This window comes from Magnolia sinica, chromosome 14 (genome assembly GCF_029962835.1).
Source record: "Magnolia sinica isolate HGM2019 chromosome 14, MsV1, whole genome shotgun sequence".
Lineage (NCBI taxonomy): Eukaryota > Viridiplantae > Streptophyta > Magnoliopsida > Magnoliales > Magnoliaceae > Magnolia > Magnolia sinica.
In genome coordinates this window covers 33,889,085-34,033,263 of record NC_080586.1, presented here as the reverse complement: position 1 = coordinate 34,033,263, position 144,179 = coordinate 33,889,085, and the positions used below count along the sequence as shown (strand labels likewise).

General features: G+C 42.2%; 1 protein-coding gene across 3 annotated transcripts; it reads left to right on the top strand.

Annotated features, from left to right (window-relative positions):
* The first annotated feature begins 72,112 nt into the window (after nt 1-72,112).
* LOC131225715 (autophagy-related protein 18g-like) lies at nt 72,113-126,462 on the top strand. Of its 3 annotated transcripts, XM_058221294.1 has the most exons (10): nt 72,759-72,885; nt 75,167-75,272; nt 118,788-119,249; nt 119,738-120,184; nt 120,703-120,948; nt 121,480-122,301; nt 122,592-122,767; nt 123,456-123,589; nt 124,426-125,067; nt 125,665-126,462. In XM_058221294.1, exons 3-10 carry the CDS (start codon nt 118,950-118,952, stop codon nt 125,670-125,672), a joined length of 2,775 nt encoding a protein of 924 aa, XP_058077277.1. In that variant the 5' UTR covers nt 72,759-72,885; nt 75,167-75,272; nt 118,788-118,949; the 3' UTR covers nt 125,673-126,462. The 3 variants fall into 3 exon arrangements, with proteins under 3 accessions (XP_058077274.1, XP_058077276.1, XP_058077277.1); XM_058221291.1 differs by lacking the exon at nt 75,167-75,272 and having other exon boundaries at nt 72,113-72,885; XM_058221293.1 differs by lacking the exon at nt 75,167-75,272 and having other exon boundaries at nt 72,115-72,885; nt 125,668-126,462.
* Nucleotides 126,463-144,179: the final 17,717 nt, after the last annotated feature.

Here is a 144,179-nt window from a genome sequence, read left to right as displayed (position 1 = left end):
TTCAAAAGGTGGAGCTACAGTGGATGTAGCGGATTCCACCTCTGCACGTATGTAGCATGTTGGGCATGGCCACATGAGCGGGTAGGGCATGAAGGCTGTGATGCGCAGATAAAGATGCAGAGCAGATGGAGCAGCCACCTGTGAGAAGAATCATACAGCATAATCGCAAGATATCGGCGAGGTACATGGACGACTCCAATATCGTAGGGGATCCATCTTCTATTCAAGTGGCTCTGGGTGAGCCTGGTGCTAAGAAGTGGAAGGTGACTATGTGCGATGTGATGGACTCGTTGTACCAGTCGACACATGGGAGCCGGTGGAGCTTCCAGTGGGTCGGAAAGCGGTCAGATGCAAGTGGATCTTCAGGAGGATATAGCATAGATACAGAGCGAGGTTGGTATGAAAGGTTATGCTCAAAAAGAAAGGATCGACTTCTCAGAGATATTCGCACCGGCGGTATAGCAGGTGTCTATTAGATCTGTGATTGGCGTTGGTTAGCCAATACGATCTTGAGCTGGAAGGATGGATGTGGAGTCTGCACTTCTATATGGGAAATTAGAAGAGCGGATCTACATGAAGCAACCAGAGCGGTTCGAAGTTGAAGGGGCTGATAAAAGAGTTTGCAGGAGGTCGTGGTACGACCTGTCGCCTAGGTAGTGGTTTGATTCCTTCATGGTGAGTCAGGTATTGTATGTTGATGACATGTAGATCGCCAATTATGACATGTCTGAAATCAATGTACTGAAGACTCGGTTAAGTGGGACATTCAGGATGAAGGATCAGGGGGCTGCAAAGATGATTCTCAGCATTGAGACTGGAAGAGGAGTAGGTTTTGGTAATTACAGGTAGAATACCTTGGGTAGGTATTGTTCAAGTATGTGATTGACCAAGAAAAGCCGGAGAGCATTCCCTACGCGTCTCTCCTCAAAATTTCCTCAAGACTTGTCCCAAAACATGTGAAGAAAAGCAGGATATATCTCATGAGCCTTTTTCGAATGCAGTTGATAGTGCATGTCATGGTCTGTATTAGACCGGTTATTTCACAGGCAATCGGTATTGTGAGCAAATACTCCGGCAAGCAACATTGGATGGCGGTGAGATGGTAAGAAGACTACGTCTTTACTTTTGGGGAGAGAGGAATAAAGTTGGAAGGGTATGTGGATTTAAATTACGCAGGCAGCGTAGATTCCAGGAAGTTGAGTTCGGATTACTCATTTGTATTAGCAAGTGGAGAAATTAGTTGGATGTCCATGTTATCCAACAGGTGCTTGAGGAATGAGGCGTAACTCTGGAGAAGATTCACATCAACGAAAATCCAGAAGACATGATCACCAAGGTCGTTCCTGCAGAGAAGTTCAAGTTCTGTGTAACTTCTTTGGGCTTGGCGATGGCGTAAAAGAAGGACGGAGTGTGCATGAGAAGTTATGGTGTGATGCAGAGAGAAGAGAAGAGGTCAAGAAGCTACTCATTTGAAGATTGAAAACATGGTAGAAATTGTTATTTCAACAGATGTCTTAAATCTGTTAGAGGCACTCGACCGGTCGAGGGGGTTGCTCGACCAGTCGAGGGGGCTGCTGGACCAGTCGAGGCCCGCTCAACTCGAAGTCCAGCGACCTATGTTTTTTGGTATCTGGGACGCTCGACCAGTAGAGGGTCAAGCTCGACCAGTCGAAGGGGTCCTTCAATTGGTCAAAGACCTCCTTCGACTAGTCGAGGGTTACGCAGATAAAGTGCAAATTTTGTGCAAATTGCGTAAATTTGAGTCGGTTTTAGAAAGGTTTCCTACACTATAAATAAAGGTTCCTAGGGTCTTTTCAAGTAATGCTAAGGCTTTCTAAAGGAGTTCCAAGGGTTCTTAAAAGAGTTTTAGGGTTTATAAAGGGTGTAGTAAGGTTGAGATTCGAGGTTGTTCGAATCGAGTAAGTCCTCTCTCTTTATAATTTATGCTTTCATAGTGGAATTTTGTCGCTTTGTGTCATGGTTTTTTTCCATAAGGGTTTTCCTCGTTAAATCTTTGTGTTCTCTTGTGATTACTTGGTGCCATAGGATTGTTATCCTAGATCTAGATCTGTGTGATTCTGCAGCACAACTCCCCAACAAAGAGGAACTATGATCGTAATGAAGATTTAACCGATTGTTTTAATTCACTAATACATGGGCATTCTAAGTGCATCATGGTGAGTTTGGTGGTTGATCATATTTCTTTGGAGACTAAAATTCTAAAAAAAAAAAAATAATAATGTATAACACTTATCATTTAATCTCATATTAGGAATTGCAACGATTGATTAGTATGGCCAGCCAAACTAGTCTTGTAAACTCTTTTTTATCAAATAATTGATTTCCTTTTTATTAAGTAATTGATTTTGAAATCATGGCATGGCTTGTTTTATAAAACTGATGGTTGTCCATGGACTCTTTAGAAGGAAAGAGAAGAGATTCGTACTTGTATTGACTTCCCAAGCAAGTTGCTACTTGAAGGAAGCATTCTTATTCTTCAAGTAATTGTGCTTCCCAACACTCGTTTCCCTTGCCATTGCCATTTCCTTTGCATTTATTACCAGCAGGGAAGCTTGCCTCTTTAAGGTGATTATTCTTACCACTATGGGCGTTGTCCCTCTTCCATTTTTAATTATTGAGTTTGTTTCAAGAGGAACCCTCAGTTAACTCTACCACACGCCTCTTTTGACGTCTCATATCATTGGCCTTATATATAATCAACTACTTTGTAGCTTATTAAGGTATTTGAGTTCACTGATGTTGTAATTGTCAATGAACATATGTTACATAGGTGTTAACTCTACCACACGCCTCTTTTGACGTCTCATATCATTGGCCTTATATATAATCAACTACTTTGTAGCTTATTAAGGTATTTGAGTTCACTGATGTTGTAATTGTCAATGAACATATGTTACATAGGTGTTAATGACATGAGGATAATATTAACAATGGTACTCTCTCTTTTGTCATGCCCAATGATCTCTAGCTAATTAGCCACTTCTAGCATTTCATTACACACTCGTTGACTGATGCCCTCTTTAAATTTCATGTTATACAATTTCCTTTCAAGGGCTTAGACTTGAGCATCAATCTAGGCATTAAATATGCCCTTTAGGTGAAGGTATATGTCTAAGGGAATAATTATTGTTTTGTAGTTGGCTGCAGAGTATATCGGCCATGCAGGTGAAGATCTACACTTCAGCCACCTCATATCTCATTTTCGTTTAATGTATTTAGTAGAGACAGTCAAGATTTCGTCATCATTTCTATGGTTAGGTTCAAGAGGAGGCAACTCATGAATAATAAGATCAATTTATGAAGTTCTTCCCAGTTAACTTCTCAAAATTTAACCTCATAACAGGAATTGCAATGATTGACCATTCAATGCTTAAACTGTACTGATGACTCGAACCTAAAAAGTAGTCTTAGATAGCATAACCATGCCTCATTATTTCAATTATCCGTCTAGATGTCAGATCCTTTATGATGAGCATGTACCAAACCCAGGTGCAGATACAATCACCATGAGATATGGCGCAATTACATCATAGAATAAACTGACATGTAGCGTAATCATATGTATGATCTACAATGCACCTTTGTGTAGAGGTGTACACCAGTTGAACCACAGTCGAGCTTGGCACAACTCGACTCGGCTCGGCCACTAGCTAACCCCAGCTTGAACTTGACTCGGCCCGGTCCTCAAGCCTGACTGGCCAGCTCGGCTTGGTTCGGTCAGCAACTCGGGCCAGTTCGAGCCGAGTTCGCCTGTGCAGCATTTTCGTAAACACATGGACTACACTTTCAAATTCACACTTTATGTAAAATAGCAACAATGGTTTTACAGGTATTTCATCAAATACCTTGTATGCAACATTTAAAAAAAAAAAGGTATTTGTTTCATATACATACCTTCCTTACCACCAGCCGACACTTCGTTGAGGCATTTCAGCAAACACTTGGTGAGCAACATTAATATCAAAGTAACCGAGTCACCAAACTGGTTCGATCCGAGTCAAGTCGAGCTCGGCCAAGCTCGAACTCAATTCAAAAATTTTTTGAGCTCAAAAAATCAGCTCGACTAGGCTTGAACTCAGTTTCGAACCGAATTGAATCGAGCTTTTTCGAGTCGAGTCAAGTGAGCTAACCGAGCTAACTTGGTTCGTGTATAGCCCTACCTGTGTTGGTGGGGCCACACATGCCATGTTGTAATAAATGCCTTAAATCGAGTCTGTTACTGGGTCTGTTGATGTCATCGATAGTTCACCTTCGATGGCATCAAACAGTTCTTGATCCCATCAATTTTTTTCGGATTTTCTTCAATTGGTCACTAGATTAATTGGGCACCTTTTTCATGTCATCAATGAATGTTCGTTGCCATCGAGAATTTTCAAAAAATCATGTTTTGTCTCTGGACAGCTGAGGTGTTAGTTCGATACCATGGACATGGTTTCAATGCCATCGAAGGATTAGTTTCGATGCAATCGACAGATTTTGCGCAGATTTTCACAGAACTGTGAATTTGCGAGATTTGTTTCCTATTTTGATTGTGCTTCCTTCAAAGGCTATATATTGGAGTGCAATCGAAATTGAGCGGGTATCAAGGAGTTTTTAAATCGTCCAAGGGTTTCAAATGGTGTAGCATGGGTGAGATTTGAGGTTGTTCAAATCGGGTAAGCCTTTCTCTTTATAATTTCTACTTTCATAGTGATCATTTGTCGCTTTATGTTCTGGTTTTTTTCCCAAAAGGGTTTTTCCACATTAAATCGTTGTGTTTTTTTTGTGTTTGTTTGGTGTGCTTCCACGATCCCCCAATAAGTGGTATCAGAGTTATTGTTGGGGCACAGGCTTAAATCTGAAGGATTAGTATCAATGAGAAATACTAAGTATGATATTGAGAAGTACTCAGGTGAAAATAATTTTGAGTTATAGAATGTTATGATGATTAGCCTATTAACTAAGCAAGGCGAAGATGGGGCTCTTGAGGACTGACGACCGTCTATGACTGACGAAGACTTGAATACTCTTGATAAGAAGGCCTTATCTTTTATCCGACTGTGTCTCAGGGATGATGTTCTCTACAATGTTTTGAGGGAGAAAACCACAACTAGTTTGTGGGTGAAGTTAGAGAACGTTTATGCGAAAATGTCTATTGAAAATCACCTACACTTGAAGTTACGATTATTCAACTTCATGATGGTAGAGGATGGAGATGTGGAGGCTCACATTAGTAATTTTAATAAGTTAATTTGCAAGTTATTAGACATAGAGGAAGTGGTCAAAGATGAAGATCAAGCATATATTTTGCTAAATTCTCTTCGAGCATTATATGAGTCTTTTAGGGACTCATTATGCACCAATAATACATCCCTGAGTATAGGCATTATTATCTCATCCTTTCAGGGAACGGCCATGAGAAAGAAAAATGGTAACGTGAGTGCCTCTTCTGATACATTGTTAACGAGGGATCGGAATACTAAGCGAAATACAGGATCTTCTCGGTCAAGATTCAAATCCAAGGGCAAGAGCAAAGGTAAGTTAAAGTGTTGGAATTGTGGGATAAGTTGACACATGAAAAAGGATTGCACAAATCCTAAATCGAAGAAAGAAGACTCTGAGGCTTCTTCTTAGGAGGCCAACACTGCCACGTTTAATGAATGTACGAGTGGATGTGAATGTGATGTTTTGTCTGTGTCTATGATCGGACACTTATACGATGATCATAGAGATGAGTGGATCCTTGACACAGGAGCGTCATATCACATGACACCTCATCAAAGTTGGTTCGCCAGCTACAGAGAGTGTGATGGACTGGCCTCGACGGAGGTCAGAATTTGGGTACAGTAGGCTTGGCAAATATCGCCGATCTGACCTCACAATTCCTTGAGTTTTACCTTCCAAAGGCCCTCATTCTTGGTTACCACCTGAGGAGCCGTTCCACGCTTCTTCTTCTTCAATGTGTGACGCAAGTCGAAGTCGTCGGGTGTGGCAGTTCCCAAGGTGTGGGAGGGTGCATAACTCGACTGCCCAGGATGTTGCTTAGTTTTCTACGAGTTGACCGGTGCTTGAGGTAGTGCAGAGACCTTGGTGGCTGCTCGTGCATCTATCCCTTGGCTGGGAGGTGGGTTTTGTCTTTCCAAGATCTGCATTATCCGATTAATGTTACCAGTCAATGCTTCAACTTGATGTTCCAGAGAGACAAGCTGACCTCATCAGTTTTAGGACCACTGTGCAGAGCCTACCTGTGTGGAATCAGCCTAAAGTTGTGAGGGCTGGTCTTTGTGGTCAGTAAACTACTCCACTAGTGGGAGAGCAACCGCTGCGATCACAGCCTAGGTCCTCTTCCTGTTTTTCACCATTGTAGAATCATTGTAAAAGATGGGAATGGCTTTGATGTCGTTCCCATAGACGACATCAACTGTTGATACATAAATCTGGTCGATCCTGCCTCACCTCATGTTAGCTAAAGTATCTGCAATTTATTATAAAACAACAGAAGATATTGGGGCACTGGTTATGGCCGGGGACCCTCCGATGCCTAAGTCAGGTATCGAGCTAGCATTTGATGACATTGAAGATCACCTTCGATGGCATCGAAGGCCACTCGATGACATCGAGCAGAACTATGTGACACTCATATGAAAATTTTAGTGTAGGGACTTGATATCATCGAATGAGATTTGATGACATCGAATCCTGACAAAATCCTGCCCGTTTTTTTACCATTGGGATTTTTTTCTTATAAATTTGGGAGCTTGTTTTCTAGGTTCTTTAGTGAGAAAAAGAGAGAGATTTGAAAGAGTTATTATTAGGAGAAAACCACCTACCCTCTTAAATCCCTTTTCCTCATGGGAGTTCATCTTTCAATCCTATCTTAAATTTTATCATTGGAAAATCAATAGATTGGATTGAAAAATGAACTCCAGCATTCAAGGATCTTTTAACAACTCATTTATTGGTAAATCATTGAGGTGGAATCTCTTGAATGCCTAACCTTGGAGAATCTTACCTAGACTTAAAGATTTACATTTAATAGATAAGATTCACCAAATACCTTGACCCAACACTCGATGACTTCCATTGGAGCATCTACTGCTGTTGCAGATCAAGGGAGTCGAAGTCTCTTCATCACAAGGAAGATCATCTTCAATATGTGTTAAAATGAGGTGCCCTCACTTACAAGTATTTAAAGTCCTTTGAGTTTGAAGCCCTTTCCTTGTGTAAGATTGAGATTCGGAGTTTCGGTCGACAAACTCGCTAAGTCCTTTTGTAGGCCTCTGATAGGAGAATACGTGTAGTGTCCTTGTGTAGGACCTACTGCCTTGTGTAGGCATATAGGTTGTCTTGCATAGGCTCCTAAAAGTGTCCTTGTGTAGGAATAGCTTGCCTTGTGTAGGCTCCTAGAAGTGTCTTTGTGTAGGACCCATTGCCTTGTGTAGGCAGCTAAGGCTTCCTTATGTAGGCTCCTTAGTTTAACCTTGTGTATGTTGTAAAGGTTCATGGTTAACCTGATTTAAAACATTGGATAGTCAAAACCGATATACACATGAGTTGAGTGCGGCCGCCGGGAGTGGCGTAGGCACGTAGCCGAACCACTATATATCATTGTGTTTGGGATTGTCTTTGTGCATCATTGTTTAATTATGCTTATATGGTTTAAATGCTTAATTATAATGCATGATTGGATAAATGTTTAGGATTTATAAGAATCACATCCCCCACACTCATATACATTATCTCTCTAGGCTAGTTTCTTAACTTACAAATCATATGTAGCCTATGTGATTGGACCCTCTATTGGCTTGGAAGCCTTAGAGTTACTTTGCCTTATTTAATTTGTTTAGTAAATTAGTTTAAGTTAGGCATTGTTTGTTTTTATAATTAAATATTTTTGAAAAGTCCTATTCACCCCCTTCTAGGACACTTGGACATAATTATATACTTCAAATAGTAGTTCAACTGCGATTTCACAAGATGTTTGTACCTGTTTCAACTGTAGTCCTGTTTCAGCCAATCAAAGTTAATTATGTGTGATCTGTATGGATCGCATGGAGCATTCAGAGGATTTCCTCCAGATCTGTACGGTTATGCCTAGGGAAGTGGAACCAAAATGGATCTATTGTTACCATGCATCATTAAAGTGGTTGAGAGGAGAGGCGATCGAGTTTAAACGATCATATGATGGATGGTAAGTGGTTGAGTTCACACGGTCCTTGACAGATGGCCTAAGGATAATTCAAAGGAAGTAGAACATGAGAAGTATTTAGAAGCAATGTAATGGAGAACAATTACCATAACCGTCGGAACGTGGGAAAGATCCAGAATGGATGGATTAGTGCTATAAATAAAAGAAGATTGTAGCAAAATAATTTCATCTCATACCAAACCAAGCATTATCTTTCAATTATCCTTTCAATTATCTTGTCAATTAACATTCCATAGTGTAACCCTTTACTTTCTCTATTAAGTACATTACATTCCTTAGTGTAATCATTTACTTCTCGAGCTTGCTGTTTACATTTCGTAGTGTAACCTATAACTGGTAATTTTAGCTATAATTGGAGTTTATGCTCATACGCTAGATTCAGTTCTACATTACAGAGGCGTCCTTCAGCAATTTGTAGCGTCCAACTGTAAGGATTTCTTTCCCTTTTCATTTAATCTGTATCGAAAAGTCCTTTCGTATGGAAGGCAAAGGAGCAACCCATCTTTAGAGGACGAACCTCACCTTCTGACTATCGCCTGATTCAATTTACATATTGAGCCAATGGCTGAATAAGAAACCGCTCTCTTCAAATCTTGGTCATACACTGTGTCTGCCTATCTTGGCACTTGGGGTCATTGTTGTTCGGTTCGAATTGGAACCACAAATCCAATTCTGGCACACCCGCATACACTATGTGAGAAAATAATGTCCAATTTTCTTGCACACTAGGTGGGAGACTGTCTATTAAGTACCGGTCTGATTGTTGCCAAAAATGTAAAGAAGTGCCCGAATTGTTGGGGCCAAACCCTCAACACCAACTACACCACCTCCAAGTGATGATATGTAGGTCCAACACCCTTATTGGCGTCTATTTTGAATGCTAACCCGACTGGAAATCAGGTTGGACCATCCACGTCTCAAGCCATACTCACGGACGAGGTATCTGTTGTTCTTCAGGATGTTCAAATAGGCATCCAAATGGTGCAGGAATATGGAAGGGCCCAAGCGGAGCAATTTTGTTACATGGTCATCCAGAATGAAGCTATGCAATGATTGTTGGCCATGATAATAGAATGGACGCCACTGGCGTCACAACATAATGAAAGCTCGGTCTGTAATGCAATCCCATTACCACCTATGCCACCATTACAACGTAACCCACCACCGATTCCTCCTCCGGAGGTCAGGAATGCGGCACCTCCTATGAAAGTTAGGCGACCTGAACGGAAATTTAGGGATTTCATTCCTGAAAACAGAAATCATGGGTCTCCAGTTGGATTCAATCCACCACAGGGCCCTAGATTTCAAGATAATCTTAATCGATTTGGGCCAAACCAACCATCGGTCATAGAACCTTAGGGAGTCGATCGGGAGTAGATAATATAACTTGTTCTAGAGGTTTCTGACCAATTGTTGTGCCACAACATTATCCCCATGTATCACAAACCATTCCCCAAGTGGATAGATCGGCAGCATCCATTGTCGAGGAATTATGGACCGGATTTTGATTTGTTTTTTAGTGAAATGGGTCAATCGACTATCGAACACATCGGCCGATTCACCATGCAATGTGGTGAGTTATCTAACAATGATTATCATAAGTTATAGTTATTCAGTCACTCGTTAACTGTCGTGACCTTCAAATAATATTCAAACTTACTGCCAGATTCAATACATAATTAGCAAGAATTGGAAGAGAAGTTCCATGCTCAATTTTTCTCCAGAAACAGGGAGATAACCATGGCCGATCTAGCACGATTTCGACAGTTGCCTAGGGAACCATGCGAGAGCTATATTATGTGATTCAAGCGGGCAAAAAGCCATTGTAAAGTAGTCGTGACTAAGGTCGAATTCATGCAACTCGCATAAGACGATCTGGAATACAAGCTCCATAAAAATTTCATAAGCACAGAGTTTACTGATTTATACGACGTAAGTAAAAAAGTTTCTCACTATAAGAAACTACTTTAGGAAGGGGCTAGACGAACAAATTCATCATTACGGATTTACTACAATGACCCTAACTATGAAATTGCAATTACTAAAGTAGTGATTAAGAAGCTATTGGTATGCTCGGCATTGGTCAAAGCGAAATCGACCGCCCCGACCACACAAAAGGCTCAGAAGATGTATACCTTTAATATCACTCGAGTTGAAGAAATATTTGATATCGTGTTGGTTGGGAAGTTCATGAAGGCTCCTATTAATCATAAAGTATATTCGGTTAATGAATTACAAAAGATCAAATATTATAAATGATATGGATCCCGATCCCACTCCACTAACAAGTGTGCTGTTTTCAGGAACGTCATTCAGGACCACATCAACCGTGGGCTACTGAAGTTCCTGAAGTTCCTAGAAAATGACAAAGAGGCAATGTTGATCGATACCGATCCATTCCCAACTAATATGAAGGTGAACATGGTCACGGCCAATCTGAGGGATCACCCGAGCGATCCACGAGGAATGATCGGCTAACCTATGCGAGGGCATCGCTGGACTCCTCGTCCCGAAAATGATTAGTCAACCGCTATCAGGAGGCACCAAGGTTCTCGAATTTGTGATCAATGAATGCATAAAATTGTGTCTCAGTCGGAAAACCCTCTCAAAAAGGGAAAAGAATAACTTAAAAACGATCGAGGTTGCTATTAGCCGATACACTCGACCTCCAATCGTCGTTCGTGATGGGGACCACCCCTGACAAGGATGATCAAGCCTCCTACCACACAAGAGGGGGTATAGAAATGAGTTATTCACCCAAAGTTTCTAGCAATTCCAGAAGCTTTGACAAAGACTCAGAAGCGTCAACAGCAGAGGCAGAGGGCTGCTACAAGAAGGGAAATGGAAGGGGAAGGAATGCTCCCTCGATTGAAAGCGAGTCTTCCTCACCCATTTTAGAATGTTCCCATGCTTGATGAGTAAGTGGCAGTGAATGTAGTCGAAGCTGTGATACTAGTTGCGATGCAACAAATCCAAGATACACTCAATAACATGGCTCGGCTGGGAGATTCCAAAGAGGAGGATAGTTGCAGTAACTTGTTAGACTATCTCAGCAAAGATTGCTTTCCGACAGAGGAGTGGCTAGCTAACGAACTCTCGTCGACTGCGGATGCTCGGAAGAGTTTCACAACTGTCAACGTCTCGATCGAACCTGCAGCTGAGAAACACCCTAATCAGATTAAAGAAATTGAATCTGAAACACTAAGGGGTAAGGTTTGAGTGGTGAAATTGTTTTTGGTTCATTGTCACAAGTGACATTCCATGGTAACATGGTTTGTGTGTTGTCGTCCAGCTTTCAAGCACGACCCACTCAACTAAACACAATGCTAGGGGATGTAGAAGAATATGCACCCCCAGTTATCATACAACATGCTTCCTTCCAGTTTGAAGAAAGTAAGGAAAATGAAGTCAAGATTGACAAAACATCACATGTCAACACAGTCACCGTTGCGACCAACGATGCGTCTGAGAGAGTAATTATCGACAAACCCACCAATGATATGACGCAACACCTTAAGCCATTATATATATCGGCCCATTTAGATGTGTGTCCGGTTACCAGAATTTTAGTAGATAATGGGGCCGCAATGAATTTGTTACCAAAGAGGATGATGGCTAGGTTAGGAAAGACTAATGTAGATCTGATCCCATCAGAAGTGACCGTTAGCAATTTTGCTAGCCATGTCATGAATGCACACGGTGTCTTACCGGTCAACTTGACCGTAGGCACTAAGACAATTCTAGCACCATTTTTCACAATAGACACCTCGTCAAGCTATAATGCATTACTGGGAAGGGATTGGATCCATTCATTTGCGTGCATCCCAACCTTTCTCCATCAGTTTGTGATTTTCTAGAACTAAGACAAGGTGAAGCTGGTTTTGGCTGATAATAAACCTTTCTTTGCCACATCGAATGCCAATGAAGCTTATTATTACGGTGAAAAAGTGGGATTTACTAGGAGGAACAAGCTCGATCGTCTTACTAGGATCACAGTGAAAAAGAATCTAGATAGTATTGTGCGGGCTATTCTGGAAGTGATCCGGACCAATGATGCTCAGCCGAAGGACATCGTCCCTTATCGGTCGGCCACTTACTGTATCATCGAGAAGATCCCATGATTAAGACATCAAGGATTCAAGTACATGCGGCCAACTTCACGGCCAAAATAAAGAGACTAGAAGAAAGCCTAAAGGAAACTAATGAAGGCAATTTTGTGAACTTGGCCGAGATAGATGAATCGGTCGAAGAAGATAGTTTTAAGCTTGAAGACCTCTTAGAAGAAAAGGGAGATAGTTGATGGCAGGTCCAAGACCCACTAGTCGAAATCAAATTAGAGACAGATTAGGATCCGAAACTAACGTTCATAAGTGGCTTGTTACGACCGCCCGAGAAGGAAATGTTAACAAATCTACTTTTGGAGTTCACTGACTATTTTGCGTGGGATTACCATGACATGATAGGGCTTGATAGATCCCTAGTCAAACATAAATTTCCCACTAAAGAGGGTTATTGGCCGTGTAAGCAGCCACCGAGGCAGATGACGGCCGAAGTCACCCTCAAAATTAAGGAAGAGATCGAGCAACTCCTAAAGGCTGTTTCATCCAACCAATCAAATATGCGGAATGGATGTCAAATGTAGTCCTAGTGATGAAGAAGAGTGGTATCCACTTCAGAAATTTGAATCTGGCTACGCTGAAGGATGAATACCCCATGCCAATGGCCAATCAGCTTATTGATCGGGCCACCAGACCGGGATTGTGTCCTTCTTAGATGGGCACTCTGGATATAATTGAATCTATATGGCACTGGATGATGTCTTAAAAATGCATTTAGACGTCCGAGGCCTTTAGGGACATATTGCTTGGTAGTGATGCCCTTTGGGTTAAAAAATGTAGGGGACACACCAAAGGGAAATGAATACTACCTTTATTAACATGAACGATCACTTTATGGAAGTCTACATGGATGATGTGGTAGTTAAGTCGACTGATGCAAATGAGCATCTGGCCCACTTACTCAAATCCTTTGAGCGGATGAGGCTCACAAATTAAAGATGAACCCACTGAAATGTGCATTTAGGGTCTCAGCAGGTAATTTCTTGAGATTCTTGGTGCATCAAAGAGGGATTGAAGTTTACCAAAATAAGGCCCAGGCCGTGATTAATGCATGGCCACCAAGAAACAAGGTTAAACTGCAAAAGTTCTTGGGCTTGTCAATTTTTTGAGGCAGTTTATATACAACTGTGCAGGTAAAACTAACATTTTCTCTCCATTATTGAAATTGAAACAAGGGACCGAATTCATGTGGGAAGTAGAACACATGCTGGCTTTTGATAGAATCAAGGAATATCTAATAAAGTCGACTGTGTTGATGCCCCTATTAAAGATCGACCACTCAAGCTATATGTCACAACCACAACAGAGTCGATCGGAGCTCTTCTAGCACAAGATGACGATACGCAGAAAGAAATGGCAATCTATAATTTGAGTCAAATGTTGCTTGATGCAAAGAGACGATATTCGACCATAGAGAAATTGTGCTTGTCATTGTATTTCACGAACACTAGATGAGGTATTATTTATTGATTGAAAGAGTAAATGTAATAGTTATTACCGATTTAGTGAAATATATGCTAAACCAACCAATTTTAAGCAACCGAATTGGTAAATAGGTGTTGGCTTTATCCAAGTTTGATTTACATTATGTACCACAAAGAGCAATAAAAGGTCAGGCCATAGCAAACTTTTTGGCCGATCACCCTTCAAATCTCGAGGAGAAAATTCCTTCAAGTATCCTAGATCTATATTATGTGCAACCCACACACTCTGGAAATTAATTATTGACGGGTCAAGGACACATGAGATGTTTGGAGCAGGAATCATATTGATCGCCTCTAATGGGAATCGGAGGGAATTCGCATTCCAATTGGAATTCGAATGTACTAACAATTAGGCTGAATATGAAGCTATGATAATCGGCCTAGAGTTATTACTGGAATTATAAGTAAAAAATGTGATGGTAATTGGAGATTCACAGTTGGTGATAAATCAGATGGTAGGATTGTTTAAGTGCACAAGCCCGTCTTTATTATCATATTATGACATAATGATCCAGTTGCTTAACCAGTTTTAGGAGGTCGAATTGATGCACATCACTCAAGAATATAATGTGGATGCCAATGAAATGACACATTTAGCTGTAGGTCTGGAAGTCTAGAAAGGATCGGCCAGTCGATCGATTACAATCCAGAGAAGATCTCTCTACCTTAGGGAGGATGTAATGGAAATATGCTAAATAGAAATGGAAGAGGATGATTGAAGGGCTCCTCTCATGGGATATCTACAAATTCCACATACCAAGATTGACAGGAGCATATGAAGTCAGCCACAAATTATGTTATGATTGATAATAAAATTTATTGAAAAGAGATCAATGGATTTTTACTTCGGTGCTTATCTAAGAAAGAAATCATGTCAGTCATGAAAGGAGTTCACGAAGGAATTTGTAGGGTCCATCAGGCAGGAAGAAAGATGAAGCTTACGCTCAGGTGTTATGGGTACTTCTGGCCATAAATGATGGTCGACTGCATCCAGTATGCGAAAGGCTGTGAAGCTTGTCAAAAAAAAGGGCCAATCCAACATGTACCCGCAGCCGAATTACACTCCATAATAAAGTCATGGCCATTTTGAGGGTGGACGATTGATATAATCGGACAGATTCACTGGCCTTCAACTCAAATGGACACATTCATCATAGTAGTGACTGATTACTTCACTAAATGGGTCAAGGCAAAACCTATGAGGAAAGTCGGTCATGAAGAAATTATTCATTTCATTGAAACTAATATTATCCATCGTTTTGGAGTACCAACGTCCATTACTATGGACCAAGGTGTAGCCTTCTCGGCTAAGGAAGTGCAAGCAATGGCCGATCGATATGGCATAAAGATCTTACATTCGACCCCATATTATGCCCAGGCCAATGGTCAGGCTAAGGCTAGTAATAAGGTGATCAAGAATATTTTGAGGAAGATGATACAAGGCAATCCAAGAGAATGGCATATCAAACTATTTGAGACTTCGTGGGCTTACAGAGTGTCGCCCTGCACTAGCACTGGGGTCAATCCATTTGCATTAACCTATGGACACGATGCAGTCCTACCCTTGGAAATAGCAGTCCCATCACCGTGAACTGCATATCAAGCCCAGTTAACTCCTTCAAAGTTCATAGAGGCAATGTTGACCAAGCTCAAGGAGTTAGACGAGGTTCATGTTAGAGCTCTGGATTCGATCATGGCCAACAAAGTGGTCGTGGCACATGCATATAACAAAAGGGTGAGAGGAAAGTCCTTTGGAGAAGGGGACAAAGTCTGAAAGATGGTTTTGCCCATCGGCCAGAAAGATCGAGCACTAAGCAAGTGGTCGCCTACTTGGGAAGGACCATATGTCATCGAGCAAGTCCTTAAGGGAGGAGCATATGCACTTAAAGATATAAATGACAACATTGCAGGAGCACCTATAAATGATCGTTTCTTGAAATATCGCTCTCCTTCGTTATAGGAATCATCAGGAACCGGGTCGAGCCAAGTCAGTAAAATAAATAGTTTATCCAAATAAAGCCTGAGATAAGGGTTAATTAGTTACAAATAGGATCCATTAGTTACAAGGTGATTCCAAAGAGAAAGAAAGATGATGAAGAAGAAGAGGGGCATGATAAGAGCTATAGGTGGGCCGACTTGAGGTTTTCAAATCTTTTAGCCACCTTAGCTTCCGCCTCCTTCGCCGCATTATGCCTCTCGGTGCACAAAGCCTACTGGCTACTGAATGCTGCAGATCTATGCTCGATGTAGGCCAGACATTGGTCAATAGTTGTGTGTTCCAAATCGGGCGCTTTCTTTCGGCCTCACTAGATTCAGCACAAGTCTAATAAAGAGTTATCTGGGACTCGATCAACTCGACCAACTCAATGTTTTTAGGCTGATCATGACTAGGTAGAGCCAATGGATCTCAGCCAAATCGGTAGTCAGATGTTCACGTGCATGTGTTAACGACCACAACATCTTTTCATTAAAATTATGCTTGCGGGTCCAGTGCAGCTTATTTTTCCATACTACTTCAGAGTTGGATGGCAGGGTCCTACACTCAGTGCTAAGGGCCGACAGGTGAGACAAGGCGGCAATGCAGCGTAAAAGCTCTCGGTCAACTTGGGAGTACTCTTCCCTAAGCTACTGGAGTTCCGAAATAATCTTCAGAATCTCTTACGGAGGCCAGCAATCTGCAGGGAGCTCAGTAGCATTCTTGAGAAAGGGAAAGGGATCATGTAGGAGGGAAAAGCACGAGGAGTTTATCCCTTCAGCAAAAATTTCCTCCATGATTTGAATTGACAGGGCAAAGAAGTCCATGAAAGATGAAGTCTTCGCGACAGAGGCTCTAGTTCGAGTTGGTTCCTGGTGCAACTTAAAGCCTAAAGGTTGCTTTTTATAGATTGGAGATGTGGCAGTTAATGTGCATGGGCTGCGGAGTGACGGTTGGTTACCCATAGCTAAACGAACCGTTCCCAGGATTGTGAGAATGCAGCGGAATAAATGGGATTTTCCCAAGGGATGAGACCTTGCCAGCATGGCCATGATATGGCATAAAAAATGGATAAGTACCGAACATGTGCATTGGAATGCAAGGGCTAATCCAACTACTAAAACGCTATCTAAGCCAGATAACATGGCTTAAACAAAAGTGCATCTGAACCTTTAAATCTTATTTAAAATTGGAATTTATTTATCGCCTTGTTGGTCATCGACCGCGTTACAACGAAGAAAAAACATAAACGAAAAGCATAAAAGAGGTCAGGCGACCTAGATTTTCATCCCTTTGAACTCTTCAAGGAGGGCTTGCATCTCTACTGCATCTTTCTTCTTAAGTTTGCCTAGGTCATCCCTTCTTCAATAACAAGTGGTAGGCGATGGAGTAGCTGGTCGACACGAAGAGTGGCCGAAGAGACTTCACCCTCGGCTGCTCTCCTAGCATTATAACTTGCCTTCAACCGTGTTTGATATAGGAAGATCTGTTCATCCATGAACGATAAATCCGCCCAAATGATCATCTCTTTCATGTAGAAAGTGTTATCGCGCTCCTCCAATTTTTCTATCAGTCCAACTTTGTAGGACTATAATATTCGCAACATGGTTCGGTTGAATTGGTGTGCTTAGGCACATTGCAACTATTCATACCATGCCAATTCCTGTTTTCCACTCATTTTGGCAGAATCTTCCTTGGCTGCATCTTGTTGTCGTAGGTAAGCCGAGTTTACTTGGTCAAAGTAATTCAAATTGCAGTAGCAGGTTCCCATGGCATGTATATGTTTCAGCTTTTGGATAAGTTCTCCAAGCTGAATGTCTAATTCGGCTACAAGAGAAGCATCTATTGCGAGTTTATTAGCGTCAGACAACAAGTTGGAGAAAGAATAATCTTTCAAGCCAAACTCGAGAATTCCTTTCAAGTAGGATTCAGCACCTGCAATGAGAGAGGGTGAACTAGAAGTCATCAGGATGGATTGAGGTTGTGAGGAATGGTGAAGAGATGAGAGATCAGATGCCGCTTAAATAACAGACATCCGACACCCACGACATAAAAGAGTCATGATGATAATACCACCACACATTCTTGTTTATTAGGGACATGGGGCAGTTAGAGCACCAAATTTAGGAACAACCCACAGTCCACTGAATTCTTGCAATTGGTTGCATGCACAACAAATTCTTGAAAAGAAGGAAGAAGTTGTAAAAAGTTGCTTGATGGTCGTTTATACTAAGATTTTTCTTTATAATTAGAAGCCTTTAGACAACAATTGTTGTAAGGAATCTCTGGCCATCCTCACTTGGTCTTGCAACCTACAGTGAAGCCTCTTTTTTTACCATGGACTGGGAGATTCGGCTGATATCCACTATTTGAGATTGAATGATAGCAACTAGTTGTTTAACCTCCTTCTTCTGTTGGAGATGATCCACGTGTTTTCCTGCATATTCTCATTTCAGCACAATCAGTTCCACCTCTAAAGTCATGATTCCAACTTCTAGATTCTTTAACTTTTCATGGTGGTATGTTTGGCTTCGAGTTCCTGAGCGGTAGTGTATGCAAAAGTCCTCTTGGACTCGGCCGCAGTTCGATCTACTTTAAGTCGGCCAATGATGACACCAACATGAAAGAAAGTCTTGAGTAGCACCTAGAGTTCCTAAACAATATGAACACTATCGATAAGGGTCGAGTCAGAGAAGGAGAAGGCACGATAAGCCTCTACCAATCGGTCAAAATTTTCAACCGACTCAAAATCTAAGGATCCTTCTAGACCCTTCTGCAACAGGATTTAGAGCTCAAACCTCATGCCCTATAGGTTGACGGAAGGTGAAGGGGATTCGACTATCGTAGTCTCCCCAGCGAAAGCCTTCTGGAAGGATGAGAGGATATCATCCACTGGAGGTAAGTCCTCGTTCACAAAAATGAAACCAATCTCGGTTAGAACCACGTCGGCCGAGGCCTACTCGATAACCTCGACCACAACAAATTCTATAACATCAGCTGAATCAGTTTTAACGGTCTCAACCGAAGTGGCAGTGGGTTCTGCGATTTTGACCACTTTTGGCTAGCAAACCGCAGCTAGAGTTGGTTCAGCAACCTTTGCTGAAATGCCTTCAATCATATCTTCCTTAGTTGTAGCCCTTTTAGTCTCAACTGTTTCCTTAACCACCTCTCTAGCAACCACTACCTTGGGATCAGTCAAAGTTAGAATCTTCTCAACCACTACAAGCGGTGGGGGAAGTAGTAATGGAGGAGCGAACTTCACAGTGAAGGGCTAAGAGGAAAGCTCCACAACCATACTCTGAACAACTGGTGCAAGGCTGGAGGGAGTTTGTGTCGTACACTCCGAGTCGTCAGGAAGATTACTTACTTCGGGTGGACTATTAGAACGAATACCCTCTGCACTGATAGCCGTTTCCAAATCGAGGGTTATGATCTTAGTGATTATGGGGTTGGGAACCCTTAGAACTATTGTTGCGGCCGTTGTGGCTATTGATATTATTGTTAATGAAGGAATTACAAATAATGGGATTGCTGCTATGGGTGGTCTATGTTGATAATTTGTCTCACAACCGGTGGCAGCTCTCGAGTCACTACAAGGAGAACAGAAGGGAGTTAATGAGTGCATAGGCAGGCAAATCAATGCAAGTAGATATATGAGTAAGTGATCTCTACCTAAGTCAGACCAAATGATGTAGACGATCAAGCGATCTCTCACAGCTTGAGGATTTTTTATTACGGTCGCCAACGGTCAAGTGGAAGTGGGAAATGGTGGTGGATTAGGCGATGAGGCGGATGATACTACTCATCGAAAGGAAGATCATGATCATTTAATTTCTCTCTATCCCCTCACCATTTATTTCAACATTTATTAAAATGGGCTTCCTTGTGCCATTTTAGACCCTCTTCGATCTCTTGAAAATAGTTAACAATGATAAGACTAGGCCAATATTTTGTTTTGAAATATGTTTCAAAGTCAAAGATGGCCTCGACCAGAGTACCTAATGATCGACGTTGTTATGTTGGTATTGGTAGTGGTCGATCATCTATTGTTGAATACAGCTTAAGGGGTTTAATGCATTGTAGAGTAAGAGGTGGTACTGTTGGTGGTAGAGCGGGCAAATCTCTCAAATCGAAGATTTTCTCTGGTGTTGTTGATGGTTGTTGAGTGGAAACTGGAGCATCAATGTCAAGCATAGTGACCTCCTAACTAACTAGGTTAGTAGCCTCGGTCGATGGAACTGAAGGCAGAGAAGCGGCTGATCTGGTTCTTAGTTTCTTGGTCATCTTCTTCCCAGAAGAGGAAACTGAGGGAGCTATTGTTCTTTTCTTGCTTAACTGAGAAGAAAAGTGGTCAATCAGCTCGACATGATCCCTACAGTTCAACAACTGAGTATAATGATGCTCTTACCATTCAAAGAAACTACCTGTGACCTACGGTGGATCAGGATAGCTTGGAAGCTCTAGAACGTTTGCCTCTAGATGATAAGAGGCATTGTAAGTGCATATATGTTTAACACACATTAATTGTCAAATTTCATAAGACAAAAGTGTTACAAGTCAGATCACAAGTTTGGAATCACAACGGAATTGCAACTACTCTACATGTCTAAAGAACAACTCAAGATCAGCACATTGTCTCAAGTAGTCATTACCCGATTTCAAGACAATGTCGAGTCAAATTTCAAGACAAGTTGTCTCATGTATTAGCTAAAACACAGGTGGTATAACCCTATAAAGACCTTAGCTTAGGCTCTTTCAAAAATTCATTTATTTTGGGTTTTAATAGTGTTTTCACTCTGGAGTTCTGCCAACTTAACTTCTGGTTCGTCCATCCTGATTTCCTTGGCTAACCGAACTTCAAGTTCAAGTATAAAAATAAATTCCATTGAAAATTCGACCAGCCTAAGTTTTGGTTCGGCTAGCCTAAGCTTGAAATTCGGCCAGCTCGAATGAAGTTCGGGTCAAATTTCAACAATGCGTTTCTGTGAAATTCACAGGAATTCGGCCAGCTGATTGGAAAATTCAGTCAGCCGAATTTGAACTCGGGCCAGCCGAATTTTAGATAAATCTTATCCCGCGCAATCCAATAGTCGTTGGAACGAATCCGATTAAATTCGGCCAGCCGAAGCTATTCTTAAGCTAGCCAAAATTTTCAATATCTTTAGCTATAAATAAAGGCTTTCTCTCATTCTAAATTACAACAAAAAAATCACTCTAAACCTTCTGCAAGTGAGAGAGAAGCTCAAGTACTTAGAAAGCTACTGGTGTGGTATTTATAATTTATTTTTAACTTATTCAATTCCCTTTCTTAAAGATCATTTCAATCTTATTCGAAAGAGTAATCTATACTCCCTTTTGAGATCTAAGAGAATTGAATCAAGTAGCATTTGGGCTTTTCATTTCTAAAATCTTTAGAACCCTATACACTTTCTGTTTGAGCGAATACTGCTTCCTCTACATTCAATAAAGAAGTTCTCTTGCTACAAGCTTCTACTGCCTCTTAGAATCTACGTTTGAAGATATGTACGATATTTACTTTATTTCATTTTGGTTTTTCTAAAATAGCCTGTGAAAATCTTAGTGGGTTAATTTGTGATAGCCCATGAAAATCACAAAGTGAGTTTTTGTTTGTGATAGCTCGTGAAAATCACAAGGAACTATATTAGGTTGTTAATGTGAACCAGTGAAAAACTTGTTTTAGTAAAAGCTAAAATTATGAGGGTAGTAATCATGGGAGTGGAGTAGGTGTGGTTGTTTTAAGCACTGAACCACTATAACTCCTTGTGCCTTGTGGTGAATGTTTATTTCCTTTTGGTGGTGGATGTTATTTATTTTATTCTTGTGGTGAATGGTGTAATTATTTTATATTCTCTTACTAGTTTAAAAGATTAATTTTAAAGACATTCATGAAATAAGGTTGTCTTACCTAATATTTTAGGTGAAGGTTGTCCTACGAATTATTTGGAATAAAGGTTTCAATACTCAAGTGATTGAGATTTTTGTAATATTTACATATTTCGCATTTATTTCAATTATTTGGCATTGTTTTATTCACCCCCCCTCTAGGACATCACTAGCTCTCTATTTCAAGTGGTATCAGAGCGGTTTGCTCTTTTTAGTTTTTTTTTTTTTTTTTTTTTTGGATTTACCTCCTTGAGTTAGATCCATAGCTACAAGATGTCAAATTTCGAAAGCTTATCCATTACCAGGCCACCCAGGCCACCCCCTTTGATGGCTCTAACTATTCTTATTAGAAAGCCAGGATGAGGATTTTTCTCAAATCCATTAATGAAAGTGTGTGGCAAGCTAACATAACTAAATGGATCCCTCCTATGATGGAAGTAGTAGTCGATGATTGAACCATATCAATGAAAGAAACAACATATAATTTTTTTACTACTGCTTAGAAAAGTTAAAGTAATGCAAATGCAAAAGCCTTAAATGTTATAACTTGTGCTCTATCGCCAGATGAATTCAAAAGAATCATTTCATGCGATACAGCTAAACAAGCATGAGATATTCTTGAAATAACACATGAAATAACAAACATTATGAAAAAAATCTTAGATCCAAATCCTTGCAACCAAATTTGAGAAAATTTGTATGGAAGAAAATGAGTCTTTTATGGACTACTATATAAAACTAAATGACATAGTAAATTCCATGTGGGGTCTTAGAGGTAGAATCTCTGAAAGCAAGGTTTGCACAAAAATATTACGATCATTTCCTGATAGGTTTAATTTAAAAGTTATTGCTATATAGAAATTGAGGGATACTGATACTTTGAAGGTTGAGGAGTTAGTTGGTTCTTTTCAAACTTACGAGCTGAGTTTCAAAGCTCCTAAGATGAAGTCAGTTGCTCTTAAATCTTCTAAATCTAATTCAAAGGATTCTAATGTAAATTCTGATATTGAAAAAAATGATAATTATATAGCAATGTTGGTAAAGAAATTTTATAAAATTTTCAAAAATAAGAAAAGAACATATTTTCAAAAACTATTTGATATAAGAAAAGGAAATTCAAAATTTTTAAAATCAAAAACAAAAGACACTCAATGTTTCTACTGTTCTAAATATAGGCATCTAGCTTTTAAATGTCCTAAAAAAGATAAACCAATAGAAAATGCATGATAGCTACTTGGGATGAATCATCAGAGTCTGAAATTGATTCAAAAACTGACGAATCAGACCAGGAAAATGCAATTAAATTAAAAGCCCTTATGACTATAGCCAAAATCACTTCTTCAGATGATTGTGATATGTTTGATTATGAAACTCCAAGAAGTGACTCTAAAAATGAAGATGATCTTCAAGATGCATATGTTGCCCTATATAGATAAGTTGTAAGATTGTGGCTAAATTGAAAATTCAAAAAGAGAATTATGTTAAATTATAATTAAAATTTGAAAAAGTTACTTTAGAAAAATCTCATTTTTCTAACTGTTTTGAAAAAACTAAGTTAGATTTGAGTTTTAAATTTTCTGAATTGCAAAAATTTAAATATGAAAATGAAAAATTAAAACTTGAAGTTTTCTCCCTTCAAAGTTCAAAGGACACTTGAAAATATACCCATGGTGACCAGAAACTTAAAAAACTGTTAACCTCATCTCGAAGATGTGGAGACAAATCTGGACTGGGTTATATTAAAAATAACTCTTTGAAATCTAAGGATTCTGCTCCTATCTTTGGAAAAGGAGAATTCTCAAACTGTAAAGCAGAGACTCTAAAAGAATCAAACTATAAAAGGAATGACTTCAAAAATTCTAAACCCTTTTAAGTCTCTAATATAAAAAATAGTGTCAACTACCACAAATATCAAAGAAATAATAATAAAAATCCTCCTTTAGCTGAGAAAATTATGGACTTGCTTAAAGATATATTGAAATCCAACTCTGGTAAGAATGGAGTATATAGAAACAGGAGAAATCCAAACTCCCAAACATAGCAAAAAGCAAGAGACCCTCCTAAACCTAGAACCATAATGAAATGGGTTCCAAAGGTTAAGTGTCTTATAATTCACACAGTTTTCAAAGCAAGTAGCCATTCAAGATGGTACCTAGATAGTGGATGTTCGAGACACATGATAGGTGATAAGGCTATACTCTCAAACATCAACCAAATAAATGGCAGCTCGGTTACATTTGGAGATGGAAGCAACTTCAAGATTGTTGGCCAAGGTAAATGTAAGTGCTTATACTTTAGCACAATTAAGACTGTCAAATTTTGTAGTCCTGAAAGGAGCACAAGCACTTATGAAGATACGCTTCGACAACTCATGAAGACTTATAAAGACTCGATCAACATCTCAAGGAAGACTCAACATCTCAAGCTTTTAAAGCGCCTTACTTAGTTCAAAGATCGGAACACTTTGTATGTGTCAACCATTAAGTGGTATTACCTTAGATTGACCCTAGGTTAGGTGTCTTTCACATAATATCATGATAACATATTATTCCAAGTAAAATACACTAGAGTTAAGCCTACCCGACTTTAAGTTCAGCCAACCTAACTACCTTCGGCCAACCCAACATTATTCGAGCAAGTATACAACAAGATATATTTTTTATAGAGCAATTTCGGCCAGCCCAACCTTGGGTTCGGCCAACCCAACCTGTCCGCTCGGCCGGCCCTAAGGATGTTTGGTTAAGTTTCCAGAGAGTAAAGATTTCGGATCTCATTGAGATTCAGCCAGCAGAACCATGTATTCGGCCAGCCGAACTAGAGGTTTGGCCACCTGAATTTTACCTTGGGCTAGCTGAAGTTTTAAAAGATTTCATCCTGTGAAATTCGAAGATCCGTTGGAACGCAATCGTTAGAATTTGGCCAGTCGAACCTAAAATCAGGCCAGCTGAATTTTCGATTCCTTTGGCTATAAATAGAGGCTTTCTCTCACTCTTTTAAAGAACAAAAAATACAAATCCATCTTCTCAAGAAAAGAGTAAAAGTCCAAGCCTCCTTAAGCTATTTGAGTGGTAATTCTTATATTTGATTTAGCTAATTCTATTCTTTTTTTCAAGTTTGTTCAAACTGTTTTAAATAGAGTAATCCATACTCTACTTAAGATTTAGATAATCAAATTTGCAGCATTAGAATATTATTCATTTCATTGAAAATATATTAGATCCCTACATTCTTTTTGGGTTAAACACATACACGGCTTTATATATATCCCAAGAAAGAATATCCCTGCATTCAAGCAACAGTTACGTCTTCGACTCGCCAATTAAAGATAAGTACTGTTTTACTTTCATTTCTATTTGAGTTTTTCTGAGATAGCCCGAAATCTCATAAGGGTTGTTTTGTAGTGAGCCCGTGAAAATCACAAAATGAGCTTTATTGTGGTGAGCCTATGAAAATCACACAGTGGGTTTTGTTGTAGTAAGCCTGTGAAAATCACACAGACTATATAAGGTTGTTAAAGCGAACCTGTGAATACCTTGAATAGTGAAAGCCAAAATTATGACTGTAACATCCCAAATTTTTAGGGCCAAAGTTTATACTCATGCCTGAGAAAATCGGGTGTTAATAATGTATAATTTGGATGCTTTAAAAATCACACCCTTTTTTTTCATTTAGATCACGTCCAGATACATTCAGGAAGGTAACATTCATGAGAATAAAATCGACTGTATTGACTATTTCATTAGAGTAAAAGAATTCAGTAAATAATCAAATGCCCTCTCAATGGGAGCTTATTACGTTTATCGTGTTTGCAGCAGAAGTATAAAACTAAATTATAAAATGAGAGCTTATTACGTTTATCAAGTTTGTAGCAGAAGTATAAAACTAAATCATAAAAATATTTTCTTATTCTTTCAATATAATCTTCCATAGGGAGATAGTCATCTAGGTCTTTAATCTGTACGTCACCTGCATCACCTATATGGTTGAAGATGGTCATCACCCTACTCATAGTGATGGTTATCCTTTAAGATTAACAATAATTCAAGAGATTCATAAAAGTAATATAAGGGTTATGATACGTCACGTACTCCACTACTACGAGGGGTATCAGTATGCGCAAACAACATATATGAGATGCATGCCTAGTAAAGTGTATGTGACTCATCATACATAGTGATCATTACAATGTGGAATACGATTCATATAAAACCTGGATCGCCTCGCATTCTCACACTACGGAGATTCACCGGCATGTCCGACGCTACCGTTGATTTACATGAACACCTCAAGGCGACACAACACATGAGTCGAATAAATTACATGACACGATTTATTCATGGAGTGACTATTTGCAACATCCAATCCCGAAAGTGATGTAACACACATTGCGAATTACTTACATCAATTTGTGCACCACTATCCAAAACCCATGGAATTACGCGTCGACCAAGAGGGTCTCTACCCAGAGCGCATTACGTCTATGATAAAATATTTGAATCACTAGTTGTGATACCTCTTAACACATCACTTGCACTTATAGAGAACATAAGCCGAATCATAGGGGTTCTGGAATATCAAGACACATGCTCAAGCCTTAAAGGTAAATAGCACAAGGCTAGTAAAGTAAGGAAGAGAGTAGCAATGGCTAACTCACAAGGAGGAGGGTAACAATGGTCAACTTGATAAAAGGATAGCAGCAATGGCTAACTCAACAAATAGAAGAGTGGCAATGGCCAACTTAATAACAAGGAGAGTGGCAATGGCCAACTCAAATAAAGAGAAGAGTAGCAAGGGCTAACTCAACAAATTGATAAAGGTAAGGGCAAGGCTTGTATCCATCGCTCCACATAAATTCATAAAGATCACTTGTAATTGACATCATATCATAATCCCCAAAAGCGTAAATAAGTATTAATGGTAAATTGAATAATTGTAGAGAGAGAATCATAGAACATAGTATGTAAAAGGCAAGATAAAGCATATCAATTTAAAGTACCGTAAGGTTAAAGGATAAAAACCTCACCTCTGATGTCTTTTCCCCCTAAATTGTGAGCATACGCCGTAGGATGAATTTTAATCTAGTTTTTAAACAATTTAGGTGGTTAGATCACTTCATTAATTGTCACATGGTTAGGATTGAAGACTAGGATTCGGCTTAAGATCTATGGTTAGGATCCACCTTACCAAGGTAACCTATTAGATGTGAATAGATGAGGAGATTACCATGCTTAGTAATCCAACTTAGCCGACCCACCTGAACCTTTAGCAGGATTTTCTAACCGAGTTGACTCAGTTCGACTCAATCTTAAACAATCCATATATAGTTGTTGGAAGCCTAAAGATTTATTAGGAAACTGATCTTGAGGCTTACCTATGATTATCAAGGGGATCCACTCTGGATTTGGATTCAACTTGGCAGCTTAGTGAGTTGCCGCTCAAGCACTCTCTCTCTCTCTCTCTCTCTCTCTCTCTCTCTCTCTCTCTCTCTCTCTCTTTTCTTTTCTTTTCTTTTCTTTCTCTTTCTTTTTCTTTTCTTTTTCTTTTCTTCCTCTTTTCTTTCTTCTTTCTTTCTTTCTTTCTCTTTTTTACTTCCTCTTTCTTTCTCGCCCTTTGCTATGCGTGTCTACTGCTAGTCGACTGGACCTCTTTCTCTCCCATGTTTCTCTTCCTCTCTTCTCTTTCCTTCTTGTTTCTTTCTTTACGTGAAATCTCATGGTTCTACTCCTCTTTCATTGCCAAGCTTTTTATAGTCTTTAGTGCCTACGGATAGAGAGTTCTTTGATCGGACAAAGCCTCTTACGCACTCTGGTTACACATAACGCTTGTTGTTTCTTGTGTGCAGTCTGAGATCACGCTCCTGATGTTGCTCTTAATCTCATCCATTCGTCGTGGGAAAACTCGATGGGCCATCAAACGGCCGATTCCAATAATCTTTTGAACATCCTTTCTTAACCACTTCTTTCGGTGTGCAATCTTTTAACCAGATCTCTGTTTTTCAATGGCAGATTAGCTTCCAGTCATTTCTGGTTTGGAACTGCTTCTTTGGACATCTGATATTGCTACCAGATGACCCCTGGCCCATAGGATTTCTGTCTGATTATGTTGCTTTCTTGCAATGTAATTTTTTGAAATCTTGTAAACGGGATTTCTGGAAGCTTTGCAAACGAAATTCTCAGGAGTGTAGCTGGCGTAGGGAGAAATGGTGGGATTCTGTGTTCATTTCTTCCTCGTGCTTCTTTCAGATGACTTAGGTTGGATCGGACAAGTTTCTTCTCCATTTTGGACGATTCAGATCATCCTGAATGATCGTTATCACGCCCCCAAACTCGGAAACCGGGCTTAAAAAATTCTCGATCGACGAATCCAGTGCCGATAGCCTTCATAGTACCCCATTCTCGGCTCCCGGCACCCATACACCAGGTTCCAATCTTGGGATTCTATAAGGAGGATTTATAACATAATTTGGATTCATAATAAGCATAATCATAAGCATAACTCATGAACAATAACCATAAGAGCACCATCATAAAGTCCACTATGATAAAAAAAAACTTTAAGGTACAATGCATATGAAGGGAAATACAAGATAATAATAACGAAAACTCCTGAAGCTCGACTGCACTCTCCTACTGCGGTGAAGTTACGGCTGCGTCCTGGCATCACCTGCACGCATCAATCGTGCATAAGCTTATAGAAAGCTTAGAGGGTGGTGTAAGTGTGTGCGTAATATGAACGTGCTCAGAATACAATATCAGATTAATGCGGAATCATGTTGATGAGTGCATGAATGTAATCAGCCATACCAAGGCTATGTGGTGGAAAACATCAATGCTATGGGTCATATCAAGACCATGCGATGCGAGATGCAACTCAAGCTTGTCAATCCTCATCCAAATCCACATATCAATGCAGCTCATCACTAGAGCATCAAATATCAGTACAGTTCTCATTCTAAATAATCACTGGGGTTTAGTACACTCCAAATGGCACTACCCCTTTCCCAAGTACACAGCCCAAGTGAGCATAAGAAACTTCACTATCCGCCTAGCCAATAGTCTGCCAATACCTATCTGGCACATCGATAGCGGACCCATTTACGAGCTAGTCATACTCAGCCTAGCAATGCCCCCTACCCTCAGGCGGGTAAGGCCACACCCCTTTCCAACTGACGACGACATAGTGGGAGACGTGGCCTCCTGGTATTCGGCACTCGGGTGCTCATGGATCAACTTGGTCATGACGTTGAAGGCATCCTCTAATACCATCGGGTTTAGAGATTTTCACCCATGGACATCTATGGCGCCCCGATGCTAGAAACAGTATTTTCGGTATCCAATCCGGCCATCGACGAGTGCATGTGGAGGTTGTGGCCCTGATGTCGCTAGAGCTTACAGTAATCACAATTACACAAATGCAAAGTGCATGAGTCATGCAGTCCAATCATGCATCAATCATGCACATACCGTGCGCTCATGTGGGATGATTCAGCCTATCAGGGAGTCCCATAAACCACTTGCACTATGGCATATGCAATGGCCAATCACATCTCATAACAAACATGCAGATGATGCATATGGGCATGTATCATGATGCTATGCTGTCACAAACTCGTAATCAGCATCAATAGCCGGTATCAATAATCGGCATCGATAATCGGCCTCGACGCAAGGCAGGGTCCAAGATGGAAGGCCGATGATAGATCAAGCAATATCAATGAGGCCCAATTGTTTGGGTTAACCCACAAGAGAATGACGAGAATGGGCCTAACAAAGTCTAAGGGAAGGTCACAATGTGGACGTTCAACCATCATTGCCCATCTATGTGGACCTTTAACCAACATTTCTCTCAAGGAGTGGCCCACATAGGGTCGAACGTATAGTAGGTCCATGGCCTCACACTAGGGCCTAATATACATCACCATGGGCCTCACTCAAGGGCCTAATATATATCACGATGGACCTCGCTCATGGGCCATATATTCATCGCATTGGGCCTCACTTAAATGGGTCGCAATACATCACATTGGGCCTCCAAAAATACAACAAATTAGGCCTCTTACAAGGGCCTCATTTATCACATTGAGGTTAAATCAAATGGACCCTAAGTACATCACATCAGGTCTCACCAAATGGGCCCCAAATACATCAAATGGGCCAAATCAAATGGGTCGAATTAAGTGGGTTGTACCACTACACCATTCATCTATTTTTATTTTTAGAGATCATTTTAGAGCATTATAAAAACTGAATCATATTAAAAGGATCATCTGGACCATACCACAAATAACAGTGGAGATAATGATTTTCCACTGGTAAAACCTCAATGGACCCATTATAGCATTTATTTTCCATCCAGCCAGTTCGTAAGGTCACAAGGACCTGAACTAAGAGGAAAAGTAAATATCATATTGGTCCAAAACTTCTGGAACCCAAAGGGTTTTAATGGTAGATGTTCAATCCCAATGTTTTATTTTGGCAGTGTGGTCCACTTACTAGCCAGATTTGTCTTATTTTTAGTCACACGCATTGAGATGTGCTTGCCAAAAGGATGAACGGTTTAGATGCAACACATACAACAGTGGGACCCATAGAATTTGCTGGCGTGATGTAGTAGCTGGCTGCTGGATTTGGGCCACCTATTGAACGGTGTGGATACAACAAATACCTCACTGTGTGGCCCACGCTACTGCTACTGCATGTACAGCAGCTATCGTGTGGGATCCCACCGCCGTGTGGTGTGGACAGTTTGGATAAAACACATACATCAGGCCTCATGGCACCGTCCAGATCCATCTGGACGGTGCTGATGTTTATACCTTAAAGGTGGGTCCCACGTGGGAATGGCCCACCCAGATATACTTTATATATTATATTATATAATATTATATATTATATACTCAATGCAATGTAATATATATATATATATATATATATTATACATTATATATATAAGGGAAAGGAGGTGGCTATCCAGATCCACCGTCCAAGCCTGGACGGTCTGGATGCAGGTCACACGCACCACCTTATTCACATTCACACTATCCAGGCTGGATGGTGTGGATAGACTCATGCAACATGGTGGCCCCACGTCCAGTGGGCCACTCGTAGGGATCAAGCTTGTAAGACCTGTATCCTAGCTCGTACCGTTCCGTAGGCTTCCGCGGTCCTCTCGGTCGAATTTCGGCCACCGGCGATTCGTTATAGGCATTTGTGCGCATCCCTAAGTCATATCCCATATCCAAAGTCGGGTTAACCCGAGACTTGCACCATAGCTACCGCGCCGTCGCTGCGGTTCCGATACCGCGTTTCACGTGCCGAGGCGATACCCAAGCTAAGAGTTGTGGGCCTGAGAATAAATCAAGGAAACACCGTGGGCAACGTGTGCGCCGTTTTCAAGAAGATTCCTGGTTGAGAGAATGGAATCTCTACCCATATCTCCCTCTTTCCACCAAGTTAACCAAAACCTTACCTCTCCCATACCTTTCATGCCAACAAGGTAATGCTACCCATACCCCATCTCATCTCATGTCCAAAAAGCCAATTAGCCCCATCCCTCACCCATACACTCCATGTCATCCATCCTTTTTCATTTCTCTCTTCACCCCATTCAAGCAATTCCCAAAGGAGGATACGTCCATGGCTTCCAAGGAGAAAAAAAGAGAGGAGCTAGTGTAGCCCACCTTCCTACCTCCCATCTCCACCATCCAAAGTCCATCTCGACCGTTGAATCGCACCTCTTAGAGCTCTAGATTGCATTGGCAGAAGAATGAAGTAGAGATTTAACGATGCATGATTTTTATTTTGATTTGACGATTTGAGGGCCCACATATGGTGGGACCCATCTTGATGTATGCATTATATAGGGAGGGCCCATAGTGGCGGGGTTTCTCCCCTTCACACGTTTCTCCCTCTCTCCTTCTCTCTCTTTTCTTTCATTTTTTATGATGAGGTGTGTGACCCACCTAGTGTGTGTGTGTGTGTATGGCCCACCTTGATGTTGATCCACACCGTCCACCTGTGTGGACCGCCATGAGGTATACGTTAATCCACACCGTCCAGATCCCTAGACGATGGTACCCACCTAAGTGTTGTCCAGCATGTGGGCCACCTTAATTTATGTATTTTATCTCAGCCGACCACTGACTAGACGGTGGGCCCCACCATGAGGGATGTGTTACATCCAAAACGTCCATTCATTTGGTGAGCTTGTCCTACGACTTAAGACTGCAACGCAGCAGATGCAAATCTTTAGTGGCCACGTGTGTGGCAACCACCTTGATATATGTGTTCTCCTCACCATCCATCTGGACGTGAGGCAGATCCAAGTTCTATGTGGGCCACGTGTGTGGGACCCACCGTGATGTATGTAAATTAACACCGTCCAAGGTCCAGGGTCTAGACGCTGGATCCCTGGACGCTAGAGCCTCCTTTTTAAATGATATTTATATATACCATGATATAATATATAATAATATTATATTATGGTGGCCCCACGGGGGAACCACCTGAGTTATGTATTATTTATAATATATATAATATATCTATATGTATATCTGGTGGGCCCCACATGGGACCCACCTGAGATATGTATTATTTATAATATAATATATATATATGTGTATGTATGTATATCTGGTGGGCCCCACGTGAGACCCACCTAGGATATGTATTATATCCACACCGTCCCTGCAAGTGGGACGGTGTGACCCACTGTGATATATGTACTTCATTCCTACCATCTATCTGGTTGGTGTGGACCACGTGACGTATGAGTTTTTATCAACACCGTCCATCTGTTTGGCTGACGGACGTCAACAAGTTCCATGGGGCCCACTTAATTTATGTGGTATATTCCACGCCGTCCACCTATTTTACATCCACGTTGGTCATCTGTTCTACATCCACGCCATCTATTTATGTGGCCTGCATTTGAGGCCCAATGTGATGTATTGTGGCCCATTTTCTATGTATGTGGGGCCCACCTGCTATGTATTTAAGGCCTATGTGATAGGGCCCGCCTGCCTTGTATTTAAGGCCCACATGATGCACCCACCTGCTTGAATCTAAGGCCTATGGGCAAGGCCCATTATGATGTGTTCGTGGCCTATGGGCAAGGCCCATTGTGATATGCATTAGGCTCATGACGAGTGGCCCATTTGATGTATTCGAGGCCCAGATACGTGGCTCATTTGATGCATATGAGACCCATGTGTAGGGCCCACATGTTATGTATTTTAGGCCCAGGTGCAGGGCCCACCTGTTGTATATATGAGGCCCATGAGTGAGTCTCGATGTGATGTATTTAAGACCCATGTGCCATAGCCCATTATGATGTATATGCGACCCATGAATGAGGCCCGATGTGATATACTTATGGCCCAAGTGTCGAAGCCCATTGTGATGTATATGTGGCCCTTGAGTAAGGCCCATTATGTTGTATATTAGGCCTTTGTGTGAGGCCGTGGGCCCACTATATGTTTGGATCTATGTGGGCCACTCCTTGGGAGCAATGATGGTTAAATGTCCACATTGATGGGCAATGATGGTTAGATGTCCACATTGTGACCTTAACTTAGCCCTTGTTCGACATATTCCGATTGTCGAGGCCGATTCCAATAGCAGAGGCCAATTTCGATTGTTAAGGCCGATTGTATAGGCCGATTTCAATTATTGAGGCCGAGTATCGAGCCCGATTCCGATTGTCGAGGTTGATTCCGATTGTCGAGGCCGATTGTAATGTCTCGAAAAATTTCATACAAAGACCCGAGTACCACCTCAGGCAAAAATCGCTAAGGATCAAATTATGTAGAAATTAGACAAAAATTAGTTAAGTACTAAACTGAATTAACTATTAAATTAGCTGAACCGCTTTCTATACAAACTGCAAGACCCAAAACTAGTAGAATCGCTAACTCTACATTACCTAAAAACCTAGGATCAATCTCAAAATCCAGTTGCTGTCGGGAGCACATTGAAACTTTGTATTAGACCTGCACCGCACGTTGAAAGTCTGACTACCGTGAAACTATACGGTTATGACCGCCTTACTGAGCTTGATAACCATCTTGGAGATCAAGTCCAAATAGTATCTAGAAATGCACAACTTGAGCCCGGAGCAAAGTGTGTGAGAAACGCGAATATCCTTAGAAAATGAACTCAAATTTAAGTGAAATGGGTCGTTCGCTTGCAGGCCAAATTTAAGGTTTCAAACTGTCAGATTCTGACCCAACTACACCCTTGGATTAGGAAAATTTTTCTACACATGTCAGTGTACTTGTGGCCCTGATCGAGTGACGATGACCGTTGAACTGAAGCTGGTCCTCCACGGTCGATCCACTAATCCGATTGGACCGAAATCTTAACCTGACATAGATCCATTGTCATGGAACTTTCTCTTGACCATATGCAGAAAATGGACCTCCAGATGAACTCCGTTGATCCGAAACAGCCACCCTTTGTTTATACCCTAAGTATACCATGGCCTTGGGGCCATTTACACCACTTCTGGGCCTATATAAGGGCCTTAACCCACCCCTCTCTCATTCCATACGAATTTCCTCCAAACACTAGGAGAGAGAAGAGAGAAAAGAAGAGAAAAGTGTTAGGAGAAGAGTGAAGGTTAGGGAGATCGAGGCGGTGATTCTCTCGTACAACTACATGCCCTAAATCGCCTCTTTGCTGCACTACTCAACTCATTCCGACTGTGATTTGGGTAAAGAATCCTAACCCTAATCTCGTTTTAGGAATCTAAATAGAAGAATCTATGAAATAGCTAACCTATCTCAATGTATAGGTACCCGTTATTCCGAATTCAGGAACGGAGGATTCAAACTGAGTTCGATACGAGTATACCAACAAAAGGTGCGAACTATAAATGTTTAGGTTATAGTTTTCAAGGCTTTCAGTATCAGTTAATGATTTATGACTGACTTGATTGCTATCAAATGTACTTAGATGCAATAGTTTCCGTGTATTACACATATATATGAACTATGTTGAATATAATGCATTCCATGTATTTGTTGAAATGTTTGTATGAATATGGAATTATGATTTGTGCTTGCCATGATTATTGCTTGAGAATACATGATTGTGGTAGGTATGACAACTCCTTTGTGAAAGGATTTACTATAATATATGTTATAATTAATTTATTATAGTTATGTTAATATGTGTAGTCTAAGTGTTCGATAAAATGTCTAAATGAGATGTTGTTTGTTGAAATGTATTTAATAAGGGCATTGAGATAGGATTCTCAATTACCGTATCTATAGTTACAGTTTCCTTCATGTATCCTATCTCGCTACTACGTGATTTATGAATGAAATGCTTATGTATGATAACATGTGCACTATGTGTTTGTTAAAATGCTCAGATGAGATTTATATTTGAATTAGTTGTCACATGCTGTTTTGACTATCACATATGAATGCTTATTGTGTTTGAGTATGATTGGGACTATTACGTAATCCAGGCAATCGGTAATAATTCCCGAATTAGTGGCTAAGGTCATTTCGCCACACAAGACATGTTCGATGAATCTGACTCGTACATTATTTATCGACAGTGCTTAGGCCACGCAGAGTGCGTACACACTCCATGCCGATCAATTCAACATGCGCTCGTACCAATCGAGCTTGTCAAGTAACCCGATTGGCCTAATATATGTTTACCATGTATGGACGCTACTGTTTGAATCTAAGGTACCACTTACCATTGAAAAGCCCGCTTAACCTTGGTACCACGATCTGCTAAGACTCATGAGCTGGGCATGGTGGTATGAGACACCGTGGTCGAGCTGTCGGCCTACACTGGGGTGACGAGCCTCCCCGTAGTGTCCAGTGAGCAAACTAAACTCGTGAGCCAAATACAGTGGTATGGGACACTATATTCGAGCTATCGGCCTATGTTAAGGTGACGAGCCTTTCCCGTAGTGACCTCGAGTATAAATTAGGCCTACGCTGAGGTGACGAGCCTCCCATAGCGACCTGAACTTACCTATCCACTGTTATTAAATCAGGGGTGACGTTGCCCTATAACTTGTCTATTGTATGTGATTAATTAGGATTGACGACCCTATATGGATCATTCTTTAGGTAAATGATATAAAGGAAGGTACCTTAGCTTCCCGAACCTACTGTATGAAAAAACCTAATTAAGTATTGGCTAACACGATCATACATCGCATTGCATGTGCTTTGGCGAGGAAGTGCACATGTCCGAAGTGGTGCATGCCACAATCGTGAGATGATGTTGCTGAGGGAGTGTAGGTGAGGGCATGCATCATTACAACATATCATTCCTGTATTAACAAGAGTACTTAGGATATGAGTGTTGTACTGCTTTATCATTGCTACTTGATTGAATTGATAACATATTAACCTTTACCTTATAGTACCACCGAGTTGATCACTCACTCCCACTCTGGGACGGTGTTTTAAAACTCCAACTAGACTCTATTGTAGCTACAGGTGATGGTGAGGCTTACGAGATGGAGCCTGATTTTATAATGAGGAGGAGTTCTCTTACATGTAACTCTCTGGCAGGTCTATGTAGACCTGGAGTTGCGCCGACGGGGTTAGAGGGATATGGATTAGATGCCATTACATTATATCATTTTGTGAATTTTGGAACTATACATGTAATTATTTAACCTGGCGACATGTTCATACTCTGGGGACTTATAACCACTTATATGTTTTATATTTCTATCACAATCTTCCACTTGCTTAATGTAATCATCTCTGGAGTATGATATGCTGATTTAGTGTAATCTCATTCATGTTTAATGTACTAATATGGACAACATTTAATTATTATTATGTATGTTGCATAAGTGATGCATTGAAACTCGGGAGTTAGGCTTCTGCTCGACCCCCGATTTTCAAGGCATTACATACATGCCCATACCATCATTTGCATGTTTGTTATGAGATGTGGTTGACCATTGCATATGTCATTGGGCATGTTGTTATGAGACTCCTTGATAGGTGGAGATTGTCTCACATGAGCACACAGTATGTACAGGATTGATGCATGACTGGATTGTATGACTCATGCATTGTATTGTGATTACTGTACGCTCTAGCGATATAAGGGTCGTAGCCTCCACAGTCATATCGTGGATGGTCAGATGGGACACCAAAAATTTATTACTAGCATCGGGCTGCCATAGATGGCCCTAGGCGAAAATCCATAAACCCTCTTGGTATCAGATGACGCCCAACGTCGAGACCAAGTGGATATATATGAGCGCATGAGGGCTGTATACCAGTAGGCCACGTCTCTCACTGTGTCGTGGTCAGTTGGGAGGGGGTGTGCCTTACCAGCCTGAGGGAGTAAGCATAGCTAGGCTGAGTCTGACCAGCTCATGAATGGTCTGCTATCGACGAGCCGGGATAGTATTGGTGGACGGATAGTGAGGTCTCTTCCACTTACCCAATTATGCGCTTGATGGGGTGACAAGTTAGTGTAGAGTGTACTAGACCTTGGTGATAATCCTAGAGATGTACAGTACTGATATGTGGACTTATTGAGTGGGCGTTGCATACTCATTTATTCATTTATTCACTATCCACTCGGGCTGGTGGTGTGCAACTACTTATTACATGTACCTTCGCAATGGCCAGGATTTCGGTTGGGGCGCGCGACTAACCTGAGATCGGGAGTTTACCACATTGAGTCTGACTATCCAAATTTAGGTATGGGACTGGTTTGGATAAAAGTCCCTTGTGGTGGACCCCGTAGCCTGCGATACTACGTACTACCATCCCGACTGCACACTCCAGCTTGGTCATTTCATTCGCATCACATATTACTTTACATCCGCAGGCATATGGCATTTTGGGTTGCTATGTTTCTATACTTATATGGCCTAGACGGACTTAGTAGGATTTACATATTACATCGTACCCTCGGCATCTGATATTTGGCTCTCTTTGACTCCTTATTTGCATAACTGATTTGTATTGCATACTCCGATATCATATGACTCATGGACTTGTCGGTATTTCTACTTACTCTGATATTATATGGCTTGTGGATTTATCAATATCTCCGTTTACTCTGATATTACATTCTAAGCATGCATATACTGCTCATACACTTTCACCAGCCACTAAGCTTTATATAAGCTTATGTATAATAGATGCGTGCAGGAGATGATAGGTTGCAGCAACTTGAAGCTTGGAGCATGTAGCTGACTTTTGGAGCTTTGATTTTGACATATATATTTTTCTTTCAGCATTGTATTCAAATATTTCTATTAGTGGATATGTGATGATGATGTTATTTTTCTTGTGATTTAGGTAAACTTGCGGTTATACTTCTTACAAGATAAATGTATGTTGGAAAATCCTCCTTATAGGATCCCAGGATCAGAACCTGGCATATGGACACTGGGAGCCGAGAATGAGTTACTACGGAGGCTGTCGGCACTGAATTCGGTGATCGGGATTCCTATGAATCTGATTTCTGGGTTTGGGGTGTGACAAAGCTGATATTTGTGTTTTTCCTTCCTTCAGCCCAATGCTTCCATCAAGTGGGTTTCATGAAAGTGGACGGCATGGATAAGATACATGCTTCATAATGGGCCACACACACACACACACATCCCATCATCCATACGAGAGAGAGAATCCATGCGAGAGAGAGAGAGAGAGAGAGAAACAGTGAGATGGAGGGACCCTACCACTATGGGCCCCTCTCTTATACAATCCATACATCAAGTGGGCCCTTAAAAATCGAAATCAACGATGGATCACCCACCTATCGACCTTCTTCTTTAACTCCTTGAACTCCTATGCTCCTTGTCTTTGATCTTGATGGAGGTTGACGAAGAATGGAGGGTTAAGATGGGAGATGACAGGGTAGGAAAGTGGGCCACACTTGGCTTTGGGAAAGCTTGGATGTTGGAAGCTCTCTTGGGAGTTGGGAGATTGCTTAGAGAATGAGAGGAGATGGGATGATAAGGGATGGGTGGAATGGGTGTTGTAAGGAAGGAGATGGAGAGGTATGGGTTTGTTTGAAATTTGGGTAAAAGAGGGATGGGTGGGGAGAGAGAGAGTTGACTTGTGAGGGGGTGAGGTGGCATGGGGTAAGGGTGTTGTACTTGAGATAGGGTGTGTACTTAATTAATTGATTGATTGATGGGATAGGTTATAGAGATTCCCTCGAAATTCACAATGCGCGGCGTTTCTTTAGAATGAACGCGGGCCCACATCTCCTGGCCTGGGTATCGCATCGGCGCGTGAGACATGGCGTTGGAACCGCGACAATGGCACGGTCGCTAAGGTACAAGTTTCGAGTCGAGTCATATAAATCTTCGGGATGCGGCGTAGGTTCACCCGCAAATACCGATTATAGTCGAGGGTTGCCGGAATTCGACCGAAAGGACCACGGAAGCCTACGGAATAGTACGAACTATGATACGGGCCTTACAACTCTCCCTTTCTAATAAAAATTTCATCCTCAAATTTACATAATCATCACAACTAGACATAACTCATAAAGGAAGAGGAAACATAGCATCGTCATATAAAATCGGAGACAGCATACAAGATACAATATATAATCAATCATCAAAGAGATAGGGATAGTGATCTCAAATCTCGACGTCACGCTCCCAAGACGTATCATTAACAGAATGGTGACCCCACTGCACCTCACCAAGGAAATGACCTTGGTCCAGAGGACCTGCTCCTTCCGATCAAGGATACAAACTGGCTACTCAATGTAAGAAGCGTCCTCACGAACCTCCAGCAGCTGCCAATCAATAATAGGAACTATGTCTGACCTACACTTCATTAGCATAGAGACATGGAACACGATGTGGACGCTAGACAACTGAGATAGCAAGGCAAGTCAATAAGTCACTGTGCCAACACGCCCAGTGATCTCAAAAGGTCCAATGAATCTCGGGGCAAGCTTGCCCTTCTCTCCAAATCAAACTAAGCCCTTTATAGGCAAGACCTTGAGATACACTGTCTCCAACAGCGAACTCCAAGTGATGACGCCGGTGATCAGCAAAACTCTTCTGCCAGCTCTGAGCTATGTGCATCCTGTATGATGATATCGATAGCATCTAACATCTGCTACACAAGCTCAGGACCTAGGAAATGCCACTCTCCGACCTCGGTCCAACAACTCAAAGCTCTACACGGTCTGCCATATAATGCCTCAAAAGGAGCCAAACCAATGGTCGCTTGATAGCTGTTGTTATATGCGAACTCAGCCAATCGCAGATGTTTATCCCAGCTACCCCCGAAGTCAATCATGCAGGCCCGAAGTATATCCTCAAGGATCTGGTTGACCCTCTCGGTCTGGCCATCAGTCTGCCGATGGTACGCGGTGCTGAGCTACAAAATAGTCCCCATCGCTCTCTAAAAGCTCCTCCAAAACTGAGACATGAACCTCGAGTCTCGGTCAGAAACGATCGAGACTGGAATGTCATGCAGTCTCACAATCTCCTCGATTAATAACTTCGCAAGCTGGTCCATAGACCAAATCGCACAAATCGCAAGAAAATATGCCGACTTTGTCAGACGATCCACAACAACCCAGATGTGTTATGACCACGCTGAGTCCTCAGCAAGCCCATAATAAAATCTGTCAACACGTGCTCCTATTTTCATGTCGGGATGCTCAACGGCTGCAATGGACCAGGGGGTCTCTGATGATCTGCCTTAACACACTGCATGTGTCAACTCGGCCATAAAACTGGTGATCTGGCACTTCATCCCCGCCCAAAAATACTACCTCCTCATATCACGATACATCTTCGTCGAGCCAGGTTGGATAGAAAATCACAATTGATATGCCTCGATCATAAGATCTCTACGCAACTCAGGGATATCCGAGACACACAATCGGCCTCTGAAGCGAAGTTCACCATCAGAACCAATTTGCCAATCTTTTTGACTTTCAGATGCTACCTCTACTCGGTAATCCTGTAATGACTCGTCTGTCTGCTAAGCTTCGATCACCTTCGCGATAAGAGAGGGTTAAATCAACAGGCTCGCTAGCTGAATGATAAAAGACTGCAAACCAAACTCGAATTCATACTCTGTTATATCCTCGAGTATCCTCCACTCCTGAATCATCATATGTGCCACCAGGCCCCGTGGCTGATAGTTGAGGGCATCCGCCACCACATTTGCCTTGCCTGGGTGGTACTAGAGATCAAAATCATAGTCCTTCAGGAGTTCCATCTAGAGTCTCTGCCTCATATTCAGTTCGGACTGAGAGAATAGATACTTTAAGCTCTTGTGGTTAGAGAAGAGCTCGAATCTAACCCCATAGAGATAGTGCCTCTACACCTTCAGTATGAAGATGACTGCTGCCAGCTCCAAATCATGCGTGGGGTAGTTCAGCTCATGAACCTTAAGCTGACGAGACGCATAAGCCACTGGTCTCCCGTGCTGCATCAGGACAACACCCAAGCTAATACACGAAGCATTGGTAAATAGAACAAATCCATCACTCCTAGAGGGAAGAGTGAGGACAGGAGCGGACGTGAGGCAGTCCTTCAGCTTTATAAATGCTTGCTTACAGGTGTCACTCTAAACAAACTGTGCACCCTTCCGAGTCAACCTGGTCAACGGAGCTACGATACGGGAGAAGCACTCAATGAAACGCCGATAGTAGCCCTCCAAGCTAAGAAAACTACGGATCTCGGACGCCCTCATGGGATGGTCCCACAGCGCACTGTCTTAACCTTTCAGGGGTTCACTACGACACCCTCCTTCATCACCACATGACCGAGGAACTTCACCTCCTCCTGCCAAAACTCACACTTCTCTAGCTTCGCATACAGCTAGTGGGCACGGAGGGTCTGCAATGCAATCTTCAAATGCTGCTCATGCTCCTCATGGGTCCTCGAATAGATCAAAATGTCGTCGATGAATATCACAACAAACTAATTGAGATACAAATGAAAGACCTCGTTCATCAATTGCATGAATATTGCGAGCGCATTGGTCAGTCCGAAGGACAACCTGAAACTCAAAATGATCATAATGCATCCTGAAAGTTATCTTCAGGATGTCCTCCTCTCGGACCCGAATCTGATGATAACCGGAATGCAGGTCAATCTTCAAAAACAACTATGCACCCTGCAGCTGATCAAATAAATCATCTATCCTTGGGAGCGGGTACTTATTCTTAATCATGACCCAGTTGAGCTCGCAGTAATCCACCCAAAGCCTCAACGAGCCATCCTTCTTTCTGACAAAGAGTACCGGCACTCCCCACGAAGAACTGCTCAGAAGGATGAATCCCAACTCTCGCAACTCGTCCAACTACTGCTGTAGCTCTCACAACTCCATCGATGTCATATGGTACGGGGCCTTTGAGATAGGTGCAGTACCAGGCACGAGATCAATCTGGAACTCAATATGTCGGCATGGCGGCAATCCCAGAATCTCCTGAAATACAACGGGAAAATCGCAGACCACCGACAACTGGTCGATACATAAGGCAATGGGCTCCTTAACTGCGCAGGACATGAGACAAGAAAACGACTCTTCTCGGGGCTTGGCAATGAATTGAAACTACAGCAAGCCTGGTTGTCCTCACAGAACAGTCCAAGATAGCATGATACTCAGCAAGCCAATCCATACCCAAATGATATCAAACTCGGAAATCGATAGCACGAACAGATCAGGAGGCAAAAAGATATCACCAACCAGAATAGGTCAAGATGAGCAAAATTGGCCCAACACTGTAGTCTTCCCCAAGGGCGTCGATACGGTCAACCCCTCACTAGTAGACTCTATCGGCAATCCAGTCGAACGGCAGAATCCCTCGGACATGAAAGAATGTGAAGCACCAGAATCAAATAAAACTCGGGCGATGCATGCAGAGACTAGAAGTATATCCTCAACGATTCCTTCAGATGAATGTGGGTCCTGCTGAGCCGTGTAGAACCTAGCCTGAGCTGGCTATGGAGGTGTCTGTTCCTTCGGAGGGTGCTGCTGCTGCCGCTGCGGTGACCTGTACTATTATCTCTACTGTTGTTGGGGCCTCTGTGGCTGAGGTGGTTGTGGTCGATGCTGCTACGGTCACTGCTGCGATGGAGGCTGTCATGACCCTCTCGGCTGCTACTGCTGCTAAGGGCAGGGGCACTCATACATGTGGTGCCCTGTCCCACCACATCCATAACAGGTCCTTACAAATGGTTGTTGGGATAGCACTAAAGGTGTCGATGGTGCTGCTGGTGTTCTGGCGGATGGGTGGCTCCTGTACCTTTGCAGTCGTCGATGCTTCTACTGCCGAGAGCTACCGGAGGGGGCCTACCTCTTCCGATTTCTCCTCTGATCACGGTTGCTCTATGTGTGAGCCCACTCCGTCTCATAAATCTGAGCCCTCCGTACTACCGCCTGAAAGGTTGGGAGCTCATGCCCAATAACACGGCCTCGAAGACCATAATGTAAGTCGTTCTCGAAACGGCGGGCCTTCTGCCCCTCATCATCAACCAAATACGGTGCAAACCTCGATAGCATCACAAAATGAGCCGTGTATTATGCCACAGACATGTCTCCCTACACCAAGGTCTCAAACTCTAACACTCGCTGCCGACGAATGTGGTCGGGAAAGTGCTGCTGCTCGAATCAGTCTACGAAATCCTCCCATGTCCAGACGAAATCAGGCCCTACAACACGGGTAACGGAGGTCCACCAATGCTCAGCTTCACCCTGGAGACGAAATACTACCAACCAGACTTGCTGCTATGCCGTACATGTCATCGTATCAAAAATCTTCTCCACATCGAAGTACCATCTCTTGGCTGTTGTCAGATCTGGCTTGTCCTAGAAATGCAAGGGATCGAGTGTCTGAACTCTCGAAGGAGGGCGCTCGCGCGCTCCTGCTTTGCCTGGGCTAGCGAAATAAATGGATGCCTACCCTGCCCCTGAAGGGCAGTCGTCACAGCCTTCAACATCTGATATAATTGAGAGGCACTCACAAGTACGGTCGAATCTGCACCAGTCTTAGTTGGAGAACAACATCCTCAGGTTGGGGAGTAGGGATCTCTGGTGGTGGAGTGGGAGTAGTAGGTGGTAAAGCAGGAGCCTCAGGTGGTGGAGCAGGAGTTGCTCGGGTCACTCTCCTGAGCAACATGTCCTATAGAAAAGAATAAGTGTGCCTATCAACCTTGAGAACTCTTGAAGGCACGTACATTAAGGGTTGATAATAGAAAATCGCTAAGTTATTCGAACTTGGGACCTAATTGTCCTAAGCTCATAGTAGATATGCGATGTTGTCCTGAGTTATTCCCAAGTTATGCTCTGACACCAACTTCTGTCACGCCTTAAACTTAGAAAATTAGCTCACAAAATTTTCGATCGCCGAATCTAAGGTATAATGCATATGAAGGGAAATACAAGATAATAATAATGGAAACTCTTGAAGCTCGACTGCACACTCCTACTGCGGCGAAGCTACGGCTGCGTCCTGGCGTCACCTGCATGCATCAATCGTGCATAAGCTTATAGAAAGCTTAGAGGGTGGTGTAAGTGTGTGCATAATATGAACGTGCTCAGAATGCAATCTCAGAGTAATGCGAAATCATGTGGATGAGTACACGAATGCAATCAACCGTACCAAGGCTATGTGGTAGAAAACATGAATGTTATCAGTCATATTAAGACTATGCGATCCGAGATGCAACTCAAGCATGTCAATCCTCATCTGAATCCACATATTAATGTAGCTCATCACTAGAGCATCAAATATCAGTATAGTTCTCATTCTGGATAATCACTGGGGTTTAGTACACTCCAATTAGCACTACCCTTTTCCCAGGTGCACAGCCCAAGTGAGCATAAGAAACCTCACTATCCGCCTAGCCAATAGTCTATCAATACCTATCCGGCACGTCGATAGTGGACCCATTTACGAGCTGATCATACTCAGCCTAGCAATGCCTCCTACCCTCAAGTGGGTAAGGCCACACCCCTTTCCAATAAACCATGATACAGTGGGAGACGCGGCCTCCTAGTATTCGGCAGTCGAGCACTCATGTATTCACTTGATCTTGACATTGGAGTCATCATCTGGTACCATCGGGTTTAGAGATTTTCACCTATAGATATCTATGGCACCCTGATACTAGAAACAGTATTTTGGGTATCCAATCCAGCCATCTACGATGGGCCATCAACATGGAAAGAGAGAGATAGAGGGAGAGAATGCATAATAGAAGGGAGCCCCACCACTATGAGCTCCCTTGAGCATATTACATATATTAAGATGGGTCCCAAAACATGTGGGCCCTCAAAATAGCAAATCAAGGTGGAGTTACCATCCCCACCACAAGATCAAGGGTCTAGATAACCACTGCATGTTAAATATTGAATAAACATCATGGTGGGGTTCATGGAGAATGGCCCCAACATGGATTTACATATATATATCATGATGGGTCATTGGCCAAGCCTAGGGTCCAAAGTGAGATCCATACCATCAATCGGTAGGCCCCATTTGACCCCTGCATTGAAAATCAAATCTAGACCTAAGATCACCCATCGATTGGCCTTCTTCTTGGTCCCTTATGTTCCTTAGCTCCTATGCTCAACCTTTGATGGTGGATAATGAAGATCGAAGGGTGGGATGGGGATTTAGGGGTAGGGAGTGGGCCACACACTAAGCTTTCTCTCCTTAGAATTTTCTCTCATGGAAGCTTGGGATTTGGTGGAGAATGGGATGGGATGGGGTGATGTATGAGAGAGAGGGATGGTGTTATAAGAAAGAGATGGGTAGAGAGAGAGAGAGATGACTTTGGGATTAGGAGAGAGATGGATAGGGTATGGGTGTTGTAAGGGGAGTGATGGGATGTGTACTTGACTTGAGGTGATTGATTGATGTAATGGGTTGTAGAGATTCTCTCGGAATTCACAATGCACGACATTTCTTCGAAATGAATGTGTGCCCACAATCCTGGCTTAGGTATTGCATCGACGCGTGAGATACAGCGTTGGAACCGCGGCGATGGCTAGGTCACTAGGATACAAGTTTTGAGTCGAGTCTACATAGATATATAAGATGCTACTTAGGGTTACATGCAAATGCTGATTATAGGTCGCGAGTTGCTAGAATTCGACCGGGAGGATTGCAGAAGTCTACGAAAAGGTACGATTTAGGGCACGGGTCTTACACTTTATGCTTCATGTCTTCCATGCCGTTGTTATGAGTATACGTATTTGTTTACTTTCCTTCATCTGTTATGTCATTATTCAATTTCGTTTGCATCCTAAGCATGGATCGATTCCATTTGGACATCTTATGTCTTGTCTTGCATTTCACTACAATGTCCAAATTCCTTTATTTGAAGTGCCGGAATCCACACTCCCCTTCAATAATTTGAATTTGAATATAATGAACCTGTCTCCCTTACTGGAGCAAATAGAAGATCAAGAATTACCTCAACAGGCTGACACCACCATGGATGATATATTCAATGACCTAGAAGATTCAAATGATCCAGCTGACTCTGACTATCATCCCTCTCAATTTGATGAAAAGTTATTTGCATTAGAGGAAAACGTTGATGCTCTACAGGTATCCCATGCATCATTAGCCCAAACCCAACAATCTACTATGAAGTACATGAAGAAGTACTTCCATCGAATCAATCGGAGTTTGTGGATTAATGATCTTTCGATGCTTGTACCATACTCATCAGGGTTGGAGTGAGCTAGATTTATTTATTTTCTTTGCTTAGATCTGTACTAAACAATATTTTGATGGTTTGCTTGGATATTTTTATAACTTATATGGATATTTTATACACTGTCCTATACAATGTTTTTCATCTTGATGTTTTTATTTTAGATGTTTGGATTTTGATGTTATTTATGCTTATTGATATTCATGATTATTGATATTCCTATTATTTTACCCTGTTTTGCTATATATGCTTTTTGATATATCATATAATTTGTTCTTCCTTTGTCAACTTGTGACAAAAGGGGTGAGAAATTAGTGTTAGCATGTAGGGTAGAATGCATGTTAGGAATTATTATTATGGAATGAATGGAATGAATGTGCTACATATTTTATGCATAGTATATGTGTATACATTGTATTTCTCGGGGGGAGCATTAGTAGAGCACTGTTGGTTAGGGGATGCACTGCACTAGGCCAAACTGCATTGCACTTGGTTAGGGGATGCAAACAATGAATGATAATATTGTTCAACCCCGGCTTTAACGTTCTTCCCCACCTCAATTGAGCTTACATATGGAAGGTCGCGACTGAGGATATAACTGCCCCATGACTGATGCGCTTGATCGACCGCTACTTTATCATCCAGCTCGAATTGGCCAGTCAGCCAACCTAACCCATATACCTCTCCTTCTAAGAAAGGCATGAAGGTCTGGTTTTCCTTAGTCTTGTTGAGGGCTAGAAGGTCCTGGAAGTAAGACTCGACCGTGAAGTTTTCCTAAGGGCAATGGAGAATCCGATTACCAATGAGGAATAAGAGTTTCCTTTGTAATTAAATAGGGAAGGATGGAAATATGCATAAAACCACATCTGTAGAAGCCACGACGGCCCTCTCGAAGAATGTAATCCTTTGTGGATGGTCTCGTAGATGCCCTAATATAAGTGACCAAAAACAAAGGGTGCTAGCGCAATCATGATGCCTTGGGCGAGATCTTCGACCAAAGAGACGTATTCTGAAGTAACTTGTTAAGGAGAGGCCATTGTAAAAGGAATGAGGAAAAACAAATGTTTGAGAAGGGTAGCTATCAGCAGATATGTGATGTTATCCTCAGGTATTCTCAAGTTATGTTCTGATACCAACTTCTGTCACGCCCCAAACTCGGAAACCGGGCTCACAAAATTCTCGATAGCCGAATCCAATGCCAACAACCTCTGTAGTATCCCGTTCTCGGCTCCCAACATGCATACGCCAGATTCCGATCCTGGGATCCGACGAGGAGGATTTTCCAATGTACATTTATCTCGTAAGAAGCATAGCCACAAGTTTACCCAAATCACAAAGGAAACATCATCATCACATATCCACTAATATAAACATTTGAATACAATGTAGAAAGAAAAATACATATATCGATGATCAAAGCTCCACAAGACCGCTGCACGTTCCAAGCTCAATGCTGCTACAACCTAACGTCACCTGCACGCATTTATCATGCATAAGCTTATAGAAAACTTAGAGGGTGGTATAAGTGTATGCGATGCACATGCCAAGCATATAGATATCAGAGTAAGCGAAAATATTGCAAGTCTATAAATCATTCAATATCAGAATATGCAATGCGGAGACATAGTAAACCAAATATCATATACTGAGAATGTAATGTAATATACAAATCCTGACGAACCACGAATACTATCAACCTCATCTAAGCCATATAAATGCAGAAACATAGTAACTCAAAATGTTAAATGTTGCGAATGCAATGCAATATGCGTTGCGAATGAAATGACTAAGCTAGAGTAAAGTTGGGGTGTAACGCCCTGAAAATCGAGGGTCGAGCAAAGCTCAACTCCCGAGATCCGTCGCATCACTTATGCAACATAGATAATGATAATTGAATGTTGTCCGTATTAGTGCATTAAGCATGAATGGGATTACACTAAATCAACTTATCATACTCCAGAGACGAGTAAATTAAGCAAGCGGAAGACCGAGATAAGTATATAAAGTATGTAAGTATTTATCAATCCCCAGAGTATGAGTATATCACCAGGATGAATATATTCATGTATAGTTCCAAAATTTATGAAATATAAAGTGTAAATGTTCAACTAAGCCATATCCCTGTAATTCCGACAATGCAACTCAAGGTCTACATAGACCCGCCTGAGAGTTACATGTAGGAGAACTCATCATCAAAGAAGTTCGGCCCTGTCGCATAAGCCTCGCCATCATCTGCAGCTAAATCAAAGTCTGGTTGGTGTTTTAAAACACCATCCCAGAGTGGTAGTAAGTGATTTACTTAGTGGTACTATAAGGCAAAGGTTAACATGTTATCAATTCAGTCAAGCAGTAATGATAAAGCAATACAACAATCATATCCTAAATACTCTTGTTAATACAAAAATGGTATACTATAATAATGCATGCCCTCGCCTATACTCCCTCAGCGACACCATTTTACGATCATGTATGGCAAACTCCCTAAACGTGTGCTTCCTCGCCAAAGCACATGCAATGCGGTGCATGATCGTGTTAGCCAAGTTCTTATTTAGGCTTATTCATATAGCAGATTCGGAAAGCTAAGGTACCTCCCTTTATATCACTTACCCAAACAAAGATCCATCTAAGGTCGTCAATCCTAGTTAGTCATATACGAAAGGCAAGTTGTAGGGCGTCACCCCTGATGAAAGCAGTGGACAGGTAAGTTCAAGAGTTTACACTCGAGGTCGCTATGTGAGGCTCGTCACCTCAGCGTAGGTCTAATTTATACTCGAGGTCACTACGAGAGGCTCGTCACCTGATCGTAGGCTGACAGCTCGAATACAGTGTCCCATACCACTGTATTCGACTCACGAGTTTGGGTTGCTCACTGGTCACTATGGGGAGGCTCGCCACCCCAGCGTACGCCGACAACTCGACCACGGTGTCCCATACCACTATGCCCGGCTCATGAGTCTTAGCAGATCGTGGTACCAAGGTTGAAACAGGCTTTACATTGGTAAGTGGTACCTTAGATTCAAGCAGGAGCGTTCATACATGGTAAACATACATTAAGCCAATCGGGTTACTTGACAAGTCCGATTGGTACGAGCGCATGGTGAATTAATCAACATGGAGCGCATAAGCACTCCGCGTGGCCTAACCACTGTCGACGATCATCGTACGACTAAGATTCATCGAACGTATCCAATGTGGTGAATCTGGTTTGGCCACTCAACCGGGATCCATTACCAATTGCTTGGACTACGTAGTAGTCCCAATCATATTCAAATGCAATAGGTAATCACACGTGACAGTCATCATAGCATTTAACAAATAATTCAAATACCACAATCATTTGAGCATTTTATAAAATACAAGACGAACATATTATCATACATATACATTTCATACATAAATCACGTAGTTGAATTTAAGGTTATATGAAGGAATTTATACAGATAGATAAGTTAGTTAAGAATCCTATCTCAACACCCTTATTAAATACAATTTGTCAAACAATTTCTCATTTAGGCATTTTATCAAACACTTAGACTATGCATTTCAACATACATGACATAAATTAGTTATAACATATGTTAAGGCAAATCCTTTCACAAAGGAGTTGTCATACATATAATAATCACGTATTCTATGTTAATAGTCATGGAAAGCATAAATCATGATTTCATTTTCATTCAAACATTTCAACAAACACATGGAATGTAAGACCCGTGTCCTAGACTGTATCGTTCCGTAGGCTTCTGCGGTCCTTCCGGTCGAATTCCGCCAACCCGCGATCTTTTACCGGCATTTGCGTGCAATCTTGAGTCGTGGCCAGTATATTTGAGTCGGCTCGAGTCGAAACTTGTACCGTCATGACTGCATTGTTGCCGTGTTCCAACGCCACATCTCGTGCGCCAATCCGACGCTTAGAGCATAAGTTGTGGACCGCGCATGATAATGGTCGTGGACCGCCCGTTGCAGGACCCACCTATCCAGATTGCATATTTCCCTAGCAACCATCATCATGAGGATGATGTCACCCTGGGGGTGACATCACCCTAGCTATAGCCCTAGCCCATAGCCCTAGGCATGCTCTTACAACTCATAATGACCTTAGCCCATGCCTCCCTTACACCTCATGATTGCCTAGCTAGAAAAGAAGCAATCATTTCTCCTTTCTCTCTCTCTTATCTCTCTCCCTCCCTCTTTCTTTATTATTTCCTAGCAAGAGAGAGAGCTCACAATGTCCATGAGAGCTCTCCATTTCCAACCCTTTATAAGCTCTTCACCCCCCAAATCCAACCCTCCAAAATCAATCCCAACCATTGAATCTTGTTCCCTTGGAGCTCTAGATCACATTGGTGGAAGAAGAAGTCCAAGCTCTAAGGTGGGTGCTTCTTTCTCCCTCTCTCTCTTTCCTTATTTCTTTGTGATGGTGTGGCCGTGTGGCCCACTCGAATGGACCCCACCTTGATGTATGTCTCATCCACACCATCCTGCCGTTTGGTGGCCCACCTGGGTAGGGCCCACCCCTTCTTGGACCCACCTTAGACATGTGTTGCATTCAAACCGTCCAGCATCCAGGGACGCTGGACGAGGCTATGAAGAGAAATGTGAACTGACGGCATGGTGTGCAGACCACCTAACAAGCAAAAATGTTAGCTTGATTCCAAACTTTTGAGTGGCCGCTCGTGTTGGCCCCACCTTGATGTATGAATTCAATCCACGCCGTCAATCCTATTTCCCAGATCATCTTAGGCATTGAGCCGAAAAATGAGACCGATCCAATCATCTGGCGGGCCGTGGCATTAAGAATGCTAGTATTTTTCGTTAAAACTTGGGAAAATGATTGCTGGGGTCCACAAGAAGCTTGGACCCCCTGAAAACTTGGTTTGGACCTCTAATTTTGTGGGACACATACAATGGACGGAGTAGATCTGGTTAATGTGGGTCCCACCTAGGATAAAAATATATATATATATAGCAGGCATTTGCTACATTGACGTTCAGAGGAGTCTGGATGTCCAACGTGAAATAAGGAGGCCCCCCCTTAGTCCAGTTGTGGACCCTAACATGATGTATGTTCTACATCTATGCCGTTCATTTAATAGGTCCCCTTTAATGATGCGTTGGTTCCAAAAATAAGCCATAAACAGTTCTCGGATGGCCCACACCATCACCATTCATGCGGTGGTATGTCAAACCACATGGAATCAAGCTGGGGTTCCTATGCAGCTTGGATCCACCTTAAACTCGGTTTGGACCCTTAAATTGGTGTGACACACACAATGAATGGGTTGGATTTTACTGATGCGGACCCCACCTATGAAAAACTATAAAAAAATAAAAATAAAATAAAATAAACTAAAATTTACATATTGAGGGGCTGACACCCCTGGCTGCTGACGTCCGTCCAGGACGTTGCAGCTCTGCTGCTTGTAAAACGGGCAGGGACGTGGGTCCCAATCGTGGGCCCCACTGTGATGTGTGTTTTGCATCAACACCATGCATTTGGTAGGTCCCCTTTGGGACAGTGGACCCCTTCAAAAATCAGTCGTATATAGAGCTCAGGTGGCCCACGTCACAGGGAACAGTGGGATTAAACATCTACCATTGAAATCCTTTTGGGATTTTACAGAAGTTTTGGGTCCAATGTAGGTGGGCCATGTGGGACCTACCTTGATGAGGTGTATATCTGCACCGTCCGTCCAGGGCTGCTGGACATAACTGATGGTGGGTGTGGCTGTCAGTGAAGTGTTAGCTGGCAGTGGGGTGTAATCACCTGCTGCATCAAATTAAATAAATATATTATATTATTATATAGGGGGATAGCCCATCACATGGGACCCACCTCTGTTGTTTTCTACAAGCTGCATCATGCAGCAGCTAGTCTGGCAACGTCATCAGGGCCCATGGGATCCATCCAAGCCGTCCATCCATCTTTACGGTGGGGCCACCTTGAGGATATGCTGCATCCACCGTCCAGCCTATGGATGGTGGATCCTAGCCATGCTATATGTGTTTTACACATGTCGTCCACCTATTTTGATGGTGGGACCACTGCCATCTGACATCAGCAATCCTGTGGGTCCCCCGTGAGATCAAGACCATCTAGATGGTGGGACCCATGTCCATAGCTCAAATGGTAGGCTGAGTGAATGATACATCTTTTCAACACTGAGGTTTGGCATTTATTCCCTTGTACGGGTGGCTAACAGTGATGTATGAATGTCGGTGGGGTCCATGGACCCATCTATTCCGTCCATCCATTTAGATGGGCCCCACCATTATGCATGCCACGTATCCACTGTCCTTGGACGGTGGGACCATGCCCATGTGGGGCCCTCTTTGATGTATGTGGCTGTCCAGGCCGTCCAAGGGCCTGGACGTTGCTTTGGTATAAAATATATATATTATACATTATATATATTGTATATTAGATATTATATATTATACATTCATGATGGTGGGCCCTACGTGGAACCACCTCTCCCTTTTTAATGGAAAAGCTGCATGAACAGCCGCTGACTTTATAATATATTAAAATATATATACTTTATATAATATGAGGGTGGCCCTACGTGGGACTCACCTCTGTATCTTTAAGCAGCTGAGGCTGCACGTCCAGCAGCTATGTAGCTGCTCTTGCTCCCTTGGCGTCAGCTAAGTCCGTGGGACCTGTTGTAATTGTGGGTAAAATTCACACCGGTTCAGTTCTGTGGGACCCACTGTTATTCTACGTGTAGGCCCCACTAGGAAGTATGTGTTTTATCTTCACGGCCCATTGTTTGAGTGGTGGGGCCCACCATGATGCATGTGTTGTATCCATACCATCCAACTACTTGTGATATCATTTTATGGTGTGAGCAAAAGAACGGGTTAGATCTAAAGTTAAAGTGGACCCCACCATTTAAATAGCGGACCACGACATCCACCGTTCAAACTTCTAAGGGCCATGGTAGTTTCCAATTAAGCCGATATTGTTTTCACTTCATGATCCCTATGTTACCTTATGAATAGGCTGGGTCTCAAAATACGAAGGGGCGGGCCCGACTTGATATATATGAGGCCCATCGGCGTGACCTATTTGATATACATGAAGCCCGATGGTGCGACCCATATAATGCGGCCCATGTGATGTGGCCCACTTAACCTACGAGGCCCAAGTGCGAGGCCGTTATGATATATTTGAGGCACAGGTGCGAGGTCCACCTGTTGTGTATTCGAGGCCGATGAGATGTATGTTGGCCCATATGACGAGGCCTACGTGACGTAAATGAGGCCCATCATGATTGTAACGTGGGGTCATAGGCCCACTATATGTTTCTATGTAGGCCACTCCTTGGGAGCAATGTTGGTTAGATGTCCACATTGATGGGCAATGATGGTTGGATATCTATATTGTGACCTTCCCTTAGGCCTTGTTAGGCCCATTCTCATCATTCTCTTAGTGGGTTAACCTAAATAAGTGGGCCCCATTCGTCGTAGACAGATGGCTCCGTGCTATCGGATTTGATATAACCACGGCCGAGTGCCGATCTTTACGCTACGGTTGATTGGATGATCATTTATGGACCCCGCTTTGTTTATCTGTTGATTATCGGTGCAATTGTAATGACTGATTGCTGATTCTGATTGACATGACCGATTCACCGATTCTGCTTATCGATTGATCCGATTGTCGTGACCGATTTGCCGATTCTGATCGATCCGATTGTCGTGACCGATTTACCAATTTTGATTATCGATTGATCCAATTGTCATGACCGATTTGCCGATTGTGATTATCGATTGATCCGATTGTCGTGACCGATTTGCCGACTTTGATTATCGATCGATCCCGGTTATCGTGACCGATTTACCGATTCTAATTATCGATCTATCCGATTGTTGTGACCGATTTGCCGATTCTGATTAGTGATCGAGGCTGATTATCGTAACCAATTCGCCGATTCTAATTATCGATCGATCGCGATTGTTAAGGCCGAGTATCGAAGCCGATTCCGATTGGCGAGGTCGATTGTATAGGCCGACCCCTATTGTTGAGGCCAATTCCGAGTGTCGATTCCGATTGTCGAGACCTATATGATGTATATGCGAACCGTAGTTGAGGCCTACTGTGATGTATTCAAGGCCCATTGTGGTGTATTCGTGGCCTATGGGCTAGGCCATTGTGATATGTATTAGGCCCAGGATGTATGACGCATTTGATGTATTCGTGAACCATGTGTAGGGCCCACATGTCATGTATTTGAAGCCCATGAGCAAGGCCCACCTGTTGTGTTTATATGGCTCTTGAGTGAGGCCCATGGTGTTGTATATTTAGCCCTTTTGAGAGGCTATGGGTCCATTATATGTTAGGTTCTATGTGGGTCATTCCTTGGGGGTAATGTTGGTTAAATGTCCACATTGTAGGGGTCGATTGTCAATGCCGGTTATTAATACTGATTATGAGTATGTGACAACATAGCATCATGATACATGCCCATACGCATCATCTGTATGTTTCTTATAAGATGTGGTTAACCATTGCATATGTCATTGGGCAGGTTGTTATGAGACTCCTTGATAGGCAGAGATTGTCTCACCTGAGCGCATGGTATGTGTAGGAGTGATGCTGATTGGATCGTATGACTCATGCATCTTGCATTGTGATCACTATATGCCCTAGTAACATCAGGGTCGTAGCCTCCACAGGTATTTCGTGGATGGCCAGATGGGACACCGAAAATTTATTCTACATGGGATGCTATAGATATCCCTGGGTGAAAGTCCCTAAACCCTCTTGGCTCCAGAGGTTGCTCCAACGTCTAGACCGAGTGGATGCATGAGCGCATGAGGGCCGTACACTGTTAGGCCGCGTCTCCCACTGTGTCGTGGTCGGTTGGAAGGGGGTACGGCCTTACCTGCCCGAGAGGAGGGGGCATTGCTAGGCTGAGTCTGACCAGCTCGAGGAATGGGTCCGCTATCGGCGAGCCGGGCCCGATATTGACAGGCGGATAGTGAGGTCTCTTCCACTCACCTTGTTGCGCGCGATGGGGCAGCAATCTGGTTTGGAGTGTAATAGACCCCGGTGATGATCCCAGAGATGAACCGTACTGATATGTGGACTTATTGAGCAGGATTTGCATACTCACTCATTCATTCATTCACTATCCACTCGGGCTGGTGGTGCGCTACTATTTGTTATATGAACTTTCCCAATGGCCAGGATTTCGGTTGGGGCGTGCGACTAACCTGAGATCAGGAGTTTACCACATTGAGTCTGACTATCTAAATTTACGTATGGGACTGGTTTGGATAGAAGTCCCTTGTGATGAACCCTATAGCCTGCAATACTACGTACTATCATTCCGACTTCACACTCTAACATGGTCATTCCATTTGCACTACATATTACATCGCATCCTCGGCATCTGATATTTAGCTCTTTATGACTCCTCATTTGCATAGCGGTTCTGTATCGCGTATTCTGATATTGCTTGACTCATGGACTTATCTGTATTTTTGCTTACTCTGTTATCATATGATTTATGATTTTATCAGTATTTCTGTTTACTCTGATAATTCGTGATCTTGTCAGCATCTCTGCTTATTCCGATATTGTATAAATATGACATTGCGTTGAATACTTGACACTTACCTTGCGCACATACGTACACCAGCCTCTAAGCTTTCTATAAGCTTATGCACGATAGATGCATGCAGGTGATGTTAGGTTGCAGCAGTGTTGAGCTTGGAGCGTGCAGCGGTCTTCTAGAGCTTAATTTTCGATTTATGTATTTTCCTTTCAGTATTGTACCAAAATGATTATATTAGTGGATATGTGATAATGATGTTGCCTTTTTGAATTAGGTAATCTTGTGGTTATGCTTATTATGAGTTAAATGTATATTGAAAAATCCTCCTTGTAGGATCTCAGGATCGGAATCTAGTGTATGGACGCTAGGAGCCGAGAATGGGGTACTACGGAGGCTGTCGGCACCGGATTTGGCGATCGGGATTCCAGTAAATCCGATTTCTGGATTTGGGTCATGACATGGAATGCATTATATTTTCAACATAGTTCATATATGTGTAATATATGGAAAACATCATATCTAAGTTCATGTGGCAACAATCAAGTCAGTCATAAATCATTAACTGGCATTGAAAGCCTTGAAAACCATAACCTAAACATTTATAGTCTGCACCTTTCGTCGGTATGCCTGCTACAAACTCGGTTCGTATACTACGACTTTGTCTACGGCACAACGGCTACCTAAACATTGAAATAGGTTAGCTATTTCACCGATTTCTCTATTTAGATTCCTAAAACGGAATTAGGGTTAGGATTCCTTACCCCAAAACAAAGTTGAAATGAGTTGAGTAGTTAGACGTAAAGGCGACTCGATGTGTGGAGTAGTAAAACAGAAGTATTTCAGCAAACTCTAAGGGTCTCCCTTCGATCTCTGCTCTTTTCTCTCCTTTTCTCTCTTCTCTCTCCTAGGGTTAGAGAAATTCGTACGGAATGAGAGAGGAGTGGGTTAAGGGCTTTAAATAGGCTCAGAAGTGATGTCAATGGCCCCAGGGCCATGGTATACTTAGGGTATAGCTAAAGAGTGGCTGTTTCGGGCCAACGGAGCTCATTTGGAAGTCCATTGCTCACATACGGTATGGAGAAAGTTCCCTGACAATGGATCTATGCCAAGTTAAGATTTTGGTCTGATCAGATTAGTGGATCGATTATGGAGGACCCGTTTCGATTTAATGGTCATCGTCACTCGATCGGGGCCACAAGTATACCAATGGGTGCAAGAAAATTTCCTTTATCCAAGGGTGTAGTTGGGTCAGAATCTGACGGTCTGAAGTCTTCAATTTCTCCTGCAAGTGAACAGTCCAATTCACTTAAGCTTGAGTTCATTTTCTAAAGATATTTGCAGTTCTCACACATTTCACTCTCGGCCCAAGTTGTGCGCTTCTGGATACTATTCAGGCTCGATTCCTGCAATGGTTGTCAAGCCCAGTAAGGCGGTCATAACCGTATAGTTTCGCGGTCATTGAACTTTCGACGTACGGTCCAGGTACGATACGGAGTTTTAATGTGCTCCCAAGAGCAACTAGGTTTAGAGGTTACTCTAGGTTTTTAGGTAATGTTGAGTTAGCGATTCTACTGGTTTTGGGTCTTGCAATTTGTATAGAAAGTGGTTTGAGCTAATACACCGATTAATTTAGTTTAGTACTTAATTAAATTTCGTCTAATTCTTACAGAATTCGATCCTTAACGATTTCTTCCTGAGGTGGTACTCGGGCTTTGTACGGATTTTTCCGAGATGTTACACGGGGTGATAGTATGTAGTATCGCAGGCTACAGGGTCCATCATAAGGGACTTCTATCCAAACCTGTCCCATACCTAAATTTAGATTGCCAGACTCAATGTGGTAAACCCTTGACCTCAGGTTAGTCATGCGCTTCAACCGAAATCATTACCATTATGAAGGTACATAATAATTAGTAGCACACCACCAGCCCGAGTGGATAGTGAATGAATGAATGAATATGCAACTCTTGCTCAATAAGTCCATGTATCAGTACTGTACATCTCTAGGATCATCACCGGAGTCTAGTACACTCCAAATCAGATTGTCGCCCCATCACTCATAACCAGGTGGGTGGAAGAGACCTTACTATCTTCCTGGCCAGTAGTCAGCCAATACTTACTCGACACATCGATAGCAGACCCATTTATGAGCTGGTCAAACTCAGCCTAGTTTTACCCACTACGAATTGGGTGGATATGGCCACACCCCCTTCCAACCGACCACGACACAGTGGGAGACATGGTCTATTAGTATTCGGTACTCGAGCGCTCATGTAATCCACTCGGTCTAGACGTTGGAGCGTCCTCTGATACCAAGAGGGTTTAGGAATTTTCACCCAGGGCCATCTATGACGGCCCGATGCTAGTAACAGATTTTCGGTGTCACATCTGGCCATCCACAATATGACTGTGGAGGTTACGGCCCTGATGTCGCTACGGCGTACAGTAATTACAACACACAATGCAAGATGCATGAATCATACAATCCAGTCATGCATCAATCCTGCGCATACTGTGCGCTCATGTGAGACAATCTCCGCCTATTAGGGAGTCTCATAACAACCTGCCCAATGACAAATGCAACGACCAACCACATCTCATAACAAACATATAGATGATGCGTATGGGCATGTATCATGATGCTTTGCTGTCACATACTCATAATTGGTATCGCTAACTGGCATCGATAATCGGCCTGACAAAGGGCCTAAGGGAAGGTCACAATGAGGACATTTAACCATCATTTCCCATCAGTGTAGACATTTAACCAACATTGCTCCCAAGGAGTGGCCTTCATAGGGCCAAACACATAGTGGGCCCATGGCCTCACACAAAGGCCTAATATATATCGCGATGGACCGGTCATACACAACAGGTAGGTCCCATCACATGGGCCAAATACATGGACCTCATGTACATCACAATAGGCCGCAATACATGGGCCCTATATTCATCAAATGGGCTACAATATATGGGCCGGAATAACATCTCATTGGGCCTTACCAAATGGGCTAAAAATACATCACAATGAGCCACGTCCCACGGCCTAATATACATCAAGTGGGTTACATCTCTCGGGCCTAATATACATTGCAACAGGCCTTGTATACATTAAGTCAGGCCTCATCATATGGGCCGCACCAATGGGCCTCATACACGTCACAATGGGCTACGTCACGGTGGGCCACATATGTCAAATCGAGCCGCATCATATGGGCCTCAAATACAAAACAAGTGGGCCCTATCACATGGGCTTCAAATACACAACAAGTGGGCCCCACACATGAGCCTCAAATACATCGAATCGGCCATGTACAGCTAGCAGGTGGGCCTTATGAATCATAAAATGGGCCCTACTAGCCGGATATACAACGCATACATTACGGTGGGTCCCATGGGTGGACTGTATAGATGAAAGACATATATCATGTGGGTCCCACGTCCCTGTACAGGATGGCATGAAGGAAACACCTACATCATAGGTGGGTCCCATATAGATGGAAGACGTGGCTAAAATGCATACATCATTGTGGGGGCCACGGACATCGGTGTGGATGGACCACAATATCAAGGTGGCCCCACATGGACGACATGGATGATACAATACATGTATCACGGTGGGTCCCACACATGTGGCCCACCAAAGTTTTGAATCTTCCTCACGTCCATCTGGACGTGAGGATATAGAATACGTACATCAAGGTGGGTCCCACGTGGGGCCCACCTCCAATACATATTTTATGTCACGCCCCAAACCCGAAAATCAGATTCACAGGAATCCCAATCACCGAATCTGGTGCCGACAGCCTCCGTAGTACCCCATTCTCTGCTCCAAGTGCTCATACGCCAGATTCTAATCCTGGGATCCTACAAGGAGAATTTTCAACATGAATTTATCTCATAAGAAGCATAACCACAAGTATACCCAAATCATAAGAACTACATCATCACCACATATCCACTAATATAATCATTTGAGTACAATACTGAAAAGGAAATACTTGCATATAATAAAATCTCCAGAAGCTCTACCATACGCTCCTGCCCCAGCTCGACTGCATCTTATCGACACCTGCATACATCTATCGTGCATAAGCTTATATAAGGCTTAGAGGGTGGTGTAAGTGTGTGCACAAAATAAGTGTCAAGTATTCAATACAATACCTTAATCATACAATATCAGAATTACTGGCATGAATCATACGATATCAGAGTAAGCGGAAATACTACAAGCCCATAAAAATATCATCAACCTCATCCAAGATATGCGATGAAAAGACATGGTAAGCCAATGTCATATACTGAGAAAGTAATGTAAATCGGCTATATAATGTGGAAACATAATGAACCAGATATTAGATATTGAGGATGCAATACAATATGCAATTCGGAAGAGCTAGTAATACCATTAGCCTTATCTAGGTCATATAAATGTAGAAATATAGCAACCCAAAATGCCATATGTCGTGGATGTAATGTGATATGCGGTGCGAATGGAATGACCATACTGGAGTGTGAAGTCGAGATGATAGTACGTAGTATCGCAGGCTATGAGGTCCATCACAAGGGACTTCTATCCAAACTAGTCTCATACCTAATTTGGATAGTCAGACTCAATATGGTAAACTCCTGATCTCAGGTTAGTTGCGCGTCCTAACCGAAATCCTGGCCATTGCGAATGTACATGTAATAAATAGTTACGCACCACCAGCCCGAGTGGATAGTGAATGAATGAGTATGCAACTCCTGCTCAATAAGTCTACATATTAGTGTTGTACATCTCTGAGATCATCACTGGGGTCTAGTACACTCTACATGCAAATCGCTGCCCACTGACGTGGAACTATGCAAGTGGAAGAGACCTCACTATCCACCTAGCCAGTAGTCAGCCAATATCTACTCGACACGTCGATAACGGACCCATTCATGAGCTGGTCAAACTCAGACTAGCTATGCCCCCTACTTTTGGGAGGGTAAGGCCACACCCCCTCCCAACTGACCACGACATAGTGAGAGACACGGCCTCCTGGTATTCGGCACTCAGGCGCTCATGTATCTACTCAGTATCGACGTTGGGGCGTCTCTTGGCCTCGGAGGTTTAGGGACTTTCACCCACGGACATCCAAAGTGTCCAGATGCTCGAACCTAAACATTTTCAGTGTCCCATCTAGTCATTCACAACATGCTTGTGGAGGTCACAGCCCTGATGTCACTAGGGCGTACAGTAATCACAATCACATAATGCAAGATGTGTGAGTTATACAGTCCAGTCATACATCAATCCTGCACATACTGTATGCTCATGTGAGATAACTTCGCCTATCAGGGAGTCCCAAAAACTATCTGTACTATGGCATATGTAATGATCAATCACATCTCATAATAAACATGCAGATGATGCGTGTGGGCATGTATCATGATGTTATACTGTCACATACTCATAATTAGTATCAATAATCGGCATCAACAATCGGCCTCGACAATGTGGACATTTAGCCAACATTGCCCCCAAGGAATGACCCACATAGAGCCTAACATATAGTGGACCCATGACCTCACACTAGGGCCTAATATACAACACCATGGGCCTCACTCAAGAGCTTAATACACATCACGATGGGCATTTCATATGGGCCTAGCATACATCACAATAGGCCATAACCCATAAGCCCCAAACACATCGCAATGGGCCTCTCACATGGGTCCATTATGCATCACATCAAGGTGAGTCTTAATGGATGGCCATAAATACGTCACATTGAGCCTCATATACATCAAGTGGGCTGCATTACATGGGCCACATATACATTACATTAGGCCTCGATAATCGGAATCGGCCTCGATAATCAAAATCGACCTCGATAATCAGAATAAGTCTCGATAATCGGAATCGGCCTCGATAATCGAAATCGACGATCGAAATCGGCCTCGACATATGGAATCGACCTCGTCGATCGGACTCAGCTTCGACAATCGGAATCGACGATCAGAATCGATAATCGGAATCGGCCTCAAAAATCAGCCTTGACATACAAAATCGGCCTCATCGATCGGACTCGGCCTCGACAATCGGAATCGACGATCGGCCTCGACAATTGGAATCGGCCTCGACATACAGAATCAGCATCGTCGATCGGACTCGGCCTCGACAATAGGAATTGGCGATCAGAATTGATAATCGGGATCAGCCTCGACATACGGAATCAGCCTCATCGATTAGACTCGTCCTCGACAATCGGAATCGACAATCGACCTTGACATACAAAATCGACCTCATCGATCAAACTCGACCTCATCGATCGGAATCGGCGATTGAAATCGACGATCGGAATTGGCCTCGACAATCGGCCTCGACATACGGAATCGGCCTCGTCGATCGAACTCGGCGTCCACAATCGGAATCGACAATCGGAATCGGTCTTGACAAACGAACTCAGCCTTGACAATCGGAATCAACGATCGGAATCGGCCTCGACAAACGGAATCGGTCCAACAAAGGGCCTAAGGGAAGGTCATAATGTAGACATTTAACTATCATTGCCCATCAATGTGGACACTAAACCATCATTACTCCCAAGGCATGGCCCGCCATAATCATCATTACATACATCATGGAGTAATTGCACATTGCATGAACCACATATACCTCACATTCGGCCCCATACAAAGGCCCCACATGCGTCTCATTGGGCCTCACTTGTGGTCCTTATACACATTACATTGGTCTCAACCCAGGGGCCATCAAATGCATCAAGTGGATCGCATTCATGAGCTGCACCAATGGGTCTCATATATATCGCGTCGGCCATATCACATGGGTCGCACCAGTGGGCCTCATATACATCAAGTGGACCGCGTCCACGGGCCACACCAATGGGCCTCATATATATCAATTGGGCTGCACTAATAAGCCTAATACATATCACAATGGGCCTTGCCCATAGGCCACGAATACATCACAATGGGCCTTAATGGGCCTCAGATTCAAGTAGGTGGGCCCTATCACATGGGCCTCAAATATATATAGGTGGGCCTCAAGTGGGCTGGAAACATATCACAACATACCTTACCAAATGGGCCACAAATACATAACAAGTGGGCCCTGCACATTACCCTCAAATATATCAAGTCAAAAGATCATCTGAACTATACCACGGCTGGATTGCACGATGTGGCCCACCGTGATATATTTTGAGATCCAACCTATAAATAAAGTAACATAGAGATAGATGAAGTGAAAATAAATATTAGCTTAATTGGAAACTACTGTGGCCCCTTAAAAATTTTGAATGGTGGATGTCACTGTCCACTATTTCAATGGTGGGGCCCACTTGAACTTTAGTTTTGACTCATTCTTTACCTCATACCATAAAATGATATCTCAAAATGGTTGGATGGTATGAATATAACACAGGCACCATGATAGGCCTCACCATCCAAACAGTGGACGTGTAGATAAAACATATACATCATTGGGGCTGGCCCTGCAGAATTTGCTGACAGTAACTCACCAACCATGTAGTTGGTATGAGGTAATCCAGCCAATCTGTTCCCCTAATGGTGGGTCCCACCATCCCATCCTAATGGACGGTGGATACAGTGCATGGTGGGCCCACGTCCCACACTGGACGTACATAACAGCGGCCCACACTAGTCGTACATAACAGCCATGTAGTTGCTATACATTGTAGCTACAACTGCTTTAGCATGGCAGAGCAGGTGGGTCCCGCGTAGGGCCCACTCTAACATATTTATGTTATATATATATATATATATATATATATATATATTATTTCTCTTCTTCCTTTTTTTAAAAATTATTTATTTTAAAGGTATGCTAGTACACCTTACTGTCAGTTCACACTTCACTGCGTAAACACCTCCAGCGTCCTTGGACGTTGGACGGTATAGATGTACATGTGGGTCCCATGTGTTAGATGGGTTCCCACCGTCCAAGCAATGGATGGTGAGGATATAAAACATATGCATCACGTGTGAGCTCTACACGGATAAACAGCCTAGATAAATAGATCATGCCCTTAATCAGGGCCATACACCAGCCAATCCATTTCAACATACGTGGGTCCCATGTGGGGCCCACCATAACGTTTAATTCCCGTCCAATCTGCTTATAAGATCACAAAGGCCTGAATTACGATGAAAAACAAATTTCATATTGATCCAAAACTTTTGTGACCCAAATAAGATTTCAATGGTAGACAGTCAATCCCCTACTGCTTTTGCTGGTGTGGGCCACCTGAGTTCCACGTACCGCTGATTTTTGGGTCCTCCCCATACAAAAAGGGGACCCATCAAATGCACGGTGTAGATTGCCAACATACATCATGGTGGGGCCTGTGATGGGGCCCACCATCCCAACCACGTCAACAGCAGATGCTGCGGTGCCCTCTGGACGTTGGACGTCAGCAGTAAGGGACATCCAGTCCCTCTAATGTGTGTGTGTGTGTGTGTGTGTGTATTTGTGTTTTCTCGCGGTTTATCATAAGTGGAGCCCAAATCAGGAGAATCCACTCCATTGGTTGGATTCTTAAACTCGGGACAGGTCTAACAAGCCCCATATCGAATATGTTTTGATGCGTAAAAACATCATAGCAGCCCTAAACGATTAATATCACTAAAAACCACTAGTTTCCACATTATGGCTATCCAGAGATTCGATTAGTCATCATTTTTCGGCTTAAAGCCTAAAATGGGCTAAGAAATTGGATCGACGGTGTGGATTGAATATTTACATCAAGGGTGGGGGCCTGCTGTGGGTCCCACACTTCTCCCTCTTTAAGAGGGCTAGGATGTTGCAGCCTTGGACAGTGGCAGCAGCGTCCTTAGCCACCGTTTTCAACAGGTGCTCACCCACACTGTAATGGGATTTCACCACCTATGTGGGCCCACTTAATGGACGACATGGGTAAAATGCATACTTCGTGGTGGGGTCCATCCGAGTGGGCCACAGGCCAAATCATCACCAAACAAGATGAAAGAGATGAAGAAAGAGAGAAAGAGAGAGATCGGAATAGCGGAGGGACTCCGCCACTATGGGCCCCTCTTGATACAAATCATACATCAAGATGGGTCCCGCTATATGTGGGCCCTCAAATCATAAATTAAATAAATAAAATCACCCACCTTTAGATCTTGGACTCCTCCTTCCACTGATGCGTTCTAGAGCTCCGATGGATGAATTTCAACGGTTGAGATTCACTTTGGATGGTGGGATGGGGTGGTAGGAAGGTGGGCCACACCTAGCTTCTCTCCTATGGAGAGCTTGGACATTCCCTCCCATGGGAGTTGCTTGGGATGGAGTGAGAAAAAAATGTGAGAGAGAGGAGTGGTGATGGATGGGGTGATGGGATGAGGGAGTATTGTACTTGTTGACTTTTAGGTGAATGAAGAATGGGTGTCATGCCTTGTTGGTGAAAAAAGGTTGACTAGTTAAGGTTGTGTACTTGACTTTGATTGATGGGTTGATATGACGTTTAAGGTAGAAATTCTCTTGGGAATTGTAACGCGCGGTGTTTTCCTCGAACTGAACGCGGGCCTACATCTCCTGGCTTGGGTATCGCCTCTGCGTGAGAGACGCAGCGTCGGGACCGTGACGATGGCGCGGTCGCACTGCTACAAGTCTCGGGCTGAGCTGACTCGGATCGATAGGATGTGACTCGGGGTCACGCGCAAATGCTGATTATAAATCGTGGGTTGTTGGAATTCGACCGGGGAGCTGTGGAACCATACGGAACGGTACGGTCTAGGATACGGGCCTGACATTTTATATAACATTTATTATACATATTGTATACATATATTATTATTATTATTATTATTATTATTATTATTATTATTATTATTATTATTTAATAACTGACTAGCGTTCAGGCCACATGCAGGGTGGACGGTGATAGAACACAAACATCAAGGTGGGCCATTGTGCGGATGGTGCAGATGCAACACTGCAATATGGTGGGGCCGTACATGGCACCGTCCAGATGGATGGTGCAGATGAAACACATACTATAAGGTGTGGCCTACACAGCACTGTCCAACAACTAGACGGTGCAAATATAACATACATCATGGTGAGGTCCATGTGATGGCCCACCAGAGATTTGAATCTGTTTCAGTCCCTGGCCCATGGCTAGGGATGGATAGAGTGGATGAGATGCATATATCATGTGGGTCCACATGGTGTGGCCCACTCATGATATATATATATATTATATTATTATTATATTTTATATTATATATTTTTTTGGTTTTTATTCTGTAGGTCAATAGTGTCTAGCGTCCATTGATGGACGACTGGATAAAATACATACATGTAGGTGGGCCCCACCCTCACACGAGCCACACGTGTGAGGTGGCCCACGTCCAAGGAAAATGGACGGAAGGTGTGGATATACACATACATCATAGTGGCCATAGAACTGACGTCTTCAGCAGCTACAGCTACTGATGGACAGTTGGATCTCACACAGCGGCAAGTGGGGTCCACGGCTAGACAGAGTAGATATAAAATAAATGCATCAAGGTAGATCTCCACCGTCCAAACAGTGGACGGTGTGATATAATACACAGTTTAAGGTGGCTGCTACGGTCCAGTACATCTAGACTGTGCAAATCAGATATGTATATCAAGGTGGGGTCACGTTAGACGCCCTGGAAGAAACATATATGCCAGGTGGGTCCACACGTGTGGGACCCACCAGCAATGAATGGACGGTGAAATATACATATACCTCGTGGTGGGATCCACTGTTCACGTGGATGGACGGTGTGGTTCTCACATGCCACATGGTGGGCCACAAAACTTGCTAACGTCCTGCAATGGGACCCACTGCTGGATGATGCAGATCAAAACCCATATGGCATGGTGGGCCAAGTTCCAACACTAAAGAAAAGAGAGAGAGAGAGAGAGAGAGAGAGAGGAGAGAATCAGATGGTGGAGGGACCCCGCCATTATGGGCCCCTCTATTCAATGCATGCATCAAGATGGGTCCCACAATATGTGGGCCCTCAATCCATCAAAATCACACAAATCACTCTAGAAAACACCCACCTTTGATCTCCTCTTCCTTTTTCCTCCTATGGCCTCTAGAGCTCCAGGGGAACGATTTCAACAGTTAAGATGATCTTTGGATGGTGGAGATGGGAGATAGGAACTAACTTCTCTCATGGAAGCTTGGGCATGGGTTGCTTGGAGAATGAGGGAGAGAGAGATGAGAGAGAGAGGTTGTAAGAGAGAGAGAGAGATGGGTGAGTAATGGGTGTACTTGGTTGTAAGAGAGAGAGTTGACTTTAGGGAGGGTGGTTGTACTTGAGGATGGGTGTTGTACTTTGACTAGTAATGTGATTGATTTGACATGCTTCTCTTGGGTTTGCAAATATGCGGCATTTCCTCGAACTGAACGCGAGCCCACATCTCCTGGCCCGAGTATCGCCTAGATGTTCGAGACGTGGAGTCAAAATTGCGGCAACAGCGCGATCGCAAGGATGCAAGTCTCGGATCGAGCCGACTCTGTAATATAGGATATGACTCAGGGTCGCGCACAACTACCGATTACAAGTCGCGGGTTGCCGAAATTCGACCGGAAGGACCGCGGAAGCCTATGGAACAGTACGGTTTAGGATACGGGTCTCATAATATACCTCTCCTTTTGAAAAAGGCATGAAGGTCTAGTTTTCCTTATTCTTGTTGAGGGCTAGAAGGTCCTGGAAGTAAGACTCGACCGTGAAGTTTTCCTAAGGGCAATGGAGAATCCGATTACCAATGAGGAATAAGAGTTTCCTTTGTAATTAAATAGGGAAGGATGGAAATAAGCATAAAACCACATCTGTAGAAGCCATGACGGCCCTCTCGCAGAATGTAGTCCTTTGTAGATGGTCTCGTAGATGCCCTAATATAAGTGACCAAGAACAAAGAGTGCTAGCGCAATCATGATGCCTTGGGCGAGATCTTCGACCAAAGAGACGTATTCTGAAGTAACTTGTTAAGGAGAGGCCATTGCAATAGGAACGAGGAAAAACAAATGTTTGAGAAGAAGATTGCAAGTAGGAAGGAGATTTGAAAAGCGTAATGAAAAACGTTTGAAGTATCGTTTATATAGCCGAAGGAAGAGAGATCATTTATTGAGGTATCATTGTATTTCGACAAAACGGCTAGAGAAGATATGTGTAAATGTAAGATTCATTCGACACCTCGATTCGACATGACCAATACTAGTGAAAATGGTCGAAGGCGGTTCATGTTTAGGCGACACGTGCGTGCATTTATTGGCGCATTAATAAAGACTCAAACATCGCTGTCACTTTCATTGAAAGGACAAGGACGAGGGGGGTAATGTTTATACCTGTTTCGGCTGTAGTCCTGTTTCAACCAATTCGAGTTAATTATATGTGATCTGTACGAATACGCATGGAGAGTTCAGAGATTTCTTGCAGATATGTATGGTTACACGTTGGAAAGTGGAGCCACAATGTATCAATTGCTATCACGCGTCGTTAGAGTGATCAAGAGGAGAGGCGACCGATTTTAAACGATCATATGACAGATGGTAACCGGTTGAGTTTGCACGGTTGCTTGACAGATGACTTAAGGATAACTCAAAGGAAGAAGAACATAAGAAGTATCTAGAAGCAATGTAATGGAGAACGGTTACCATAACCGTCAGAACGTGGGAATGATTTAGAATGGCTGGATTAAAGCTATAAATAGAAGAAGATTGTAGTAAAATAATTCGTCTCATACCAAATCAATCAAACCAAATATTATCTTTCAATTATCATTTCAATTATCTTGTCAATTTACATTCCATAGTGTAACCGTTTACTTTCTCCATCAAGTAAATTACATTCCTTAGTGTAATTATTTACTTCCTTAGCTTGTTCTTTACATTTCGTAGTGTAACCCGTATCTGATAATTTTATTTGTAATTGGAGTCTACGCTCATGCACTGGATTCAATTCTACATTGCAAAGACGTCTTTCAGCAGTTTGTAGCGGCCTACTATAAGGATTTTTTTTCCCTTTTCATTTAATTTGTATAAAAAAGTCTTTTCGTACGGAAGGCAAAGGAGCAACCCATCTTAAGAGGATGAACCTCACCCTCTGAATATCGCCTGATTCAATTTACACAGTGAGCGAGTAGTTTAATAAGCGACCGATCTCTCCAAATCTCGGTCATACTCTATGTCTGCCTATCTTGGCGCTTGGGGTCATTGTTGTTTAGTTCAAATTGGAGCTGCAAATCCAATTCTAGCACGCCTGCATACATTGTGTAGAAAACAACATCAAACATGAGGGACACCAACAATTCAATCAAACACGCATACCAGTGCATTATAATCACACATGTTAATCGAATATAGGCACTCAGCTCACAAATGTAGTGGGACTTTGATTGAATTGGGCGCCAAAACAAAACCCCACTTGAAACTAAGTTCCAAGATAAGTGCTGGATGGGTACCTAGATGGGTAAGACCCGGACCCGATCAGAATGGGTGATCTAACCGGATTACAACTCGTGGACGACCCTATCTCCAGCCCATATATCACACGCAGTCTACTCATTGAGTTGGCAGTCGGACACCTGTTGTTTGAAATGGTGTATTAATCACTTTCAAATGCAAAATCTTCGGGCACATGTTCCACCCATGGTCCTTTGGCCAGAAAACTTACACGGTGGATCCTTGATGGATCTCATTCGTACATGAGACGCCTTTTGCCAAAAAACACGCACGGTGGGCCTTTTATGTATAGACTCGGATTCAGCACCGGCGGAGACTGGGAAAGCTCTATGGATCCACTCTGATGTATATATTTTATTCCCGTAGTTCATTCATTTTGCAAGTTCGTATTAGAGCATGATCCAAAAAATGAAACAGATGTCAGGTTGACCATATAATAGGAAGCAGTAGAAACCCAATACTTACCATTGAAACCTTCCTAAGGCCCACCAAAATGTTTATCTATCGTCAAATCTATTTATAATGTCACATAAACTTAGATAAAGGAAAAAAAAAAAAAAAAAGCTTGATACAAAACTTATATTGTGCATGAGAAGTTTTCATAACATTTTGGACCGTGGGCTCAAAATTGAGGCAGATCTAAAGCTTAAGTAGAGCATATCATAGGAAGCTCCAGGTAATATTTATTAGAAGTAGGGTTGTTCATGAGTCAAGCTAGCTCGAAAAGCTCGCTCGACTCGGCTCGAGTCAACTCGGATTGACTCGGCTTGAATGACCGATTCGAGCTGAGCCAAGCTAATTATTTGAAGCTCGAGTTGAGTTCAAGCCAAGTTCGACCAGGGGGCATTTCAACTCGACTCGAAGTTCGAACTCGAGCTCGACTCGGCTCGATTAATAAATACATTAAATATTAGATATTATATTATATTATATATATATATATATTATATTAATATAAGTTTTAAGTTTAAACTTGAAAAAAAAAACATAAAAAACATACCCTAGAGTCTCTACCCGACCGCATGTACCCCCTTCCCTTTCCCTTTTCTTCTCTTTCTCTGCCCACTGCCAGCCGCACGCCCACCCCGACCACCACCACCAGTTTTCATTTCAGCTCCACAATAGTATGATTTTAATCTTTTGAGATTTACTTCTTAGGCGATAAACCCAAGAAATTCGAGATGAGTTCTTCTCAAATTTGTTAGAGCTTCAAGGAAATCCAATGATCTGATTGGCTAGAGCTCTTTACTTGGATTTCTGATCTATGTTTAACAATGTTTCTTTTCTAGTACTTGGATTTTTGTTGGTGGAAGAAGATCAAGAATAAATCAATTCTTACAGGTTTCCTCATCCAATTCGAAGCTTTGTTTGATTTTTTCATCGGGTTTTACTTTGATTCTCTTAAGATTTTTTGAATTTTTCATCAATGGAGGATGATCAAGAATAGAATCCATTACTCTCTTACCCAACAAGCTCAAGCTCGACTCGAGGTAAACTCGACTCGACTCGAACCACTAGCTCGACTCGAACTCGACTCGACAGCTTTGGCAAACAATCCAAGCTTCAATGTTGAGCTCGAGGCCAAGCTCGAGCTCAAGCTCAAACTCGAGTACATCATGGACAAGCCAAGCCAAGCTTGGCCCACCTCGACTTGACTCGGCTCGATGCCCACTTCTAAGTAGAAGGGTTACTACCAAGTCAAAGTCCCTCCTGACATACAAGTTGGTGTGACATTCACTCCATCTATCATATGTATCAGATCTTACCTCTAATCAGAAGGGTTACTACCAAGTCAAAGTCCCTCCTGACATACAAGTTGGTGTGACATTCACTCCATCTATCATATGTATCAGATCTTGTCAAGATGTGAGACGAGATAGACTCAAAACTCAAGTGAGTCGCGCAATATTAAAAGGTGAGAAGGGGGATGCTACTACTGAAACTTTACTAAGGCGAACATGAACCTTTGGATCGGCCAACATAATGTATTTTTCTCCCAAAAATTAGGGTTGAACGCACCCTGCGAATAGGTTGGATGGTGGGGATATTTCTGAGAAGGTTTCAATGCAGAGCATCTCCATCGTAGAGGTGCAGTAACTTAAAAGGGTCTTAGATCAACCTACTTTTTGGTTCGTGTCCTAACGTGACCGGGCTCAAATGATCGAGCGAGTGCAGTGGATTTCATATAAACACCTCAGTCGAACCTAAGAGCATTTTGTTGCACGGCTAAGTTAGCGTTCGTACAAGTAGCGGTAGCATGGATATGACCATCTCGAAGAAATGCTAAATACACACGCTCGGTCGACTCGCCTCATGTGGCACATGTGCAAGATCAGTGCTGCTGATCAGGTCACATCAACTTTTTAGACACCATGCCTAAACATCAGGCCATACGATCATCAGCTAGGACGAAAAGTTCATATTGAATTTAGATCTGGGGGTCAATTTCTTTTAACCGTCCATTTTATTTTGTACCTGCATACCACCAGATGAGAATATCATCATGAACTTCGAGGAATGGCATGCACGAGCTGCTATCGCACACCTGTTCTTCTTTCTCACGTGCAAGCGGACAGAAGCAATTGCAATGCAATGAGCAGTTAATAATCACCAACATCTGCCCGCCGGAAACATGCACTTCACCAAAAACCAATCTGGTTCACTCATAAAGTGGACCAAGCGGATACTTTGAATCCCCATATTTTTCGTCCTTGTCCTGTCCGCCCATCTCACCACCCGTCATCGTAGCCGGACGTTGAACGGCCCAGATCCCAACAAACATGGGCTGCCGTCAACTACCGACGCACTTTCGTCTTTCTCAGCAATCTCTATGCAGCGTGGCTTAGCTTTTGAAATCCGTTTCGCTTGTGAGAAAAGATACAGCCAAACATCCCACCACCGGCCACAGCAAAATGGCGGAGAGAGAGAGAGAGAGAGAGAGAGAGAGTGAGAGAGTGTGTGTGTGAGATAGAGAGAGAATCTCTATAAATAAGCGAAGCCAACCGACGGACGAATGAAGTCAAACTCAAGAAACTGAAAACCAAAAGCCTCATAAAAAAAGAGCAAAAAGAAGAAAAGAAAGTTTCTTTCCTGGCGTGTGTGAGATTCCGTCGAGCCTCTGATCGGGATTCGGATGGTATTTCCGGCCGCTGGAGTGTGGTCTCTGAGATGGGTGGTGGTGGTCGAGGAGGAGGAGGAGGAGGAGGAGGAGGAGGAGATGGAGGGAGGGTATTTTGGTAAAAGGTGGGGAAGAAATCAGCAGAAGCCGAAGCCGGAGCTGTTTGTTTCGGAACGGCAGCATTCGGAGAGCAGGGATCATGAGAAAGGGGAAGGGAAGTGGGAAGAGCAGTAATATTAGCAATGGGTTGCTGCCCAATTCTCTCAAGATAATCTCTTCTTGCTTGAAGACTGTTTCGACTGATGCGAGGTCGGCTGGTGCGACGGTCGCTGCTTCAATCGCTGCAGCCGGGGACCATCCAAAAGACCAGGTCTTTTTTTTTTTTTTTTCTTTTTTATAATTTAAATTTAATTTTTTTTCTTTCTTTTAAAAATACATGCTCTGGTTTGGTGATGATGATTCTTCACGTGGGAGGTGTTTGATAAATGTAGAATGAAAACCCAAATGGTATTTTTCAGAATTGTTGGTTTCATTGGATTTTTTTCCGTTTCAGTTCTTTAAAAAAAAAAATAATAATAATAATATAGCATCATTGCCTATATCTTATTTTTCATCTGTTTTTGGCGGTTTTGATCATTGGGTTTTACTTCTTTGTTGTTGTTGTTGTTGTCATCGTTGAGTTTTTTTTCAGCTACACTAGAAGGAAATAATCATTTGATTATGTTTTCTTCTTGATTTATTATTGAATGATTCATGTAGAGTTCGACATGCATGTCTTAATGATAATGACTATAATTAGTTTGAATTTTGGCCAGATTGATTTTATCTATGAACTAGAATATCTGGGTTTTTGCGATTTTCGTCCATGTTGAAGTATTGATAAATTCTAATTGATTTGGCATGCCATAGCTTTCAAATTAGTTTATTAATGGAATTATCGTTGTTGGGATCTCATTGGGTCAGTCCTCTCTGCAATGAGGAAGCTAATTTTGCTTCATGGCATCAATGAGCAGGGCAGTATCTTGGTTTAGTAGTTTAATTGAAGATTCATAAATGCTCCCTAACTATAGGGTATTTTTAGCATGATGGAAATGGACATGGGCGTTGACATCCTGGACACAAGAATCTTACCATCTATAGCTGACCAAGAGAATCCACTACTTCAGGATTTGGAATTGAGGTCCATATGATACCTATATCGGATGCCGCTTTTAAGCTTAAAATACCACTTGGGTGTTGGAATTGAGATCCATATGATGCCCAGATATGACAAAGATACTGCTTTTACACTTAAAATACCACTTTGGGTGTTGGAATTGAGATCCATACGATACCCAGATAAGACAAGGACACTGCTTTAATGCTTTTTTCTTTTTTCTTTTTTTGAGAAGTGCGCTTTTATGCTTAAAAATTGAAGTAATGAACAGGATGCAATTCAGATTTTGGCTATGCTGCCTTCCCTTCTGCAATGAGGAAGCTCATTGCATGTCATTGCATCAATTAGGAGTGCAGAATCTGGGTTGAGAGGCTTAATTGAATGTTCATAAGTGCTTGCTAGGACTGACTGTAGGGTTTTTTGCTGCCCTGGCTTTGACCGCTTTTTATATAAATTGGTACGATAAAAACAGACATGGGCGTGGCATCCTGGACTTGAGAATCTTACCATCTATAGCCAACCAAGAGAATCTCCACTTTGAGTGTTGGAATTGAGATCCATGTGTTATCTAGATATGACATGGATACCATTTTATGCTTCCTAAGACTGACTATAGGGTGTTTTTACTGTCATTGGCTACTGCATTTCGCTTTTTATAGAAATTGACATGGCAGAAATGGACATGGGTGTTCACATCCTAGACCCGAGAATCTTTACCATTTATAGCCGTTGGAGAGAATCTGCCACTTTAGGTGTTAGAACTGAGAGCGATATGACACACAGATATGACAAGGATACTGCTTTTACACTTAAAATGCTACTTTGGATGTTGGATTTTAGATCCATATGACCAGATATGACAAGGATACTGCATTTAAAAATTGAAGTAATGAAGAGGATGAGATTAAGTTGTTGCCAGGCCTTCCCTTCTGTAACGAGGAATCTAATTTTGTGTCGTTTCTTCAATTAGCAGTGCAATCTCCTCATTTATTGGCTTAATCGAAGGTTCATAAATTCTTCCCAGTGTTGACTATAGGTTGCCTTTATCGTCGTTGGCTACAGCATTTCACTTTTTATAGAAATTGACACGACAGTAACAGACATGGGCGTTGACATCCTGGACACGAGAATCTTACCATCTATAGCCGACCAAGAGAATCAACCACTTTAGGTATTGGAATTGATATCCATCTGGTACCCATATATGACAAGAATACCACTTTTATGCTTAAAATACCACTTTCGGTGTCGGAATTGAGATCCATATGATACCCATATACGACAAGGATACCGCTTTTACACTTAAAATGCCACTTTAGTTGTTGGAATCAAGATCCCCATGATCCCTAAATGCAACAAGGATACCGCTTTTATGCTTAAAGTTGAATTAGTGAATAGGATGTGATTCATATAGTGCCTATTTTGAATTTTGAACTGTGTAGGTGTTGTAGTCCATATCAATCCATTTTGGTTGACTTCTGTTGCCTTTTTTTAGGGCTGTTACTTAGAATCAGTCCTCAAATGAAGACTAGAGCCACTCATCTCGAGGTTGGCATGTCCTCCACGTGCTTGGAACATGCACCGTTTGAAGAGCCTTTAAGGTTAACAAAAGCATTTTTAGAACTCTCTCACTCATTGCATCTTTAAGTTACAGTTCAAACCATCTCTAATCCCTTAAAATCCATGCAGACTTCCACCAAGGGTTGTGATGCAGGACATGAAAATTAAATATGATATGCGAGATTTCAGGCTTAAGATCACGTTAGTTCAGAAACAATTACACAAATCCATATCCCACATAAAAGTCCAAACATTCAATTAAGGGGAATCTATGCGGGTCTAGGCCTACACATGATAGGGCTGAATCAATAAAAATTATGAACCAAACGATACTTAAAGATAAGAAATAATCAACCACACATGTGTAGTAATCAGTCCCTAATCCAAGGGATTCACCAATTTTAAATCAAGGAACCCTAAGGTAAGAAAAGGGGTATAAAATTGGAGATTTAAGTAATTTAGGGTTAGGTTTAGGGATTTTGGGTGAAAGCGGAGTGAAAGAGAGGAGAGAGATGAACCAGAGAAGTACTACACGCGTAGACAACAACAATGGCCCAGACACATGCGTGTGATCTCGGCCGCACGTGTGTGGGGCCCACTATTCAGAAAAAGGCCACCTTGGCCCTGGTCAGCCAGGGATGGACTCCAAAACCCCCAAATTTCAACTCGATCTGATGTATAGTTTGGGCGTGGTGCTCCGCCGAAGTTTCAGCCCTCCCGTAGGGCCAGATTCTGAAATTCTGCTGTGGGGAGGAGAATTGCTGCAATAGATGATTGATTCGAAGTGTAGATGATGGGGTGAAATGAGAAGAAGGGATGATAGAAGATGGGTAGTAGAGATGGCGATGGATGGGGGCGAATTGGGATATATGTGGCTTCGCACCACGGTAGTTAACCCTTCGATGAAAGGAGGGCTTCGCACCCAATTAGGTTTCACAACTTAGAGAGTAGGAAAACACAGAATTTATATTAATCTTCCATGAATGAAAAAAAGCTACAAGGGGTGCCTATTTATAAGAAAACCATATACCCCAAAACTCGCGCCATATGCGCAACCTATTACTTGGCGATGAAGTAAACCAAAATAAAAACTAATCAAAGAAATCTGAAGCGTCCATGATGTTCTAAATAACATTAATAAGCAAAACCTAAAATATGAAATCAATCTGACTAGTGGGCCACGATCATGAGATCCCATAATGGGCTTTTCTTGACTAACAGGCCCACTCTTTTGAATCAAAATTTCGTCTTCTAGCTAGGAGGCCCTCCCTGAGCGTCGTCATCGATCCAGATCGACGGTGGGGCCCTCCTTCTGGCGTACGTGCGTAGGGGGCGGCGTGAGTGCGCGTGTGCGCGTGATGTCCCCATCAATTCTCCCCGACTACGAACATTTCGCCACTGGCAAAATAAAACTCTTGAACCGCTCTAGGATGTTAGGATCACATCTCTGAAGCTCCTCCTTAGTGAGCCACGTGCTGTCTGAAGCTGGGCGTGACTTCCATTTAACGAGGTACTTCTGAAATATGCCGTCCGACGTTGAAACTATCTGATGGTTCAGGATATCCTCTATTTCCTTTTTGGGTGTGTGAAGGTTAGGTATGAGAGGTAGAGGCTGGGAAAATAGGTCGGGAAGGATAGGTATGGGAGGTAGAGGCTGGGAAGATGGGTCGAGACGGGTAGGTGTGGGAGGTAGAGGTTGGAAAAATGGGTTGGGAATGGTAGGTATGGGACGTAGAGGCTAGGAAAATGGGTCGGGACAGGTAGGTATGGGAGGTAGAGGCTGGGAAAATGAGTCGGGACGGGTAGGTATGAGACGTAGAGGCTGGAAAAATGGGTCAGGAAGGGTAGGTATAAGAGGTAGAGGCTGGGAAGAAAGGTTAGGAAGTGTGAGTATGAGAGGTAGAGGCTGGGAAAATGTGTCGAGAAGGGGCCATGGTTCAAGAGAAATATGGGGAATGAGGACGGGTAGGCGAAGGGCCGGATAAAGTATCAGTGGTCCCCTAAAAAGTAATTAGATCCTCCACGTTGAATGTGAAACTAATTTCCATATAAGGTGGAAGATCTACCTCATACGCATTAAGACCATTTCGTTTTATAATTTTGAAGGGTCCAGCGCTACGCACGTGTAACTTACGAATGACCCTTGGAGGGTACCGCTCGGGTCAGATGCGGACTATCACAAAGTCCCCAATATTGAATTCTTTGAAACGTTTATGTTGGTTTGCAGAAAATTTGTAATGTTCATTACTAGTAGTGATCTTCTGCCTGATTTCTTGATGCCATGAATAAATGTGATGCGCAAAGGACTCTGCAAGCTCTGACACCCTATGGGACAGTGACATAGGGACAAGATCAATAGGTTTCCCAGGTTTATAAACAGTAACGACTTCATAAAGACTGAGACCTGTGGACCTATCGACCGAACTATTAAACGCAAACTCGGCTATAAGTATTACGGTGTCCCATATTCTGGTGTGCTCTATATCCCTCCTAGGGGGAGACTCATCCGGTAGATCATCAGGAAAGATATCACGTAACTCATCTATTATCGGAATGGCCTCAGTGGGTAACTCTACACTAACCTCTGGTGCACTCTCTCCAGCCACAAGGCTGCACATGTCGTACCTCTCAAAATAGTGGTATTGATGTCTCTCATGGGGTGGGTGCACGGGTGCACACCCATAATTGATTCCTTTACCTACTCCATTCATTGGTTTATCCTCCAGGCCACCTGCCTGAGATTGGACATCTACCTCAATGGTGGGGTTTGTCCTGGCGATGGTCTTTAGTCGGGTAATGCATACATCAAGCTGTTTAAAGCATTGGTCCATTTCCAAGCGCTTAATCAAAAACTCCAACTTATGGGACAGCTTGTTTAGTGACTCTTGCAATTGTTTCATATTTAGTGTAGGGTGCTAACCAAAATTCAACAATATAGTCGTCAAAATATAAGATTTTTTATTTTATTTTATTTTAATTTTTAAGAAACAACCTAGTTTCTAAAAACGAAAGAGGAAACTTTTTTTAAACAAGTTAGGAAAGTTTCTAAAAAAAAAACAAATTAGGAAAGTTTTTTAAAACAAATTAGGAAAGTTTCTAAAGAAAAGCAACCAAGTTTCTAAAAACGAAAAAGGAAAGTTTCTAAAAAAGAAAAAAGAAAGGAAATTAGTTTCTAAAAACAGATTAAGAAAGTTTCAAAAAAATTAGTTTCTAAAAAACAGAAAAGGAAAGTTTCTAAACCTAGAAATAGAAATCTAAGTTAATTTCTAAAATAATTAAAATAAGGGGATAACAAAAAATTTCAGCAGCTTATGTCAGGGTTTATGGACTTCTAAACAACCATATATGATGAGAATTGATGCGTAATGGACATAAACAACCAAACCCTAAACATGTAATAAATTCCCCTACAAGAACCGTAGGCTCTGATACCAAATTTGATCCAGGACATGAATATTAAAGATGATATGCGAGATTTCAAGCTTAAGATCACGTTAGTTCAGAAACAATTACACAAATTCCACATCCCACATGAAAGTCCAAACATTCAATTAAGGAGAATTTATGCGGGTCTAGGCCTACACATGATAGGGCTGGATCAATAAAAATTATGAACCAAACGATACTTAAAGATAAGAAATAATCATCCACACATGCATAGTAATCAGTCCCTAATCCAAGGGATTCACCAATTTCAAATCAAGGAACCCTAGGGTAAGAAAAGGGGCATAAAATTGGAGATTTGAGTAATTTAGGGTTAGGTTTAGGTATTTTGGGTGAAAGCGGAGTGAAAGAGAGGAGAGAGACGAACCAGAGAAGTACCACACGCGTGGACAACAACAATGGCCTAGACGCACATGCGTGTGATCTCAGCCGCACGTGTGTGGGGCCCACTATTCAGAAAAAGGCCACCTTGGCCCTGGTCAGCCAGGGATGGACTCCAAAACCCCCAAATCTCAACTCGATCCGATGTACGGTTTGTGCGTGGTGCTTCGCCGAAGTTTCAGCCCTCCTGTAGGGCTAGATTCTGAAATTCTGCTGTGGGGAGGAGAATTGCTGCAATAAATGATTGATTCGAAGTGTAAATGATGGGGTGAGATGAGAAGAAGGGATGGTAGAAGATGAGTGGTAGAGATGGCGATGGATGGGGGCGAATCGGGATAGATGTGGCTTCGTACCACGGTAGTTAACCCTTTAATGAAGGGAGGGCTTCGCACTCAATTAGGCTTCACAACTCAGAGAGTAGGAAGACATAAAAATTTTATTAATCTTCCATGAATGAAAAAAGCTACAAGGGGTGCCTATTTATAAGAAAACTATATACCCCAAAACTCGCGCTATGTGCGTAACCTATTACTTAGCGATGAAGTAAACCAAAATAAAAACTAATTAAAGAAATCTGAAGCGTCCATGATGTTCTAAATAACATTAATAAGCAAAACCTAAAATATGAAATCAATGACTAGTGGGTCATGATCATGAGATCCCATGATGGGCTTTTCTTGACTAATGAGCTCACTCTTTTGAATCAAAATTTCGTCTTCTAGATAGGAGGCCCTCCTTGGATGTCGTCATCGACCCAGATCGACGGTGGGGCCCTCCTTCTGGCGTACGTGCGTTGGAGGGGGGGGGGGGAGGCAGCGTGAGTGCGCGTAATGTCCCCATTAGGTTGTCAGCATGTTGGCTCCCTAGCTTTGCACCTTAGCCCATGACAAGTTGACAATTGGCTTGCGCTTTAAGCTTCCTAGACGAGTTCTTTTCAATGGGGTCATCTCATCAAATGGAGTATCATTGTTGATTTCATGTGCACATTTTGTGTGGTCTTTGGTAGATGAATCATGAGTTGAGATGTCCAATATCTAACACAAGCGTATGCATTTTTCGATCCAATGGTGTTTTCTCGGCTTTTGTTCAAACAAAGAATTTTCGTAACTTATAGCTTGGCATGAAATTATCATTACACAAGTTACTCTAAGAGGGATAAAAACACTAATAACCATCCTTCTTAGAGGGAAACCTCGGTAAAGTCTCACATGAGGAGTTTTAGAAGCCTCGAAAATGCATCTTAAAACAATGTAAAACCTCCAAGCATAGGAAGAAAACCTTTATTCATAAAATCATTAATTTTTTTCTTCTACTCACATTTTATGAAACTTTCTTATTTTTAATCTTGGCCACTAATTATTTAACATAGCAAAAATACTTTTAAAACCGACAAAGCACTCAAATTTATTTTTTTTGTCATTAATCTTAAGTATTTATTTCGATGCTTGAAATGACGAAGTCCTGTAAAAAAATGTAATAGATATTGGAAATAGCTATAAAACTAGTGAAAGAATGCTCAAAACAAATATCAAGCACAAATATATGCCTTGTGAATGGTTATCGTGTCAAATTGGCTGTCGAAAGGGATCGACCTAAACGTAGGCACCTCTAAGATGAGCACAAGAATTACAAACAAAGTAAGAAGCAATAACCAGAATTTTCATTCATTTCCAAGGTGCCTTGATACTACTCATGTTAGGCCTTTATATAGGCTTTGAGACACAAAGAAGGAGGTTCTTAATGTCATTGATAATTGATGACTTCTTCTTCTTTTTTTGCAAAAAATGAAATAATAAATGAGAAAGATGCTTAATGGATAAGAGAGATTTTATTGGATGGCTAGCTGATTGATTTTGCATAACTAGCCTCCTAATTAGGAGGCTTGGGCATCCTTATTAATGGGCCAACTGTGGGGTTTGGACTTGGCCCATGGATCTTGGGCCCAGTTTAGCCTGCATTAATTCTCCCCAACATAAAAGAACTCGACTTCGGTGAGTTAATGGCCTAATATTGCTCATAGAGGTCAAGATTCAAGCATTGGAAGTCTATAACTGTGATCCATGTAGCATCGAAGAGCAATTGTCCTTGCCAATGGACAAAAAACTTCTAGTACCCACCTTGGTGCATGGAGACGATCTGGTCCTCGAGAATATCAACGATAGTGTCTGTAGGTGGCAAAATGGTTGGAAGTGTGATAGCTTGTTACTTGATACCATCATCAGAATAGTGCCCATGATAGGTGGAAAGATCTTTCACATTGAAATTTTTTAGGTAAATCTAGTGGGAGATTTAAAACATAAGCATTATCTCTAATCTTCTTTATGATTTTGAATGGTCTCACATTGTGAGGATGGAACTTCTTCGAGGATTTGGAGATTAACCATTTAGGACGAATACAGGCCATAACTATGTCACCTTCCGCAAATTTGACAAAACGACGGCTTGATCTGCATGTTGCTTATAACTTTCATTATATGTAACGATATTGCGTCGAACTTCATCATGCACCTGCCGCAAATAGTATGCACTAGAGAATTGAAGTTTGGTTTTTACTGTTACCCAAAGAGTTTTTCAAAAATAGCTCATGAAGCTCGTATCACGATTTGACACAATTGTCTTCAAAAGCTCATGAAGACGAACAACCTCTCAAAAAAATAATTGACCAACCTTGAGAGCATCTATTGTATTCGTGGTATGAAATGATCCATCTTTGAAAATCGATCAAACATCACAAATACTGAATCAACTTTCTGGGAGGTCTTTGGCAAACTTAGAATAAAGTCCAAGTTGAGACCTTCCCACGGAACACAAGGGATCGGTAGTGGTTGATACAATCCACCATTTTTCTTTTAACCTTTAGTGAGTTGTTAAACCTTGTATAACTGGAAAATCTTTGTGACATTAGACGAGGCCAAAAGTACTTATCTTGAATGAGGGCTATGGGTCTTATTATGGCGCAAGTGAGAACTACATCCATCAGCGTGAAATTCCCTCACAACATACGAATGGACGTGGTTGGCAGGCAAAGTTGCATCCCTTATAACAAGTTGCCATCATGACTGTTGAAATGTAAGTGTTTTTTTTTTTTTTGAAAGGTGAGAAACACACAAACACTACCACCCCACGTATGCATGGGTTCTCAAACCCTTGACCTCAGAGATGAGACACACAATATCTACCACTGAGCCAAGAGAAAGAGACCCCGAAATGTGAGCACCCGGAGTCCAACATATCATCAAGCTGGAGAATGGAGAAGCGTTACTTCACCGTGATTTTATTAATAGCTCGACTGTCCACACACATATGCCAACTTCCATCCTTCTTGAGGGTAAGGAGGACTGGCACAACGTATGGGTTTAGGCTCTCTTAGGTGTAGCATTTTTTTAGCAACTCATCAACTTGACAATTCAACTAGGTATGCTTAGTCAGACTCATTTGGCATGTTGATAAGTTAGGTAAGGATGCTCTAGGAACTAAATCTATGACACGCTGGATATCTCGTAATGGAGGCAAGTCCTTAGGCAGATCATCAAGGACAAAATCTTAGAAGTCATGAAGCATGGATTTATTTTCATTAGGAAAAGGCTCATAATGATGAGTAACGGGCTCTAGCACTTGTTTTGTGATCTTCTTCGAACTTCTGCATGGTGAGAACATAAGAGTTAAGATGGGCAGTTAATCCCAATGATGGGGGTGTAGATGAAGGAGGTCATGTAGGTTGCAAGGTGGCGGCGTGTGATAAGAGTGGGGCTTCAACTCTAGCTTCAATCATGGTTTCAATAGGGGATTCCTCTAGCTATGGTGCAAGCTCTATTTAGGATTGTTCCATCTCAATAGTGCTTGTCATAATACTCATGGCCGTCCGAGTATTAGGGGTCCTCATTACCGTAGTTGTTGGAGCACAAAATTCATTGCGCACTCGCAAAACAGGAACATATTGCACGGTTGGCAATAGTGATGCATTGCGTGACTGCGCAATTGAAGGAGGCTTGGGTCTGAAGTCGTGAAAGAAGGAGAATGGCGAAGTAGAGGTCGATGGCGTGATCGCGTCGCATAATAGAAACGTGTTGCTCGACCGCACAATATGGACGCATTGTGTGCCCGCGCAACCACACCTTGTTGCGCGAATCTAAGGTTTCACATGTGTGAATGCCTATAAATGCCCCATCTCCCTTCTCATTTGATCATCAGAGAAACATTCGAGAGCTTCAGGAATCAAGAGTTGCAGAATTTAGGTATCTCGCGGGTCGTAGCATTGAAAGATGGAAGAAGGAAGGAGGCAGATGAAGAAAGCTACAAGGAAAGCTTGTTGCATGACAGAGTCTGTTTGTGTGATCGCATAATAGAGGTCATACATGACCAATATGCTATACATTTCATGCAACTTTGTTATGGATTCACCATCCTATGCACATCTTATGCATACCAACGTGAAGCAAGGGTTTCAAGCCAGCACATCTCTTCTATCATTGCGATGAATGCTCTACAAGCCGAAATGCTACCGAAATCATCATTGGATTTGAAAAGATACAACCCAATGAGCCGAAAGATTATGCAAGCTATGGGATTCAACAGTGATGAACCAGCAAGGTTGAATAATGGCAGGGGTATACAAATCCCAGTTGGTATCCATGAAAAGAAATGGGAAAAGTTTTGCGGGCTGTGGGCATCTCCTATATACACACAAGTAAATATGATTCACATATTCTAGATAGTTAGCAAAGAAATAAATTGGAGACAAATGAAAGCGTTAAAGAAGAGATGAAGCAGCCTGAAACATCGCTGATGTAGATAGAAGACGGGGGGCAACCAACTGTTGATGAATTATGAGAAATAAATCTAGGGACAGACGATGAACCTCGGAACATGTACGTAAGTAAGCGCCGACCTGCCAGAGGAAGAAATGAACCAATATATCGAATTGTTAAAAGAAAATAAAGATGTATTTGCCAATACATATGCGAAAATGCCTAGTCTAGAGCCGACAGTGGTGATGCACTGGCTCAACATTTCAAAGGAGAAAAAGCCAATTAAGCAAATGTAGCGGCGCTTTCATCCCGATTTAAATAAGTTGATTAAGGTCAGCTTTATTAGAGAGGTGAAATATCCTAAATGGATCTCTAATATAGTACTTGTCAAGAAAAAGAGTGGACAAATCAGAGTATGCGTTGATTCCAGGGATCTGAATGAAGCATGTCCAAAAGATGACTTCCATTGGCTATAACAAAATTGTTTGATCTATAGTACGACAAAAAACAATTATGTACTTCATGGATGGATATGCTGGATACAATCAAATATGTATGGTGCCAGAGGACGAAGAAGCTACAACACTCAAAACCTGTCTAGGGATATATTGTTATAAAGTCATGCCATTCGGGCTCAAGAACGCTAGGGCAACATACCAAAACGCAATGCAAAATATCTTTCATGATATGACACATAAACATGTTGATTGCTACATCGATGATTTGGTAGTACGATCCTACAACCATGAAGAGCATCGAGAACACTCGTTATCAGTCTTTCGTCGACTCAGGAAAAAATAATTAAAAATGAATCTGACAAAGTGTGTATTCGGAGTATCGTCTGGCAAGTTCCTTGGGTTTGTTGTCAAGCATCGGGGGATATAAGTTGACTCAGGAAAGATCAGGGCGATCCAAGAAATGCCTCTGTCGAGAACATTACGGGAATTAAAAAGTTTACAAGGAAAACTAGCTTATATCCGACGCTTTATATCGAACTTGGCAGGAAGATGCCAACCATTCGCCCGCCTCATGAAAAAAAAAGGGTAGAGTTTGTGTTGGATGCCAGAATGCATTTGATTCTATTGAAGACCTACTAAAGCAATGCCCAGTGTTAACAAAACGTGAAAGGTAAGCCCTTGGTTTTATACATTGCCACATGCGAAGGTTCTCTAGGAGCTTTGTTGGCTCAACGCAATGAACAATGGAAAGAGAGTGTCCTCTATTACCTGGAGAAAAACATTAATAGGGGCGGAACATAACTATTCTCCCATCGAGAAAGTATGCCTAGCCCTCATTTTCGCAATACAGAAACTGCGACATTATTGCTTGTCTCACAAAATAATGCTTATCTCATGAGCAAATCCAAAAAAATATCTGATGACATGGCCAATGTTGTCTAGAAGGTTGGCCAAATGGATATTGCTTCTCTCTAAGTTTACAATAACTTATGTGTCGTGTCGTCCAAGGTGTTAAAAGGACAAGTAGTTGCAGACTTTTTAGTAGCCCATCCGGTTCTTAGCGGTGATGAGATTTCCAATGAGTTCCCAGATGAACAAGTGTTGCTAGTTGAGCCACCAAGGTCCTGATAGATGTATTTTGATGGTGCTGCTCAGACATCAGGCGCGGGTGCTGGGGTGATTTTCATTAATCCTCACAGTGATTTGTTGCCATACTCTTTTACGTTGAGTACAACATGCATAAATAATGAAGTTGAATATAACGCTCGTCTTAGGATTGGAAATAACTCAAGAAATGAAAATTTAAGCTATATGGATCTCTGGGGATTTTAAGCTGGTGAAAAATCAATTCACTAAAGAATTTGAAATATGGAAGTCGGAGGAATTGTTGCCCTATTGCCAGCGGGCATGAAAATTGTTGGAAGATTTTCATGACGTTGAAATTAACCACGTGCCCTGGCACGAAAATGCAAAGGCTGATGCATTGGCCAGTCTTGCTGCAGCACTCTCTTGCCTTGTCAGGAGCCCTCTTCAGATGACAATAGAAGAACGGGATTCTTGCCACCATCTGAGTTTATAAGCAAGACTGTAAAAGCACAACCGGTATCTTGCTTAGAAGTCACGATTGATGACTGGCAGCTACCATTTGTACATTACCTAAAGTATGGGATCCTACAAGAAGAACAGTTACTAAAACTATAAGTCAAGCAAAGGTCGAAAAGATTTGTCGTACATGATGAAGTATTATACAAAAAATCTTATAATGAGATGCTGCTACGATCTCTGGATGCAAAAGAGGCCAATATGTGTTACAAGAAGCCCATTCAGGCATCACATGGGATATTATTGGCCCTCTATGTTTAAAGATGTAATAGCTTTCGTCAAATGATACCATGAGTGCTAGATACATAGTGACATCATACATATACCACCCGAAGACATGCATCAATCAGTGGCTTCATGGCCTTTTGCGGCCTGGGGATTGGATGTCATTGGCCCCATCAATCCGCCATCTTTGCGATGATGCCAGTGTATATTGGTAGCAATGGATTATTTTTCCAAATGGATAGAAGCTATTGCTCTGCGCAATGTCAAAGAAAAAGATGTCGCAGATTTTATTCGCCATGCAATCATATATCGGCATGGAATTCCGAAGAAAATTGTTACTGATAATCATACTCCATTAAAAAACAAAAACATAGAAAAAATATGCTGAAAGTTTGGTATTCAGCATTCCTTCTCGATCGCGCAATATGGACGCATTGTGTGCCTGTGCAACCAGGTGTGGTTGTGCGGATCTAAGGTTTCACACGTGTGAATGCCTATAAATATCCCATCCAAGGTGTCCCGTATCGGTATCGGTTGGCGTAACGGTGCCCTCCGAAACCGATACGGATACGGGGGCGTAACGGCCCGTAACGGCGCAATTTTTTTTTTTGCTAAAAAAATATGAAAAAATATGGATTAAATCCAGAATATTCTAAGCATTCCAAATATGCATTTATTTATAAATTGGAACATGTTTATGGTAGTGTAACGGTCCACTCTTTGGTAAGAAGTTGTATCGCCCTGTCTGATTAATTTTTTAACCAGGTAACTTGAATTTGACTAAAAAATTCATATATTTAATTTTTTAAATATGTAATTTATATACTTAACATCTTGATATCATTTCTCCCAATAGTTCTTTAAAAAAATGAAATTAAATTCAGGTAGATGGCGTTGCCAATTTGGGGCTGACTTGGAGGACCAATTTATTCTCCCAATCAGCCTCAAATTCATGCCATTTATTGTCATTATCCCACTTATAAATTGGTGGATGTTTATTGGATAGTGAATCATAAAAAAAAAATAAAAAATCAAAAGGCCCTATTTTTAAAAATAAAAGTTCACAAATTAACAATTAAAACTATTTAAATAATTTAATTTTGGCATTGTGAGTTAGCAATTGCAGTCCATAATTTAATTGTCAAATTTCAAGTTAATATATGTCTCGTGTACAATTTTTTAAGGCTTGAATTAGGAGGGACTCAGATGTAAAGTGCAACACACGTGTCAAAGTTTTTTGGGCCTCACCCGTGATGAATGTGTTATATCTACACCATCCATCCATTTTGCTAAATAATTTTAGGGCATGAGCCCAAAAATGAGGCACATCCAAAGCTCGGGTGGATTGCACCGTAAGAAACAATAATAATTAAATGTTCACCGTTAAAAATTTATTGGGGGCTAAAAAAGTTTTAGATCAAGCTAACATGTGTGTTTTCCCTTCATCCACGTCAATGTGACTCAATTAACAGGTTAGATTGAAAATAAACATTACAGTGGACTTTAGGAAAATTTTAATGGTGAGTATTCTATAACCACTATTTCCTATGGTGTGGTCCACCTGAGATTTGGATATTACTAATTTTTTGAATCCTGACTTAAAATGACGTGGCAAAATGGATGGACGATATGGATAAAATATATACATTACGGTGAGGCCCACTCGGGTCTGATCTGATTGGATGGAAAATAAACGTTACTGTGCGTCCTAAAAATCATTTAAACGTGAAAATCATTATCCCTGCTGCTATTTTGGTGTGGTCCAGATGATCTCTGGATATAATTCATTTTTTCGCTGGTGCTCTAAAATGATCTCTGAAAATAGGTGAACGGTGTAGATGTAATAAATACATCACTGTCGAGCCCATATAACGTTGATCTCCTTTTGAACCGTTCGTACAACTCGGAGCTCGAGGAGTGTCAGCGCTCGTCTTTTGCGTGACACGTACCCACAGCAGTCAGCCGCTGCAAATAAAAAAAAAAAAAAAAGGAGAGAGAGGGAAACGAAAAGAAAAAAAGAGGGAAAGAAAGAAAAGAAAGAGGGAAAGAAGAGATTGAGAGAGAGAGAGAGAGAGTGGGAGAGAGAGGAAGAAGAAGAAGAAGATCAGGAAGCAGCAGCCGCTCGAGAAGAAGAAGAAGAAGAAGAAGAAGAAGAAGAAGAAAGAGAAGAAGAAAAGAAAGAAAAAAAAGGTAAGGTTTTTTTTTTTTTTTTTCCAGGGCCCGTAACAGCCGTTACGGGTCTGTAACGGCCGTTATGGCCCGTAACGGCCGTTATGGCCCGTAACGGCCGTTACGGTCACAGAATTCCATAACGGCTGTTTCAACCCCGTATCGCGTAACGGGTCCCACCGTTACCGTTACGTATCAGCCGTTACGGCCGATACGTAACCGATTTGGGATACCCTGACCCCATCTCCTTTCTCATTTGATCATCAAAGAAACATTTGAGAGCTTCAGGAATCGAGAGTTGCAGAATTTAGGTATCTCGTGGGTCATAGCACGGGAAGACAGAAGAAGGAAGAAGGCAGGACGAAGAAAGCTATAAGGAAAGCCTATTGTGCGACTGCGCAATAGAGGTCATACATGACCAGTTTGCTATGCATTTCATGCAACTTCATCATGGATTCCCCATCCTATGCGCATCTTATGCATACCGACGTGAAGCAAGGGTTTCAAGCCCGCACACCTCTTCTGTCATTGTGACAGATGCTCTACAAGCTGAAATGCTGCCAAAATCATCATTGGATTATTTCAATTACATTAACTAAGTGTACTTTGTTTTAGAATAAAGGGTAATGCGAGGAATGTAATATGATTTCAGATTAATGAAATAAAACGATGATGAGTATTCTTTGTTGAATTTCTTTTGTCATTATTGAATATAGATATTCTAATATCCAAAACACATTTCTGATCGAAACAGTAGGAATGAAGGTTCTTGGCTTATGAGTGCTCATTAGAAAGTGTTCTATCTGTTCGCAATGGTAATAGTCAACACCCAGCCGCTCTCGCCTGTGGGGGATCAGGACTAGGACCTCGCCCTTTGGTGTCATGTGCGCTAGTTGCCTTTAATGTTTTAAATATCGACGATATCGGCCGATATATCCCACGATATATCTTGTATCCCACCCGTGCGATACGAAATGCACAAGTGGTGCAATATATCCCACATGTTTGATCCGATAAGCATTTTCGATTTTCAATCATTTTTTCTGTAAATCATGTTAAATCAATGTCAAATTGTTATAAATTCATGATTTTTTTTTCATATTTTGTATAAAAAAATCATAAATTTCGAGCTTCGATTTCGAGATTTGGAGGAGATGGGCCCATTTGATGAATTTTTTTTTTTTTTTTAAAATCAAAATTTCTCAATTTCTCGTAAATCAGTTGTAATCTTTGTGTCCAACATAAATTCAAACATTTATGTAACCTAATCTAGTGACTCTTCTTTCGTTTTTGAATGTATTGCTTGTGTTTCCACACGTTTTCTTACATTTATAAATTATATGAATAGACTTGCAATATACTTGCATCAATTCAGTTAGACAACGCATAGATTAAGACTCCATATAAAGAAAACCTATTATGTGCACTTATTATTATGTTTTTTAATATTTTGATTTATAAGTGTGTATTGATGTCTTTTTTTCTTTTTATAAATTTTATTTTTTAACAATCACTGAAGTTTCATTGAAAAATTTGACCAATTTCCCAATGTTTCCAACAATATCGGTACATTACGCGATACAACTGATATATCTCATGCGTTAACCGATATGTATCCGTATCCCAAGAATGTGATATGTAACGCGATACCAATATTTCAAACACTGGTTGCCTTTGGTATGAATTCCGTGGTGGAGGGCGTTGGAAAGTTTGTTGTCACCTTAAGTGGAGTATGCATCTTGGGGCATGCTGAAAAGGGTAGTGAGGTGGTCAGTAGCCTTATGGAGTCCAGTTAAGATGTGGATTTGGACCTTTCCCCACAAAAGGTTTTCTTGTTGGAGAATTAAAGCATCGGAGAGTGTATTGCCGCAACTGTTGTTCAACTCATCGAGCCTTCCAATGGACATTGTCGACTGAATCGAAATCATACATGACCATCTTGCGCTGAATCTATTGGTGTAACCCTACCCGACAGCAGTTAGTTGTTATGCGGTCTGTCTTTGTAGGCTTACAATGGACAAAAAGCTAATTGAACTTCTGAGTGTATTCATCCACCGATAAAGCTTCCTTTTTTAATGCAAGGATATCCATGTAGTCTGAAGTTAGGTACTTGCTTTCCAACTTGTCTCTCATGTCAGCCCACCTGGTGATAACAGGGCAACCCATGATGAGATGATTATTGCTAATGTTTCGGCACCAGCTTCTTGCTAGGCCCTTTAGCTTGACCTTGACAAAGGCCGCTTGCTGGATATCACCCATGCCGTACCATGTAAAATAATCTTCAAGTGTTGTGATCCAATCGATAAAAGACTTTGCATTAAGGTGGCTTGTGATGTCTGGAGCTTCAACTTGTACTTTCTTGGCAATATCGTTTCTCTTGGATGTCTCTATTGAGGTGTCATGGGCTCTCTCTGCAAAGAGCTATTGCATGAAGTCATAAACAGACTCCCAAGGACCAATACCATTTTGATTCACTTAAGTTTCTGGCTGGAATCCTAGTTGTAGATTTGGGTTACCATCAGGATCTCCGATGGAATCAGGTTGCTCTCCATGTTATTCCCCACATAGCTAGTCAAAAACAGTTTCCAAGCTGGCTACTCTTGCAAATTGCTTGGTGATGCAATTGTCTCACTATTAATCAGTAAGCCTCCCTTGATTGATGTGACTGGTGCAGGTAGACATCATATCAGGGGAGCGATGTCAACAAAGTAATTGACATAATATGGGGCGGTTTCTGGTTTAAAACAGAAGATTGTTAATGGGATGAGATTTTAGGTTTCAATGAGTTAGAATAAGGGCTGATTTGGATTGTTAATGGGTTGGATTTTGAGCTTTTAATGGGTTGGAATAGGGGCTGGATTTGGATTGGAATAGGGCTGGTTTTCGAGTCTTTTAAAGGGATGGATGCTAGTCCAGATTTTTTGGCTTCTAATGGGCTGTAGTAAGGGCTGCATTTGGACTGGGATAGCGCTAATTTTTAAGGCTTTTAATTAGCTGGAATAGGGGCTCGAATTTGGGCTTTTAATGGGTTGGATTTTAGGCTGTTACCGGGCTAGATTTTTGGCTTTTAATGGGATGTAATAGGGGCTGGATTTGGATTGTGATAGGGCTGACTTCTGGGGCTTTTAATGGCTGTAATAGGGGTTGTTCTTCAGCTAGATTTTGTAGGGTAGATGGCTGCCGAAATTTCGGTAGTCTCCCCTTGTCAATTGGACGTTTGAGCTTTGAAAAAAAGTGAAAGGGGTAGGAAGAATAGATGCAAGGAAGAGAACTATAGGAAAAGATGCAGATTTTTTATTTTTTATTTTATTTTTTTATTTTTAAATGATTAAAGAACTTGGAAGTATAATATTGAGATTGTTGTTGATCCAATACTTCAATCCAGCAGTTAGAACCTCGCTCTGATACCAATCTGGCATAGGCGGCTGATGCGAAGGATTCACCCGAACTTAGGCGCCTCCAAGCTAAGGATAAGAATCACAAAGTAGAAACAAAACTAGAATTTTCATTCATTTCCAAGGTGCCTTGATACTAATGCCAGGCCCTTAAATAAGCTTTGAGATGTACAAAGGAAGGTTAATATCAAAAATCTAGTAAATAAGAAAGATGCTTAATGGATAAGAGATATCTAATGAGATTTTATTGCATGGCTATCTGATTAATTTTGCATAGTTGGCTGTTTAATTAGGAGGCTTGGGCCTCCTTACTGATGGGCCAACTTTGGGGCTAGGGCTTGGGATAATGGGCATGGGCCTGGCCCATGGATCTTGGGCCCAGTTTAGTCTGCATCATCTGTAAACTCAAATTTGACCTGATAATTAATTTGGCCCATTGTTTGGATCCAAACCCAATTAATTTGGATGAGAAACTTCAGGTCTTCAGGGATTCAGATACACATTTGCAACCCTACTTGGAGCTTGTCATAATTTTCATCAAAATCTCCTGGCTAGAATTGAAATCTCGAAATGGTGTAACCACACAAAAGACGTAGTTATCCATGTTAAGTCATGGAAAGACCTTTGTAACTACTTAAAGAATGTCCTGAATGGACATTCAAGTGCAAGTATGCCTCTTCAAAGTCAACTGCTGTTCTTTTTCGTCCAAAGTTCCATGTTATTCTTTTCCAACTAAAACTTGTTGCTTAGTGTGGTCATGGTGGCGGCTACAATGGTAATGGTCGTGTTGCCATCGTTGCTCTAATTTCATTATGCATCAGGATAGCTAAGGTCCGACATAGTGGCTGTAGTTTCTTTTCTAGTACTCGATGATGTGCTAGTTTGGCTAGAGGTGATGGTGGCTGAGGTGGACTATTGGTTGACTCAAGGTTACCTAGATCATGGGTTGCTTTGGTACATGGTAACAGAATGGGTATCCACTATGCTACTTCCTCCAACATGCGGTATGCTAGGGATAAGATCATGTGCATCCCTCTTATACAGACATTGGGTGTGCAATATGAACTCATATTGCAATTTATATATTACATGATGAATGTTACTATTATAGATCTCATGATAGTGTTATATTATAACTAAATAAATTAAACTATAAATCTCTACATTGGAAAAATAAATTTGTATTAACTAAATCAAGAATAAGAAAATAGAGCCATAATTTCAAGTTGTTAAGTTTTAAAGGCCATGGGTTCAAGTACCCATTGTGGGGTGTGTGGGTGTGAGGGTGTGTGCGTAACCCAAAAAAAAAACTAGTGTTCTGGACCACAATGTAGATTCGCTCGTCCAGAAGGGAAAACGTGGGTGTTTTCATGTTTTAGGTAACATTAGGCTGTCAACCTATTTTCATCCAAGGAGCATTCTTGGTGAACCTCCTAAATGTCAAGTTGTTTGTCAGATTTGTTAGCATCCTAGTTACTGGGCATTATATTTCCGTCACCTACCTTCTTCTTTTCTTGAATTTTCCTACTAATAGGTTTCGGAGAAAACCAAGAGAAATCATCACACATGACAAAACTCTAGATTTGTGAGGTTTGCCTTATGCCAAACCCTCAAAGAAAGTAACAATATATATCAACCCTAGAAAGAGAACAATGTAGAAGAATACCCCTCTATAAACATAGCCACCCTACATGGGCCAAGGGATGAAAGAGGAAAAATATATTACAAACAATAATATAAACAGGTGAGAGGACAGACCCCTCCACCATGACCACTCTCCTTGAGTGTACCAGATTTCACTATCGGAGGTTTTAAATCAGGTTTACTTCTAACCTTTACAGCCCTACACAGGGAACACGGTTCTACCCAAGAACCTATATAGTATAAATTCCCACTGGAGGCTCCCGCAAGAGACTTTAGTTGGTTTTCTATCAGCTAACAAACAACATCGGTCCTAGTCCAAGGACTGATGTTTACTCTCTTTACAGTCTCTTATGGAGACTAACACGTACACACCTATGTCCGGTGAATTCGTTCCTACACAAGAACCTATTGAATTTAGGCTACAAATTCTTACCCTCAATCCTATATAAGGAAAGAGAGTATGACCTTACTAATTGACACTTGTCGAGTTGAGCCCCTTTGATGCGTTGTCTCGGGTTGCTTGATCGATGCTCTTCTGTGCTTCAATCAACTCCCCTTTTGCTCCCCCCCCCCCCGAATCGTTAATGCCGATGCGTTGCCAATGCTTCAGCTCTAAGATTGAACATGATGGGGACATCATGCGCACACGCACGCCCCTCACCCTACGCACGTTCTCAAGGAGGAAGGCCCCACTATCGATCTGGATTGACGACGACATCTATGGAGGACTTCTTAGTTAGGGGGCCGTGCTATGGAGCATTGGAGTGGACCCGATCATCATAGGGATTCCACCATTGGATCTCATGATCGTGGCCCACTACCCTAGATGATACAGGATTTTGAGTTTCGGTTATTATCGTTATTAAAAACATCATGAACGGTTTTGATTGCGTTGATTAATTGTTATTTTTGTTACTTTGTCTCTAAGAAATAGTGTGTGCACATGGTGTGACTTTTGTGGTTTAGAATTTTCTTATAAATAGGAAACCCCATGTAGGTTTTTTTTCATTGAAGTTTATGAATAAAATTCTGCGTTTTTTCTTCTTTATTCCTTGGAGTTGAAAAAGCTAATTGGGTGTGAAACCCTCCCTTCCTCGAAGGGCTAACTACCGTGGTGTGAAGCCACAACCATATCAAATCATCTCCATCTCCTACACCCCACATCCATCATCTCCCACAACCTTCCCATCTTCAGATTTATCTTTTCTTTGCACCCAAATTCCCATTTACAGCAGATTTTCAAATTCTGGCCCACCAGGGGGCCGAAACTTTGGTGGAGCACCACGCACACCGGACCGTAGATCGACGTGAAACTTGGCATGAGGGTGGACCTCCCCTGGCCGACAAACCCCCAGCTCGTCGTTTCCAGTTTCGTGGGCCCCACACACGTGGGACAAGAACCCACGCACGTGCGTTTGGGTTGGGCTGTTGTCCACACATGTGGACTGTCTCAGGTTATTCTCTCTCCCTTATTTCACTCCTCTCTCGCCTTAAATCCCTAACCCTAACCCTAGATAATCCCAAATTCCAAGTTTTCCAACTTTGCAAATCCTAGACTTTCTTCGAATTGAAACACGGTGAATCTCTTGAATTGGAGAACTATCATTTGCAAGAGTAGACGAATCTAACACTCCTTTGGGCATTGTTTGGTTTATAATTTTATTTGATCCAGCCCTAAACGTGTGTAGGCTTGGACCCCTGTAGATTCCTCTTGTTGAATGTTTGATCGTATGTGGGACGTGAAATTTTGTGATTGTTTAAAATTGGTATGATCTAAAGCTTGAAATCTTGCAGTCATATTTAATTTCATGTCCTGCATCAAATTTGGTATCAGAGCTTAGGGTTTTCATAGGGGAATGCATTGCATGTTTAGGGTTTAGTCTATCCACGTCTATTTTGTATCAAGTCTCATCATATATGGCTGTTTAGGACCCATCATTCGCAACATGGACTGCTGAATTTTCTGTTGTCAGAAAATCCCCCATGTTCATGGCTGAATTTTCTGTTAACAAACTATTTGGGCAGTTATGTTGCTGGAATTTTAATAGCGTTGTGTAGTTTCCCTTATATAGTCCTAGAGGATCATTTAGTCCCATTTAGATGCATATAGTGTATTAGAGGATCTTTGAGTTGAGTGAATAGTTGTATGCCCACACGTACTGGTCGTGGTTTTGGCTTGCACCCTACACTAAACATGGAGCAATTGCAAGAGTCAAAGAACAATATAACCTGGCAGTTCGAGTCTTTGGTTAGGCGCTTGGAACAATGTATTGACCAACGCTTTGAACAGTTTAATGTACGCGTGATGTAGGACATGAAATTCAAGTATGATGTGCAAGATTTTCAGGCTTAAGATCACATTAGTTCAAAAACAATTACACAAATTTTCACATCCCACATAAAAGTGCAAACACTCAATCAAGGGGAATCTTATGCGGATCTAGGCCTACACATGCTAGGGCCGGATCAATCAAAATTATAGACCAAGCAAGAATCAAAGGAGCGTAAATTCATCCACACATGCACAGAAATAATTCCTCGATCCAAGGGGTTCACAAATTTCAATTTAGGGAACCTTAAGGTTCAAGAAAGGGCATGAAATTGGGTTTTTAAGTAATTTAGGGTTAGGTTTAGGGATTTTGGGTGAAAGCGGAGTGAAAGAGAGGAGAGAGACGAATCAGAGAAGTACCGCACACGTGGACAACAATAATGGTCCAGGCGCACATGAGTGTGATCTCGGCCGCATGTGTGTGGGACCCACTATTTAGAAAAAGGTTACCTTGGCCTTGGTCGGTCAGGGATAGACTCCAAAACCCCCAAATTGTAGCTCGATCCAATGCACGGTTTGTGCATGGTGCTCCGCCGAAGTTTCAGCCCTCCTACAGGGCTAGATTCTGAAAATTTGTTGAAGAGAGGGAATTTGATACAATAAGGGACAGATTTGTAGCGCAGATGATTATGGGAGATGAGAAGGGTGGATGGTATAAGATAGGAGTGGATTGGGATAGATGTGGCTTTGCACCACGGTAATTAACCTTTCGATGAAGGGAGGGCTTTGCACCCAATTAGGCTTCACAACTCAGAGAGTAGGAAAACGCAGAATTTTTATTAATCTTCCATGAATCAAAAGAACTACAAGGGGTGCCTATTTATAGGAAAACCCTTTACTCCAAAACTCTCGCCATGTGCGCAACCAATGGCAATGAAGTAAACTAAAATAAAAACCAAATAAAGAAATCTAAAGCGTTCATGATGTTCTAAATAATAACAATAAGCAAAACCTCAAATATGAAATCAATTCGATTAGTGGGCTACGATCATGAGATCCTATGGTGGGCTTTTCTTGATTGTCGGGCCCACTCTTTTGAATCAAAACTGTCTCCTAACTAGGAGGCCTTCCCTGAACGTCGTCATCGATCCAGATCGACGGTGGGGTCCTTCTGGCGTACGTGTGTAGGGGGTAGCGTGCATGCGCGTGATGTCCCCATCAATTTTCCCCGGCTGCGAAGATTTCGCCACTGGCGAAATAAAACTCCTGAACCGCTCCAGGATGTCAGGATCAAGTTTCTGAAGCTCCTCCTCAGTGAGCCACGTGCCATCTGAAGCTGGGCGTAACTTCCATTTAACCATGTACTTCTAAAACCCGCCGTCCGACGTTGAAACTATCTGATGGTTCAGGATATCCTCTATTTCCTCTCTGGGTGTGTGACGGTTAGGTATGAGAGGCAGAGGCTGGGAAGAAAGGTCAGGAAGATTAGGTATGGGAGGTAGAGGTTAGGAAAATGGGTCGGGACGGGTGAGTATGGGAGGTAGAGGCTGGAAAAATGGGTCAGGACGGGTAGGTATGGAATGTAGAGATTGGGAAAATGGGTCGGGAAGGGTAGATATGAGAGGTAAAGGCTGGGAAGAAAGGTCAGGAAGAGTAGGTATGGGAGGTAGAGGCTGGGAAAATGGGTCGAGAAGGGGCCATGATTCAATGGATAAATATGGGGAATCAAAATGGGTGGGTGAAGGGCCGGACAAAGTATCAGTAGTCCCTTGAAAAGTAACTAGATCTTTCACATCGAATGTGAAACTAATTCCCATGGAAGGTGGAAGATTTACCTCATACACATTGAGATCGTTTTGTTTTATAATTTTGAAAGGTCCAGCGCTACGCACGTGTAACTTACGAACGGCCTCCGAAGGGTATCGCTCGGGCCTGATGCGGACCATCACAGAGTCCCCAATATTGAATTCTTTGAAATGCTTATGCTGGTTTGCAAAAAATTTGTAATGCTCATTACTAGTAGTGATCTTCTGCCTAATTTCTTGATGTCATGAATGAATGTGATGCGCAAAAGACTCTGTAGGCTCTGACGCCCTATGGAACAGTGACAGATAGACAAAATCAATAGGTTTCTCAGGTTTATAAACAATATCGACTTCATAAAGACTGAGACCTGTGGACCTATCGACAGAACTATTAAACGCAAACTTGGTTGTAGGTATTACGGTGTCCCATGTTTTGGTGTGCTCTATATCCCTCCTAGGGGGAGACTCATCCGGTAGATCATCAAGAAAGACATCACGTAACTCATCCATTACTGGAATGGCTTCAGTGGGTAACTCTGCACTAGCCTCTGGTGCACTCTCTCCAGCCACGAGGCCACACATGTTGTACCCCTCAAAATAGTGGTCTTGATGTCTCTCATGGGGTGGGTGCACGGGTGCACGCCTATAATTGATTCCTTAACCAACTCCATTTCTTGATGTATCCTTCAGGCCACTTGCCTGAGATTGGACATCTACCTCAATTGTTGGGGTTGTCCTGGCGATGGTCTTTAGTCGGGTAATGCGCACATCAAGTTGTTCAAAACATTAGTCCATTTTCAAGCGCTTATCCAAAGACTCGATCTGCTAGGATAGCTTGTTTAGTGACTCTAGCAGTTGTTCCATGTTTAGTGTAGGATGCAAACCAAAATTCATCAATATAGTTGTCAAGATATAAGAATTTTTTTATTTTTTTATTTTTATTTTTATTTTTTTGTTTTTTTAAGAAACAACCTAGTTTCTAAAAACGAAAAAGGAAAGTTTTTGAAAACAAATTAGGAAAGTTTCTAAAAAAGCAACCTAGTTTCTAAAAACGAAAAAAAGGAATTTTTCTAAAAAGAAATTAGGAAAGTTTCTAAAAAACACAAATTAGAAAAGTTTCTATATATAAAAGAACAACCTAGTTTCTAAAAAAAGACAAAGGAAGTTTCTAAAAATAGAAAGTAAGTTAGTTTCTAAAAAAGAAAAAGGAAAGTAAACTAGTTTATAAAAAGAAAAAGGAAAGGAAATAAGTTTCTAAAAACAGATTAAGAAAGTTTCTAAAAACAGAAAAGGAAAGTTTCTAAACCTAGAAATAGAAAACTAAGTTAATTTCTAAAATAATTCAAATGAGGGGATAACAAAAAATTTCAGCAGCTTATGTCAGGGTTTATGGACCTCTAAACAGTCATATATGATGAGAATTGATGCATAATGGACATAAACAACTAAACCCTAAACATGTAATGCATTCCCCTATAAGAATCCTAAGCTTTGATACCAAATTTGATGTAGGACATGAAATTCAAGTATGATGTGCAAGATTTTCAGGCTTAAGATCACGTTAGTCAAACAACAATTACACAAATTTCCACATCCCACATAGAAGTGCGAACACTCAATCAAGGGGAATCTTATGCGGATCCAGGCCTACACATGCTAGGGCCGGATCAATCAAAATTATAGACCAAACAAGAATCAAAGGAGGGTAAATTCATCCACACATGCACAGAAATAATTCCCCGATCCAAGGGGTTCATCAATTTCAATTCAGGGAACCTTAAGGTTGAAGAAAGGGCATGAAATTGGGTTTTTAAGTAATTTAAGGTTAGGTTTAGGGATTTTGGGTGAAAGCGGAGTGAAAGAGATGAGAGAGACGAACCAGAGAAGTATATCGCACACGTAGACAACAACAATGACCCAGATGCACGTGCATGCGATCTCAGCCGCACGTGTATGGCGTATGTGCGTAGGGGGTGACGTGCGTGCGCGTGATGTCCCCATCAGCGCGTTACCCAACTAGAGACCTCTGTCCGGGCAAACCCCACCATTAGGGAAAATACCTAATCTTAGGCAGGTGGTCAGGAGGATAGACAAAGGAATGGAGGTGGCCAAGGAATTGGTCATGGGCACGCACCCGTGCACCCACCCCGCGAGGGGCATCATGATCATTATGACTCAAATGCGTGACTCCTCTAGAGAGTTAGAGTAAAGGCCCCTACGTTTGATGGCCCACTTGGACCTGAAAGCTTTTCTAGATTGGTTGGCGGATATGGACCACTATTTTGAGTGGTACGACATGTCGGATGCTCGTCGAGTCCGATTTGCCAAGATGAAGCTTGTGAGCCAAGCAAATAGATTTTGGGCTACTGTGGAGCGAAGAAAAGAAAGGTCGAGAGAGCCCCCAGTAGTCCATTGGGGAAAAATGAAAGAAACTCTTAAGGAAAAGTACCTCCCTTTCTCCTATCACTTGAGGTTGGTTGAAGAATGGCAGTCTCTTCGACAAGGTTCCATGAGTGTGGCTGAATACATTGAGAAGTTCGAAGAGTACTTGACTTGGTGTGAAGTTGATGAAGATCCCGTACTCACTCTTGCTCGATTTAAGATTGGCCTCTGTTCTGACATTAGGAGAGAGTTGCTCGCCAAGGACAGACACTCTTAAACAGATGTATCTAGTAGTGTTGGTGGTCAAGCAATACCTTAAAACACCTATGGAAAGGTGGTTTGAGCCTCATGATTCTGGCACTAAAGCCAACCCTTCTGGGGCTAAGCATAGCACTGGATATCAATACAAGCCTTCCAGTAGTATTCTATCTCGGCCCAAGGATGATAAGGGTAAAGGAGTTGTCGGGTCTAGCTCGCGCAAAAGTGATGCGACTAGGTGCTTTAGATGTTAGGGGTTTAGTCACTTTGCCCACCAGTGTGGCATGAGAGAGGGCACCAAGGTGTTCCTAATTAATGGGCAATTAGAAGTAGTGCACCCAGAAAGTGATGGTGAGGAGGAAGAATATGAGCCAGCAGAAACCCCTAGCGATGAGGAAGAGGGAGCGCAAGAGGCTATGACCCTTGCAGTTGTGCGTCGCGCCTTTGCACAAGCAAAGAATACTGACGATTGGCGCGACCATCTATACTTACGCAAAATATGGTGATAAGAGCTGCAAGATGATTGTAGGTAGTGGTAGTTGTACCAACGTGGCATCAACTGGCACTGTGAGCCGTTTGGGCTTAAAGCTTGAAACCCATCCTCAACCCTATAGTGTCTTAGGTCGATGAAACTTCCAGTCCAGTCTTGCACCATTGTCTTGTTCCTATTCAGTTTGGATCATGCAAAGCCAAAGTGTGATGTTGATCCTAAGAAGCCTATTGATCTTGTCCCTATGTCCCTATCCCATAGGTCGTCAGAGTCTACAGAATCCTTTGCACATTACATTCATTCATTGTATCAAGAAATCAACCGAAAGATCAATACTAGTAATGAACATTACAAAATTTCTGCAGACCAACATAAACGATTCAAGGAATTCAATGTAGGGGACTCCGTAATGGTCCGCATCAGGCCAGAGCAGTACCCTCAAGGAATCATTCGTAAATTACACGCGCGTAGCGCTGGACCATTCAAAATTATAAAACGAAACGGTCTCAATGTGTATGTGATGGGGACATCACATGCACGCCATGCCCCCCACCTTACGCACATACGCAAGGAGGAAGGCCCCACTATCGATCTGGATCGACGACGACCTTTATGGAGGACCTCTTAGTTAGGGGGCTGTGCTATGGAGCATTGGAGTGGACTCGATCATCATAGGGATTCCACCATTGGATCTCATGATCGTGGCTCGCCACCCTAAATGATCTAGGATTTTGAGTTTTGGTTATTATCGTTATTAGGAACATCATGAACGGTTTTGATTGCGTTGATTAGTTGTTATTTTTGTTACTTCGTCTCTAAGTAATAATGTGCACACATGGTGCAACTTTTGGGGTGGGTTTTTCTTATAAATAGGCAACCCCATGTAGGTTTTTTTTCATTGAAGCTTATGAATAAAATTCTGCGTTTTTTATCCTCCATCCCTCTGAGTTGAAGAAGCTAATTAGGTAGGAAATTCTCCCTTCTTCGAAGGGCTAACTACCGTGGTGCGAAGCCACAACTATCCTGAATCATCCCCATCTCTTCCACCCCACATCCACCATCTTCCACAGCCCTCCCTTCTTCAGATTTATCTTCTCTCTCTCTCTTTTTTTTTCTTTTTTTTTTTTGTGTGTGTGTGTGCCCAAGTTCTTTAATATAGCAGATTTCCAGATTTTGCCCCACTAGAGGGCTGAAACTACGATGGAGCACCACACACACACCGGAAGGAGGATCGTCGCGAAACTTGGTGTGAGAGTGGGCCTCCCCTGGCCGACCACACCCAAGGAGTCCTTTTTCAGTTTCGTGAGCCCCACACACGTGCGGCCAGACAGCCACACACATGCGTCCAGGTGGGCCTGCTATTCACACGCAGGATCCTTCTCAAGTTCTTCTCTCTCCTCTAATCCTCTCCTCTCTTGACTTAAATCCCAAACCCTAACCTTAGAAAATCCCAGATCCTAAGTATTTTCAACTTTTGCAAACCCTAGGTTTTCCCCTATTTGAAACATGGTGAATATCTTGAATTGGGGAACGGTCCTTTGCAGGATTGGATGAATCCACACTCTATTGGGTATTGTTTGGTTTATAATTCTACTTGATCTAGCCCTAAACGTGTGTAGGCTTGAACCCCCGTAGATTCCCCTTGTTGAATGTTTGAACATATGTGGGATGTGATTTTATTTTATTTTATTTTATTTATTTATTTTTTTTTTATTTTTTGTGATTCTTTAGAAATTGGTATGATCTAAAGCTTGAAATCTTGCACCTCATATTTAATTTCATGTTCTGCATCAATATGTGGTAGATCTTCCACATTACATGGGAATTAGTTCCACATTCAATGTGGAGGATCTAGCTGCATTTCAGGGTACCACTGATGCATTGTTTAGCCTTGCACCGAACCATCTTGATTCCCCAAACCTTTCTCTTGATTCATGGCATCTTCCCGACCCATCTTCCCAACCTCTACCTCCCATACCTACCCTTCTCATGCCCACAGATGAGATAGAGGATTTTCTGGACCATCAGATAGTATCGACGTTGGACGGCGGATTTCAAAAGTTCCTAGTCAAGTGGAAGTCACGCCCAACTTTAGACAGTGCGTGGCTCATTGAGGAGCTTTAGAGACTTGATCCTGACATCTCAAAGCGGTTCAGGAGTTCTATTTCGCCAGTGGTGAAATCTTTACGGCCGGGGACAGTTGATAGGGACATCATGCGCACACGCACGCCCCCTGCCCTACGCACGTACTCAAGGAGGAAGGCCCCACTATTGATCTGGATCGACGACAACATCTATGGAGGACCTCTTAGTTAGGGGGCCGTGCTATGGAGCATTGGAGTGGGCCCGATCATCATAGGGATTCCACCATTGGATCTCATGATCGTGGTCCACTAGCCTAGATTATTTAGGATTTTGAGTTTTGGTTATTATCATTCTTAGAAACATCATGAACGGTTTTGATTGCGTTGATTAGTTGTTTTTTTTTTCTTACTTCGTCTCTAAGTAATAGTGTGCACACATGACGTGACTTTTAGGGTTTAGGGTTTTCTTATAAATAGGTAACCCCATGTAGGTTTTTTTCATTGAAGTTTATGAATAAAATTCTGCATTTTTTCTTCTCTATTCCTTGGAGTTGAGGAAGCTAATTGGATGCGAAACCCTCCTTTCCTCAAAGGGCTAACTACCGTGGTATGAAGGCACAACCATCTGAAATCGTCCTGACCTCCTACACCCCACATCCATCATTTCCCATAGCCTTCCCATCTTCAGATATATCTTTTCTTTGCACCCAAATTCTTCTTTACAATAGATTTTCAGATTCTAGCCCACCAGGAGGTCGAAATTTTGGCGGAGCACCACGCACACCGGACAGCGGATCAAAGTGAAACATGGCGTGAGGGTGGACCTCCCCTGGCCGACCAACCCCCAGCTGGTCGTTTCCAGTTTTGTGGGCCCCACACACGTGGGGACAAGAATCCACGCACGTGCATTTGGGTTGGGCTGTTGTCTACACATGTGGACTGTCTCAGGTTATTCTCTCTCCCCTATTTCACTCCTCTCTTGCCTTAAATCCCTAACCCTAACCCTAGATAATCTCAAATTCCAAGTTTTCCAACTTTTGCAAATCCTAGATTTTTTTTGAATTGAAACACGGTGAATCTCTTGAATTGGGGAACGATCCTTTGCAAGAGTAGATGAATCTTACACTCCTTTGGGCATTGTTTGGTTTACAATTTTATTTGATCCAGCTCTAAACGTGTGTAGGCTTGGACCCCCATAGATTCCCCTTGTTGCATGGTTGATCGTATGTGGGACGTAGAATTTTGTGATTATTTAAAATTGGTATGATCTAAAGCTTGAAATCTTGCATGTCATATTTAATTTAATGTCTTGCATCAAAACACCTTGCATGCAATGCTTCTTTGAGGTGACCAAGGTGATGGAAGGTTGGGTGAATCTTCTACAACTCATGGGAATGTTTTAATGCATAGGGGATTCACCTAGGTGGGTGTCCTAAAAGATTAATACAAGGGATTTGACTATTGGTTCAAGTCTATTCTCTAGAACAAGGTGAAGATCAAGGTCATCTTCTTCGTTGAGGTTAGAATCCTCTTTCAAGTGATGAATCATAAAGAAGATGACTTAGATCTCATGGATTTAGAGGCTAGGAATGTGGGATATGAGCAGGGAGTCTCCTAGGCTTCTATTACACAAAAAACTCATCATCTTGCCCAAGAACCCAATGCCCTTTTATGGGAAACTGATTTGGAAGTGATATAAAACAGATAATTAACAGTTATGTTGATAGGATCGAAAGGGCCTTCGATGGGATTGAACTGCCTGTCGATCCCATTGAGAAATTTCAGAAATTGTCTGTTTGGTTGATGGAGTCTTCTTTGATCAGATCGAGTGGTCATTCGATATAATTTTACAACAGCTTTGCACCTCTTCTAACCTTATCATGTTCCAATTAGGCTCCTAAGGCTAAGGGATGATCAAACAATGTTTACCTATTAAGTCATATTTAGAGGTTTAAGGGTTGTTTTGGGTCAAGGTTAGGGTCACCAAGGTACCTCATTTACTTGTTCTTTGCTCCTTGATGATCCATGTCCTCTTGTGTCTTCAGTCTTCATCTTCCAAGAGCTCAACTGACTATATGACACATGGACTCACGTGATTGACAAACAAAGTGCACAAATTAGTGCATTAACACTCCCAAGTCTCGAGGGAGGGACAGTGGTGTAGGCCGTTAGAACACGTAAGTGTCCAAGGTTTTCATCACTAGAGGAATCACCTGAATTGGATTCAGACTCCTTTGTATCATCCCATGTTACCGCCATAGCCTTGCCTTTGGATCTTACTTTGCTAACACAATTAGTGACATCATGTCCATAACCCTTACAGTTGAAACACTGGGTTATGCTCGGTCTTTTTAAAATTTTACCTTTACACACAGGTTCAACCGATTTACCCTTTGTGTCATAATTCTTCTACCTACCAAGCTTGATGAATTTCTTAAATTTTCTAGGCAATTACTCATCATCTTCATCATCACTATCACTATCAAATTTAACAATCTTATACTTATGTGAATGCCTATGAGATGTTTTAAGGACGGCTAGTTATTTTGCTCTAGAGGGGGCCTTAAACTGTAGTTCATATGTTTATAGGAAACTTAAGAGTTCTTCTACATTCATCTCATATATATTCCTATATTGTTCTATCAAGGTTATCTTGGGAGTGAATCTATCCGGGAGAGATTTAAGTATTTTCCTACATATACGACCATCTGGAATCCTCTCTCCAAAACTCCATATGGAGTCACAAATATAATTAAGTTTGGAATAAAACTCCATAAAAGTTTCAAACTCTTCCATTCTTATGTTTTCGAATTGGATTATTAAGAGCTAAAGCTTCTATCTATTTACTATGCTAGTTCCCATGTGGGTGACTTCCAATATGTCTCACACTTTCTTACCCATTGTACACTAGCAGTTACGTTTAAATTCATTGGGGAAAATCGTATAGTAAATAGCATTAAGAGCTTTGACATCATAGGTATATTGCGCTCTCTCATCAGCGCTTTTATCTTTGGGAGCACTAATGGTTTTACGATCAGCCACGATTTGTTCTACAGGCATAGTTTATTCTTGTTCGACAATTGCTCAAACCATAGGATCAAGGGATCTTATAAAGACTCTCATCCTAGCCTTCAAATAGGCGTAATTAAGGCTGTCATGTGACAGCACACCCTTCATTAGCTCCTTGGATAAACTCAAGGCAGTTAAGCCCTTCAAGAGCCACCCTCTCTAATACCAATTGAAATTACGTGGAATAGCCTACCACGTCTATACGCGGAAGTTTGACGGAGATATAGAATTAATCTCAATGTCCTTTGGGGGGGGGGGGGGGGGGACCAATTAAAATTTTGCCAATTAAAAAACAAATGCTTACTTATACTAATATGTCAATTTAAACTAAGTAAACAATTTAACACTAAGGCTTCCATGCCAGTGATTGGTCCAATCACATAACCTACAATAGATGAAACATGCCAAGCATCTAGTCTCAATAAGATAGTTTACATGTGTGTGTGGGGTGTGTTACTATCAACTCATAGCATTCATCTAATCATGCATACATATAATTTAATTAAACAATCACATGAGCATAATTGGAAAAGTGCTCAAATGACAATCCCCAACACAAGCATGTATAGTGGCTCGGTTTCCCTACACTACTCCCAACGGATGCACTCTCCCTGAGTGTACCGGATTTTACTATTAGATGTTTTAAATCAGGTTCACCTCTAACCTTTACAAGTGTACACTCCCGTTGAAGGCCTACACAAGGACTTACCCACGTACTCACCCGTATCGGTGGCCTACACAAGGACTTACCATGTACACACCCGTATCAGTGGCCTACATAAGGACTTACCCACGTACACACCCGTTTCGGTGGCTTACACAAGGACTTGCACAGATACTCACCTGAGTCGGTGGCGATACGGTCCTGCACAAGAACCTATGCGAGTTTGGGTTACAAACTCTAAACTCAATCTTACACAAGGAAGGAGTGTGTGGACTCTTAGAATTTGATAACTTGTCGAATTGAGCCCCTTTTGTAGTACCTTTTCGGGTTACTTGATCGATGCTCTCCCATGCTTCAACCAACTCCCCTTATGCTCCCTCAATCCTTGATATTTTTGCTTGCTAATGCTTCAGTTCCAAGATCAAACACCTTGCATGCAATGCTCTATCGAGGTGACTAAGGTGATGGGAGGATGGTGAAATCTCCTACAACTAATGGAAGATTGTAATCATAAGGAATTCATTAAGATAAGTCTTCTAGAGGATTTAGACAAAGGATATACCAATAAGGTTGGGTCTAATCTCTAGAAAATAGTGGAGTTCAAGCTCATGTTCAAGGTGGAGGTTGGAATCCTCAATAGAGTATTAATCTTAAGGAAGATGTCTTGGAACTCATTGATTTAGAGGCTTAAGATGAGGGATATAAACATGTAATCACCTAGGCTTCTATTGCACTAAAAACCAATGTATTTGCCCAAGAATCAGATGCCCTTTTATAAGAAACCAATTTGCAACGACTATAAAATGGCTAGTTAACGGTTCTATCAATCTGATCAAAGGGCAGTTCGATGGGATCGAAGGTCCTTCGATAGGATCGAATAATCTATCGATCCATCAAGAAAATCCAGAAATTTATTTGTTGGGTTACCAGACTAATTCTTTGATCGGATCGAGTGGTCCTTTGATTCCATCATGTCCCTTCATTAGCCTATCGATGGGATCGATGACCAATCGAAAACTATTGTTTTGGTCATACGACTTCACAACAGCTTCATACCTCTTCTAGCCTTACATATCATGTTCCAATTAAGCTTCTAGGGCATAGAGATTAATATATATATATATATATATATAAAGTTTACTTATTAAGGTTATGATCATCTAGAGGTTATAGGGTTGTTTTGGGTGGTTATAGGGTCATCAAGGCACTTTGCTGCAGGACAATTAACCACTTTCTTTAAAAGCTCGAACTAATAAAGCATGGTGAATCAATCCATTTATCTCATAGCCCAGGCCCCACATCGCATGGGCTAGGAGCTCGGCCAAACCCCCCTCGTGAGCCCCACTTCACATGGGTTCCGCTTCACACGAATGGGGCCCACCTCACACGGGCCGCCCACTCCAAGTGTGCCCCTACATCCCACAGGCAACCCCACTCAAGCCCGGTGTAAAAATGCCCCTGCATTAATCAAACCCAGTCAGGAGTCTCAAACACGAGACCTCTCGCTCTGATACCACTTTAATGCAGGACAATTAACCACTTGCTCTAAAACCTTAAACTAATAGAGCGTGGCGAATCAATCCATTTATCTCATAGCCCAGGCCCCACATTGCATGGGTTAGGACCTCGGCCGAACCCTCCTCGTGGGCCCCACTTCACATTGGTTCCGCTTCACACGAGCAACTCGCCTCACACAGGCCGCCCACCTCGAGTGTGCCCCTGCATCCCACAGGCAATCTCACTCAAGCCCGGTGTGAAAACGCCTATGCATTACACCTCATATAAATGTTTTTCACTTCCTTGATGCTCCAGTCTTCGTGTGTCTTCGTTCTTCAGCTTACAAGGGCTTAACCGACTCCCTAGCACACAGAAGCACGTGATTGACAAACAAGGTGCACAAATCGGTGCACTAACAATATCATTTGAGAGATGCCCTAGAGATCTCGTAACTTTCTATCGGTAGCCAGTAAATAGAAGGTTAAGAGGAAAAGTATGTGAATCTTCCATAATAAATGGAGAAAAGGACAAACATCCAAGGGCTAGGTTCTTTTAATCTAGGTGATTTTTGGGTCAATGATCTGGATCACCAAACAAAGGGCCTCACATGTAGGGATCCTTTATGTCGACAAGCTGTAGGCTTTGCTGATCACTAGGACCTTAAAAATCCTCCTAAAACCGTTATTATTTTGCTTTTAAAAAATGACCAAAATAACTCCAGTGGGAAAATAAAGAAACTTACAATATCTTTGATTTCTTCATCTTATAAAAAAAAATCTTATTAAGATGGGGTCCAGCGCCAAAATTCTTCAAAAAACTTTCTTGTAATGATCTTCCAGCTGCTTTCCTCCATCATCATCTTGTGTAATTTGATAGTATTTTGTGGTCCCAAAGCACATCAGAAAGCAAGCCAAGCTTCTCTGATATGGACATCAGTGGTGCACCCTTTAAAGTCTACCAGAGGAGGAGGCGTCGCCGACAAAGTACCGGAGCGGAGGAGTTGATGTGGATGAACGCCGGGTCCATCGGACCCACTTTTTGCTACGAGTGCAGGAGCGGCATGACCTCATCCTGACCATAGATCCATGAGTCGGATTTCACACCCTACCACACGAGTGTTTTAGTTTTAAACATTGTTGTTATTTTTTCTTATTTCAGGGGCTTTATCGTAGTTTCTTTATTTTTTTTCGTCTTTTTGTTATTTTTCTTATTTTCAGGGGCTTTAACGCACTTTTACTTTTTTCATAGCTTATATATACGTTGCGAGAAACCCTATTTTCATTATCATTGAATGAATAGAAATTCGTATCTTTTCTTCCTCTTTATTCAAAAGATTAGGGTTTCAGGATTGGCCCTTGGGTGTTGAGGATTCCACCTCGATTTCAAGTTTCCTTCTTTATAGATCTTCGAGGTGCAGGAAAAAGTAAGAATCATCCTCCTTCTCTTTTGACGACAAATGACCTGTACTTTCTTCATTCTCGAACCTTTCATTCTTCACCCCTTTCATTCCTCTCTAGATATCCCCCTTCTAGTTTGAACGGAAAAGAATGATAGTTAGTCAGTAGAATCAGATCCAAACTTGACCATGGATTGACTTATGCTAGATCTGGGATATCCTTATATCCCTAGGTCCTCCCTTTTTACTGTTTACATGATTTTATGCTAAGGGGCATGATCTTGACGGAATGACCTCATCTTTGTGTTGAGATTTACCTAATCCCTTTTATTGGAAACGGTTAGTTGATTCATGTATTTATTTGAACATTCTTTAACCTAATTATACATGCATCTAGGATTAGGTCATCACATGTCCCTGCATTAGTTTTGGTATCAGAACCTAGTTTTTAGCGTAGGTTGGTTTATCGACAATCCCTCTTTTTGATGGAAATTTTCTAAAGAACTCATTTGCCCCAAAAAGAAAATAAAAAATAAAAATCGTAGAGCTTTTAGCGCTCCGCCCCGAACCCCGGGTTGGGGCCGCGTATTGACTCTGCGAAGGGGACATATTTTGTTGAGTTTAGTTAGCCATTTTTTTCTTAGGTTTTGTTGAGTCCCCATATAGATCTAGGTCATATAGGGTAGTTATATTGCATTGGTGTCATTATTTTTACCCTTTCTCACACATAGATCTAGGACCATTCACTTGTCATTCCTGGTGTATGCCCACACGCATTGGTCATGGATTCGGTCTCCATTACACCATGGACTCCGATCAATTTGCGAAGGCTATGGAGGGCCTAACTATGAGAATAGATCAATAGTTTCGAACCTTAAGGGATGATATCACGTATCAGTTTGCGAATCAGGATGGTAGGTTCAAGCGTCTAGAGGAGAGAGTTGTGCGTCTAGAGGTTGGTATTCCAACCGCCACTATAGATGGAGCCCAAGCGACCCTGGACACCGGGATTGTTGATCAGTCCCAAGTTGTGGGCCCTGATCTGCCTAGGGATGGTTTGGGCGTAAGCCAGTTCGGGGGCCTGACAACAGGCACGATGGGGTATATCCATTACCACCCACACTTAATCTTGATCTTATTCTTCCTAGCCAATGGGAGGGCCATCATGGGGTGCGTCGTCAGCACCCCCAGAGATATCATGAGTACGAGGACCCTGTTGCTAAGGTCATGAAGGGCATCAAGGTTGACGCCCCCAATTTTGATGGGAGATTGAACCCCAAAGTTTTTTTCTACTAGTTAGCAAACATGGACCACTTCTTTGAGTGGCACGGTTTGCTAGACCCACGACAAGTCAGTTTCGCCAAGATAAAATTGGTGGGCCAGGCAAAACTATATTGGGGAAATGTGGAGCATCGCCGTGAGCGATTTGGAAAGGGGCCAGTTCTTTTTTGGATTGAGATGAAAGAGTTGCGAGAGAAGTATGTCCCCTTTCTTATAAGCAGAGGTTGTTGGATCAATGGCACATTTTGTGCAAAGGATCCATAATAGTGACGGAATACATCGCCAAGTTTGATGAATATATGATGAGGTGCGATATGAATGAGGACCCTACTGTGGTTCTCTCCCGTTTCTGTATAGGCCTTAGGCCTGAGCTTCAGCAGGAGCTCACACTTGACATGGTCACCAGTCTGGAACACGCTTACCAAGTGGTGCATGAACTAGAGCACCGCGTGCGCCAGTCCAATGTGAGGGGGATTGATTTTCGACCTACTACGCCTAGAGTAGCTCCACAGGGAGCGAGACCCTAGGTTAGAATTCAACCCAAAGCTCAACCTCGTACCCAGCCAGTCAATAAAAATTGAAGTAACAATATGGCTAGACCAAGTACTAGGCCCACGATGCTAGGGCAGTGCTACCGCTGTGGTGGCATGGGTCACATCGCTGTCGAGTGTTCAAATAAGGGTGGGCGCATTGCCTTTGTTTTCGAACACCTCACAGAAGAAGAAGTGGCAGATAAAGTTGATGGTGACTAGGATGATGAAGAGATCATTATACCCTCCCTTGAACCGGCTAGTGATGTCGAGGATGATACTGTGGCTGTCCAGATGAAGGAAAGCGAAGATTGGAGCGGAACTACCATTTTCCGTGCGGAGAAAAGAGTTGCAAAGTGATCATAGACAGCGGGAGCTATGAGAATGTAGTTTCCCCAGTTACTTTGAGTCGACTGAGGTTGAAACCAGTCCCTCACCCTAACCCATATAGAGTTTCTTAGGTGGACACGACATCCCTCCCTGTGACCCAGCGATGCCTTGTTCCGATTGAGCTTGGATCATACAGGGACAAGTTGTGGTGATGTGGTCACGATGGACATTGGTCATATCATCTTGGGAAGGCCATGACTTTATGACAAAGATGTTATAATATTCAGGCGTACGAATAATTGTTTATTTAAGCATGAAGGAAAGAAGATTGTCTTAAGCCCGCTTCCTCCCAAATCATCAATAGGAGTGAAAGATGTTGCCTCCCCAGGCGGTCTTAAGAGTCAAAGGGCGCCTCAGTTGAAGTCTCTCCATATCATAGATGCTAAGGAGTTTGAGAGAGAGACCAAGGCTGAAACTATGGTGTACGGCCTACTGGCTAGGGAGAGTACACCTGAGGTTGCTATGGGGATACCGCAGGAGGCTCGTCTGGTCCTAGAGGAGTTTCGAGATGTCTTTCCTAAGGACCTTCCAGACGAGCTTCCACTGATGCGAGACATTCAACATGCGATAGATCTTATCCCAGGGGCGACCCTACCAAACCTCCCTCACTACAGAATGAACCCCACCGAGCATGTTGAGTTGAAGAGGCAGGTGGATGGATTGCTTAAAAGGGGATTCATTCGTGAGAGTCTAAGCCTATGCGCCGTGCCCGCACTTCTTACGCCCAAGAAAGACGACACATGGCACATGTGTGTTGATAATAGAGCAATAAACAAGATCGCTGTCAAGTATCGGTTTTCCATCTCAAGGCTTGATGACATGCTTGACATGATGGCCACCTATACTATCTTTTCGCCCGGGAGATGAATGGAAAACTTCCTTCAAGATGAAGGGTGGGCTGTACGAGTGGCTAGTTATGCCCTTTGGGTTTACCAATGCCCCAAGTACGTTTATGAGAGTGATGACCCAGGTGTTGCGACCCTTTATGGGCACTTTTTTAGTTGTGTACTTCGATGATATCGCCATCTATAGTATGTCCCCTAGCCAGCACATCGAGCACTTGAGGCAGGTCTGCAATGCCATACGCGCAGAAAAGATCTATGCGAACCTCAAGAAGTATTTCTTTTTGACTTCCCGTGTTATCTTCCTGGGGTTTGTCGTATCGTTAGAGGGTATGTCTGCAGACCCTGAGAAAGTCAAGGCCATTATCAATTGGCCTGAGCCGCGTACCATACACGACGTGGGAAGCTTTCATGGCCTAGCTACATTCTATTGGCGGTTTATCCCAGATTTAGCTCGATTATGGCTCCCATCATAGGTTGCATACGAAAATGGGAGTTTCAATGGATTAAAGTCGCGGCACGGGCTTTCTCAGAAATTAAGAAGAAGATGACAGAAGCGCCAGTCATGTGTCTACCTGACTTTACCAAAGCCTTTGAGGTAGCATGTGACGCGTCAGGAATTGCCATAGGCAAAGTGTTAAGCCAAGAGGGACATCTTGTGGCCTTTTTCAGTGAGAAGCTGAATGAGGCTAAACAACGTTACTCCACTTATGACAAGGAGTTCTATGTGGTTGTGCAATCATTGCGCCATTGGCAGCATTATTTATTATCGCAAGAATTCGTCCCGTTCTCTGATCATGAGGCCTTGAAATATTTAAGCTCTCAAAAGAAGTTGAGCCCTAAGCATGCCAAGTGGGCACAATTTCTTCAAGAGTACACATTTGTGCTTAAGCACAAGGTCGGAAAAGAGAATAAGGTTGCTGATGCGCTTAACCGTCGTATCACGACACTGCAGTCCATGAGTATTGAAGTTACAGACTTTGAGCAACTTAAGGGTGAGTACTCAAACTGTCCTGATTTTGGGATCATTTATGCGTCATTGTCTAGTGACCCGCCCTCGAGGAGTGCGGAGTTCGTCCTTACAGATGGATATCTTTATAGAGGGGATAAGCTCTGTATCCCATGCACATCCCTCCGCGATTTTCTAGTTTGGGAGTTGCATGCTGGAGGGATGGCAGGTCACTTTGGTCTAGATAAAACAGTTGCCCTCGTGTCTAATCGTTTCTATTGGCGTAATCTCTAGCGAGATGTGGCTAAGATTGTAGGGCAGTGTCGGACATGTCAACTGGTGAAGCAGAGGAAGCAAAATACAGGTTTATATACTCATTTGCGAGTTCCATATGCCTCGTGGCAAGATGTAAGTATGGACTTCGTGCTTGGGCTTCCCAAGACTATTCGTAAGCACGACTCCATACTCGTGGTTGTTGATCGATTTTCTAAGATGGCTCATTTCCTACCCTGTTATAAGACCTCAGATGCCTCTCATGTTGTTAAGTTATTCTTTTAGGAGGTTGTGCGACTCCATGGAGTACCTAGATCCATTGTGTTTGACAAAGATACTAGGTTCACTAATTATTTTTGGAAGACTCTCTGGCATCTTTTGGGTAAGAGGCTCCAGTTTTCTTCAGCATATCATCCCCGGTTAGATGGTCAAACAGAGGTAGCGAACCGTAGCCTAGGGAATTTGTTAAGATGTCTGGTTGGATACCACTATAGGACCTGGGACACTGTTCTTCCCACAACAGAGTTCGCGTATAATTCTTCAGTGAACAGGTCCACAAGAATGAGCCCTTTTGAAATTGTTTTAGGTCTTAGACCCCGAGCCCCCATAGATTTGATCCCCATGGCTACCCCACAACGTCCTTCCGAGTTAGGAGAGTCCTTCCCCCAACATATACATGTAATGCATAGTGAGATCAGGAGGAAGATTAATTCAAGTAATAAACATTATAAACTTTCTGCTGACACTCACAGGAGATTTAGAGAATTTCAACCTGGAGATGACGTCATGGTTCATATTAGGTTTGATCGGTTTCCACCTAGATTCGTGAAGAAGCTTCGTGCCCGTAGCATAGGCCCACATAAATTTGTGAAAAGGTTGAGGTCTAGTGCTTATGTTGTTGATATCCCTGCTACCATGGGCATCAATTCCACATTTAATGTGGAAGATTTAGTTCCCTTTCACAAGCCATTACCTCTATCCACTGGTTCCCCTGTTTCTTCCTAGAAACACCCACCCAACATATATGGACCTTGGCCACAGCCTGATCTTCCTCTACCCATCTTACCTTCTCTTCCACCTGCACCAAGAAGAGACCAGATAGAGGAAAGTTTGGACTCCGAGGCAGTTTCCACTCGCTCCGGGGGTTTCTAAAAATTCCTAGTCAAATAGAGGAGCATGCCCATTACAGTAACTCTTGGATCACGGAGACAAAGCTGCAGCGCATCGACCTCAATTTGCTCGAGAGATACAGGAGTTCACTTTCGCCAATAGCGTATTCTTCCTACCCGAGGAGAATTGATGCGGACATCAGTGGTGCACCCTTTAAAGTGTACCAGAGGAGGAGGTGTCGCCAACAAAATACCGAAGTGGAGTAGTTGATGTGGATGGACGCCGGGTGCATCGGACCCACTTTCTAACGCGCTACGAGTGTAGGAGCGGCATAACCACACCCTGACCATAGATCAATGGGTCAGGGTCGGATTTCACACCCTATTACATGGGTGTTTTAATTTTAGACGTTTTTGTTCTTTTTCTTGTTTCGAGGGCTTTATTGCACTTTCTTTATTTTTTTTCCGTCTTTTTGTTATTTTTCTTGTTTTCAGGCGCCTTAGTGTACTTTTACTTTTTCCATAGCTTATATATACGTTGTGAGAAACCCTATTTTCATTATCATTAAAAGAATAGAAATTTGTATCTTTTCTTCCTCTTTATTCAAGATATTAGGGTTTTAGGATTGACCCTTAGGTATTGAGGATTTCACCCTGATTTCAGGTTTCCTTCTTTCTAGATCTTTGAGGTGCATGAAAAGGTAAGAATTATCCTCCTTTTCTTTTGACGACAAAGGACTTGTACTTTCTTCATCTCGAACCCTTCATTCTCCACCCCCTTCGTTCCTCTCTGGATACCCCCCTTCTAGTTTGAACGAAAAAAAATTGATGGTTAGTCAATATAATTAGATCCAAACTCGGAAGGACTCTCCTCATATCCCTAGATCCTCCATTTTTACTGTTTACATGATTTTATGCTAAGGGGCATGATCCTGACGGAATGACCTCATCTTTATATTGAGATTTACCTAATCCCTTTGATTGGAAATGGTTAGTTGATTTGTGTATTTATTTGAACATTCTTTAACCTGATTATACATGCATCTAGGATTAAGTCATCACATGTCCCTACATCATTCTCCCTTCTGGTCTTAATCCTTATATAGTAGCTATTGGACTATAAGATCCTTCATATAGAAACTGGGAGCATCATGAAAGCCAGATGTGGCCCACATAGCACAACGACAAATCTCATTCTTGGCTAAAGTATCCATTGTAAATTCATTAAAAAAAATTAAAAATATATTTTTATAACAAATTCCTTAAGGACGGACTTGTTTGGATTCATGGAAAGGAAAGGAAACATTGTTTCCCATGAAACTCATTTGTCATTGTTTGTCAAGCCTTTCTTTGTGTGAATTTGTGGGAAACACAATTTCATACTTTCTATCTTTGTTGGAAGATTGACAAATTTATTTTCCTCCTCCATCCCTGAGAAAGGCATTTTCTCACGATGGAAGGAAAATGGATTTCTTAAGGGTTAAGCCCAAATGTGCTAATTTGTGAAATGAGCCATTGTCCATCTTTGGTTATACCCCACACTTGCCATTATTTCACGTACCAATGTGCCACGTGTCACCATCCACCTTATCTTACGCCCCACATGTAAAGCATCCCACGTGTGACACCATTCTTCTTCTCTTGTACCTCACATGCTAATGTGCCGCATGTATCGCCATTCAGCTTCTCTTGTGCCCCACATGTGCAAAGCATTCCGTATGCGCCTATTTGCCACATGCCATCGGCCAACTTCAATCACTCCAAATATGCCACATATGGCTATGGTGCCAATGTGTACAATTACTGCCATCTAGCTTCAAGCGCCATGTGTCAAATGTGCCAATGTGTATTTGATACCACATGTGCCATTGTGCAGCTTCAAGCATGTTGCGTGTACCACACGTCAACTCCAAGCTCCCTCATATGTCGCATATGCCACATGTGCTACCATTCATCTTCAAGCATCTGACATGTGCCATGCTAATCTAGCATATGCTAGTGACTACCTAGAATTTTTTTCACAAGATTTTTTTTTGGCCAAACAATTTGAAAATAGATCATATTTCTAGGAAACTTTTGTTGGTAAACAAACGAGTTAAACAATGTTTCCTTTCCCACAGTTTCCTGGAAATAAAGTTTCCAAGAAGCACTATTTACTTTCCCATGCTTTCCATGAATCCAAGCAGGCCCTTAAGGTTTTTGTTATTCCTGGATAATATTACAATAAAAACACGATATTTTAAAATCTGATGATATTTTGAAAATCTCGCGATGATATCTTTTAGTGTATTTTTCTCACTATTATCATGAGATTTTCGAAGTCACCACGATATTTATCACACTACCGCATAGATCAGTTAACCGCAAGTGCGGGCATTGAACAATGCTTGGGAAACTTAGGTGAACATGGGTTTGTATTTTGAAGAAAAAGCACTCTGTAGGGCTCCCTTTTATTCAGGGATGTTAATAGAAGAAATGAAAGTTTAATGGATCAGTTTAGTTGCTTTCTGCACTCTGCTTTGAACTATTTACACTGCAATATTGTATGTCCTTCTAACCTTTTTCCTTACCGAGTTTACTTCTTTTACTGCCTTAGGAGTTAGCAGATGTGTTTTGAATGCTTTGCAAGCTTAGCAATTATTAACCATCATTCTTGCCTTTTCATTTATTTATTTAACACTAAACTGAAGTGCTGTAAGTTGCATCCTAGTTTTATTATTATGTTGCATTCTGAGGTCTGATAAATATTATAAATTCTGTCTTTTGAGTATTTAAAACTAGCACTGTCAATCCCGATGGACCTGGCCTGATTTAACGGATCTGCATCCCATATTTTCGACTTGTAAAGAAATCAGGTTAGCTTCCTGCCTAACCTTTTGGAGCTGGTTAAAAATTGGGTCTAGTCAGTTTGGGTCAGTTCCATGTGATGGACCTGATTAAAGTCTGGTTGGATTTGTCTAGTCCAGTCTGTTAAGTTTGTGACAACACAACCATTACACACACACACACACACACACACACACGGAACTCATGCGAACTTTTTTGAGAACTCATCATGATGTGACTCCAAAATCTGAACGGTCCATGTGAAGCAGCACCTCATGAAACCCCCTGGGCCCAATTTTTACTTTGATCCAAAACTTTGGTGGGCCATGAAAAATGAAAACAGTTTCCTCCCTTGATTTGCATTTCTCTTTGCTATGGCCCACCAGAAGTTTAGACCAGGGTGAAAATTTGTCCCTTGGGGTTTCATGGGATTCCACATCACATGGACCGTTCGGATCAGACGCCCATGACACATGTGCAAAGGTGCGCAGGTGAGCATGACTCTCTCTCTCTCTCTCTCTCTCTCTCTCTCTCTCTCTCTCTCTATATATATATATATATATATATATATATATATATATATATCAATGAAAAAAATATATTGATGGTTTTATAGCAATAAAATGAGGTTTCCTAAGCCACACACATGTGAGAGAGCCTATTTACACACCATGCACATGTCAAAGTGGTACATCTATGTGCGATCTCATCCATCCATTGGGCTGGCCGAACCATGTAAGTGCTCTTATTTTTTCTCAAACCTAACTTGAAACCAAGATCCAAAGGCCTGATGTGTACCTGAACCTGATTGGGCGTGGGTTTGGGTATTCAAGAACTAGACCCAGGCCCACACCCAAACCCGATTAAAAAACCCAACCCAACCAGTTGACAGCCTTATGTAAGACATTTTCACTGTGGCAATCCACTGAAGTATTTCATGTTTGGTTATTTGAAGGTTGCTACCTTTCAAAAAAAGGGGAGCTCCACAAGCTTGCAGGTCTGGTCCGTCTATCATTGCAGTACCAACTTGGCATGTGCGGGCAACATCCAAACTTTCATCAGGCTGGCCTCACTATTTAGATGCCTTGACCCAAGGTTGGGCTGCAATGTAGGAAACAAATGAACAACAGCTTAGGAAAACTGGCCAAGTTTTTTCTTCGATTGTCAATTTGTTTCTTAAATTGTGGCCTACTTGATTAGTTGATTGGACTTATTCTTGGGCCAGGGCACATGCACATGTGGCGACACAGAGGGATTGGGGTCTACATGCTGTTGAATTAGCAAACCTATATACTTTATACCGAGCAATCTCAGTCATCGTATATTTCAATAAGTTTGCCAGCATTTACGGTCTTAAACTATTCTGACCCAAACAGGTAATATGGGCTGGCTTTGACAAGCTGGAGCTTGGTCCATCAGCCTTCAGACACGTCCTTTTACTGGGTTACTCCAATGGATTTCAAGTCATTGATGTTGAGGATGCCTCCAATGTCTGCGAACTGGTTTCAAAGCGCGATGGCCAAGTTACATTCTTACAGATGCTGCCAATTCCGTCGAAATCAGAGGCTCATGAGGGATTTAGATCGTTGCATCCCTTACTGCTGGTTGTTGCAGGTGATGAAGCGAACAGCTCTGGTGGGCTTCATGGTGGCCATTTGAGTGGTCAGATTAGGGAAAATATCAGTGAATCTCACCAGGGAATTTATGTTTCTACTCCCTCAACTGTTCGGTTTTACTCACTAAGATCTGACGGTTATGTGCATGTTCTGAGGTTCCGATCTGCTATATACATGATCCGATGCAGTCCTCGGATAATCGCTGTGGCTCTTGCGTCACAAGTAAGCAGCACAAATGATTCATTTAGAAAAAAAAAAAAAAAAGAGGCATAAGGTAGAAATATTTGTATGGTCAATTTAAAGGAATGAGATACTTCCTTTTGAACCATCATTGGTATTGGTTGGGCCTACCTTTTGATAGCCTAACCAATTGATCTGGTAAACCTCATCACTGGATGGGCCATGCTTTGATATCTCTCTCCTATCAGATGATTGTAGCCATCCGGTGGAATTGGACAATCAAACACAGTTTCCCACACTTAACCTACCTAAATTGGATGGTTAGGATCATCCGAAGAAGGGGAATTTTTGCTCTCTCTAATTCAACATGGGACCCATCATATGAATGATTTGCATCTCAAAAGTTGGGGTCCACATTCTAAGTTTGTCGGCCTGAGAAAATTCTCTATTGAACATTATTTACTAATTTTATTCTACAGATGGAGCTAGATGTTCAAGGATTACTGATCAGTTGCCTTCTCTCATGCCAGATCTACTGCTTTGATGCTGCCACTTTCGAGAATAAATTCAGTGTGCTGACTTATCCCATGCCCCAGGGAGGACAAGGGGTAGTTGGTGTCAACATTGGGTATGGCCCGATGGCTGTGGGTCCAAGGTGGTTAGCTTATGCGTCAAACAACCCTCTCTTTTCAAACACGGGCCGCCTTAGCCCCCAAAATCTTACACCCTCTCCAGGTATGAATCCGTCTACTTCCCCCAGCAGTGGGAGCTTTGTGGCTCGTTGCGCCATGGAGTCCAGCAAGCAGTTAGCTGCTGGAATAATCAATCTGGGTGACATCGGATACAGAACCTTGTCTAAGTACTGTCAGGAGCTTTTACCTGATGGATCTAACTCTCCCTCATCTTCAAACTCAAGCTGGAAAGTTGGTAAAGTTGAATCAGCAGTCCATCCAAATGAAACAGATAATGCAGGAATGGTTAGTTATAGAGAATGTGCCATAGGATTGCAATTATTTTATCTTTGGGGACTATAGCAGGTTGCATAAACATTTTCTTGTTGTGCCTTGTTCTCCACTTTCTGAATGGTGGTGGCTCATCCATCATACATGTGGAATATCCGTATGTCAATCCAGACTGTCCAAATTGTGGGTCCCATCGTGGATGGAGCATAGCCCAAAAGTTATGCTGGTTTGGGTCTTATATTTGATTGAATTTGGACTGCTCACGATTTTCTTTCTAACCATCTCTATTTGATGGGCACCGCCAACTGGATCGTTTGGATCATTCAATAAGTGTGACTTTGTAATGTACTCTGGGAAAAGTGGGCCATGATTTGGATGGTTTGGATGGATGTACATCTATGCTTATGGTGACTGAATCACCCCCACATCAGAAATGGGGGGAGAGTACATGATAGTCTAGCCCCTATTTTTACATTAGATAGGTTGATTTTATTTTTTTTGTTTCTTTTCCATTGAAATTAGTTTTGTTGCAGGTTGTTGTAAAGGATTTTGTTTCAAAGGCCATTATTTCACAATTTAGAGCCCATACCAGTCCAATATCCGCACTATGTTTTGATCCGAGTGGGACCCTTTTGGTTACTGCCTCTGTACATGGACACAATATAAATGTGTTTCGTATTATGCCATCCCGTGTAGAGAACCGTTCAAGCACCATGCAGGATAATTGGAGTTCATCTCATGTGCATCTATACAGGCTATATCGAGGGCTAACAACAGCTGTAAGTAGTGAATGCTTTATTTATCTGATACTTAGTGCTGCATGCCCTCTCTTTTTGTGAGGGATTATTTGGTGCTGAGCCTCATCAACATGTACCTTGCTGGCGCTGGATTCTGTACAAATGGGGTCCATACAAATGGGGTCCATAGTTTAGTGATTCTAACCATTGATTTTTTGGGCCCCAACGTGGATCTAGGATGCCCTGAAAATCTTCTAGAGTGAAGATCCTAAACCTTATATGTTATATCTTTGGCCTACTTCCCATTGAATGTGGACCATTGCTAATTTTTATTTTTCCTTAATCGTCTATTTGTAAGCCACTGATGTAACATTAGGGTATTCCAAGCTGGAAAATTTTGGGCATACCATCCACTGTAGAGCCACCAGATAAGAGCATGGATCACCGTTCCGTGGGCTCCATATGCACGAAATCATGCATCTTAGTGAACTATATATTTGCTGAGACTTGGAACTGTAGAATACCTCATTGACTGTGGTCATTGGTTCCTATGTTTTCCTGTTGCTGTAACAGGTCATACAGGACATCTGTTTTAGTCATCATAGTCAGTGGGTCGCTATTGTTTCATCGAGGGGAACATGCCACATTTTTGTGCTCTCGCAATTCGGTGGTGACGTCGGGCTCCAGACACAAAGCTTTCATACTGATGCTCCAGTCCTACCTATTCTATCAAAGTCATGGTGGTCAACTCCATCTTACATGATAAACCAGCTACCTCATCCGCCTCCACCGCCTATAACACTTTCCGTAGTGAGCAGAATAAAATATGGTAGTTCCGCATGGCTAAATACAGTTACCAATGTTGTTGCTTCTGCGACTGGAAAGATATTTGTGCCATCCTGTGCTGTTGCTGCTGCTTTCCATGATTCCATTCATCACAATCTCCAGCCAGTTCGATCAAAGGCCAACTCGTTGGAGCAATTGCTGGTTTACTCGTCATCTGGTCATGTAATTCAGCATGAACTTGTACCATCATTGGAGGTTGAGTCATGGGACAGCACTGCAAGAAGTGGCCCAGGTTCCTCCATGCCAGCTCAATATGAAGAGTTGCGGGTGAATGCTGAACCTGTTCAATGGTGGGATGTTTGCCGAAGATCAAACTGGCCAGAAAGAGAGGAAAGTCTTTCAAGCATTACCTTTGATAGACAAGAAACTGGAGAGATAGTCATGGAAACTTCTGATTATGAAGATAATGATACAAAATACTCGAAATCATTTAACAATAGTGTTGTGGGAAAAAATATGATGAAAACCAGTGATAGATCCCATTGGTACCTTTCCAATGCTGAGGTGCGGATAAGCTCGGGGAGGATACCAATATGGCAGAACACCAAGGTACTCAACTTGATTTGTCCTTTTTGGGGACCAGCCAACAAATGCTGATGGGAATGTGTGTCCACCACTTAGAATGAGAATGGAATGCTAGTGGGTCTGGCCCATCATCATTCAATTTTCATTTTGGGCACAGTTTCTCGACAAGAGCATTTTGGGGGACAGGCCAACATCTCTGCCATTGTAGAATGTTCCTGGGCTAGGGCATGTTCGATACACACATGGACTATTTAAGGATGTTCCTGGGTATTGATATTCTAAGTTTGGATACAATCATTTGAAATTTGTTGCAGGTTTGCTTCTATATGATGATTTCTTCAAAGGCTAATGAGAGGAAGCCTGGGAATGATTATTCTGGTGGAGAGATCAAAATTGAAAAGGTCCCAGTTCATGAGGTTGAAATAAGGCAGAAGGATCTATTGCCTGTTTTTGAGCATCATCAAAGCATTCAACCAGATTGGAACGGCAGGTGATGTTTGTACCTCAGTTGTAGTTTCTGATGCATGTTGTCTATTTATCTGATATTTTATAGGAGTTATGCTCTGTCCATAAATGCATGGATGAGGTGGGATCCTCAGGTGGGCCATGCCATGTGGATTCCCTGCTAAAATGTCAGGCATGCCCAATAATTAGGCGAGCCCCAGTTCGTTGAATGTGGATAGTCAGCCAACTCTTTAGCCATCCCATTTTTCATATAATATGGCCCAGATGATGGTTGGAGTCCTGATTTTGGAGGTGGGGAATCCATGTTATGGACTGACCTGATGGATGGTTTGGATCTCATACTCATGTTGGAATGTGTGGCAGCACGTGGATCACAAGCCATCCACACAACTGTGGGCTTTTAGTAGGAGTTCCTTGTAGTGAAATCTTGAAGTTAATATCTTGCTGAAAATTGACCAAGGCTCTGTTGATGCATCGCTGGATATGCATGTTAATGACCGTTGGGCTAATACTGAAAAAAGAAAAATCAGTCATCTGTTGGTCATGAAAAATCTGCAGGATATATTCACCTTTGCATATTTCTAACATGCATAGTCTATTATATTTACACATCTTCACTTGAATTTTCAACAAGTCATCTCCACAAAAAGTTGTCTAACGTATGGAATCATAACATTTCTTGAATTGGTTGGGAGTCGATTGCTTTTTTGTAGGGGCCTTATTAGAGGAAGATATATGATTGCTTCAACTTCAGATACTCACCAAACTAAAGACAAATTCATGAAGGGGACGGTTGTTGGTCATTCTAAATCTGCATCAGTGGAAGTGGTGGAAAGCTTAGATATTGGTAAGAGCAGCATTTGTATTAGTGTAATGCTAAAGTGATTCTCTCAAGGAGAGATTGACGGTGCAAATCAAGTCATCCATTCCAGTGTGACATGCAAATATGTGATCCGATCCAGTTGGTGGGTGCCACCATGAAAATTCTATCTCAAAAAATGGTTGAGAAACTATCAGTCGAATGTAGACCATTGGTCATCTTTTTTCTCAGTCTCCATTTTTCTCATGCATGTGTAGCCCAATCTGATGAGTTCACCAGACTAACTGGGCTAGAGCATGTTCTGTTTGGAACCCAACTAATGGACTGGCTATTTTACACGTGCCGCAAATTGCCTCTTCAGTCTATCCTTGTGCAAATCCATGTTGCACTTCTCTTCGTATTAAAGTTCTAGTTATTTGCTCTATTTGTAGTATATCAAGATCACTATTTTCGGACCTGGAGCTTCACACACAGATATCACATGCAATTTTGACAAACACCTTTGTGGAAGACAGCACATACAAAATCTGGACTACTCATCCTTTGGGTGAGCCGTGGCTCGATAATCACTCCAGTTGGTTGATCCTAACCATTTGATTGGAAGAGCTTTGGGGATTAAATGAGAGGCTAGAAAAAAGTAGACGAATGTTTCACATTCATTGAACAGAAGTCATCCATTGCAGTTTAGATTGTCCAACTGGTGTTGATTTATTTATCTGCCTATGGGGCATACATGGCAAGGTCTGTAGGGTCGGAACTTGTACAAGTGTGTCATGTGCCCATGGAAATGTGTGTGACAACTGCATGTGATATTAGCTCGTAACTTACAAACTCCTTACTTTTGGCTTCAACACCTGCATTAGGGTCAACAAAGACAACTGAGAAGGTGCTTCGGTTGGATCAAACAAGTTTGGTGGGCCCTTATGTACCTAATGGGTTTCAGCCAATGGAGAGGCCGATTCTGCACGGATCTGTACAGACCTCGTCTGTACTGGGCCATCTTGCGAACAAGATAGATGGTGAAAGAACAGGACGTTCAATGTCTGCATCACACCAATTGAATACATCCACTAGGACACCGAGCATAAACTCCTCTGACCAAGATTGCACAACTTTTCTTTTTGAACAATCTAACAAGGGTGATGGTAGTGTTGAAAATGAGCCAACCTCTCCTGGGAATAGCTCACTCTCTGTTGGAAGACCCCTCTCTTTGAAGAAAGTCGTTGCTAATGAAGCCTTGAAGGCATCTAGTTCTAACCACTCTGCCTCAAGTTCAAACAATTATACAGTGGTGATGGGGCGAGTGGGTTCGCATAATTCACCAGATTTTGCAAAATATTTCCACGAAGGCTATTGTAAAGTAACAGAGCTCGATGATTGCTGTGAGTTAAATGATGTCGTCACTGATGTGGACAGCAGCATCAGCCACTGCAAGAGAGAGAAACCCAAGGAAGATAGGGACCATGATGACGTGTTTGGAGGCCTATTTGTTGTCTGCGGAGAAGGTAGAAACCCCAAAACCAAATAAAAATATCAGTGCCTTAAGTGCCAACGTACAATGGGGTTTGTCTGCATGATAGCATATGAGTCAGCCCCACTAATGGTGCCAAAGAAGGCAAAAATTTTCCCCAGCCTGATAGATCTGATTATATCCTCCCACTTTATTGAAATTTGAGAAACTGCTAATATCACATGCACTCAATAGGGACGTGGTACATGTGTATGAACAAGGATCTCAGTTATCGGGCTGCCATGGATGGGCCATAGCCCAAATCCAACTACACAATGGAGTACTTTTGTCCATTGAATGTTAGCCGTTGGTTCACTTTTTTTCCTGCTCCATCTTCCTGAAAAATTGGCCAATCAATTAGGATCACCCGGTCCTATGGGTGTGATTTTGGCTTATTAGACAGCCCATCCATGATTGGGCCTTCAAGATGAGTGGCTTGGATGTCATACACATTTACGATGTTCCCCCATGGAGCAGTTATTGAGATTCACCTGTTGATAATATCAGCATTCATCTTTGAATATTTTTAGTTACTTTGTTGTGTGTTTGCTTGCATCACCCAATTCATGGTTTTGATTTATAAACTGTGTAGCAGATTGATTGGTCCCTGGCAATCCCAACCATGTACAGAAAAGTGGAACCCACGCCATGCTTTTGTATTCACATCTCAAAATCTTATATCAAGGTCAGTTTCATATATATAAACATGTATCCTTTAGAATAAAGGTCCAAGGAGAGGGTTTCCTAAAGCCCCCTTTGAATGGACAGTTTTAAGTCCTAGGACTCCACTTCTGCTTCTCATTCTTCTACAATCCGAACACTACTACCAAGATCAAAGAGAGACTGATTCTAGTAAGACAAATAAATTCGATGTACAAAAAAATAAAAATAAAGGAAAAGAGACTGACACTTAAACACAGTCACCTGGGTCGAAGTCACTGCCTCTCTTTCTCGTGTACATGTTGTTGATGGAGATTTCCAGAAGTCACGGTCTTTAGCTTTTGGACTTGCGGAAAGTTTGGGTTCTTTGGTTGATTTACGTACAAAGGAGTTGGGGGGTCTACATCCTCTACCAGGAGACACTTTCTATCATGTCTGATGGTTGTACCGATGAACTCCAAATTTCACAGGTTCTTTGCTAAGCTGATGGGTGCGTTCAACATTCCTTCACATTGATTGTATATGTTTTTATTTGTTGTTTGATTTGTGAAGGATTTGGCATGTTGCTATGGCTAGGCCTGTATCAGGATATATTTCTTTAGTACCCAGAAAGTAAAAAACAAATAAAAATACTGATTATGCTGCTACTTTGGGAGAGTCTTATATATGTATGGATGCTTGTACAGGATGTCTTCAGTATTATGAGGAGAATATATGGCCGGTTAGTGTAGTGGTTGAATCCAATTATTTTGGGAATGCCTCTGCTCATATTTTACAATTTGGAATCATAATTAGGGTCTATTTGGGAAGGAAATCCTCCAAGCTTGGATTCCCACCAAATCAGGATTGAGTTTGCGGGTGTCCTTCCAAAATGGACCCCCAATCTTTCTTTTGTAGGCATATAGCCCTGGTTAAAAGACTTGGCGACTTTGTGACTTGACGCCCTACTCATTGGACCCTGAGTTGAGTCACAACTCGCCCGAGCCAGGGTGACTCACCCGAGTCGGGGGTGACTTTGTGTATCAAGCTGGATAGGGTCTTAACTGAGTCCAAGTCAACTCGGATGAGTGGCCCAAACCAGGGCTGAATCAACCTTACCTGAGTCAGGGTGACTCAGGATATTGAGCTGGATTGGATCTAACTGAGTCCAAGTCGACTTTGATGAGTGTCATTTTGGTAAAGTAACTTTCTCAAAGGAAAAAAAAAGAACAAAAAAGAAAGAAAGAAAAAAGAAGCTCTTATTTGAATTAAGAACAACATTTTAGTAAAACATTTAAATAAGAGTTTTTTTAATTAATTTTAAAAATTACAATAATTTCATTATTTTGGTGGATCTCGCCATAAATGGACCATGCCCCAAATGGTAAAAGAATTGATCACTACAATCTTCAAGCTAAAACATTTGGGTTGTCCATCATGTCTAACATTTGATGTGGATCATCCATCATATCGAGCCACCTTTGATGCGGACTGTCCATTGCATGGGCCAAACCCTTAAAACAAGTTGTCCATCATACGAGGCCCGTCTTAAATGTGTGCCATTTAGCATTGAGGGCTAACCTCTAATGTAGACTGTCCATTATGTGGATCCCACCATCAATGCTAATTGTCCTTTATATGAGGCCTTCAATGTCCACTACTCATCACGTAGAGTCCACATTTGATATGTGCATGTGGGCCCTGCCTTTAAAGTGGGTTGTCCATCATGTAATGCCCACTTTTGATGTCCATCATCCATCGCGTGGGGCACATCTTCTCTATGGATTATTCTTTATGTTGGGCCACTTTGGATATAGGCCATCCATGATTCTAAACCTCATATTTGGACAATCCATTAAGTGGGGCCCACTTGATGTGGATTGTCCATCACAAGTGGCCATGCTTTAATGTGGGTCATCAATCATAAGAGGCCCACTCTGTCCATCATGTGGGCCCCCTTTGATGTATACCATTCATTATGTGGGACCTTACCTTTAATAGGTTAGTGTACCTATTTGTGCACCTTGTTTGTCAATCATATGCATTTGTGTGTCAAGGAGTTTGTTGAGCTATTGAAAGCTGAAAATCAAAGACACATAAAGACATCGAGTATCAAGGAGTAAAGAATATGTATATGAGGTGTCTTGGTGACCCTAACCTTGACCTAAAATAACTCTTAGCCTTTAGATGATCTTAACCTATAAAGGTAAACTATGTTTGATCATCCTTAGCCTTGGAAGCCTAATTGGAACATGTAAAGTAAGGCTAAAAGGGTGCAAAGCTATTATAAACCAAATTGTCCAAAACAGTGGGCTTTAAAGGGCTTTTGATTGAACCTCTTATCAATTGATAACCGATCGATCGATGAACCTGCCCGATTTACTGACCAGAGCCGAAATTGTCCAACTAGTTTTTGTCTGGAAATCATTTTGGTTGATTGATCGATAGACCAGTCCGATCGATCGAGGGAGCCCCAAATCGTCCAACAACAAATTTGCATAATGCTATATTTATAGTGGTTGATTAATGCATCGCCCAATCGATCGAAGGGGAGTTTGATCGATTCAAAGCTTAGAACGATTGATCGGACCTGTCGATTTCTACCATTTTTTATCATTGGAACTTGGTTCCTATATATATGGCATTCGGTATTTTAGCGTTTTGATGGGTTTTTGGTGCAATAGAAGTTTAGGAGATTCCTCACTTAGATCCCACGTTCCTAGCCTCTAAATCCACAAGATCTAAGTCATCTTCCTTGTGCTTCATCACTTGAAAGAGGATTCCAACCTAAATGAAGAAGATGAACTTGATATCCACCTTATTTTAGAGATTAGACGTGAACTAATAGTCAAATTCCTTGTCTAAATCCTTTAGGACACCCATCTAGGTGAATCCCTTAGGAATTACAACATTTTCATAAGTTGTAAGAGATTTACCAAACCTCTCATCACCTTAGTTACCCCAATGGAGCATCACATGAAGGTCTTTGATCTTGGAGCTAAAGCATTGGCAAAATATCGATATCAATGATTAGGCGAGCAAAAGAGGAGCCGATTGAAGCAAGGGAAAGCATTACTTAAGTAATCCGAGATGACGCATCAAAGGGGCTCAATTCGACAAGTGTTAATTAGTAAGTCCATACTTTCTTTCCTTATGTAGGATTGAAGGTAAGAGTTTGTAACCCAAACTCAATAGATTCTCATGTAAGACTTAAGTTGTAGTGTATGGTCAAATCCACCGGACACAAGTATGTACGTGTTAACCTTCTTGGGAGCCCGCAGTGGGATTAACGTAGGTCCTTAGACTAGGACCGAGGTTGTTAGTTAGTTGATAGAAAACCAACTAAAGTCTCTTACGGGAGCCTTCGTCAGGAGTGTACACTAGATAAGTTCTTGTGTAAGATTGTAGTCCTTGTGTATGGTTATAAAGGTTAGAGGTGGACCTGATTTAAAACTTCTAATAGTAAAATCTAGTACACTCAATGAGAGTGCATCTGCCAGAAGTGGAGTAGGAAAACCAAGTATTATACATGCTTGTGTTTAGGATTGTCATTTAAGCACTTTTCTAATTATGTTTAATGTGATCGTTTTGTGAAATTATATGTATACATGATTAGATAAATGCTAGCATTTGAAAGTTAGCACATCTTAGACACATATCATACTAGGCCACATTTTGATGTGAGTCATCCATCATGTGGGACCTACCTTTGATAAGCCACACATTATATGGGCCCACTTGTGGATGTTGCAACGCGGGCGGATCACGCTCATGGGGCCTTTGCAGGCTTTCTAATATATTTCTAACTCTGGATGTTGTACATTAGACTTGGAGTTGCTACTAGCCAGTTATTCTGATTTCCACAGTCAACTAGACCCTATGGAAACCTTAAGCCAGAGAATCAGAAGATTACCTACCTAAAAATGACTCCTGATCTACGACCTGGGATTCTGGGTAAGGGACCACGGGGACAAAGATGGAAGGTGGTAGGAATCATCTCTGGTTGTACGAATGTACAATCTCTACTTCACATGATTCGATGAAATACAACACAAGGGATTAGGTTAATTCTTGCACGTAAATGATGTTATGTAGTATGTGGAATGTAGTGTAGCAATGTGATGCTTATTTCAAGCAATGGATTAGTGTTGAATGTGAAATATTGCATATTTCTCCCAAGTTATACATTGGTTTTATGAACATGATAATGTGTAATTGATCTTTTTATACATGTTTTGTTTTTCAAGGTGATTTTAAGAGCTTAAGGTGAAAAGAATGTTAAAAACATAGATTTGATACTCAAAGATTACCAAACTGAGGAGTTGATCTATATAGGTCAAGAATGAAGATCTCTAAGACTCCAAGATTCAAGAAAACTAAGTGAAGAAATGTAACGCCCTGATTTTTAAAACCCGAGTACGAGACTCGTTTTCAAAAATCCGGGAGTTAATGAATCAGAGAAACAGCGGAATGTAAACTCAGAGTGCGATAGCCAAAAGAAGCATGCATATTCATGAGAGCTTAAAATTTGACCCGCTCAGCTGGGGGTCTTAGTTACAAAAATCCATAAGTCCAAAATACCAAACTACTAAAATATAAAGTATCAACTACTGATTAACACCAAAATACGCCGCTGCATCCTGATGCGGCTCGACATCGTAATACTCCTCCTCTGGCTCCATGGTGGCATCATCAAGGCTGGCATCGACACCTTCTACATTCGTCCCTACATGTTCTGTACGGTTGGATAGTTGATGGATGAGTGGCCAGCTCAGTGTGAATTCCCCTCAAGATTACACATCTCCACCTTAGTAAACATAGTTAAAAGGGAAAACAAGCAGTAATCCAAAATAGGCAATATGCAGTCTTATTACATGCATGGATGCATGAATGCACATCGGCCTGGGGATGCACATCCAGCCGGACTTGGGCTCGTCACCCATGCAAATCATCGACCTGGGAAAATCATCCAGTCGGACAAGGGTCAATGGTCGATGGTTTGGGAGCTAGTGAAACGATACCCCAACAACTTTGGGGCACGTGCTATAGCATCCAGAATTAGCCATCTATCATCGCCAATATGCTATGAATGCATGATTAGCCAGCCGTTATTAATCCAATTACAATCAGCCAACTTAAGCAACTCAATGGTCACTATGGGGGCTCAACACCCAGTGTAGGCCGACAGCTCGAGCATAGTGTCTCATTACCACCATCCCCGGCTCATGAGGTCCTCCACCTTGGGATGTTCTAATAGGGTACATTGATCAAATGACACCGGTTCAAGGTCCCTATTTCCACACATTTGTCTAATTGCATCCCAAGTGTGGCTTGCATACAAGCGGTTATGTACAGAGGCAAATCATATTATCATGTGACAATACATGGCATGTAAAGAAGCATCAAGAGTTTAACAACTCATGGAGATAAATTACCAAGTCATGTGAATAGTGATCAAGGGTTAACTAGCATGTGAGCCTTTCATATAGTGGAAACAAGTATCACAATAATGATAATCTAGTGCAAACTAAGTTTAGCTAATTAAGAAATGGAAAGCTCAAGGGGAAAGTCATCACCTGTACGGTAGTGTTCTCGAACTCGACCTGAGTCTTCTTGAGGTCCGGGGTCACTCAAAGAATCTCCTAAAAATTTACAGTTTACGTTTGTCAGGTATTTCCATGGCTTGGATTAACAGATATATCACAATGAAATCTTGTGGATGGTGCGGATATGCAACACATCATGAGGTGGGCTTCACCCGTCCATAGGACTGGACAGAGTGGATGCAGAACACTCATTGAAGGTAAGGTCCTCTGTAATATGGTTGGTGTAATTAAGCACTACATTAGGTTGGGTTCCACTGTACCAACGGTGCAGATAAGATACTTATGTTGTGGTGGGATTCACTACACAGGGTGGAATCCACATGTATGGCTCACCAAAATTTCTAATGATTCAGAAGGTATTTTGGCATCTTGGCCATTCATGACCAACCAGGGGGTGCATTTAACGAGTGGTTCAGATGGTACTGGCGCCACCCATGCCAGTACACACACTTCATGTTAGCCACTCAGCTAGAGGTCGACACCAAGACCTCAAGTGTTGTAATGAGGTATATTTACTTAGCCTGCCAGTTGGGCTATGGATCTGAGTGTTCAGATCCAACGCTGGACGTCCACTGATGGATGGTCTGTAGTAAATTCCAGCGCCAGATGTGGCCTACTGTTATTTGGACGAGCTCGCCAAATGGATGGACGGCTTAGATAGAGCACGTCCATTAGTGGAGGACTCCCACGTGGAGTGGCCCACATAGAATATCCATATGTATTTTATATACAAATGCATGCACCTGGTGGGTCCCACGTGGATGTGGGGCCCACATACATTATTTTATTATACATTACTTGCACTGGAGGATACTCCATTCAATTATAACAGGTGGGTCCCACGTGGGATCCACCCCATATATATAGTACTTTTTATACCATATCATATATTATTATATTATATCATATATTATAGCAAATCGTCCAGCAGATTGGGTGTCTTTTGATGGGTGGCCTGGACGCAACGTCCTTTGGTGGACGACCAGGATGAAACATGGAGGCCCAGTGCTGTTTGAAATGGATGGACGGTCCTGGATGCAATCCACATACACCACGCTTCATGCATCAGAGGTACAATATAATATTTTATAAATTTCTTACACGTATAGATGCATGTATATATATATTTAATATACTATTATATTATATATTTTTTCTTCTTTAAGGTAGGATGTCCAGGGCCTGGGAAAATAGACGGACGGCCTGGACGAGCTGCCTCATCAAGGTGGGGTCATATATGTGGCCCACCAACTATGGTACGGTGGGGTCCACCTGCTGACACTGTGTGTGACCCGCCTCCATTTGTGCAGGGCCTAAAACCAAGGCAGCCCATCTGTTTTGGGTGAGGCCCACCTGCATTTAGCAAGGCCCAGCTGCATTTGGTGAAGCCCACAGGCACTTCTTCCTTGGTTTGCAACATGTACAGCACCCTACCTAACGTGAAAATGTCCCTGCTTCAACCGTTTTGGAGACCATTCTCGGCTCTGATTTTCAGCTGAACCATGGCTCTTTTCTGGGCCGTTTCACGCTCACGTTGATGCCCAAATGGTGGCATGGTGACTACCACTTCTTTCAGCCAAGGAACGGTCCAATCAGGGTCGTTTTTATGCTGAAAAATGACTGTTTTCTCAGCCCGATTTTTTTATTTTTAGAGTCGTGCCGCAGCTCAACAGAGCCTGTTTGTAAGCTATCCTAGAACCGAGTTTCAGCCCCTAGTTTAAGGTTATCACCACGCCATTTTTTGGCTCCAAACAAGGCCTGCACTCAGGTCCGTTTTGGTCTTAAAATGGTGTTCAAACACAGGGCATATTTATCTTCAAAACAGAGGCTGTTTTTGGCTCCATGAACGGTCCGTGCTGATGGGTGTTTTTCAGCCAAGGTGAGGTGTGATGGGGTTTAGTTTTGGTTTCATTTTTAGAGAGAAAAAGAATGTAAAAGGAGGTCTCACCTTCCACAGTAGGGTTCGACCCGAACCTGGGGCTGACACGCACACAACCACCCCCTCACCTACTTCTTCTCCTTCTTTTCTTCCTCTCTCAAATGGTGTTGCTGTGTACACTCACTGACTCGGCTCGGTCCGTTCTTCATGGACTGAGTTGGGGCAATGGGTGCCAGGCTCACCGAAAACGCCCTTCCTTTCCTCTGTTTTTCTTCTCTCCTTTTCCTCACTTTTCTCTCCCTGTTTCCTCCCTCACTCTTCTTTCTGTGTGAGGTTTGAGAGGGCTGGGCCTCTCCTTATATAGGCAGATAGAGAGGAGGCTTGGTGGTGCGTCTTTAATGCAGCCAGGAGACGGCGGCTGTGTCGCCGCCCTCCCCAACCTAGAAAAGGAAATCGTCAGTTGGCCTTGTCTAGCCATTTCAGGTCATGAGGGAACCTTGGCAGCTCGCGTGCAAGCGACCAGGCGGCTGAAATCCGTGGATAACGGCATGCTAGCGTGCATCTCAAGTCTCGCATTGAATGTTAGCCACGCTTGAAGGTCTTGGACGGTTGGAACTGGTCTTCACAGTTTCATTGCATGGGTCTAAGATCTTATATCATTTTGTTTAGTGGACCCACGTGATTAAAATGGACGGTTTGGATCATCCAGAAAGTGGCTATGGTGGCCCACTTTGGGGCTCAAAATCTTCCAGATTCAAAATTCTAATGGCGGGAGGGACATCTCTCGTTTTTGGCTTGGTCAAAGGCCATTTGACCGAGCTGTTTGGTTCAATGCACATCCTGCACAATAGCCCATGGTGCACATGCATCTTATGTCGGGTTTATTGTGATGTTTGTGATAAATCTACACCGATCATTCATTTAGGGGTCCCCTATATAGGGCCCCTGGTCCTGTTTGGGGCACAGGTTAGGCCCAGGTAGGCCATGTTATGCCATTCAGAGCCTCACTTTGCCCATAGGTTGTGATCCAATGGTCAGATGGGCACGAGGTTTTGTTTTAATGGTGGAACAGGGATTCAAGGGGGTTCCAAGTGCCGGGTTGACCGTAGTAATTTATTCTAGGGTGGTAAGTGGATTCATGGTGACAATGTAATTTGATCAATTGTGTTCATAACGTGTTTGAATCTAAGGAATTGTTGAGTTTTACCTTCCGGCTGGTGTTGGGTTCGACTTGGCTCCTTCGAATCGTGGTGGTTGGCTTTACTGTTGAACGAGAGTCTCGACCTACACGTGCAGAGTTTTAATTGTCTTTTAATCTCAATAACCGGGTTATCAGGGGTAACACCCGAGTACCAAAGGTACGGAGTGTTACAAGAAAGAAGAAATTCAAGATTGCAGAGTTCGAAAATCTGGAACTGCTGAACTTGACAGTTCGATGCTATCGAAGGAAGCTCGATCCCATCGGAAAAATTAGAAAAATCAACTTTAGTTATTAGACATATGGATGCAATTCTTAATCCCAGGTCGATGCCACTGAAGACAATTTGATGACATCGAACAAATCAGAGAAAAATCGATTAACTCACTAGACAGTTTTGGACGTTTTTCAATCCCATCGAAGCTAGTTCGATGACATCAAAGGTCGTGCAATATCATCGAAGGACTTACGTAGGCAGTTGCTGACAGTTTCCAAATTCAATTCAAACTTGTCGATGGAACTTTGATCCCATCGAAGCTCCCATCGAATATGCGTAAACTACGTAAATTGAAGTTCATTTCAAAGTTGATCCTTTAAAAGCCTATATAAAGGCATCCTCTGAGTTCTTCTAAGTACGAATTAGGGTAGGAGTAGAACAAGATATTGGAGAACTTCAAAGAGTCTTCCATCTTCTTCAATCCATCTATTCTAGTTAGTTTTTTATGTTTTTCTTTAAGAATTCCAGTTCAATCATGCTTTTGGTTGGCTAATCTCTTAGCTAGAGCTAGGAGGTGAAGTTTATAGTTTATTTTAATGTCTTTCTTACTTTGATTCAAGTTATGATCTTCATGTTGGATATTTCATAGTTTATGGTTTGAATAAAGAGGTATTTTTGAATTTAATTTGATCTATCGTTGACTCGAGGCACAGTGGATGCTTAAGAACTTCCTGAATGCTATCATCTATTTTATGATTGTTTAATCTGTAGAATTCATTAATCTACCATTGACTAAGGGCATGGTAGATTCTTAGAACACTCTACAATCAATATAATAAGACTATTATATGTGGAACTGTTGCTACGAATGTTTAGAATCTGTTTTGAATTATTTATGATGTTTTAACCGCTCTATCATCCGGCTGGATAGATTAGGACTACGATTCCAGTTGAAGTATTGATCAAATCAAGTAAGATGGAATTAAGATGACTGCAAATGGATCCTTGGCACTCTAGTTCCCATTACATGATTGTTTCACTTCACCATAACGTTCTCTTAAATTTTTAGATTTAATTTACAGCTAGTTCTAATTCTAAAGCAATTCAGAAAATCAGAACACATTCAGTCTATGTGGGTTCGACCTCGGTTTCATTGAGATTATTTCTATTTCGCAACCTTGCACTTGGGGTACAAGCAAACAATTAGGAAAGACTTCTCTACCCTGAATCACCCACTTGGAGATGCAGTTGAAATCTAGTCTATTCGAGTTTTCAATGGGTCAGACCTAATATTCCAACAAGTCACAGAACAAGCACTCGAAATGACTAGATGAGTAGGTGGGTTGGGAGTGGAGATGATGATTCACAATGTTAATGCAAATATGAATGAAGCTGATCTAGATTGGGTAAGTGGGTGAACGGGTTATCACAAGGATCAATTAGAATGGTCTAAATTGGACTTTCAGATAGCTCAAGTGGCTAGAGTTTAAGGTTAGCTAGGCTAACTTGGGCTAGAAGGCTTCTCTCCTTTCACTCTTTTCTCTGTTTGATGGATGGATGAGCTAAACCCACTCTTCCTCTCCTCCTCTTAAGGCTTTCTTAATGATGGCGGGGGATTAAAGGTGGAAGATGGTTTGAAAATAATGGGAGGGGTATTCATAGTTGTTTGGGGTAGCATTTTGGAGATTTTTGAGAAGTTTGGGGGCTAAAGAAGGCTCTAAGTGTTGTGGTTGGCTACTAGGGTAGATGTGCCACCAATGCATTGCAATCGGTTGCATCAAATAGTAGGAGGTGTAATTTTGGGGAAAACCGAGGGCAGATGGATCATTTCACCCTAAGCGGGCTTCCCGAGGCACTAGTTGCTTTTTCCCCTCCCCACTTAATTATTTGCTTCTGCCCCAAGTGCAGGGTTGCGATGTAGTAATAATCTCGGTGAGACTAAGGTCATACCCACAGGGACTGAATATGTGTAATCTTCTAAACTAATTAAGAATTAGAACTAGAAGCTAAACTACTTCTGAAAATTGAGCGATTGTTGTGAAGTAAAATTATCAATAAAAGAAACACTAGAGCACCAAGGATCCACTTGTAATTATCTTAATGCCATCTTACTTGATCCAATCAATACTTCAATTGGAATCGAACTCCTAATCTATCCAGTTGGATGATAGAGCGGTTAAAACATCATAAACAGTTCTATAATAGAATTTTAACATTCATTGCATTGGTTCCACATATAATCGCCTTATTAAATTAATTGTAGAGAGTTCAAAGCATCTACCATGCTCGTAGTCAATGGTAGATCAAAGAATTCTACAGAGCAAACAATCACAAAATAGAAGAGAAAGCATTCATGGAGTTTCTAAGCATCTACCGTGCCTAAAGTCGACGATAAATCAAAGTAATAATAAAAAATACTTCTTAAATTCAAACCATAAACTCTGAATTATTCAACATGAAGTTCATGAACATGAATCAAAGTAAGAAAGACATCAAAATAACTACAAGCTTCACCTCTTAGCTCTAGCTAAGAGATTAGCCAATCAAAGACATGATTAAGTTAAAAACTTTTAAGAAAAACATGAAAAAGTAACTAGAGAAGAATAAAGAAATCCTTAGAAGTTGATACACCCCTTGCTCTACTCTTATAACCCTAATTCGTGCTTACAATGCCTCAGAGAACCCCCTTAAATATGCTTTATTCGACCGACTTTACAAACCGCCTCAAATTTACGCACTCTACGCATCTTTGATGACACCTTCGATGGGACTTCGATGTCATCAAAGGATTAAAGCTGTGTTGGATTCAAATTTGAAAATTGCACGCCTTTCGCACTGCATAGGTCTTTGATGTCATCGAACACATCATCGATGAAATAGAAAATCATCCAGAACTGTCTAGCGAATTGAGCTCAAAATTCCTGAAATTATCGATGTCATCGAATTGGCTTCAATGACATCAAACTACCTCTTTAATGGGATCGAAGGGTCTTCAATGGGATCAAGAATTAATCCCAATTGTCCAACGACCAAACTTTATTTTTCTCTAAAATTTCGATGTGATCGAGCCTCCTTCGATGGCATCGAACACTTTCTTCGATGTCATCAATTTTATGTTCTGTAAGGCCCATATCTTAGACTGTACTGTTCCATAGACTCTCGCGATCCTTCCCGTCGAATTCCGTCAACCCGCGACCTGTAATCGGCATTTGCGTCCAACCCTAAATCGTATCTCGTAGATCTGATCAGCTAGACCTGAGACTTGTACCCTTACGACCGCGTCGTCGCCGCGGTTCCAACGTCGCGTCTCGTGCGCTGATGCGATACCCAGGACAGGAGATGTGGACCCGCGTTTATTTTAAGGAAAACACCAAGTAAGAGAATCTCTACCAAATATCAAATCAATCAATCAATGTACAAGTCAAGTACATATCCCATCACACTCATTCCTCTCTCACTCAAAAGTCAACACAACCCATACCACCCATCACCCATCACTCCATCCATCACCCATCCCTCTCTCCTTACATCACCACTCCTCTCTCTCTCTCACTCATTTCTCACTCCATCCCAAGCACCAAGAGAGAGTGGACGTCCAAGCTTCCCAGGGAGAAGCTAGGTGTGGCCCACTTCTTACCCCTCTCATCTCTCATCTCCACCCTTCAATCTTCATCTTCCACCATCAAAGGGAAAGCCTAGGAGCTAAGGAGTCCATGGAGCCTAGAAGAAGCAGAATTGGTGGGTGTTTATAGGTTTAGATTGTCCTTTTTGTGATGGAACAAGTGGGGCCCACCGATTGATGGTGTGGATCCTATTTGGGACCCCCTTTGATGTATGTTTTGTAACCTAGAGGAGCCCATAGTAGCGGGGTCCCACCACCATCACGCTCTCTCTCTCTCTCTCTCTCTCTCTCTCTCTCTCCCTGTCTCTCTTTCCCAGCTTGTGGCCCACCATGATGTATTTTTTATCCATGTCATCCACCACGTGGACCACACCGCTGTCCATCCAAGGGCCCACCTTGCTGCCCATTTTCAGGTGGGCCTGGATGAAGGATAACACAAATTCAGCCGATCCAAAATGGGTGCACCATATCCACGTGGGACCCACCTGATGGAAAGCGAATTGGTTGGTCTACCGCACACCAGCTTCACAGCTGATGTATTTATGTCAGCAAGCGTGGGGCCCACTTGTGATATGTGTTATATCCCAACCATACATCTGTGGGGCCCCCTCATGATATATATGTTTTATCCCTGCCATTCAGATGGGCTGGACGGTGGGGCCCACTGGAATGTATGTGTGGCACCCACACGTGGGGCCAGCAATGATCCAGACCATCCATCCACCCACTGGATGAATAGCCATAGTTGTTGTAGTGACGTCACTAAGTTCTATGGGACTCCACCGTGATGTATGTTCTTCATCTATACTGTCCAAACGGTAGGACCCACCTGCTGTGATGGCATTAGCAAAGTTTTGTGGGTCCCACATAATATATGTGTTTTATCTGACCATCCGTCTAGCTGGGACGTGGCCCCCACTTCTGATATATGTGCCTTGTATCTGCACCATCCAATGATCTGGACGGTGGAAATCCACCTTAATGTATTTATTATATATCAGCACCGCCCATTTGGATGGGCTGTGTGGGGCGCACCATGATGTATTGTATATCCAAGTCTTCCGTCCATCTGGATGGTACTGTGGGACACACCTTGATGTATCTGATCCATCCAGCCGTCCATCTGGACATTTTGTTGGGTGAGGCCCACCTTGATGAAAGTGTTGTACATTCACACCATCCGTCCGTCCTGTACAAGGATGTGGGACCCTCATGAGATGTGTGGTTTTCCACACCGTTCATCCAACTGAGGAGATTCAAATCTTAGTTGGAGAATACAATGGATGCAGATTAGCTACTGGCAGGGTGACATGTCACCAAGGGTTGTGGGGTCAGCCGTGATGTATGGGTCTTATCCACACCGTCCAGCATTATGGATGGGTGAGGCCCACCGTATTGATGTGTGGTACATCACACTGTCCATAGCTGGATGGTGCTATGTGGAGCGCATAGTGATGTATTTGTTATCTGCACCGTCCATCTGACGGTGTGACCCACCGTGGTGCATGTGATTACTCACACCGTCCACTGTTGGGACGATGGGAACCCCACCTAGACACGTGTTATATCCTAACTATCCATCCACCCCAGCAGCAGCATGGCTGCTGTCACGACGTCATCATGTTTTGTGGGTCCCGCGTGATGTATGTGAGAAATATCCACATCGTCCATCCATCTAGTGGGACCCACCTTTGATGTATGTACTTCATCCCAACCATCTATCAGGTGGACCACACTGCAAACCAGTGAGGGATTGAACGTCCACCATTGAAATCCTTTTAGGAGCACAGAAGTTCTGGATCAATATGAAATCTGCTTTTCCTCTTAATTCAGGTCTTTGTGACCTTATGAACAGATTGGATGGAAAATAAACATTATGGTGAAGCCCACCTTGATGTATGTGTTGTACATCCATGCGGTTCATCTGGTGGGCCTATTTGGAATGTGCAGGGCTCACCCCAATATGATACATTTGGGGCCCATTTGATGAGGCCCGATGTGATAAATATTGGCCCATTTGTTGAGACCCAGTGTGATGTATGTGAGGCCTATGTGATGAGGCCCATTGTGATGCATTTGAGGGCCAGGCGATGGGGCCCATTGTGATGTATATTAGGCCCTTTAAGTGAGGCCCAATGTGTTGTATATGTGGCCCATGTGTGAGGCCGATGCGATGTATACATGGCCCATGTGTGAGGCCCGATGTGATATATATGAGGCCCATATAGTGAGGCTTGATGTGATGTATATGTGGTGTCACACCCTAAGGTCGGAAAACGAGCTCACAAAATTTTCGATCACCGAATTCGGTGCCAACAGCCTCCATAGTACCCCATTTTCGGCTCTCGGCACTCACATGCCAGATTCCGATCCTGGGATCCTATAAAGAGGATTTTCAGTAGATTTTTTTTTGTAATGGAGCATAACTACAAGCATAACTAAGTCACAAAATAACATCACCACATATCCACTATATCAAAAACTTTAAGTATAATGAGGAAAGGGAAATACAAAGTGATCAAAAGCTCCAAAATAATCTGATACGCGCTCCTGCCTCAGCGTTGCTGCGAACTAACGTCACCTGCACACAACAGTCGTGCATAAGCTTACAAAAGCTTAGAGGGTGGTGTAAGTGTGTACGCAAGGCAAGTGCCAAGTATACAATATCAGAGTAAAGCGAAAATATGCGAATAAGTCCATGAATACTATCAGCCGTACCAAGGCTATGTGATGCAAGACATGAATGTTATCGGCCATACCAAGGCTATGTAATGCAAGGCCTACGTAGCTAAATGTCATATACAAGATGCAAAATAAGTATGTCAGTACTCATCAAGTACATATATCAGTATAGTTTCTCTCTAGGATATCACCGAGGTCTAATACACTCCACACTGACCACTGTCTCCCTAGCTGCACAGTGCAGCAAGTGGAAGAGACCACACTATCCGCCTGACCAGTAGTCGGCTCGTCGATAGCGGACTCATTTGCGAGCTGGTCAAACTCAGCCTAACTTACAACCTCCTCACTCGGGCAGATAAGGCCACACCCCCTTCCAACCGACCACGACACAGTGGGAGATGTGACCTACTGGTATTTGGCACTCCTGCGCTCGTGTATCCACTTGGTCTAGACATTGGAGCATCTCTTGGTACCAAAAAGATTCTGAAATTTTCACCCAAGGACATCCTAAGTGCCCACAGTGATAGAACCAAGCATTTCTGGTTTTCGATACGGCCATCCACAATGTGCTTGTGGAGGCCATGGCCCTGATGTCGCTAGGGCGTACAATGATCATGACACACATATGCGAGATGCATGAATCACACTATCCAGTCATGCAACAATCCTACACATACCACGTGCTCATGTAGGCAACTCCTAATAGTGAGTCCCATAAACAATCTGTCCAATGGCATATGCTATGATCAGTCACTCCTCATATCAAGCATACATATGATGCGAATGCGTATGAAGCATAGAATCATACTAAGCATGTTATATAGTGATGAACTATCCTCACAACGAAGATGGGCTTAGACGGCCTACACACAACCGGTATAGGCCTATCAATGGGCCCTAGGGAGAGTTACAATGCGGACATTTAACCAACATTGTTCTTACAATGTGGGCGTCAAACCATCATTGCTCCTAAGGCATGGCCCGCCATCGACATCATTACATAAACCATGGTGGAATCACACATTGCAATGGACCTTATATACATCCATTAGGCCTCAACCCATGGGCCTCAGATACATCAAATGGGCCGCATCACATGGGCCTCATATTTATCAAGGTGGGCCTCGACAACAGGCCTTATACACATCAAGGTGAACCTCAACAACAGGCCTTATAAATTCCCAAAAATGAGTCATATTGAAGGATCATTTGGACCATACCACAAATATTAGTGGAGATAATAATTTTCACTGTTAAATAAATCACAGGGCCCGCCATGAAGTTATTTTCCACCCAATCTAATCATAAGGTCTTAAAGACCTAGATTAAGAGGGAAAACAAATTCCCTATTGATCCAGAACTTCTGTGACCCAAATGGATTTCAATGATAGACATTCAAATCCCACTATTTTTGCGGTGTGGTCCACCTGATCAATGGCTGGACACATCACGGTGTGGCCTGCTGTGATGTATTTGAGATCCAACCAATTCATAAGTTAACATAGAGATAGATGAAGTGAAAATAAAAATATAAGCTTAATTGACAACTTCTGTGGCCCCTAAGAAATTTGAACGGTGGAAGTCACTGTCCACTATTTCAATGGTGGGGTCCACTTGAAAATTAGATCTGACTCATTTTTTATCTCATACCATAAAATGATATCTCAAAATGGTTGGACTGTTTGTATCATGGTGCGCCCCACTGTCCAAACAGTGGACAGAATAAATAAAACAAAGACATCATGTGGGTGGGTCCCACCGTCCAGTGGTGTGGACGTGTGGATAACACACATACACTATGGTGGGGCCAACGGCTGGGACCCATGGTCCCTGCCCCTTCACGTCACAGCACAGCAGGACGCTACTACGCATCCTCTGGACGTTAGCAGCAGCAGCACCTGTTGTTTCTTTTTTTTTATTTTTTTTATTTTTCCACATTTTTTCCTAGGCGGGGCCCGCATCAGGAGAATCCACCCCACCCATTGGATCCTATGACTCAAGACAGTCTAAATGAGCCCAATATTCGATGTGTTTTGGGGTGTAGAAACATCAAAGTGGGCCTTAACGGATTTTAATGGTAAAAACCACTGTTTTCTATGATATGGCCCGCCGGATAATCGGATTGGCCTCATATTTCGACTCAACGCCTAAAATGAGATTGGGAATGGGATGGACGGCGTGGATTAGACCCACACATCAAGGTGGGGCCTGCATGAGTGGCCCACCTAAAAGCCTTCAAATCAAACTGCTATATTTTTTTTGGTTGTTGTGAGTACATCCCACTGTCTGTTCACACTTCACTGACAACGTCCAGCGTCCAGGGACGCTAGATGGATGCTGTGAATGAATTTATCAAGGTGGGTCCCACATGGACGTGGCCCACTTGATTTTGATCAATCTAATATTCGTGTTTTCCCATCACCCCAAGGTAGGCCCCACATGGCCTAGATGGTGTAGATCCAACACGTCCATCAAGTGGGTCCCACGAAGGTGGATGACTTGGATAAATTACATACATCATGGAGCCATCAACAAAGGAAAAAGAGAGAGAGAGAGAGAGAGAGAGAGAGAGAGGCGAGTGATGGAGGGACCCCGGCACTATGGGCCCTCCCTTCCGTACATCACAATATACATCAAGTGGGTCCCATTACATGTGGGCCTACTGATCAAAATCAACGATGGAGATCCTTTCTCTACCAAAATGCAAGGTCTAGATGACCCTATCATGTAGGGAAAATAAACATCATGATTGGGTCCATGGAGAATGGCCCCATCATGGAATGATCACGAGAATTAAGGTGGGCCATTAGCCACACCTAGGGTCCAAAGTGAGATCCATACCATCAATCGGTAGGCCCCACTTGGCCCATCATCAAGAAAATGAAATCTAGGCCTATAGAAACACCCATCGTTCGATCTTCTTGGTCCGATGGAATGTCAAACTCCTTGTGTCTCGCTTTAATGGAAAATGATGATAAATGAAGGGCTAGGATGATGGATCTTGGGGTGGGAAGTGGGCCACACATAAATACTTTTCTCTCCTTGAAAATGCTTGGACGTGCATCTCTTTGTTGCTTGGAAAATGTGTTGAGAAAGAGAGAGAGAAATGGTGGTTGTAAGAGAGAGGTGATGGATGTGAGTGATAGATGGACTTGACTAAAGAGTTGACTTAGGGTAGTTGATTGATTGATTGATTGATTTGATTGATTGATGGGATGGGTTGTAGAGATTCTCTTAGGTTTACAAATGCGCGACGTTTCTTTG

Excerpts from the sequence above, each read along its gene's own strand:
- LOC131225715 (XM_058221291.1), top strand. The coding sequence starts at position 72,715 with ATGAGAAAGGGGAAGGGAAGTGGGAAGAGCAGTAATATTAGCAATGGG. Across the intron at positions 72,886-118,787 it reads GGGACCATCCAAAAGACCAG|GTAATATGGGCTGGCTTTGA; the intron begins GTCTTTTTTTTT and ends TGACCCAAACAG. Across the intron at positions 119,250-119,737 it reads CTGTGGCTCTTGCGTCACAA|ATCTACTGCTTTGATGCTGC; the intron begins GTAAGCAGCACA and ends CTCTCATGCCAG.